This window comes from Anopheles ziemanni, chromosome 2 (genome assembly GCF_943734765.1).
Source record: "Anopheles ziemanni chromosome 2, idAnoZiCoDA_A2_x.2, whole genome shotgun sequence".
Taxonomy (NCBI): Eukaryota; Metazoa; Arthropoda; class Insecta; order Diptera; family Culicidae; genus Anopheles; species Anopheles ziemanni.
Window position 1 is genome coordinate 56,516,524 of NC_080705.1, and position 134,287 is coordinate 56,650,810.

Here is a 134,287-nt window from a genome sequence, read left to right on the forward strand (position 1 = left end):
TCGGCTGTCGCGGACCCCCCCTGTTTTTTATATCGCTTTTCATAAAAAACTCTCCATTTCAATTTGTGAATGTTTTTGTAAGAATGGAACCGCAGCGAATGTTACGTGGTTGGGCAAAAGTTTAATGGTGTTTCCTATACTTTCAATCGCTGGTATCTAAAAGTGGAGGTTTTCGCTTATTTCACGCTTCGTAAAAGCAAATGAATGCTTCCATTCTAGTAATAAACCAGTTTAATGCTGTTTTTGATTGCCTTTGAAAATAAGATTCAAATGTGCCTTATTTAGATAAGAAAATAAAAATGCTTCCTGATTGGAACTTATTTAGTATTGCCGGCGATAGGCATATGCAAGTGTAATGGAAACTGCTGTACAGTTGTATTTGGCACGATGCATTGAAAACTGAATGCTACTTACGTTTCCTGATTACCCCACACGCTTTTTGAAGTTCATGATTGTGTAAACGGACAACTGAACTGACATCGCCTTATCAAAGCCGCTATACGCTACGAAGGGCCATCGTGAGCAAATATGCATATATAGGACATGGTAGTATTCCGATCAGAGCGACCATGGCTTCCGCCTGTAGCGGATTGTATTGGCCCGTTTTGGCAACTCTGCTTTTCGTCGCGTTTCTTTTGTTACTTTGGTTCGTTTGGGATGTGATCGATAAGCAAAGCCCCCAATATCGGGCCGTGCGACAATTTCCCGGCCCTCCGGTGTTGCCCTTGGTTGGCACGGCCTATCACACACGTGGTTTAGATCCGGCTAAAACCTTCGATGCCTTCCGCCGTTATACTCAGCTATACGGAGGATCGTACCGGTTTTGGCTTAACACCCATATATTTGTGTTGAACATCACGCGGTGCCGGGAGGCGGAACCGTTTCTCAGTGGAGTGCAAAACACGGAAAAAAGTCAGCTATATCGCTTTCTGCATCCGTTCATTGGTGTTGGTTTGTTGAACAGTAGCGATGAAAAGTGGCTGCAGCGAAGGCGCATCCTCACGCCGGCTTTCCACTTTAACATCCTTAACGGTTTTCATCGAACGTTCTGTGAAGAGAGTGAGCAATTGGCGGCACAAATCGACAAGGCACAGCAAACGGATGGAGCGGGAAGCTGCATCGAGCTGCAGTCTATGATGTCCCAGTATACGCTGAATACTATTTGTGGTACGTAAGGCAAGTCGGCAGGTGAGTTGATGGTTGAGCTATTTGACAAACTCATATGGTATTCGGCAGAAACTTCGATGGGTGTTAAGCTCGACTCGATGGATGGCGCGAAGGCGTACCGTGACGGTATCTACAAGGTCGGTGAGATGATGCTGATTCGCGCGGTCCGTCCCTGGCTATATCTGGACTGGACGTATAAATGGTTAGGCTACTCCAGCAAACTTCAGACGCTCCTCAAACCTCTGCATCGCTTCACAATCGGCATCATCAATCAACGACGGGAACTGTTTCAACAGGGCAAGCTAGATGATTTGACCCACGATCGGGGCTACGATCAAGGCAACACCGACAGCACCTCGTTCAACGGGAAAAAACGTTACGCCATGCTGGACACTCTGCTGGCGGCGGAAATTGAAGGACTCATCGATCGGGAAGGTATCCGCGAGGAGGTCGACACGTTCACCTTCGAAGGCCACGATACGACCGGTGCGGCCCTGGTGTTCGTCTTCTTGACCCTTTCCTGGGAGCATGATGTGCAGGAACGCCTCTACCAGGAACTACGCCAGCTCAAAGACGAAAAGTCACTCGACGATTCCGCTCACTTCTCTCCGGGCGACTTAAACTCGCTGAAATACTTCGACCGAGTCATTAAAGAATGCTTCCGCCTATGGCCACCCGTTCCATTCATCTCGCGTCGTGTTACCGAGGAGGTGGCGCTTCCCGACGGTCGAACCATTCCGCGAGATTGTATCGCTGCCCTGCACATCTTCGATATGCACCGCGATCCGGAACAATTTCCTGACCCGGATCGCTTCGATCCCGACCGCTTTCTGGCGGAAAATGTGGCCAAACGCAATCCGTACGCGTACGTACCGTTCAGCGCGGGGCAGCGTAATTGCATCGGGCAAAAGTACGCCCTGCTCGAGGTGAAAACAGCTGTTGCTTATCTGGTCCTCCGTTATCGGGTGCTGCCGGCAACGAAACGCTCCGAGATTCAGCTCATCGCCGATTTGGTACTGCGCGCGTCTACGCCGTTAAAGGTTCGTTTTGAGCGACGAAGCGATTGACAAAAAAAATGTTACTTACCTACTTACTTACACAAACTTGGCTTCATGTTGTAAATAAAACAAGGAGACCCTTGTGCCGTAAATGGCACAGTTTGCCAAACCGGAAAAATACAGTTCAACCGTTTCATTACAATAACTCATCACAGTCGATCAACATACAGTGTTCCGGCAGATATAGCAAACGTTCTCAAGGAGATCACTCTCTTTCAAAGATTCGATTCTGGTGTAATCTTTCGTTTACAGTTCGGGGTCAATACTTGCGGCTATCGGAGCAAGTTATTTTGCATTTCATTACATTCCCTCCCGAAAGAATCGCCCTCGTATCTCCTGGAACGGATGGAGGGTTCAAAGTCTTTGAATTGTTTTTCGGCACCGTTTAGTGTCTTCGCAAATCCCCTTGAAGATGGACCTAATTTTAGTAGTGCTCCTGCTGGTTGTGCTTCTGCTGCTCGCACTGGAAGTACGGGTACAACTGTCCATCGCGTATCGTGCCGGAAAGAAGTATCCCGGACCAAGGGCGTATCCGCTCTTAGGCAATGCGCACAACCTGCTGTTCAACAACCAGCAGCAAACCTTCCAACTACCACGCACCTGGGCGAAGCGGTACGGCGACACGTACCGAATTCTGGTGCGCGGATTGCTCAACCTGAACGCCATCCGTGCGAACGATGTCGAACCGTTACTGTCCAGTCCGAAGCTGATCGAAAAGGGCCTGATCTACACGCTGTTGCACAACTTCCTTGGAATAGGGCTGCTGAATAGCACGGGACCGAAGTGGCAACATCGACGTCGAATCCTAACGCCGGCTTTCCATTTCAACATTCTGCCCAGCTTTTTGCTAACCTTCCAGGAAGAGTCCCGCGGATTGATTGCGCAATTGGGACAGTTTGCTGATAAAGGAACGTCGGTGGCATTACAACCGGTGGCTACCAAGTTTACGCTTAACACCATCTGTGGTAAGCATCTCTAAGGGAGTGTCGCCGGACGGGGTGCCGGGTCTAGTTGTGGGCAGCTACATATAAAAAAATTAAGAGCTCAAAAAGCTTATACACCAGCAAAAAGGCTTCTAAACAAAACAATTCGATCTTATAGATAATTTCATTGCCATTTTATGACAGATTTTTCATTTTCTATCAGTTTTTTTAAAGATGCCCTACAACCAGATACAACTTTTGCCAAAAAAAAAAAACAATTTTTCCTGAATTTAAAATAATATAGTTCCTACAAAGAAAAGTTGCACCAATGCATAATGTTGAGTACAAAACAAATTTGGATAACCGGATTGATTCCTATATATTTTAATCCACTCACTCTTAGAAACGGCTATGGGTATCAAACTGGACTCGATGACAATGGCCAATGAGTACCGCAGCCGAATAGAGGGTATTGGAACGATGCTGCTGGAACGGCTGATGAACCCGTGGTTGTTTGAGGACTTCAACTACAAGCTGACGGGACTGCAGGCAAAATTCAACAAACTGCTACAGCCCGTCCATGCGTTCACCCGGTCGATAATACAGCAGCGACGCGAGCTGTTTCATCAGAACGTGAGAAATCTGGGCGATTTTTCCGAAGAAAACATGTTAGTGAATTTACCCTTTTTTCATGATGGAGATTGTTTGATGATGATTTTTTAAAACTATAAATCCCACTCAGCTACACCAACATCAAGCAACGATACGCGATGTTGGATACCCTACTGGCCGCGGAAGCGAAAGAACAGATCGACGAAGAAGGCATCCGCGAGGAGGTGGATACGTTTATGTTCGAAGGACACGACACAACGTCAGCCGCGATCATCTTCACGCTGCTTCTGATTGCCCACAGTCCCGATGTGCAGCAACGGCTGTACGATGAGTTGCAACAGGTCGCCGTCTCACGGACCGATCCAGAAGAAGAGTTCACCCAACGAGACTACAACGAGCTGAAGTACATGGACATGGTCCTGAAGGAATCGCTCCGACTGTACCCCCCGGTACCGTTCATATCGCGAAACATCTCCGAAGACACGTACTTCGGTGACCGGCTCGTCCCGAAGGATACCCTCTTCAATGTGCACATTTTTGATCTACACCGAGATCCGGCCGTCTTTCCCGATCCCGAGCGGTTCGATCCGGATCGATTTTTACCGGAGAACGTCGAACGGCGCAGCCCGTACGCGTACGTACCATTCAGTGCGGGTCCGCGTAATTGTATTGGGCAGCGTTTTGCTATACTCGAGCTGAAAACTGTTCTCGCTGCTATACTAAACAATTTTCGTGTGCTGCCTGTTACGACACGTGAGGAAATTATTTTCGTGGCAGATCTGATACTGCGCACCAAGGATCCAATTATGGTTAAGTTTGAGCATCGTCGTGGAGATAATTCTAGCTAAGCTAAGGAGACAATTCAGGAATATAAAATGTCTACCGAAGGCTTTAATCGGTTAGAAGGATTTTTCTACACAAGAGATTTATTTTTTATGTTAAACATCGTTCAGACGTATACACACTTATGTGAAGGATAAAAAAATATAAATGTATAAGTCCATTTGGACCCGGTCAGTTCCATCTTCTCGGTGGTTTTCAACGTTCTAGTGATGCGCTTGCATACCTTGACCCATTTGTTGCTGTTGCTGAAGTTGCTGTTGTAGGGCTACATTTTGATTCACGACTCCACCCACCGCTTGTTGTGGCATGGCGACACCGCCCGTTGCCTGTGTTGCTTGCTGACCCCCTATGCCAGGGGCATTTACTGCACCACCACCACCAACAGTTCCCACCCCTGCGACAGCTGATCCGGCACCGGCCATCGTTGCTACCGTGCTTTGTCCTTGTGCTGTGTTTCCGACATTCTGATCAACACCGATTTCATCCACATTAAGGCGCGTAATAAAACGCAGCCGCATCTGTAGCGCAGGTCTTAGTCTACGGATGATGGCTTCCAGCTCCGGCTTCATTGTATCGCCGACAAACATGTACTTGATGTGGTAGAGTAGATCGCAAATAGGATCCATAAAGCGTAACGGTTGCGACGGTTGCGCCTTGTCGACCTGTTCGAGCAGCTCGTACAACATCAACGTAATGTCGGAGACGGCTCGCGCACGTTCGACGCTCAGTCGATTCAGGAACGGTCCCACCACGTGGCAAAGGTAGATTAGTTGATATTCCGTGTGAACCAACGGTTTAAGTTTTTCTTTTAACGAGCTGGAAAAATGGGAGAAAATGACATTTTATTTAGATAAGTAAACCACATTCAATTACAAACGTGCACGCACTCCGTAATGGTTGCCAATTGTCCGATGCCAAAGTGATGGAAAATACTGTGCGCAATCGCTAGGACCGTCACGTAGCTCCGGTCAAGCATCGCCTCTTTCACCACCTTGAAGTTGAACATCTCGAAGGGGCTCTGCCGGAAGGCCCATTCCTTCATAGCATTAGAATTGAGCGCTTCCTGCATACGCTCATAGATGACGCTCCAGTAGGCTTCCGGTAGGGCCGCCATTATCAAGCCTATCGTGTTGACCCAGTTATGGAAAACGGGCGACGGCACCACCGTGTATCCTTTGACCAGCACGTCGATGATACTGTTCGCTACTACATTCGGTCCGACCGGAAGGCCGAGCAACTCCACGCACGTCACGTACAGGGCATGTGCCGGAGGATTTGGAAACTCATTAAACCGCCAATCGGTGCCTGAAAATACATTTTTGCCATCCATTGCTGGTAAAGGAAGGGAGCAAAGAAGTTAAGGAAAACCTAATAGCATGGTGCAGTAATCCCAAATCTGAATCTTAATAAGCGATAAATAATTATTTCCATTTTAAAAAGGATACTGTCTTGCATGCGGCGCACTAGATTGATGTAGTAGCTCAGCTCCGGAACCCAGTTTACGTTGTCGTTTTCCTTCTTCATCATGTACGCTTCGTACGGTTCGGTAAGCGCCCAGTGCTCTGGCCGCACAGATTCCAAAGATCCAACGACAGTGCCAACCTGCGATATGTTTTAAATGAACGAATTATTTTCTTTTCTACACGCATTATGTTTTGCTTGATAAATTATATTGAATTGACCCTTGTTGTTACATGATGTCATAATTTATCGAACCGTTTTTGTTGTTTTGAAAATAAACAAGTGGAATATTTCTGTAAACTGTTAGCTGTTTGAATAAATTATTCTTTTTGTAATATTTTTTTAATCCTACACAAAAACGGAAAATCTAAAACATTAAATTTTATTAAAAAAACAAATCCGTGACTCATACGCCAATAAGTGACATAATATAAAAATCAAAATGCACTATGCTTACCAATCGTTTCTTTAGCTGTGGGCGATCACGCAGCTTTCGCTCGTAGTAGTGCAGTGTGTTGTATAGATAGGTTATAGGTCGATCGTGGAACTTGTACAGCGAGCCGAGATGATCTAAGATTACGTCCAACGTTTTGCTCAACTGCGTCGGAACCTCTAGGTATCGGTGCACGATAATGTCCAGCACCGGAAGGAACCGCAAACACACGTTACCAAAATACACCGGCAGCGACGGATGCGAAACGGACTCATCCGGAGCGAACTTTTCCGGGAACTTCTGATGGAACGCCAGGTGACGCTCGTGCCAGTTGTTCTGCTTCCAGTGCTCCGGTGAGTTGATGCTGATGAACTCCTGCACACGATTTCTAAATTCGGTCGTCTTCAGCAACAGTAGCTGGATGATGTAGAAGCTGACCTGCGCCTCGTTACCGTCCAGCGTGCGCAGGATCAAACACAGCACCAACCGGTCGATGGTAACGATGTTGTACTTCCAGATCATGTCGTTGATCGTGTCGACGCACTTGTTGACGTGTGCACCACCGCCAGAGTTGGCCACCTCGAACAGCAGATAGTCACACAGCTTGCGAAGGTGGGTTGACAGGGCACGGGCTCCGATGCGTTCAAGAATCCTTTAAGCATTGAAAATGGTAAGTATGTTTTAGGTAATGGTAGGGTTTTTAAAGTGTCTCTAATGCGACTCCCCTCTATGAACATGCTACGATTTACAAATATTGATACCATACTTAATAGTACGTAAATATAAAGGTAAAGGATAGTAAATCTAAAGGCTTTCAAATATTTTTTACAAAAACTAGAGTTCAGCTTTTGGGTAGGGTTTTGTTTTGTCAAGAGTGTCACCGTCACGACGACTTACTTGTACGCAACTGGGCTTATCGCATCCGTTTCGATGATCATCTTAAATACAAGACACAAGAACAGCGGCGGATTGACCGCCATTCCGAAGTGTGCGATTATGTCGTTCTCGTTCGTCATCGACGCCCAGTTACGGAACTCTTCGTCCACCGTTTTCTTCAGCAGCTGTTTGTTCTCCTTCGGGATGTTGTGCTGCATAAAGAATTCGTTCAGTACCGGTGGAAAACAGAAGAGCGTGTGCTGCGGCCATGCGTGCGGTGTATTGAGCATTATATTCTGCAGCAGGTCCTTGCACCATGCGCTCGACTGCGGATCGTTGCCGGTGCCAGTGATGTGCATGGACCGGGCAAGCGTTAGAACGAGTGCCCGATTGAGTTCTTCACTTTCTGCCGACACGATGTTACCGGGTGGTTTCGGTTCGCTGACGTAGCGAGACAGCTGCGCCTGCACTTCGACTGAACCGAGGCCGATGATCAAACGAAGGGCAGTTGATTCGACACTGGAAAAGGAAAGGAAATTTATTCTTGGCGATTGTTTTCCTTGTAAACAGGATAAGTTATGATTACGTTTCCCTCTTACCAAGAGTGTAGCTGCATCTGGTTTGTATGAGGAACCGATGCTAGAGAGTGTAGATGCGTCAACAGTTGCACACGGTAGTGTGAATGGATATGATGCATTCGGTAGGAGAACATCTCTAGCAACGTGTACAATATCCCCCATGCGTGCGACTTGAATACCTGCGGTAAAAGTTGACCCAGGAATCCCTTGATGCCCAGTGACTCAATCTCAGTGTACACGAGCAACCGTGAGTACGTTTCAACCAGTGCCGGAGCCATATTGTTTCCATTCGGGATGGCACTTTTATTCTGTGCCTGTTTTATCATATGCATCACGATGCTATGAATGAGCGACATCTTACTGTGAATAGTCAGGCTGTCTAGGACGCGCATCGAAAGAGGAGCGGTTGGTAGGGGCTGCACACCACCGGATACCATGGCCTGGGGGTTTTTACTGTTACCCAGAATGGTATCGATCAGTGCCTGCATCGGCCGCGAGAAATAATCCGTCTGCGTCGAGTAGGCGTTGCATAGCAACGCAAACCGATACTCGGAACCCATGAAGAGGGTCGGGTTGTTACTAGGCATTGCAAGATGCTGAAGATATTCAAAGTGCAATCGCAGAGCGATCGGTATCGGGCGGTTGATGTTGTAACTCTCTGTTTGGGCCCGCTTCATCAGATGAATCCAAATGCAGGTTGGAGCCATCTGGTGTGTGCAGTAGGGATTGTTATAATCCGGCACCGGTAGTGGCTCCTTCTCCGGATACAGTATATCGTACAACTTCAGTATGGGCAGGAAGTTGAGAATCGAGTGCTTCTGTATACTGCCCGAGATGTACTGCAGAAACACCCACATGAGATGGTCCCGTCCACGGCGCAGGTTACGTACTGCAAGCTTCTCATGCAGGGTGTTAACAATGTTCTGAAACGTTGCGAATTGAAACAGCACAAAATAGATCAACTGCGAGCTGAGATGGAGCCAGATCCACTGCGTGTGGCTTGCAACATCGTCGTGATCATTCATGCCGGATCCGACCGCATTTGGACCGCCCGGATTTCCTTCCTTCTCTGAATATTCCATCGCGTTCAGCACCAGCCACACTAGCTGCTCCTCGAGTGCAGCACACTTCTGCTTCTGCTGCTTTTGAAAGTTCAGCATCGAGCAAACCATATCGCGCGAGTATGGTTGCTGCAAGACAAATCGCAGCAGACGCGCTTGAGGCTGCAAAAGTTCATCGTCGTATGGAAGATTACCACGCAGCGAAAGTTTCAGCGTATCCGGGTCAAGCTTCCAGGGAATGATCAGATTATCGACGTACGACGAATGTTCCACGATGGGCAACATCGAGGAGTGACCGATGATAGACAGCATCTGAGCGACGGACACAAACTCCTCAATGAAGTTTGCAGTCAAATTTGACACCCGCCAGTGCATGTTCTGATAGTCTGTTTTCTTGATTTCATTTATGATAAAGTAGGCCGGTAGTAGGCACGCGTTTCGGTTGAAGATATGCTCGATCAACTCGACCAGCTCAAGCAGCTGCGGAAGAATGTTGACACTGACGTTTGCCGGAAACGAAAGTGCCTTTTCCTTGCAGCACTTCATGATCTCCCGGACACCCTTGTAATCCACGCCGCCGATCACTTTTCTTATAAGCTGAAACGCTTCGATCCAGAAGCACGGGTTCTTGTACGTCAGCTTGTCCGAGCACATGAGCTGATCGCACAGCAGCTTCGCCGGTATGATGTTCATTGCCACCATCCGGTTCATCACGTGCAGATAGTTGTGCACCCGGTTCTGGTGGTGCACCGACGCCACGTAGCCGAGGTAACTTCGTATCGAAGCTTCCTTCACTTCTGGCGTCATCGCACCGAAAAGCGTCCCAATCTTTTTGAAACCTTCCTCGGTGCGCTTTCGCTGTTCTTCCTCATCGCAGCTGGGCACGATATTCTTATCCTCCTAAAACAATAAAGAAAAAGCGTAGGTACAACCTTCACACAGTCCTCCCCAGAAATCATTCTTTCGCTGGTTCCACTCGAATGCACAGCTCTAATTACCAAAACTTCCTCAAACAGCTTCACTATTCTTAACTCTGCCGACATGTTTTTCACCCTTTTACACCTAAAACATAGTTTTGACTCACAAATTACTATGAAATTCGCGGCGACGCGAAACTTTTTGCTATGTTTACTAAACACCGGGGATTCAACTAGTGATGGCAGAACAAGGTTTCGAAGACTCAATCCGATTTGATCCCATTTGATGGACTCATGATTCGTTTGGAATTTTATTTTATTCAACTGAATTTAGACTCGAATCGAATACACGAGTGTGCCACTAAACATATCCAATAACGATCCAATGAAGGATAAAATAAATTATCACATTTTCAACAAAGAGATATGATAAAAACCATGCTTATGATTCCAATCATTCGGAGATCTGGATCTCAGACCGGATTTGTTTACCAAAGATTCGAATCACTGCAGAAATTTAATTTTTCTACCTCTATTCGAAAGAAAACAATCTTGCACGCAGCCATTTAGGCTGCGATCACTTTTAAATTTGTGCTAGCCAATTTCACCGGGCAGTACAAGTTTTCAAACGGACAGCGCAAAACCGTCTAAATTTTTCTACATTTTATAAATACGATGTTAGAATCCTTTACACATATGCAATTGAAAGATACTTGAAAATCAAAGAAATCTGCAGAACGAGCGACTCAGAACATTTGTCACCTAGCTGCCTAGCACCTTCTGGGAAATTTTTCAAAATAAATTAAATCGGTCAACGCATTTGATACGTTCTCCAAAGTACCGACGAACTGAACATTCGATGGTAGCTATAACATATTGAAAAACTGAAACCTATAGTCACTTATTACTACATTTCATATTTGGAAATTTGCTGATTAAATAGTTTTAAATAGGTTCTAAAATGAATGGCTGCAGACATAAAATGAGCAATCTTGAGTGTTATTGGGGAAAACACGCCATGAGAACATAACGTGCTCATCAAATGTGAATTTTTAAAATTTTCGGAAATGCAATGATTCAAGCATTTTTATCAGGCATCTTATGTTTCAAACTTAGTCATCATGCTTATTGAGAAGTCTCCAAACTATTTGGCAACATTTGTCATACACTCTATAAAATTACTGTAGGATCACCTTGATTTCCTACAGTAATCTACTACATACAGTTGGACGTCGATTATCCGGGGCCGGATTAACCGGGGGGCGGATTATCCGGGTGTCTTGCAACTGACAACTGCACAACCGGGTTGAATTGTTTCCATGAATATCAGGTTGGTTCACAACATTTTTTTAGGAATAGTGTCAAATAAAATTTGTCGGATCGAAATTAGCAATAAAAATTTCCATAAAAAAAAATTCGGTAAAAGAGTAAATGAGGCCCCGGGCTAGATTCTCCTCTTCCTACTGGTTCACATTTAGCGCCTGAAGCTATGCAAAGCGCGACACATGCATTCGTTTCGAATTTTTGAACGCTAACGATTCGCTTAAAAGACCATAACGGTTTAAACTAATCACGCAGTGGAGGTTGAATGCGGGTCAATATACTTTTACATGTTAAGTTACTAATAAGTAAACTATACCACACATGCTGGACAGCATGAAACAATGAGTTTAGCCGAAGAAATGATTTGGAAACGGCGGCGCGCCCGCAGCGAGCGAAGCGAGCGGACTGCGCTAGGTCTACCGAAAAAGAGAGTTTGTTATAGTTTTGAGAAATAAGGGGGGCCCGTGGGCCCCCCTCATACCGCACCCCTAGGTTGATTGCGTAGCCGAAATTAACGGTACACACTACGGTTCAAATACTCGTAGGTTGAATTTAACGAATTAATGTATCACCAATTGCATACATTCAGTTTAAACGTCCACAAGAGGTGTAGCCACGATCGAAAACATGGCGGCCGGGGCCTCATTTACTCTTTTACCAAAAATTCAAACATATTTTATGATTAATCAACTAACTGGAACTGATCAAAAGTGAACTAGCCAAAACTCAAACCAGGTATTATAAACGTATTTTAGTATGTGTTCGATTATCCGTGGAATTCGATTATCCGGGGACCTCCCGGTCCCGACACCCCCGGATAATCGACGTTCACCTGTATTTTAGCTTTTTTTTATGTATGGAGTTCTGTGTACACTAAAAACTCGACCAATACTGAATCGTCGCTTCTGAAACTTTTAACACATATAGTTTTAGCACTGCAGATGTTATTGAAGGTTTGTTTGATCACTATGTTTTGATAAAATCATCTAAATTTTACAATTTAAACTCAATTTTACTAACACAAACAAAAACAGGCATGTAAACAAATGTCAAGGTGTATCCAACATAGTTACACTAAGGTTTATACATTATGGGGAAAATGATGAAATAACAAACATTTTAAATATGTCGCTATTGTAACTATTAAATTCAAACATATCTTTCAAGTGTTAGTTAAAACCACAATTCTTTTCTCAATCCCTTCGTCACCGAGCAACGCCAGGGCGTTAAGCTAGTATTAAATATTATTGGAAATAAGCACGCTCTTATCAACGTTTTCGTAAAAAACTAATAGTCTTACGTCACTAATAGACTAAGAGTCTTTTCTATGATGGTGTAATTTCAGTAGTATTCTTCTTCTTCTTCTTCTTCTTCTTTTTCTTGGCGTTACGACCTTGTTAGTCATGTCTGCCCGTTAAGGGCTTACGAGACTTTTACCCTATATGTACGTGGATAGTCAGTCCTCTCGTACAGGGGAGGGCCCGGCCTCGGTTGGGATTCGAACCCACGCCGCCTAGGTGGTTAGCCTCGGCGCTCATAGGCCGATTTTTCAAACCGGCGCTACCGCTCGTCTGTCGCGGACTCCCCCTTCCGTAGTATAGCTAAAAGAAATAAAGACCACTTGAATTACGAGGGTTGTACGTTTCTGGCCTTCGTATTATTTCAGATTTATAAAAGAAAATTTATGCTAAATATGTATTTCAAACTATTTTCAACAAGTTTTATTAAGGAAGACATACGGCCACTCGAAAATAAAGTCGCAATTTTTTGGGGATACTTAGTCTGACAAACAATAAGTACATTATTTGAACTTGACGTATCGGACATATGGTCTTAGTAGCCGATCTTTAACTCCTTAGAACTCCTTTAACCCTGCAGGTTAGCTTGCAAAGGCCCAGGGGTGCTAGAGTAAACCTCACAGACGTAGGAGAAGAAGAAGAAGAGCTGAGCAAACCTTAGACAATAGTACTATTGGCTAGTTAAGCTCACATAAAATATACCAGATTTATGATATGTTGCGGATTGAGAAAGTTATTTACATTAACAAAACTATAAATAATACTATAATAATACATAAGTTTACGATGGTTAATAAATGTAAAACATAAAACCCAATAAAACATATTTTATACGAACGCAATGTGCAATGTTCCAGCATGCGGCCTCACCTATATAAAGTCCCGCGGGCTGTGGCCGCCTAACCAATTGCGATGCCAATTGTGGGGAAGATGGCCGTACGATTCCGTGCAAATCTCAATGGCGAGTAACGCATGCTCAAGTGGGGAAGAAGCGGCTACTCTTGAAATAAAGGATTAATGATTCTTTAACTGAGAATGAAGGGCGGTAAAGTTTAAAATGATTAAGGACGCATGATTTCTTCATGAAAATATAATATAAATATGGTATACAATTGAACATACGGTCTTCAAAGTACCAAATGCATAAGTAAGAGATATCATGGCAATAGACGCACATTGCTTATATAACAGAAAACATAACCGCGTACATACATATTCTGTACAGAACTCTGGTTTTAAGTGATGGCCGGCATTGTCTGGCAACATTTTAATTGCAATTTTATCTCGACCTCCTCAGAAAAACCGCTTCAAACTGTTTTGAACCAGCCACCATTTAGCGGGCGAGTTTTCGTCAGCCGCATGTACGACATGACGATCGAGACAGAGACGATTTTTGTCTTTCATTTGAGCTTTCTCGCAAAGAGAATACCGTGTGAGGCATACAAGGCGGAATTAGGAGGATCGGAGCCAATCGACGTCATCACCTCGATTGGCGTACCGTGGTCGACAAACTTGTTTGGTTACTATACCAACTAGCAACCGAGTCGGAGACAAAGTTTGGTTTAAGAACAGAGTATTATTTCAAGCTTTTTCCTTATCCTTATCACTGACCGAATGTTCAAACTAAACTTTTTTGATTGTCAAAAGGGTTTTGGTAGCCAAACAATATATTTCTTAATGAAACGTGTGCCAATCTAACAAATAATTTTGGACATTTAATGGACTCCACCTAAAACACCTTGGCAATAGCTGGGTATCTTGCACTTCGAGACTTCGAGTTAGAGTGCGCCACACAGACATCGACCGGGTGTTCGAGAACGTGACGTGAAACGAAGATGGAGATCATGCTGATGATGCAGCACTCCACGTCGTCCCCGAAGGCGAATCAGAAGAAGACGTACCAGACTCGACAATCGACCATTAGATAGAATCTGCTCGCGATCAACGGCGCTATCGGTCGCGGTGTAGTGGAGAGGACTCCGACGCTTAGCAGGACCGGCCGAGCCCAGAAGATCGGGAAAAATGACACTCGAAAAACGCTCTTTCGGCCACCATCGCGTTTAGGGTTTTACATGCTACAGGACGGTCTTCGATTTCGCGGCTTTGAGACATGCCGTTCGGAACAGTGTTTGTGGCAAAGGAGCGCAATGTGAAAAGGGCCTGGAGAAGGCGTGCGGATGCGCACCTCACCGGAGCACGCTCGAGGCGGCACACCGGTCCTTTGCTGGGACACGGATGCGGGGTGAGGGAAGGTGAGCAAGGAACGGCGGGCAAAAAAAGGTGGAACGGTGAAGCCAGATAAAATGGACATAAAAAAGGCAATCGGAGGAATGGAATAAATAACCTGTTTTCTACCTGTCTGTCGTGTGTGATACAGCCGTGATTTTAGAGTGGTGATCCCGAGCTGGTAGACACTTTCCGAAGGTGCTTGGAGCATCCCACAAACACGTGTGTACGTATGTGCACGCACACTATTCATTCGGGGCAGAATGGTTTAGCATAGCCGGGAGTACATAAAGATAAGATTTACGAATTGTTTAATGAATTTAAAGTATGTATTTTAGTACGACTTGTGGTGTTAAGTTAGGTTAATTAATTTGAACATCATTTTAATCAAACACAAAAATAAAAAAATATACTTTAGCCATCATGATCCCGATGAAGAAGATTTTAATAAAGTTTCCAACGTGTCCGAAAAAAGTGTAAAAATAGTGAATCTTTAAATGTAAATTTTGATCGCCGCAACGAACAAAACTTAAGAAAGTTCAGCATAACGATCATGCTTCTTCTGGTTTATCTTTGCTATATCGTTGTCCCTGGGTAGATAGTACAAGTAGAAAGAGAAAGAATTGAATACGTGCAAGAAACAACGGAAAAAATCTTCGGTAGAAAATGATCCAAAGAGGCAAAGCCGAGACGGAATGAAAATGCGTGAATGAGAGAACAATTCTGAGAAATTGGAAGCAACGTAAGAGCTGCATCAAGGCAGCGCAAGATAAAGATTTAAAGGACCGCAAAGAGGGAGAGAGAGAGAGAGCTAGAGAGAGAGCGCGAGAGCTTCTTAATCACCGTCGCACCTGTAGGATGAGGCCAACGAAGAATCACTAGCGTGATCCCCTCCTTCCATTCAAACGGCGAATTCACGAGAAGAAAAGTTGATTCACACGATGTCCCTTCTGTAGGTAGTAGTGCACAATAGGTCCGGTGCCTGCGGTGGCGAACAGTTTGAGAGGTGTCCATACACACCGCAACAGTTGTTTGCGCGAATCGATCGCAGAGTAGTTCAATTGGATAGAACAGGGATATCCTCGCATCACGAAATGAACGCCAATTGAACTGAACCTGGTAATTTGCACAAACTAGTAAGTCTTTTGAAAGGATTGCAGGTAAACGTGGTGGTTAAAAGTTAAATCTCACGAGAAGTTGGTAAGCAATTTCCATCTTTTATGAAAAAAAAAGATGGTCTAATATAATGACTGAAGAATGGCATAGTATAGTAACCTTCTGAAAAACATTTAACGCTACAGTTCATGTCATATGTTATTGAAAAGATCTACATGGAATAAAATCACCGGAGTGCCGATAAATTGAGGTAAACTGAGCAAATTCAGTACAATATATCGTCCTGGTGCTTTAGAGAACACGAAACATAAATCCCGCTCAAAAAGGGCTGCAATTTTAAAACTTTGTCGCTAGTTGCACCGCGAACGCTTCCCGGCGATGGAACACACAACATTTTGGACGGTGACAAAGCTTTTCGAGATAACAAAGCTTCTCGAATATTTCCATTGGATGCAGTTACAGAAAACTAATTCATTTCTAAATGGAATTTATATTATGTGTCATTCGCTGCCACTAATTGACAGAGAAATTAAGAAGCAGCAACAATTCTCTTTACTTCTTTTAAAAACCAGTTTCCCAAGTTTTCAATATTATTTTATAGCAATTCACACATTTCTACTAACTATGATAAGCGTTTTAAATGATCTGAGATTTGCTCCGTTTGACGAAAAACAAACTTAGTATAACTTAAGTTATACCAATTGGTATCTCCATGGGAATGGATAAGATCCAGCTAGGGCTAGCTAATGTTTTAAGACGTTTGACATACACACACACACACTTCTAGCAGCTGTTCAAAACCCAACGACTCGCTACATTCATTCTATCGGGGATGATTGTTTATTTTTTTAAGCGAGCAGCGATTTTTCAGAGCATTCGCTCTCTCTCTCTCTCTCTCTCTCTCTCTCTCTCTCTCTCTCTCTCTCTCTCTCTCTCTCTCTCTCTCTCTCTCTCTCTACTCTCTCTCTTCTCTCTCTCTCTCTCTCTCTCTCTCTCTCTCTCTCTCTCTCTCTCTCTCTCTCTCTCTATCGTCCAAGCTCGTGGGGCTCACCAGCCATTAAAATAAAACGCCACCGATCGAAGCCTTCCGCGGGGTGGCGCTTACCAACACCATCAGCCCAGGCCCAGAAGGGCCTCCACACACTACCCGCTGCGCCCGGCAAAATAATAGAGGGAGGCTTCAACCCGTTCCGCGATTACAGTTTGTTTGGTGGAGCAGCGAAAGATTGTCGTGGCGCGCACACACATCGACCATCAACTTCACACACGCGAACGAAAATGTGTAAGCGTCCACTAGTCGTGGAAAAAATTGGTACTCGGATCAAATCATAATTAGTCAAGTGAAGCCCGCGGTGCGGTTTGGTCGTACGTAGTGACTGCAGTCGCCAGTTTTTTACCGATAGTGCAACCCGAGAAAAATCAGATCTTGCGATCTTCTTTCATTCCCGATTCGGAAGAGTCTGGTTGGCAGGTTTTTTTTTAATTTTATTTTTATTTTATAGAACGTCAATCACATTTTCAAGCAAAAGAATTTCATAGTAGATTTCACTTATGGTTGTCAATTATAACTATATGATGAAAAGAATTACTTTGCAAAATTTCAAGAATAGATGTGTTAAATTTAATGACCAAAAGAAGGCAAGAGAGCGACGGTAAGTTTAAAAACTTATCCGCTCAATCTTAGAAGTGCACTTGGTAGATCATTTTGTGTGTCTTTGTGTTTTTACGATGAACTAAGGTGACAATTCATTCTTACGTGTGAAAAAAGTGTTATCAATAATTTCAATTCAATTAGTAGAAAACAGGGTAAAAGGTTTTGTTTACATTGTTGTAACTTTTTATAAATACGTGTTGCTTTACTTAAAATTAGAACTCATTGGAAAATTCCCCTTGAAGCAAGCAAGCGCCATCCTATGATCCGAACGGAATCGAAACCAAAACCAAAACCAAAACCAAAAAAAAATCAATACAAATCTATGAATTAAAAACAAAAACAACAACCACGTCAACAAGTCAGCAGAAAGGCAAAACGCATTAGCGTCAACCAGCAGCAGTCTGCGCCTGCGGAGAACCCAGAGCAGACCGAGCGAACAAGCGAGCGAGGGAGCGAAGCTTAGAGGCTTGAGAAAGAGACAATTGTGAACGAAAGGGCGACTGCACCGTCTGGGCAGCGTCTCAGGTACGAATGGATCGAAGAAAGGTGTCTGTGCGAGGACCGAACCAGGAGACAGAGAAAGAGAGAGTAAAGACAAAAAAAGCAAACAGGTATGATCGCTAAGAAAACGGCGGAGAAGTTGTTCAACTCCTCGACGACGACGCAACGTCGCAAAGTGCCTACACACCACGGCGCAAGATCGCTGCACCCTCCTTCAGGCCTCCAAGGCGACCCTCCGCGAAGGGCGGTGCAAACGATGAGAAGCGGGTCGATCGGATGGAAGCGATCAGTCGTCTGGGAGTCGTCTGCGCGATCAGTCGTCTGCGCGTATCGTGAGCAGCGTCGTCCAAATCTCTCCATCCGTCTCTCTCTGTCTCTCGCTTACTGCTTTACAACGGTAACCTGTCGAGAGGTGTAGGTGTTTGTGTGTATGTGTGTGCGTGCGTACGCAGGCAAATGTGTTGCGTGTGCAGCAGCGATTGATCGTGATCGTGCTTCGCGGCAGCTCCTTGACTGGAGCTATCCTTCTACAGGATAGCGTGCCTTTGTCCTTACGAAAACAATAAACAAAACATTTAAAAAACACACTAAAGCGAAAGCGAAGATCGCCGAATGCGCACAGAACAGCAGGAGGCGAAGAACAAGTGTGCGTTCGCTGGCCCGTGCATTGGTGTTAGTGCGTATGATCGGTTGAGGAGGGGTTCCAAAACTTGGGATGCTGGGGATACACAAAGTATCAAAATCTAAAAGAGAACGAGAGAGAAAAACACGCATCGCGATCATTGATTGTGTGGTGTACGTGCAACGAAATGTGGCAGAGAAAGAAGCCGTGAATGACCGAAGAACAAACACAAAACAAGCGAGGAAAGAAGGAAAACCGCCTGCGGAAAACAGGCCTGCGATAGAAGAAGAGTGAGAAGCAAACGATGAGAATGGGAGAGGGATTCGCCATTAATCAAAGTGGCCCCCATCGCCATGCATCCACCCTCTTCTGTGTAACCTGTAATGACGTTTGCACAATGCACTGGAACTCCAATTGCGCCTTCGGTTGTGCGAATTGGTGTAAATTGTTTGGTTTTCCAGTGTTTTTAAATCGTACTTAGTACAACAATTGAATAGCGATTTCATTCATCGTTTGCTTGCACAGAATATTCGGCCCATTGGCGTTAAGGCGTGTGTTTCACAATCCCGTTCGAAAGAGGTTCTCTGTGTGTGTTTCTTGGAACATTAGCAGGCACTAGCTTAGGGCCATCGTGGTGGATGTGGACGCTGAAACGCTGGCCACACACACAACTAGCAGTGGTAGTGTGCCGCGATCAGCGGCCATACATGCATACACACATACACTGTATAGACGATCACCACCCCCCGAAAAACTCCCAACTCCCATACTTGCTACCGGAAAGGGTTCAAAAGCACCCGCTCTGTTCGTAGCGCTCTTCCGCCCATTCTAAAGCGCGAGAAGCGGTCCAATCAGCAACATCGCGAGTAGTGTTTGTGTTCTCGCGGGAGCGTCCGCGAGACTACTTGCGCCATTAGCTCGCTATTTTCCCGTTGTTCCGTAGAGCCGCACGCCACTCGAGTGTCAGTGTTGTTCGTGCACGCAGCGGAAAGTGCGATCGATCTCTTGGCCCAACCTCGATCGCGAGTTGCCTGATTGATCATAATTTTCTTGCTTCTTAGTTTGCAAAGCAGTGTGCTACAATGTTTAAATAGACATTTCTATTTCGGAATCTAATTTTAAAATAAAAAGTATCATGTCAATGAAGAACTTTCTTGGAGTACAAAGTAAGATAGGACAGATAATGTTAAAATCAGCGATTCGTCCTGCCAATCGACAGCACTTCTAGTGCCAACCCCTGTCCAGTTTGTAGATAATCGTGTGTGGTTTTACCCCTTACTTCAAAACAAATAACACACTAAAACGCGGCGAATGCGAGTGGGTTTAAGTAAGAGTTGCACTGCAACACCGCCACCAGTGAAACAGGAAGTGAAAAATCACGCAATCGGCTGCGTTTCCTCTGGGGGAACGATCGACCGCGCTAAAAAAACACACGTACACACATTCACACAAACACACCGTTGACGCAATCTTTGAATCTGCTGTAGCACCAGCAGGTTATCTTCTTGTTACATTTTTTAAGACAAATTGCACCCCAGGAGCAAAACCGCGGCAAAGAAGAAACCAAGGGCGAAAACGAATAGCCCCGCCGCGAGGAAGTGAATCCGGCTCCCATTTTAATCCGGTATTTTATTTTACAGCGAAAATAAACATCGACAGTTTTGGTGGTAGAACAAAAACGATTCTCGATTATAATTTTCCGTTCGCAAAGTTACACCAGTTGACGACTGGTGGGGAGAGAAACGAAAGTTGAGTGCATCGTGTCCCGCGGTGCATCGAAATCAAACATGTACAAAGGTGCAAAAGTGAAGTGCAGTGTTGAATGTTAGAAGGAATTAGAAAGAGGATTTAAAAAAACGGAAATAGTGCTATTACTAGAAGAAGGTACCAAGTACCCTTAAACCAAGCAACCACAGTGAGCCTTCAACTCCCCTTAAGCTTTCGTTAATCAATTCGCCGGTTTGTTCGGCTGCAGTTAAACAACTTTTCAAACAGACAACAACAACAAAATACTGCATCTCTGCCACAGTTTGGAGTTCCACCGAACCACAGAAGCAAGAAGCGGGCAGTTCGCACAGCGCAGTGACCACCACCGAAAACGGGTTGTGCTAAGACAAGAAGGAGACAGAATTACGGTGTGCAAGTCCATTAGCCAGAACCGGCCAGAAGACTCGAACGACTGGTGTTACGAGGAGTTTGCAAACGCTGCACTCGCCGCTAGCTAGCACTTTATCAACATGGCATACAACGCGCCCGGGGCCGGTGGTAGTGGGGCGGGTGCGGTTGCGGCCGCGGTGGCAGGGAACGGCACGGAGGACAACGAGCCGACCGGCGCAAGCAAAAAGAAGAACCTGATCATCCTGGTCGACAAAGATTCGAACGATAAGCTGAACGAGCTGTTCGACAAGACGCTCAGCAACAAGCTTCCGCTGCAGATCCCGTACCGCATGCGGAAGCTGCCGGAGTCGTTCTTCATGCCGCCGTCGTCCGGCTCCAAGTCGCCGTCGGTGTCACATTCGCGCGAAAACTCGGCCGACTCGGCGTTCGGCTCCGGCACGACAATCCTTGGCGGCGTCACGGGCGTCACGACCGGTCCGAACGGGCTGCCGATTCATCACAGCCGCGCGCACAGCAGCCCGGCCTCACTCGGCAAGATCCCGGTGGGCATGGGCGGTCTCGGGGGTGGTGTGGTGGCAGCGGCCGTGGCGGCTGCAGCAGCGGCCGCGGCGGCCAGCGGGAACGGTGGTAATGGCGGTGCCGGCGGTGGCGGCGGCGGAGGTGGCAGCGGCGGTGGTGCTGGCGTCGTCAATGGGCAGAAGGCGGCGGCCGTGGCAGCGGCACAGAATGGCCAGCAGAACGACGCTAGCAGTCTTGGGGCAGCTGTTCTGCAGCAGGCCGCCCTGTCCAAGGCGGCCATACAGCATTTGCACAGCCGCGGTCGGTCGTACGATGTGTCAAACTTGCACGCCAACTTCGGCGAACTGCCGCCCGGCTGGGAGCAGGCCAAGACTCAGGATGGTCGAATCTACTACATCAAGTAAGTACCTTCATCATAAAGCATTTTCCTTTTCGTTGAGATTTTCATAGGAGAGCTCCTTTTGGCTCCTTTTGGGTATCGAATGCATCATCCTTCCTTCCAGTCCAAACTGCACCAGCTGGCCAACGAGGCTTTTCTTCTGCTAGCGAAGTTTAAAGGCTTCCAGCTAAGAACCCTCCGATCAACTACCCCCAGTACCGAATAACCTGTAATATTTCCTTCATTCTTGAGAAATTTTCCATAGTTTGGACATGCAGTTAACGTTTATGTAACTGTTGACTCTCTATCCCAACAATATAAATTCTCTTTCAGTAGTGTAACCAGACAGTCAAACACACTTGAGTGACTTATCAAACTACTTATCCAAGGTGGAGTTTCTAAAAGGATTTCAGTAAATTTCTTAATGACAAAACAATAACGTCCCGCGGGATGTACTTTACGGAAAACTTGATCCATGCAAAAGTTGATCTCAATGAACACTCTTATCTCGGCTGTCCTTGACCATTGAATAAAATTTGTTATTCAAGGGATCATCGTTTGCGACAACCATGAAAACAACGATCTCAAAGCCGATGTTATGGAGTGTGTACAAAAGCTATAAATAACCATTGGTATAACGTTATCCATGTACTCTTCAGTCGGAAAACAATTCAAGAGGTTTTAGTGTGCCGACGTTATTATTAAGCATGTTTGTCATAAAACACTTAGCAATGGTTTTATTAATTTCTATGTTGCTAAGCTGGGCTCAGGCCACTTTCCAACTTCCGAAGGTTCCAAGTGAGAACGCCAGAATTTTCCATCGACACGATGTGTCTTCATTGCAAACGGCCCTTATGTACCTTTCTGTCGTTTCACACACCGAGCAAGACACGCAATGGCACGCTCGCTCCGGAAACGCTTTAATTTCGACCGCGACATAAGCACACAAACACACACTCACCAAGGATGGCAAGTGTTTTTACACTTGTTTCTTGTCCCGATTTAGGGCCCCGCTCAAGCGCAAACTAATCAAACGGAACAGACCGCCAGCTTGGGCGACGTTTGTTTCGTTTTTTAGCACATTCCATCATTTTGGGGCGCTGTTGTTTGTGTGTGCCAATTGATGTCCAATTCGTCCATTTCGCCCTTCCGTTTTGGGTTGTCCCTCAGCCTTCGCATGGCTGGGCCAGCTACGAGAGACCATAATTAAACCATTCACCGAGCAGAACAACACTCCCCCTTCGCGCGGGGAAGCCTTTTGTGGCATGCCGCGGTGTCCTTTAGCCAATCCAAGATGTCACAAGAAGACCCTCTTCGGTAGAGTAACGCTTGCCCCAGCATTGCTTTTCCATGCGAAGGTGGGAGATGAACTATTTCACAACCACACGAAAAAGCGTCCATCTACCTCAACGCGGCTCCACTAGCATGTTGCACAAAAAGTGTAATACACAGTAATCTTCCTCACCTTCTGGATGATGATGTTTCTTAGTCAAGCACCGATTGGTTTGTTATAATAAATCCCGTTTCAACACACTTGTCTACTTGTCGAGGCAAATCACGTGCATTGAAGTTGGCTAAACCTAACCCCTCTCTCTTTCATTCTATCACTCGAGACTCTTAAGCCGTTCATGTGATGTAGCGCCTTCAAGAGTTTCGTAGCCTCGGGCTACCGCGTCACCATCATAAAAAGGTTAATTCCTCAATCTACCAATGGTCAATGCCCGTCTGCTCAAGTTTTATGAATGGGATCGAAGTGAAGAGGGCGAATAACTGCTCTCCGAAGCACCCATCAACTCCACCAAGCTGGAAGTTTATTCTCTTGCAAGTTCGTGTCACTGTAGCATCTGGTTGATGAAGTGTGTTGAATTTTACATTTTTACATTTAACTTCCTAATTTCTTGAGGTCTAGTATATAAGGTCATATGTGGAACTTTATTCCACATTTTGGAACTTAATTCCTTAGAGGTCTAATGTATGAGGTCATAGGCGGAACTTTCCGGTAAACCTTGACCAATCCCAATTCCAGAAGATTGAAGCTAAGGTGTAGGAGATGCTACCTTTGTCGCTGAAGTCTGAAACACCATACGTAGAAAGTTCTGAGTGCGACTCCCCCTGTTGTTGGCATATGACTTTATACAGCAGTTCTAATAACTACCGCTTCCTTCGCTTCCTTGTCCATGTTCAACCGTACCATTGCCTTTTATAACGGTACCCCCACGGCCTGGGGGCGCTGCTAATAATCATAATTGAAAAATATCAACTCCACAAACGCGAATCGTGGCGGGGAGAGTAACGACCGGTTTGGTGGGGGCGAAAGGGAGGAGGGAGGGTTGACTAGCCCTGTGTGTTGTGTAGGTTATCGCGATGCCGTCAATGATGAAAAGAGAGAGAAAGAGGCCGCAGATCGGAGAAGATCGAGGTAGGTCAGCATCAGGGGACGCGCGATACTTCCCGCCCCTCGCTGTATGGCGTAAAGAACATCGGCCCCCACCGGGTCCGGGACTTCCTTCCTCCTCGCGCATCGATGTTGCTCTGATTATCAGCCCAATCAGTATCATCACCCTTCGCCCAGAGTCGCTGCCTCCAGACGGTATGTGTTAGCTAGTAAGAAGGGTGTGGTAGCGGTGACAGTGACCTCACGATGACGGAAATAGAAGATGCTGTAATTTGTATCGGCCCGGTGTATGCTAGGTCCTAGGAGGAGTTGCATGTTTTGCCTTCTGCCCGCCTGTCGGTGCTAGCCCGTGTACATACGTCTGTATCTTTTGCGAGTCGCCGACGGCGGGACCTGTGGTGCTATCGGAGCGATGCGCCATGTATTGGTAGGTGGCAAACCATCGCGCACCGTATCTTACCGCCGATTCCGCTGACCTAACGCCTGCTGTAAGAACATGTTTTGGAGGCGAGCAGGGAGGACGGCACAGAAAACACACAAAACTGGTTGTTCCCGGGTGATAAGATAAGAGTTGTCCGCCTTTCGATGTCTGGTGTTTTACTCAAGGTGAAACGCACGCCCGATTGCTAAAGGAACGGTCAGTAAAAAGGTTTTTAAAGGCACACACAACCAAACACCCATTCGTTACGATCGTAACGATCAATCATTACACTCCGTGATCGTTGGTGGTCGCTCTTCGATTGAACCGTCACACGATACGCGATCCCACTGGTCGTTTGTGATTTCGGTGGCTTCTGGAACCACCACACTCCGGCCTTTGATGTTTCGCACTCGTGACTCCTCCCTCGGCTACTCACCTCTGACTTCATTGAACATTGGATCAATTATTTTTAATTAAAACCTTTTCGGTAACATCAAAAAATTTAATTAAACTATGCCTACCAAATGCTAATCAACTCGTCGTCGCGTACAGTGCGCGTGATCCCGTGACGAAACGATCGCACAGACAATCACATCGGCATTTCGGTGGAAACAGTAATAACAGATGGCTTCGGATGCCTTGGTGTCGGTTAGACAAATGTCTACAAGCAAGCTGGCCGCGTCGGCAGTTTAACGTTAGGTTCTATCGGACGTGCCACGTCACTGCTCCAGGTCCTTGCCTGTTCCATATGTCGCTCTTTTAGAGTTGTGTAATTCCGATTCAGATTGATGAAAGTCTGCTTCGTTTTCGAATCCCAAACAGTTTTTAATGATATAATAACAGAAAAGAAAAAGCCAAAAAATATTAAGAGAGACACGTTTTGATGTCGCTTAATCTAAGCCAATGAAAGAAGAATAAATATTCGTGAACGATTCACGAAAGATTCACTAAGGTTTCGAAAGATTGATCAATGTTTTAGATTCAGATCCCAAAAGGTTCAAGAATCAATCTGAATGAGCTATAGATGAAAGATTCATATGAATGAATCTCGCCTAAAGATTCATAAGGTACAACACTACTCTCTTCCGTTAATGTTTCCTTAGGCCAAGACCCGCAAAGGTAAATAATTAACACCGTCAAGTGCACGACGACCAGGGGAGGAAGCTAACTCGCACAGCTACGGGAAGAATGTTAAGAAGCCGTTACCGCGGCGGTTACGGTTGAGATTCATACTATCCCCGCTTGCTCAACCCGCCGTTAAGAAGAGAGCCCCAAAGAGATAGAGTACACAGTCCGGCCGGTCCGATGCGTCTCAAGTAGTTTTCCTGGAAACCTTTCGAAAGCCCAGAACACCTGATACGTGGTGAAGGAAGAAAAATGCGAAGACCCTGGGACACGCTGGCGATGCTGCTCGCGCGGACCGTTTTGGAGATGGAAGGACCTGCTGGCGAACCACCGTTGGTACTCTGAGGTTCTTGAGCGCAATGAATCAGCAAAATGATTATTACCCCTGAGCCCAGGTCCGGTGCGTCGGTCCAAGTGCGCACTATGGTGTGAAAGGGTTTAGGAACTTATTTTTTTGTTCGTCTTCTCGTTCTTAAAAAAAGATACGCGCAACCACAATCGGTGGTGCCATGACGATGGTGGTGCAGTGGCCACATGGAGGGCTACTACCAAGCCGCCCAGTGTAACCGGATACGCGAGGAATTTACCATGAAATGAGTCTATGGGAAATCCAAATCATGCCGACCTGTTCGGGGAGGGTATGGATGCAAGCGGAGCAAGTACCATGTTACATTCTTGTACTTATCCGGCTGCCCGGCATCCTGGTATATTGGACTGCAGACGCAAGTAATATACTTGCCGAAGTATGAAATAGGCTCGTTCATATTTTCTTTAACTCAATTCTTCTGCTGCTTGTACGTGCAAAGCCCTTTAAGGTGGGGTGGCAATGAATTTCGGAACCAACACGAGGAGGATGAATCCGTAAAGGGCAGTTAAAATTTATCAGTGTACCGATTTATCTCCGACCTAGCTTAATGATGATCGATCGATCGTTTGTTTTCGACGAGTGCTCCACATTCGCACGCGTACGACGTCATCATTACTTTCGTTACTTAATCTGAACTGTCTGAAGCTTAGTGGTACTGTAAAGACAAAAGTAAAGACACATCGAGCTTGCAAATGGTTTTAACCAAATTCCCTCTGACTCATACTGTTTGAGTTATCGTTCTTACCCCAAGAGACGAAAACACTTCGCCGCAAGCAAACCGTTCGACTTCCTTTAATCCCAAATTTCCCACGGAATGATCGCGAACAATGGTGAGTTGTGGTGAACGGAAAAGGGAGGTATACCAACACAAAAAACAAAAAACAGGGACACGCAGGAAGCGACCATTTTGAGCACACCTCATTCAGATCGGTGCAATTATTCCATAAATTCGTTCCAATCCATTCCGTTTTATGGCGATGTACACGACGTAGAAGCGCGCGCGAGAACACGAACGCTTTATACTTTTCGGGAGTAGTCTTTTCTATTACTTTTCCCGTTTTTTTTCGTTGCTATTTTTGCATGGCTTGGCCAGCTTACAATTTCGTGGAATTTTCTCACCAAATCCGTTACTCATCTAATGTGCTGTAATTCATAAACCGCCTGAACATATGACGCGTGAACTCGGAGAGCATCAAAGAAAACGGAAGGAATTCAAGATATGGGCCAGTAAATAACAAAACAACCAAACAACCAAACAACAACAAGTCTTTAAATCAACCACTTGCTGCCTGCTGGCGCCGTGGGAATGCGAAAATATTCAAAAAATTTCAAAGATTTACACTCACACGATACGCTTGATGTGTCACTGTGCCGGAATGCTTCTCAAAAGTCGCATCCTGCCAAAACCACCCGCGCCAAGCGCAAGGGACAGGTTCGTGGAAATTGGAAAACTCAAAATGACACACATCCAAGGTGGAAAAAAGAGAATCAACGGTCGCATCCATCAACTCCAATTTTATTGCAGACTCGAACAATTTTTCCATACTTAGGTTCCCACCGTGCAGAACACCACGACCAAAAGTCCACTTTTCCGCTCCCCTGCCAAAAAGAAACCCCTAGTTTGGTTCCTTTCGTTAGTGGTTTCGCGAGATCAACGTTGGCGCCCACCGGAATGGTTGTTTTCACGGGTTTATAGGCATCCGGTCTCATCGCTAACACAGCAACAAGACAAACCGAGAATTTTCTTTCACCCAGCCCACCTCCGCGCATATGTTTTTCCCTCGCCGGCCCCATGCCATCTTCTATCCACATTTTCACTACTTGCGGGGAAAAATATTTCCGTGGAAACGGACTTCAATCAACCAGCCAGGAGCTCCTCTTCCGTTTGGTGACAAACAAACGCTTTGCGCGAGTGCCGCGCGCCAGTCGGTTATGATTCGGACATTCCACGAATTCATCTGATGGTGCTGAATTATGTGAAAAACAAATAATGCCGGACGGAGCGAAGAACTGAATGATGTTTCGCGACCCAAAAAAAAAGTGATCCTCGGGAAGATAATAATAATAATTGTGCGCAGGCACTTGGGGAAATGGTCTGGTGGTCATCTTCAAGATGAAAACGGATACCTTAGTGACAAATAAAATAAAGGAGAATTGCATTTTTACCACCAAACGGTGTCGTCCTAGTTTAGGGGAAACGTGAAACCAACGAAGGATGTGGTTGTCATTTATCTGTCTTTTTACCACGAAATGAAAGAACGATGAATGATTCACCTGTTGATGGATTGCGTTCCTGGTATCATCTCCCTGATATCATCAAATAGTTGGGAATGAAAAATGTATCCAATACGTAATCGTTTTTACGCCACGTTGAAAGATCCTAAGATGAAATGATTGTATTGAATTATAACCACTTTAAACAAAACTGACGCTTGCTTCCCCGGAATACCAGTGATCTTGAGCGTTTAACTTCCTCATGTTTTGGTGCTACCTTTTTATCAAACTTCTCACCTCGTAGCACGCGCCCTCTGGGAAATTCTACCTTTCGCTACGGTGCCATAATATAAATGGACGCTCATACTCCCACCGGACGTCCCCCGGTGTCAACCTTTAACGACCGAACCGAACTGGGATGCGATTCGCTGGGTTGCGTTTGTATTGCTTTATTTTACCCTCCATCCAATCACCTGTCGTTGGCGGTTGTGTTGACATACGGCTAAAAATAACATTTCTGCCCATCATCTATCTCCATCCCATATATCCTGCGGTATTACAGACAGAGCATATACATCTACGTCAGCAGCGCGCGTCGTGGCCCGCTCGGTACTAAACGCGGAAACTATAAGACGTGGGCGGGGGGACACTTCTTTGGACGCTTATGGAGAACCTCGCCTCCCCTCCCCCCTTCCCTCCACCACAATCACCATTGGTTTGATCTGATCTGAAAATCGGAGGTGCAAAAATAGAGCATAGAGCCTGGACGGTGGATGGTTTTATCATGGATTTCTTTTTGTTTTTGGTAGATCGCGATGGCACGCGGAAGTGTGTGCTCCTAGTTTTTTGGTAGCAAAGTTTTGATAGGCAGCCAAGGTGGACGTTCAGTCGATTGAAAATCATTTTCTCCATGCTCGTTGGAAGACGGTTTCTTCTTTATCGATGCTTCTGCCTAAGAGAATACAAATAAACATACAAGTAAATCCGACCCATCACATGCAGCACGCCACCGACGCGCGGCATATCGAAATCCAAATGAAAGAAAAACCAAGCAACGGGATGCGGTGAAAAAGAAAAGACCAGCCGAAACGCAAATATGCAAAATCGAAAAACAAAACAATCTTCTATTTTCGGGGTGACAGAAGATTGGGGCTTAAATATAAAATTAATTTAAATTTAAATTTCTTCTCGCCGTCTCGCCACCACGTTCCCCAGCATTGTTTCCCCCCACCACTATCCCGTTGCCAGGCCGGTACAACACAGAAGTTGGACAGGAATTCCTTTCGCCAAAGAGGCAGAATTTACGGACCTGGGGGGGGAACGCAGAAAACCACATTTTGTCCACATTCAAGCCTTGAAGTAATCCAACATTTTCATCCGTAGGATATTGATTTTCTTTTTGACAAATGTAATTTACTTTGAATTTACGATTTTCAATTGGTGATTAACATCAATCAAACATGCTAAAACTGCCTTTTGCTACTGCTGACGTTTGCTAGAATACGTTCTCCTTCCGAGAAAAAAAAACAAACCAAACCCCATGAGACACGTTCAGGCAAACAACTGTAACTGTATATTTTGCATTTTACATGTGGCAGTAAAGTGTAATCAAAACTCGTCCGCTCTTTCGAATGTATCAAATTTTGGCGTTCGGTGCAAGAGTTTTATCTTCCTCGATTTAATGATGCGCTAAATTCAACAAATCGTGACAGTTTTGGCCGTCGACGGGCAACAAAGAAAGAACACGGCAGACTGTGTAGTCTTCGGGTGTTTCTACACCTTCACCAAACATACCATTAGCACCGGGCAGAAGCAAGCGGGCGACATACATTCCTGTATTTCGTTTGGAAAGTATGCTCCCAACGCGGTGTACGTAAACGGTGTCTGGTGTGAGGATGAAGCCTCAGTCTAGAGGCGATGCGTCGATGATCGTGTGAGTGGTTTTTTATTGTAGCTGCAGTCGCCCGCTGCACTGTGCACAGGATGAGGATGCATTTATGCGATCGCGCGAATGCTTGCCTCTTGCTTAATATCGCAAAAAAGCCACCGACGGCGAATGGCGAAGGACGTGCGAACGGTTGGGACGGATACGGATGTCTGGAAAGTGCAACCAAGTGAAGAATTTAAACCAGGCACGCCGGAACGAAAAACGAACTCAATATTCTGACGGCAAACGCATTTCGCCCGCAACATTCGGGTGTGAAGGGAGGGAGAGACAGACGGGATACCAAAGAAAAACAAAGCGAAAAATCACCGCCATCGCCGATTGTTGTTCGGTGGAGTCGCGACGATCTGGAGCTCGTATTACTTACCCAGCTCGAGCTCCGCAGACATGACAATGCGCAACGGAAAGCGGCTTTTCCGAAGGGTGCATCGCGCTATTTGCCGCGCACACTGTTGCTCGAGCCCAACTGTTCGCGGTCGAAAGTTAGAACTACGCTGTAGAAAATGAAGAACAAAAAATGTATAAAAAACGCAACTGGCAACGCAAAACCAACGGAAAAAAGAAAAGACATTCAGATCGTACGCTTGCTCGCGCACGTGATCGCAAAGATGGTGGTAACGATTTCTTCTGCATTTTTCTATTGAGCAGTATGTTTTTTTTCTAATTAGCTTTGCTTTCCTGTTTTGGCTAATTAAATAAAAAACTACACAGTTTTTATTTCTTTTTTACAAATGTACAAATTATCAATCTAACTGATTAAACGTATATAAAATCGTCAAATTGCACAAACGTTTGCTGAAATCCAAACAAGAAAATTAATCAATGGTTTTCATACCTTTTAGAAACACATAATCAAAAATAATTATTTATCTCTATGCTGAAAGCATGATCAGGGTGATTAATTAAAAATCAATTTATCTAAAATTTGGCAAACCCACCCTAACATTAGCGCAATCGGTTGCAGTGGAACAGTACAGAATAAAGCCGACCCAAAACATAGGGCCCAACATAACAGGACGCACGGAAGCCGCGGCCACGCGCACGGTAACACCCAATGTTCCCTCACACACTCATGCGTGTACGCGATCACGTTCGATTATTTGTAAACACGCACGATCACGCAATGCGCAGCAGCTACAACGCAACGCCGCAGGCTGCGCAATGACGCAACGCTTACTTTGTCGCGCACGGTCGCAGCTTCACCGGAGGAGATAACGCAAAAACACACACAAACACCCACGCAGACGATGGGAGAAGAAATCTGCCGAGCGAACCGACTGCCATGGAACACCACCGTGCACGTGACGTCAAAGCCTCTCAACTCGCGGGACAAGCTTTCGGAAGCGCCATTATGAGTCAACGCAACTTCCGATTTCCGACGATTCGGTTTGCGTTCCCCCTGGGCTATCCCCTCCCATCTCCCCTTGCGGCTGTCCTGGGCTGTCCTGGCATAGCCGTTCAACTCTTTACTGCAATGACTAAAAATGGACCGCTACCATGTAATGATGCCGATGACCGCTGCCGAGCAGTTGTCCAAAAACATTGTTCCTAAGAATAGGGGGTCGGGTCGTGACTTTGCGAAACACACTCTCGGTACGCCATTTCAATACGGCCAAGTGTCCGACAGTGCTGGCGAACGTGCGTCCTACCAAACGCCAGGTCAGAGTGAAGTCGGTCGCAGACCCGGGGTCCCGGCAAAATGAAAACCCCTACTAACAACAGGCAGGGTTCAACTTTTGGCATTTGGCGCACCGAAGATTCGGAAGCCCCTTTCTTCACCGCTCCACTCCCTTGCTGATTGTTTCCTGCGCATTCCGTGTCGCAGCTGCCCATCAGCTGCATCTCGGTTTCGGTTGAACCCGATCGTTATTGACAGCGGATGTTCAACCTCCGAACACAAGCAGCCTACGCTTATGCGCGGGAGGGACGAGGGACGAGGCAAAGGTTTAGCGAACGTTGGTCCGGCCGACGGTGGACGCTTCTCTTGGGTGATCGTCAAAATTTTGGCAGCAATCGTAGGCGCACGCACGCCCAACCGAGGTTCTGTAGCCGCTATGAATCATCTAAGCGCTCCCCTTTGCCAAACCGAGAGACAGCCGCCGAGGCGGGCACGGTGTCGAATGAAAATAAATCAAATCGCAGACTCTTAACCCCCTCTCCATCCTCCCTTTGCAGCACTTCGGTTCGCTGCTCTTAGGTCTCTAGCACACCGAGCCGCACAGGGTTAGTGGCACTAAAGTCAAGCTCTTAACACTGGTATTACGTGTGGAACGGACACTTCTTCTCTTTCGATTTTGCTGGCCTAACTCACGGCATGCGATGTCTGGGGTAAAGTAGCTGTGTGAACGCTACGGACGAGCGTAAGCAGTCTCACGGATCGCAGGTATCGAACTTCTAGTCCATCCAAGAGTTCAAGATATAGGTCGTGCGCTCGACCGTACATTACTGCGCACTAGAATAACGTCCTGTCTGGCCGCAAATCCACCGCGAGAGGTTTTTCGTCTTCGTCTTCCAGCTCCTGAACTAACTACTGGCCGGCCTATTCAGTACCCCGCTGGCGCCGCGATTGCGTACGGACCCCCGTCGATAGTTTGCGCCGGGAGTGAACGATATTAATCGCGAAGGCGTTCTCTTTCCCATCACCGACCGCATGCTCTCACTCTACCTCCCCCGTCCCAGGAAATCCAGCACCACACACGCACAAACTCACACATCTACGTTGTGGGTGGATGCTGTGTTTGGTATTGCCGACAGGGGGACTCTCTAAAATTAAACAAATAAGTCCGTGATCCTAACATATTTTTCCATTGCTTGATTAAGTCATCTACCGAAACTCAATCCAGAAACTGGAAGTTGGAAATTTAAGCACCTCCGGAACGAGGTTATCCAAAGTGGAACCGAAAGTTTGTGGGGATCCATCTGCACCAAGAGTAGATGTTCCTCTGGTCATTTCATTTGTTCTTGATGTGCGATTGCTTTTTATCCAAAATGTCTGTCGAGCTAGTCTGCCAACGTTGTCGGTTATGACTATATTGCCCTTTCTATAGTCCTCTACTCTTGATGCGATGGCCCCTCTCTGGCGTGTGAGCTGGCACCCACTCTATGTGTCGCACGCACAACCGTTTTCCAATGTTTTAGTTTTTTCCTCCGTTTTGTACGAATTAATCTGCCGAAATCTGTTCTGCATGTGTTGCTAAGTCTTATGGGGCCGAATGAGACTGAGACCGGAAGTTTGAGCAATACCAAACCCACCGAAGCGGCGCCGCTTTCTGATGAGATGTATTGACTCGCTTTCGAGATGTTTACACACACGGGTTGCGTTGGAGCGTTTACTGCTAAGGGCCTTCCTTATATGGGCCGTTTGGATCTATACTGTTTGAATTCTGTATATGTTCTTTCGCCGATGATCGCAGACCGATCGCAGAGATATTGCTTATGTATATCTGTACTCTTATTAGGGGTAAATTCGCTATACAGTCTACTGTGCATAACCGTTTCTAATCTCAAAGGATCAGTTTGAGGATTAAATGATTTTCACAGGAGAAACTGCGTTAAAGTATTTATAAACAGTAGCGATCGTGATGCTTTATACATTTCTTGGAGATTTTGATTATGACGTCAATGATCAATGACGTAGAGCCTGGTTCGCGTCGTTTGTCATTTCGTGCGATATAAAAGCGATGTCCAAAACAGAACATCAATCCGCTGCTGTGCGATTTTCCCCAAATTATCTAAACAACAGTCACGTTTCTTCCGTCTCACTCAAAACTCGTTCTAAGCGTTGGGAGTTGGGACCGCACTTAGAATAAACCCGAAATGAACGGCAGACCCAAGAGCATAACATCATCAACCAGGAAGATACCGCTGCGAAAGAACGACCTCACCATTAACATCTCGGTGTTTTAAAGGGGCAGGCAGAACGGTACCCCCGTGTCACCCATTCCTTCCCTCAACCAGGCCCAGTCCCAGTTTTGGCAAAGGATCATCCGCCAAGGTGAGGTCCCGTTGTCAGATTTATGGTAGCTTTCACGGCGCGTTTCAAGAGCAATTCCAATTAAATTTAACTTTCATCCGGTCAGTTTCCAACCTCCCCCGTTCACCCCGACTCCGACCTGTGCCCTCCCGTCCCATATGATGCGTGACCGATGGCGCGGGTTTCATCCAAAGCCTCTGTGTGTGTATGTGTGTGCACAACGCCGCACAACGTATTTATGGTTTGTTGAGGTGGCATTTTGTGCTGTGTTTTTTGAATGTTCATTACGATCGTTCAGTGTGTGTTCCGTGCATCGGAACCGGTTGAAGAGGGGCATCGGTTTTATTATTGTTGTTAATATTGCTATTATTATTATTGCTGTTATTTTGTTGTTGCACCACCCATTCCACCCACCCAACGTCAGGTCGCGGCCCATCTCTGCCCCGGGTTGCACGCGGCTGTTGTTGTTTAACGTTGTTTGGCAGCGGAATTCGGTGCCACTTGAAATATGATCGCCCATCTCAATCAAGATTTGGGTACGATCTCAGGGCGGAAAGTGTCCGACCGAGGCGTACGTCCACGGTTTCTACTGCTGATGCTCTTGTCAGCTCGTCACCGAGCCTACCCGGTGCGCCCCGGAAGAGATTTATCGACAGCCGGCGCGAGCTCCTCGTAAGTCGCAAGATCTTCCACCCGCACCGGGGGTCATCCGTGACGGCGCCGGGAGGATAAAGTTGGTGCTGAAAAATGACCGCTATTTCGTGGATTGATAAGTGGTTCTGGGACCCTCCCCTTTCGTCTACCCTCTTTTCGGCGGTCCGACAATCTTTTTCTTCTGAGCTCCGATTGCATGATCTTGGGAGTTACATCCGGTACCGGCACGTGGATCCTGATGGAAGCTGTTGGTGACCGTTCCGCCATGTTCGCGAGAACCAGTTCCGACAACGAGGACGGAAGTAATCATCCGCACGCCAGAATATGTTGTTCGATATAATTTACGCGATCGTGCCTCAAAACCGAAACAGTAGCCGCTCGCGGACGAACTCTTATCCTTCTAATGCGCGAACGGATCGCTACCTGTCAAATATTGCTCGGTCCGGTAGCGCAGCGCTGGTTGGCCGTTGGCGAAAAATTAGATTTCTATTTCTGACAAGACGGCCGACAGCTTCCTTCTTTCTCCCGCCAGAACGGTGTGTCCACCCGCGGGCCCCACGCGCACCCCTTAAAGTAGGTTCGTTCCGTCCTATCATTAGTCAACTCGTCTGTCGCATATTGCGCGTTTTTCGCGGCACGACCATCTCTCGGGCGGCAGAGTTTGATGCGGTAGAGCTTCATGTGGACGAACCGTCCCTGCCCTCGGCACTATGGCGTCTCGACGGGAAGGTAGGTAGGCCAGGTGGACTGGCGGCCGAAGGTGTGTCGTTTTCGATTTGGCAAATAGCCCAGTCGCAGCGCGGAGTGTCGCAGCGAAGTGAGTGTTGGTCAACGCCACAACGCCAGACGCAGTACGAGCGGGAACGCATTAAAACAACCGGCTCCGCCGGGTATCCCTCCGCCCGTCGGATCTCGTCGATTGGACCAGAAGAAAGCTAATGTACACAAACACCCAAGACACATGCTCGTACCTCGTCCCTGTGTGTAGACCGGCCCAGTGAAGATTGGATCACCCGATCCGGCGGCGGCGTCTCTCGAGTCCCTCGCCCGCTAACGCTTGTCGGTATCGCGCGTTGCGTCGTCTGTGCTTTGTCTTTCGTTCACCCACTACAAGCACCCCGCGAGCTCAGAATTAACAACAAAATAAAAAAAAATCAAACATCCACTTTCTGCCTGTGTCCGTGTCCACCGCCAGTGACCATTAGATCTAGCCGACGACCGCCGGTAACCGTCGGATCGAGAGCGGCGCATGGCAAACGTCCACCGTTGGTCGCGCTTGGCTGGCTTGACTTTTATTTTTATTTACGATTTGTCATTCAACTGGCGCTGGCTGGCGCCTTCGCCGATTTCGACACGCCGATCTCACGTCCGTGGGGAGAGGGGAAGGGCGGTCGGGAGTGGTCGTCCTGACTGCGAAAGATCCGAGGTGAGGTAAAGAGAGCACTCCGTACGGCTCCTCCCGTCGACCAGTTTGCGTTTGGAGAGTGTTAGTAGTGCTGAGTAGTAGTAGCCTCTCCATTTTAACACCGCCTTTTCTGCTCCAAAAACGATTTATAATATTAGTGTTTTTAATTCGTCTCTCAAACACATAGAAGTTTTGAACTTATATCCGACGTATCCGTGCGAAATATACTTTTAATTTCAGTTAATTCGTTTAACATTTCTTTCACTATGACTATGAATTTCTAATCCAGGTTTTGCGATTTACATATTTTGATATAAACAACATTAACATTCCATTTATCGATGTTTTTTTTTCAAATCGACAATTGGTTTGTAGCTACGATTCAATCCTGTTAAACTGATATAAAGAGCTGTAATCAAAGTGAGAAAACGTATACAAAGTTTACGCTTTGCGCTTTACGTGTTATGAGCGTTGATCCTATTAAAAGAACTATCTTCAGTATAATCCACCATCATAGGAACAGAGTGTACTTCTCACTGTAAATCTCAATCGCTTGAAGATCCGAGTTGAAACATTAGTTGTCGGAGTTTCAACCAACCAACCGTGAGGCATCATCGGCTGTGGCGCTATGAAAACATGCAAAAAACAAAGATGAACGATCGCGTGCGCTCGATCGTTTTGGACCCGCCAGTGATGACGTCCGACTCTGTTTTTCGATTTTTGTTCCCTTCCTCGATACCTCACCGGTTGTACCAGCCGTTCTCAGTTCGACTCTCAACCACATCATTAACCTTCGAAGGAGTAGAAGAGTGAGCGTTCCCGATGGAGGACGATATGCCGGTCAAAAGGAAAACGTCGTCGACGTCGTCGACGTCGTCGCCATCGTCGTTGTCCGCAGCGACGATGATCATGTTGATGATCGTGACGATCTTCATCGTCAGCCGGCGGCGGCGTGCAGATACACACTCGGTTTGGTCGTATTTAACTTCTGGTTCTTCTTTTCTGCACCACGTCAAACCAGCCGCCAGTGCGGCCGTGGGGAGTGTGCACGGTCGGTCGTCCCGATGGGTGTATGAATTATTTTTAAACACACATTGCCAGACTCTTCTGCTTCGATCCAACCAAGCGCGCTGGTCTGTAGTCCGCTTGTTTTGCCGCACGTTCGCCAAGTAACGTCTTTTAACTTCACAGCTTCTTCCTCGCCACTAGCTCGGCTTCTGATCTGGTCTCTCTCTCAGACGTTCCTTTTCTCGGACGCATTTTCATCTATCCCTTTAGGTTTGGGAAAGTCCAAAACACAAAGTCCTAACCTTCGGTGATCGTATGGAGCAGGGTTTTCTTCAACTGCCCCTGGTGCAGCTTCACGGATGAAGTTTACGATAGATGTCGCTAGTGGACACCAACTTCTCAAGTGGTCAGTCTTTTGCCCAGCCCCATTGGCCGCAAACTGCTCGCCCAACCACGAAGTAATCGCACCCGCACCCTTTTGGCAAAAACAAAACACTTCAAATGCTACCCAGCAGCCTAGTCGTAAATGGAAAACCTCAACCTAGAGCGCAGTGATCCGGCGAAATGGCGCTGCTGCTGCTGCCCGTCTGGTGCCTGCGCTGGTACGTACGTAAACGGGACAGGCTTGATGGAGATCATGGACATTCCAATTATAGCCCGGGACTACTTACCAAGTCCCGAACGGCAAGTTCGCTCCGTACGGGCCGCAAACGACCGCAAACACCAGTGTCTGAGCCAAAGGTGGCGGTGTTGATGACGATGGTGGCCGTGGTGCTGGTGGTGGTGGTAGTGGTAACGCCAGACGCACTCTTGCCATAATGCAGTTGATGAGTTTGCAAGCGACAGTTTTCTGCGCCCATGCAAGAACCATAAAGTTGTCGGCGACGATCGTTAGCTCGGGGCAGGTTCTTTCCAATTGTGCGCATACTAATCCTTCCGTCGAAACCGGGAAACTCCGATGGGACCACCGGATGACCCTGAAGCAAGGAAGGAATGAAACTCTCCAAAACCCAGCGGAAGACCTTACCTGAGAACCTACTGGGGCGCTGACGCGTACCTGTGCCCGATGAGAGCTGGTTCCTGGAAGTGTTCCCACGCATCCCAACACAGTTCCTGGAGCGGCGCTCCCGAGGACTAAATGCTCACGACACACAGAAATTGATCGTCGGACGTGTTTCTTTCCGTATGTTTCTTTCTTCAAGCGGTACATGTTGGCTGAAAACAAAAACCTCGCAGCTCGATGAAGGTGGCGTTTCATTTTGTAGGCATTCAAATTGCCTTGGGATTGAATCTCTCGTTTTCTTCCCGGAGCCGTTACGAAACAGCTCAAAAGCTCATTCGCTCAATCGTACCGGGATTTCTTATTTCATGGTTTTCCCAGAATCTTAATAGAAATCAGAAAGCGAAAGCACGGTAGAACGGGAGAGCGGTCGCATCTTGCATGTCGTAGGATTGATGACATACACAGCCAGTCCTGGGGTTTCTAAAGGACGGCTGGGCATAGAGGATGAAAGAAAAGGTTCCTTCAGGTGGTGGCGGCTTCGAAGGCGTCTGTTTCGGCGTCTCCGAGAAGGATCGTCTATTGGTCTGATTGTTCAAAATCGTTTTACCTTTTGGACTCGCTGCAGCCGACCTCAGTACCGCTTGTTTGTCTCTACTTGAGTAACGTTAAACGATGGCGCGCCAAACCCGTTTCAATGAATCGCCGACGAGCGGTTGGGCAGAACATCCTTTATTTGAGGACGCAAAGGACTATGGCCATTGTTTGTGATATAAATTATTCGCCTGTCTTTCAGAAACTTTCCCGCTCCTGCCGAGGCATGGCACTTGAGAAACTGTGAACTGTTGATCAACACCACTAGGCTTCGGCGATGATTTTCTTGTCTTTAGTGTTCTCGGAATCGGACCGGACGCTCATTCATTGACATTTTCTTGGCGTTTTTCCCATCTTGAAAAGGAATCCCAAGATACTGCTTGTGATGAATGTTGCAGTTCTAGTCGATCAATGAAAGGAGGGCGGCATCGTTATTCTTTCATCAGGTGTATAACTTGTCCCTTCAGGTAATACTACAATTGACTTTTTGTGAGTTCATTCATAGAGCACACAGAAGGATTTGTGGTGCTGTTTTCCTGTTTTCTGCACAGACTTATCGAACGACCTGGTTTCATCTAACTTGTAGCGGAGTCAAATCAAATATCCATAATTAATCCAACCTTCGGTTAAGATGCAGACATTATCCGGCTGCTTGTTATAAATGAATTCATTAAAAATGCGCATCGCTGTGTTAGACACGATGCATTTCTAATTATTCGCACAGCTGAACGCGAATGGTACTACCTACGGAGGACACCTTTTTTGCCAACCGCTACGGAGCGTCACACTAGGCTTCGACGTCGAGTCAGGGGTCTTTGGGACTGTGACAAGAAACAAGAAAAAAGGGAAATACACGCCACCAACTCGTTGCCGGCTTTTGCCAGCAGCGTTTACAGCTCGGTTTCGCAATGGCTCCGGCTCCCTGAAGCCCTGCCACGGAACGATCGTGCGATAGCGAAGGCATCCAGCAGCCACTGGCTCACGGTGGGATAAGAGGCGGACATTTCGAAAAAAAATCCAAGTGTTTGTATGTTAACGGTAACAAGCTTAAATCAGTCAGATGATTGACCGAGAAAAAGCCTTAGTATCAATTCTATACATAGCTCAATGTTATAGCTGTGATATGTCAAAGTTGAAAAAGTGTCATTTTTATTTTGTATGTAACGCCATTTGGAAATACTTGTGGCTTATTCGATTTGAACTGTATTCGATTGTGTTGCTTCTGTAAGCATCGCGTTAATTTTTTTTTTTTTTGTGTTACGTCACTTGACTGTTAGTACTAATTTTTTTTATACTAGGGTAACGGTACCAATAGTGGCACAGTTAGTCACGTAACTAACAATATGGTATAATTTATACGTGTTAAGATCATAATATTTTACATATTTATGATCGAAACACCCCTTTTCTTCTGAAAAATATCTATTTTTGTCGTAAACCATACAAAATACACGAAAAAAGTGTTATTTTCTTCCTATCCAGTTTTTCCTATAATGGTGGTATGTTTCCTATAGTTGTAGTATCGTGTTCCTATAGTGGTGGTGGTACTTGGAAATGACTGAATATATTTTGACTGTGACTTATTTGAGCCATATTGCAAACAGAATAGCAAAATTACTCATAAACTAATGAATTGTCTTGGTCATAGACCACTGCATTGGCCTCATAGACTTCTCACAAACCAATGCATTTTGCAGTTATTTATAGCCTCAAGGAAATCATGGCATACCTGATAAATTCTTAAGAAATCCAGCAAATTACTACAACCTGTTAGAAAATATAAATTTTTGAATATTAATTTATTACAGAATGAGAAGGTTTATTTTTTAAACACTCTGCAGAAGATCAAAAAACATTTCATAGAAGAACAAATACCTCGATTGTATTTAGTTTGTCGAAGAGCATGGAAAATTTACTGTTTCATGCTTTGGAACCAGTTTTGGCGAAAAACAATCCATCTTGTTGAGAAATTCTTCAAAAATTTGAAACGTCCAATTTTTTTGTTCTACCTTTCTTCCCACTGTGCAGGGAGACTCTTAGCACCGGGGATCTTAGCCACCTTATGTGGCCTCTCGGTACCTTTTATACGCTCCACCAGAACAATCCCACACTGCGGCAACGTAGTGCGCAAATGGTCGCGCGGGCTCTCCTTTCTGGTTCGCCTGTGCAGTTTTGTGCCACAGCTGTATCTCTATCGGACAACTTCCCGCCGTTTGTTGCCGTTAGCATTATAGCAGCCCCCTCCATCACCCTTCCCCCCCAAGAGTGTGTTGGCACGCTCGCAAGGTCGGGGTATATGCATTGGCAGAGCAATACAACTGCGGGAAAGCAAGAAAAACTTGTCCAGCGGTTTATTGGTTTTGCAATAATTATTGTAACGACGCTGTTCGGTGCCGCGACCGGCGAGCCAAACACTGACGTGCGGTGTGATTATGCACAACTGTGCCACGGGGAGCGTGCGCTTCAAGCCAACGGCTCCAAGGAGCAGGACATGTATCCATAAACATAGCTGTTTCCTCAATTCGTGCGTTTTTCTTTCCACTTCCACACGCCTCTTATGTATTTATTTATCTGTCCGCGTCTCACGCGTTCAAAACCATGTGTGCAACATGAGGCAACTTTACTGGCAATTTTTCGGTCCACCAAGCCGCACTGGCCCACTCCAACTACCGTTTGTGTGGGTGTGTGTGTGTATATGTCAGTGTGTCTAGTGCGGGAACGGACGAGAGGTGTCTCTTCCAGTTAAGAGATTTGCGCAACAACAACATCAGCATCTCGCAGTTGTGCGCGCAGGAAAAAAAAACATAATCCAACCGCGGCGGTCTCGGAGTTCGAACCTACCAGCCCGCTGTTGGCGGCTTGGTTAGAAACTTCTGATTCATTAGCTCCAGCTGGTGCGCGGTGAGTTGCAATCGGCTTGCAGAAACCTCGACGATAAATTATCCCACGGACCGCGTGTCCACGTGTCCACATGAGTTCGACATACTTGGCGTCTCTGATCCTTGTACCTGGGAGCCGGGTCATATTTATTGGTAGGTCAAGAATCATAAACGCCTCCAATTGGTAGCTTTGGCAACAGGGCTCTATAATCATTGGATTAGTTGTGGAGTATCATGCCGTTTGTAGACGGAAAAATCTGGAATGTGAATTATTGACCTGCTCGAGTTTGGGAACCTCGAGAGATTCAATGTTTCTGCAAGGTTTTAATTTTTAGTTTGACTCAAATTAGGAAGGAATTGAAGTGGGATAGGGGTTTCTACCCTCCCGATAAAACAAGTTCTACCCGATGTCAATACTAGGAAAGGTTCTAGATTGGGTCCATAGATACCGTCACGTAGCAGGATACCCCAAAGAAACTTGCTTCGCTTTTGAGTGTTAGGCTTAATCCACTAAACACAATTATTGCCAGTAAAATCATCCAATACTACGCTACGGAGTTGGTGTTTTCCAAACGACCCATCTCGGCAACAACTGGCATCACTCACCAGCGTGCACCAATCTCTGGGCAAAAAAGATAACGAACCTTGCCGCGACACCGCACCACCCTCCGCAGGTCAGAGGAGAGAGAGAGAGAGAGAGAGAGAGAGAGCCGTGACGTGGTCGTTGATTTACTGTGCGTATTTTCACGGTGTTTTTCTTTTCTGGCTTTTCCGCCGCTTGCCGACGGCTGCCAACCTTTTTTTTGCCCACCGAGACTCGCGGACGCGGCTTTGCACGGTTGCTACGACACTCGGTAGAGGGCGGCCCATGGAAGCAGTGCGGTGGCGGGCTGTGTTGCTATTTTTGGAGTTTCGTTGAGAAAATCTAAAACTGAATCAAGCTACTAGGAAAAGCGGTTCGCACACTCGCGTGCTGCGCTGATCTGATCGAACCGGACGTGAGACGTTGGGAAGGATGCGGCCATGGGATTGGGGGGCTGTTTTCGTGTAAACACGTACAGGTACACACACACACACACACACACACAGAAACATATGCACACATCAATTGGATCTGTGATCCGCTCGGTCGTAGGCACCCGACGCACAAAGGCAAACCGAGATAAAGCGTCATTTTTCAGGTGCGATCAGATCGCATTTTCCGCTTGTTTTCTCTTCCAGAAAAACTGGAGAACTTCAATCTTTCATATGTAGTGAAAACGCAATATAATTTGTCACCCACAGTGTATCCGGGTGATACACAGGGATCCTCCTTTAAAGCACCGAGTTTAATACGAACGTCTCCGATACGGAAAGGGTGGGTTTTCTCCTCTTCCCTTCGTGCCGTGTCCCGTGGAGCTCGCCCTAATGGCCATTGCTCTTCCCGTTCTCGAAGCCAATTTGTTGGCAGCGTTTAATTTCGCCGTCTGTCAACAAAACCGCCGCCCACGCGTTCTATTCTCGGGATGAACTTCTGTATCGAGGCCCGGTTTGTCCGCCAGGGGTTCCGAGGCCGAGGCGTGCGGAGGCGCCAGTGAAAAGCGGGCGAATTTCGAGACGGCAACTGCGTCCACACGACGCCGCTGGCTGGCTTTGTGACGAGCAATCCGACCGGGTAAACAGCACGTTCCAGAACTGGCCGGATTAAGCTGGATGCTTAATAACCTCTTTCGGTGCGGTGTTGTTTCTTCAGTTCATTTCTTTTCTACTTCTCTGTTTATCTCAAGGTGTCAATCAAAAACGGTTTAGAAACTTGGCGTAAGATGTAGACGGACAATTTCGCATAGAGTTAGACATAGGTGTACAGCTCTGCCGGCTAGTTGCACTCAATGGGGCATGAAAACCCCTTATTATGGCACCTGCTACAATGTCGGTGTCACGGTCGGTGCGCTAATGCTACAAAAACACCCACCCATACAAGAAAAAAGATGCACGTTCCGGAGGGAAAGTGTAATGTCTGGAACATGATGATCGGACTAATCGGATCATCACGTGAAAAATAGAAACTGCCTCCATCTTCATCAGTTTGCCATCAGCGATCGGAACAACATCGTTTGGTGGGGGGGAGGGAGCGGAAAGGGGCTAAACATAGAAGCAGCGTGGGCAATTACAACGATATCAAAACTAACAAAAAATTCGCGATTGCCAACAACATTGGATAACTAAACGAAAACTGAAATGGAAAATGAATCCCGGTGCCATGCAGATCGTTTAAAATGTTTCCCATAAAAACAGGGTTAACTATTTTGTGTTTCTTTTTTTACGTTTTTCTATGTCATTTCAGCGCACGGTTTGTGTTGATTGTCGTTAGAGCGTTAATGGGAAATTTCACCAACAGTGTTCCTACCCCTCGCTCACTTGTTTTGATACGATCGGGACGCGGGGGAGGGGGGGGGGGGGGGGAACATCCTACACTCCGATACACGCCAACTACTCACGGGCGCGGTGCATTAAAGGGCGTTTCCTTTACGTTCCCGCTATCGGCTCCGTTCGCCGACGCTCGATCGCTTTTGATCGATCGAGGATCCGGTGGCGCGCACACATTCACGCCAATAAAAGTGCGTGCCGGGGCCGTTAATTGATTTATAATATACAGTGACCGGCAGGAAAAAGTGCCCACTTAGAATTTTGTTGATTTTCGCTCAATATTTTTTTCTCAATCAAACTAAATATTCTGCAAGTATTTTTCGTATATTGATTTACATATTTCATATAAGATCCACTAATGAGTAACCAAAAACAAACATATTTTGATTTTGAGAAAAAAATAATAAAAAAAGTATCTAAAAAAACAGTGACATGAAAAAGTGCCCACTTTGAAATTTCGAGTTTTGCATAAAGTTTTGCATTGAGGGCTAACCAATTTATTGCGTTTTAATATTTTTTAGGTTTGTTAGCACTATTTCTGACATTTATACACGTATGATCACGTTTTTAATTCATGTTTGGTTGTAAATATACAATTTGTTTATATTAGGTTTAGGTATCTCATTAATTTGAGTGTTACAAGAAATTAAATAGCATAAAATATGTTTTATGGCACTTATCTACATTAAAGTAACTTATTCAAAGCACGAAATCCACAACGCAGCGGTAGGAAAATTCATAGTTACATTTTAAACGCACCGATCGGTGGAGGATCGCCCTCGTAGAGGAGACAAGCTCAAAACAGATGCGCGCATGGACGCTAAGATCATTCGTGAGGTCAAGAAAAATGCAAAAGTAACTGTCAGGGAGATCATGGAAATACTTCAGCCATCAGCTTTTGAAAGAATTATCCGTCGCCGGCTTGTTGCATACGAGTTAAAGAGCAGATTTGATAGGCGGCGCCCTTATATCAGCAAGGCCTATAAGGCCAAGCGTCTTAAGCTCGCTGAGGAACATGCTGCTTTGCCTCTAGAGTACTGGAAAACGGTTCTGTGGTCTAACGAATCAAAATTTGAACGTTTTAATCGAAGATGGCATGAACGTATACAGTGCAGATCGAAGGAGGCAATGCTGCAGGTTCGCCACATCCAGGGCACAATATGCCATGAAGGAGGCAATATGGTGGTCTGGGGTTGTTTTTCGTCCAGTGGAGTGGGGCGCCTTGGGAACATTAACGGTGTTAAGACTGCAGATTACAACATAAACATAAACATCCTGCAACAAAATCACTCACTCGGAGATTTCACTGATCCTGAAGGGCCTTGAAGAGAAGTTCGTTCTCCCGGCGGGGGCAAGTTTGACGCAGCCCGGCGGGGCCAAGTTCGACGTCTTGTCGGACAAAACTGTTGAAATGGCCGCCTCAGAGCGCGGAGATTAATAATTTGTGGGCAATTCTCGATGCCAGGGTGGACAAAACTGATGTATCGAATAAAAACGACAATTTTGAAGCTCTAATGCGCGCATGAGAAGAATAAAATCTCCAAAAACTAAAAATCCTAGTAGAAAGTATGCCAAAACGCCTTCAGCAGGTTCTAAAAGCTAAAAGAGAACACATAAAATATCAAAATGGATTTATTATTTCTTATTTTTATGTATAATAATGAATAACTGAAGTGGGCACTTTTTCTTGTCACTGTTTTTTTAGATACTTTTTTTTATTATTTTTTTCTCAAAATCAAAATATGTTTTTTTTCGCTTACTCATTAGTGGATCTTATATGAAATATGTAAATCAATATACGAAAAATACTTGCAGAATATTTAGTTTGATTGAGAAAAAAATATTGAGTGAAAATCAACAAAATTCGAAGTGGGCACTTTTTCCTGCCGGTCACTGTACATTTCCATCACATCTCCGTTTCCCTGGCTGGCAACCTTCAAAAGGCAAACGCGAGGCTTGCGAGAGCCCTTAGCAATGGGCGGGTGGTGGTGGTGAGTGGCTTACATATCAAACCTCATTAGTGAAAAATAATAGGACAGCAAAACAAAAACTAACACGAAATAAATATATGTATCATAACATGATCCACCTTAGGTGGAGAGCCTTGATGAAGCCGATGCAACCACCCTGGAGCCACCATAGGAAGGCCAGCATTGGTCAGATAAACAGAGATAACGGTCCACTTGATGGAAAAAATATAATGCGTGACTAATAAGAAAAGAAGCGGGAAATCCAATTACATTCGTTTGCCGCGATCAATTAACTTCATTAGGATGGTGAACATTACGCCGCCGCCTGTTGATACCTGTCCATCAGAAAGTCCGATAGCGATCCGATCCAAAAGAGAGAGAGAGAGAGAGAGAGAGAGAGAGAGAGAGAGAGAGTGAGTGATCAATGTTGGAGCTAATTTATTTTCAAGATGCACTCGACGCATAATGAGTAGGTTCGATATCAATAGTACGATTCCGAACGGATTGTATTTCAACATGTAATTGTTGTTTGGCGTGCTAGTTAGACTGATTGGTTTTTGGATTCTTCGAAGCTGCATACGCTGTTTCCTTGGACCACGGACATGTGCAGTTCCCCGGGAGTACAACAATTCAGTTGTTTCCTTGCCGCACTCCGGTCGTAAAATGCACTCAGCACGGTACGGTTTTCTAATGTCTGTGTTCTCTTGGCAATAAAAACACGATCGTGATCGTTTCGGCCGACGCTAAAAAGCGCAATTCTCTACACGAGGTCATTAATGTGGTCATGTAAACAACTTTAAATTAAAACCAGTAGAAAACGCATTTGCCTTGCAGGGACTATCATCTACTCGACTGGATAACAAAATATAGCAACCGATGGACAGTTGGCTAAACAACAGCGGCTCATCTGATGCCTACCGCTCGCGCGGCGTTTGGAGTAGTTGGGTACCACTTCCCGTGGTGCTACTCCAACCTTTATCGGCACGTCCTTCCGCGACAAGGGACCACATTTTATCGGAGGCGTTCGTGGCGCCGGCGCAGACCGTCATCGGCTCTGGTAGCACCTCAGTGACGCAGCGTCGTCGGCCTTTCCGTGTGAGGACCACCGACCAGGCACGTACTTGCCACCGATTGAGCGTGCCTTCGATGGACCTCCGGATTGCACTTCACCGTGCGAGAAGTGGATCACTTTGGCACGTTGCAACGATATGGCTGCGAGGTAGGCTAGGAATAGAGTGTGTTTTCTCCATTGTAACACCACTATCGTGGTGTCAAGCAGCCGGTATGAGGGAGGATGATTATGGCCTTGCAAGGTAGAAGCGATCCTCTCTTCCCACCGAGCGGTGGGACTACTCCTGCCATAGGGCACAAGATCGACAAGAGCCTGACGTAATTTTTTGATCACGGGAGGGCACACGTGTGCACGCTCGACGGAAAGCGTCCACGTCCAGCCGTTTGATTAACGATCCTGCACGACATGCGGCACGGAAATGCACGGGGTACGGTTGGGAGGGCGGGCCAGATGTTGGCGGTGCGTGTCGCCAGCTCAAGGACGGAGAGTTGGGTGATAAAAATATGAGAAAACCAGGCACTACTCCTAGCACATCTAGTTCTAGCGATTGTGGGGTGAAATCCATTGCCATCAGCCCTTTTTTGCGAAACAAACCGATAGTATATACTCACAAACACACCGTGAACAAGTGAAAAAAAAATAACACGCAAAACAAAGATTGCAAACAGTAAATGCAAACGGAAGTCATCTAAACCGTACCCGAAGGACGCCGTTGAAATAATAATAAATGAACACAGAAAATAAACAAATTACCTTCATTACCGCTCCTTCGAGCTGTACCTCCCAAGCCGATGGCCTCGACAAGCTACACAACCGCACTGGGACCAAAGGGAATTGGGAGCTTAAGCTGCGTACGATCAATAAAGCGCGATCTCGACGATAGAACACGCCCCGCGCGGAACGGCGCGGGGGTATGTGTGTGGAAAAGGGGGAAAGAAAATTGTATCACGATCGGGCAGTAATAACAACTGCGATAAAAGTGACAAACAAAAACGAACGCTTCTGAAAGAAGTGAGCAAACACTCCCCGAAGCAAGGAAATAAACATGGCTGCCGCAGGAAAAGCAAGCCACGGTGGAGCCAGGTATTGGTGCGCAAGCAACCCGCTTGCTAGCTGGTAGTGGTGGTGGACGTCGGTTCTGCAACCGGGACTGCGTTTTGATTTCGATTCAGCACGAACATCCCAAAAACGAGCGTGGTGGAGTTTATGTTTTTCTTTTAGCTTTCCTTGCGACTTGGCGTCTAAAAATAAGCCGCCATTTCACGCATTTTCACCGCTTCCGATTCGAGGCGAGTCCATGCGGCGGGAAAACAACTATGCAACATCAACAACTTTGGAGTACATTAGGGTGGAAGGGCGTAGGCTGAAAATCTGTAGCAGGGAGTTCTGGGAGGAGTTTCGGCGTAGACGCGTAGGAAAACCTGACGACTCATATAGAAGTTGATCGAAGGTCGATATGTACTAAGATGTTTGGAGCCAAAAAGCTATTTATTTCAGGACAACGTGTAATGCACGAAAAATAAACTAAAACTAGCCTGATTATTACACCTTCTACACTTATAACACCTACTACACTACTTAAAAGAAAGGTTCCGGAACGAACGTATTACTTTCGACTCTCCGAAGCATTGGTTGACCCAAACGGATGTAGAGGTATCTGCCAGTTTTGGAGCTTCAGACATCATATAAACAACCATTGCTCCAATGATGCATCAAACGAGAGCCAAACTTTTAGTACCGCAGCCAAAACCACCTGGTTTGCAGTCCGCATGGCAACATAGACTGGAGATTGGTTAGTAGCGAAAACACTAGCGGCCAACCCAGCCGAAACTATGTTTGGGGCTCTGCTTGTCGTTTTGGAGGAACTGATTGGTGGGCTAATGATCTTATATTTTACTTTACAAAATGTACATCAAAAGCTTAGTGGTAACTAATAATGGTGAAAATTAAACATAATTGCTTTGTTATTAAAAATTTCGTTTTAATTTAAAAAATTACACATAAAAACATTTTCTATTACCGGAGTTTTAACTGATTCTTTTAACATACTTGTGGCGTGTATCGTCCATATCCTAAGAAAAGACTATTCATACCATATATAAATGTAAACAATCAATCCCTTTGATCTTGAATGCCGCATTTGTTACATTTTACATTTAAATATTGATCATCGAGTTCGCTTTAAAATTTAGAAAAAATGAAAATGAGTTAAAATAAAAACGGTAGTAGCACGTCAAACTATATCTCCTAAGACCTGTATTTCCTTCTTATACTAGTTCAAACGATAGGCAATGGTATGAAAACTATGCATTCTCTAACAAAAGAGATTCATTCGAAGAATTATTTTGCAATCAACACTTGAGTACACGGGTTAAAGAATGAAAAGTGTATCCCCCACCCGCTGATGATCAAAGAACGTGGTAACAATATTGATTCGAGCCAGTTCTCCAGGGCCATTTTTCCATGTCCAGCAGAACTGTAGACGCACGAGGTAAAACACCTGTTCAAACCGGGCTGCAGTACGGCGCATTCTGCATTCCTATCGCATGAGCCGGCCCCTCGTTACCGGTTGACCTTGTTTCGGGAAAAACCCAAGTATCATCGGCGGGCGCCACCACCCGTCCCGGGGCCTACCAGCGTGCCCTGCCTCAAACCAAATTCTAGACAAATCGCTCCATATACCAGGTCCATGTCAACAAGTCTCCGCTTCGGGTTTGTTGTGGTCCTCCGTGGAGGGAAACACGAGTGTGTTTACAAATAGTCTGTTACCAGGGAGATGATGAGTGCTTACAGTCAAGAGAGGGTGGCCACGATACCACGTGTGCGCATATACAACGCTTTGCGTTCTATTCCTACCAACTAACACTAATGTCTGACGTTTCTCCTCGCTTTCTTTCGTTCGCAGTCACAACACAAGGACGACCACGTGGGAGGATCCGCGCATAACCGCCATGCAGGAAAGCCTATTCCAGCAGCAGTCCAGCGTAGAGACCCTCTTCAATACCGGCTCACAGACCCTGCTCAGCCCCACGATCTCCTCACCGACGCCGACCAACAATGGTAAGTTGTGCCACAATCGCAGCCACAAACTCTGTGTCCGATCGGGTTCATTCTAACACGCCCGTGAGTTCGTTCTCGAAACAGCAGTAGCTTTCTCTGGTCTATACTTGGTCCGAATTTGAGACATCTGGGTTTTTCAGTTTATTTTTATGTTTTTGTTAATTAATACATTTTATTTTGTTTATTACCATACATAATTCTTACTCCCTATCCTAAGTGGTAGGTTTTCTTATGTTCGTTGTTTAATCCCTCTTCAATTGCCTTTCCACCGATCTATTGCACCTACTTAAGAAAGCAAAGGAAATAGTGATAGGAAGAGTTAAGCGCACTGTGACTAACCGAAATACAAAGATTTGCTAAACCATTATACGCAAGGGAGATATAAATAGACAGAGTGCAGGTATAGAAACATAAAAAGTTATAATATATTTTTTTAAATTAAGCAAATTAAACAGTACCAAAAAAGGAACGTCAAATGTACACTACCGATATCTACCACGTAACATCTCTAGAAGGTTGTTTACGCTATAGCTTGCAACCATAAGTTCATGTAAATTGGAGAAAAAAAAGTACTATCACCATCAACCAAACGTTTTCCACGAAAGCCCTAAAATTGGCAGACAAGCCGTTGGGTCGTCAATGTGTGCGATACCGACTGCGCCACCACGAGACGAGTAGGTCAAGATGTTTATGTTGCTATTTTAGTTACTGGTGGCGACGGACAGCTCCTTGCATTTGTCATCGGCCGCGTTGTGGTTCAGCAGCAGCAACAACACAGAAATCTGTTGTCGCAATTTCGCGCGATCGCGGATCCAGTGGTCCGCGTGTCACGGTACGGCACCGCCATACTGACCAAACCCTGGCGGGAGGGGGGTTGGATGTGCTGGCCAGTTTTTCCATTCATTTTCCTTGCTTCCGCTATCGCTGTGTTGCCGGACAGGGCAACATTGACAACATCTACACCGGATGTAGGTCGTCATCATCGTCGTCGTTGCCGTCGTTGTTGCCCTCAAGTGGCTTTGGTCATGCCTGTCTTCAGCACACCAACCTCGATGGCGTCGCGTTTGCACCACCGGTTGGACATGTCCATATCAGTAGTCCGACGGAATAGAGACGTAGCTAAAACTAGAGGTAAAGAGAGAGAGAGAAAGAGAGAGAGAGAGAGAGAGAGAGAGAGAGAGAGAGAGAGAGAGAAAGAAAGAGAGAAAGAAAGAGAGAGAGAGACAGAGAGAGCGCGGAGACAAGCAAAAAACAAATAAACAGAAAATGACAAACAAACAAACCCTACAAAAAGGCTAATACTGACGATAAGGGCACTCGTAGCATGTTTAGCACGGTAACTAATGGGTCGAATGGTGCGAAAGAGGGGCGTCGAGGGTGGGCACTGCAGAGAAAGTACATCGATAGGAGAGAGACAGAGAAGCACGAACATCGAAGATACGGACAATCGATGGCACAAGAAACAACGCTAACAAAAAAGGCCCTATCTGGAAAACTCGACGCCGATCAGGAGGACGTCGAGGAAGAGTCACGTCCGGTTGTCGCACGGATCGGAAGTAGCTCACACAGGCACATTCGGATGGCAAACGTAACCAAAGCAACTTCCCAAAAAAAACCCTAACCGATAGGGATAGGGAGGAGCACCTCTCCGCACCCAAGTCCCTTGGGTATTGAAGCTGTACTCCGAGTCGTACGTTCGTTATCGGGAAGCAAATAGAGTCATAAAGTTTGTTCATTCATACATTCAAGGTGGGCAAGTTGCTCGTCTCAGAGAAGGTCCCGGTGCAGGAGATGGATGGCATACATTTTCGACTTTCGGTTGCGCCGATGGGGTAATTAAGCGTACTCCCTGCCGGCGTAAGTCTTCGCCCACGACAGGTAGCGAAGGGTATAAGAAGGCAACGATCGGAAATCAGAATTCCTTTTTTCGCAATTTCTGGCGTCGAAACTAGGTCAGCAGAGCTCTATGTTACAATGTTCGGGAATTTTTGAAAGCCACTTCCTTGTTTGGGAAAAATCTCATCAACACGCATAAGCTGCTGCCGTGAGTCGTCGTAACCATCCTATGCTTCGCATACCCTCTGGCAGCGATCTCCGGTTTATGTAACTATTATCGATGTACCTGTTCGGTCCGCATGACTGCACTGCAAGTGACTTAATGTCGTCTTTCAACTTTCATGCCGCTGCACAACGGGCACTCCCTCATCCGGCTGGCGGGTGCAGTGTTTGATTTTATTTTGCCATTTTTGTTCACCGGGAAAAAAGGAAAGTCTCCAGTCGAGTCGCCCGCCTCCCGCGGGGTCCATCCCATGCATCATCCAATGACACCAATCAATCTCAGCCACAATCGTAGTACAATCCCTTCGGGAAAGCCCACCTTCCCTTTTCGGTGAAAAGGGTGCGTACAGCCGAGTATGTGCATGTGTGTGTGTTTGTGTGTGCGTGTGTGTTTGTGTGTGTGTGAGTGAACGTGAATAAATAATTTAATAGATAAAGAAAATAAACACACTACACTGCGGCCTCGGCCGGACCGCGCGAGCATCATCAATGGATTGGGCTGGCTCAATTGGTGTGGCCAGTGTTCATTCATAAACCCAAACCCTCCGGGGCGTGCACCAACACCACGCTACACAAGCCAGTGTTCCCCACCCTAATCGCCGCGGAGAGCGTTGTTGCTGTTGGCTGGAAAGTGCAAGTGCAAGTGGTGGGGGAGAGGGAGGGGGAGAGGGGGGGGGATAGGTAAAATGAAGACAATTTTAGACCGGTAAACGGTTTCTATGAAACCAAATGACTCTGTTTCCCATTCGATTTGATCCAGAGGAAGGATTTTTTTAAGTGGTGTGTGGTTGGGTTTAAAATAAATTTGCGTGCTTAGCATAAAAAAGAAAATAAAAATCATAACATCATTGGATGGAAATAAATTTCCAATTAATCAATCGTATAATCGCACTTTTTTATAGTCTAATTTTCTTTCAATATATCCCAACTATTCGTGACGTAAAGTTCATAACTTTGTGTTCTTGTTTACAAATAATGTCCGATGGACCTACAAAAACAAACAAATAGTATAGCACCTTAATTACACGATTGCATGATGTTTTGGTGTGATTTGAGAATTCAGCAATTTTAAAATGAAATATATTAAGCCTTCAATCGGAAGCATTGGAAGTTCTACAAAAAAATAAAATAAAGTACGAGGACGTAACCACGTAACAGAATAATTTTACAATGCACTTACAATGCACTTGCACTAATTCTTGTTCAAATAGACAAAACATTATTCGAGCGTTGTCAACTGCTGTATGAGAGGGGTTAATTAAGTACGTATGATTTTTATCTTTTCTAAAGCGTTTTCTTCGAAAAACATTGTCCAAAGCGTGACCACAAGGGCCTTTAAAACAACGCATGATTAAAATACTTTAGTTACACTCGCTCCTCTTTGACCTCTAGCTAAATCTTGTTTTTTCGCAAGCTAACAGTTCACATATGGTCAGTGTCAGGATTCAGTGTGTACTTCAAGCGAGTAAAGACTCGCACATGTGTTTACCATTTAACAATTGTTTATTTATTTACCACTTGTCCCACGCTCCCACCATGACGATCCCTGCCAGATTGGGGCAGAGGGGATTCATTCATCGCTTCATTCATGCATATCTGCTCTTCCCTTGGGGTGTTCAGGGTCCACTGAAATTGGAGCAACATAGAAAAAAAATACTCCATGCCTTCCATTCGCCGTCAGGCGAGTTCGTACCTCTTCGCCCCCTCTGCTTCCGCCGTCGCGAGTCGTCTGTTCGGTTTCGCTGATTGATCAAATGATTAATCGTGCTGATAAGCGTGCAGAGTAAACATGTTCCTCTCGTCTTAACACCCGTCCACGATATCATATCTTTCCCTTCTCTTCGCTCTGCTGCAATCCACATACACGACCTGTCTGAAATCAAACGGCGCGCCGGAAGTGTGTCAGCAATTGACGTCGAGCCACAACAGAGCGACATCTCGTTCCCTTACATGGGGAGGATATCGCACGGCCGGAAAAAGGCGCCCGCTCGGGTTCCGGTGTTTTTTTTTACAGTATGACGTTTATCAACAAACTTTCAATAACTGCGCCATAAACTGGAGTAGTTTTCCCAATCAGTAAGGTCTAAGCGATGGTAATTTGTATCGTAACGTTGCCACATCGGAAGTCACCAAAGAAAACTCACTGAAAACCTTTGCACTACCAGCGCTTATGAGTGAACAGAGGAGATCGTTGCAGGCAAAATAAGAATCCAAGCTGGGTTTGGTGATTCGGTTTATCACCGAGTTATCTGCCCTTGCCATCCGCTTAATTTGCGGACGATTATGTGATGCTAGTTATATAATCTTTCTTAAAGTCACGTCTACTATCAATTGCAGTATTTTTAAGCTTGTTTAAAAATCCCGTTCACACAATGGCAAACGAAGTTGTGAATCAATATCTTATGAAGCCCATAAACTTGACCAGAGAGGTTTATTTCATACGTTGAATTTATTGGGGTAAATTGAGTTTTGCCTGATATAATTACTACCTATTTTTATATTTACACCTGGCCAAAAAACAATTTAATATTTTTATATTGAATTAGTACAAAAAGAACAAAATAGTTTTAAACATATATTAATATTATTAACCAAGGGATTGTTTGAGCCAATGTAATGCAAACTTTTTTACAAGTTGAAATTGACTACATTTAGGAAAACAAAACCGCGAAAGCATAAAAAAACATCGAGGCCCAAGTGATCACAAAAATCTTGTCACTGTGCAGGCTAGTCAAAGTGCTCTTTCCTTCTTTAGGCTCTTCTGGAAAAAGATTGCCCATTCGCGGTCGGTCGCACAGTTTCAAACCGTTTGTCCATTTCGTCACAATACCTGCAGGGAAATTCAAAGGCACGATAGAGAGATATACCACAACGTTGGCGGCCAACGTGAAACGGATCGGACAGAGAAACTTTTACGAAAACCTTACCACTAAGAAAGCAAGCTGAATGCAAACTCTCTACCTCTTGTATTGTTTCTCTCTCCAGTGGTATTTCCAGATGCGATTCAAATGACAAATGACACTCTCGCGCCGCCGAACGCCGCCGCACCGGCATCGTCGATGCTGCCCGCCGGCAGCAGTGTCGATCTGGGCCCACTGCCGGAAGGATGGGAAGAAGGCATCACAGAGAAGGGCGAACGGTACTATATCAATCACGCGACTCGGTCGACCACCTGGAGGGATCCACGATTGTGTACGTGCCACTTAGCATTCTCTCTAATCACTTTTTTTTGTTTTCTGAACCCCATAGTCATCGATAAAAACTATCCCCACCCATTGTATTAATTTATGCACTTTATGCATGAGCTTGCCTTCGTGCATTTAGTCACCGATCGAGTTTTACATTCATGGAAAAATGGGTGAGAAAGGCTTAAGATAGGAACACGAACAACAAGGACTAGCCGGAGAGTTCTAGAAAGTGAATTCACTTATCGATCTTGAGTGCGTCGCTATTGTTAGTGCTGAAAGATTTTGAAGTAGACACTAGAGGCTAGCGATTAGTGTAGGTACTAAACCACTCACATGACTAACTTTCCATGACCTGCGCAAGTGCGTCCATTCAACCCATTAGTGCTAACCTTTTTTGCTAGCTAACCATCCGATACCAAAACCCTAAGCTAAATCAAATTTTTCAATCCTTGGCAAAACTCCTGCTGACGATGTCACCTGCCCGATCTAGCTCGTTGCGCAGTGAATAACGTTCTTGGATTTCATCTTTGACACCCATAACTTAAACCTTCGGAACATTTTTGAAATCCCGAAGGAGAAGGAGGAGCACCTCGAGGAGCACCTTATAATCCATTCAATGTTTCTCTTTCCGATCTCTATCCCATTTCCCAACGAGCAGCAAACCAAGATTGGGCAGTGCAGGAGCAAACTGTCCGCCTGTACAACCTACAGCTTGAGAGGGAACGACTTCGAAAACGGCAGCAAGAGATCAAATCACATGTAAGTACATAGTTTCGTGCCGAATGTTGGATCGGTTGAAGTGTTTATGATCGCCACACCTACATCATATCGTATCTACTGTCTTCCAGATGGGAGACGACCCGTTCCTGTCCGGTATTGCCGATCACACCCGCCAGGAGTCCGGTGACAGTGGCCTGAGCGAGTCCTCCATGACGCAATCTATGCCTCACACACCCGACTTCCTCTCCAGTATAGACGATAGCATGGATGGTTTGAGTAGTAAGTGCAGCTCCAAAGAAAGTTCGCGACAGGACGCGATGGAAGAACCTTTTCTCAAAGATTAACACATTTATCTTCTACTTTCGTATCGTTTCAAACCAGTGACGGACAACACAATGGACACCATAGCGTTTGGAGATAACCTGGATACGACCGAAGGATTTATGGTATGTAATTTTTCTCATTACTAGCTTAAGCTAAAATAACAGGCAACCAACAGTTTTTTTACTGTTGTACAGGCGCAGTTAACTAATTGGCAAAATTAAGCTCAACATAGCTTCATATTTTACTAAAAAAAAGTATTTCCAGGCAAATGGAACGAAACGAACGATCCCAAACAGTACCGAGAATGCTGATTACCGACAAAATAGCTTTTTGTGTGAGCTCTAGTAAATTTGGAATGGAACCCCTTACTACGCAACATTCCGCAAGGTCGTCGTCTTTCTCATTGTCGTTGTTGCTGGCGGTGGTAAATGTGCCCCCGTAAGACATGTGGGTGAGATAGTTGCCAAAATTGGTACAAACTTCGCCGCAATCAGCGATTTAATAGTAAATGCAAATCATGGATATAACGTGCATCGTTAGTTAATTTTGTCAGTTCGTTCCGTCAGGGACTTAAATGTATCCAAATAATAACCCCAAGCAATAGAGAACTGTAATGGTTCCCATCTGTACCGACTATGTTTGTGTAAAATATTGATATTCACTATCCCTTTTACTCTTTTCCATTTAAACAGCTGGACGATCCGATGCTGCTGGAAAAGATCGACGCCGTCACCAGTTTGAATCTGATAGATCCTACGAACAGTAAAACGGACAACACACTTTACGACATCATCTAACGTTCGACGGTGCACAGTAGTAGTCCACTACAGCACTACCTACCAACACCACCTCCACAATAACCATCATCATAATCACCATCCGGAACTTATGCCACCAACAAACAAAACGGAGAAAACCCATCCCAAAATCATCATCGACCATTTCGGCGCGTCTCTGGAGCAGCATCGTACTACTTATTGGGCTGAATGAGTCACACCTGTACAACCCCCCGCTTAGACAAAACTGGGGTCAGGTGGCTTTACGCAAAAGTGCCACCGCTTGCCACCATCACCGTTGCCGCAATTATCATGTTTCCACCCTTCAAACGCAGTCTGCGGGCGGACGGGGTGGGAGAATCGGTTCGATATCAGTGGCAGTGATGGTGGGAAGCGAACCGATCAACCGATCGAAGAGAAGCCCCGATCTGTTCTTTTCACTCTAGGATCTATTTTTATTAGGGGTATTTTTACCTTCTGTTTTGCTATTATTATATTAATTATTATTATTATTGATACTGCTATCCATAGTCTTACGGTTAGTTATTATTGTAATTTTTATTTTTATTTTTTTTATTATTTCCAACGTTTTGTTCAATTGGAAGCAAACACCGACGAAAGCAGTGTTGTATTAGACTCAACATTATGAAACACAGCAGTGAATGAAAACGGTTCAAGCAAGAATACACAAAGTGAGATAAATCTTGATAAGCCTAGATAGACGAGAGGAAAATATCAGTTCAAGAAGCAATTCAAGTGCCTTAATGAAGTTGTGAAGAAGTTGAATCGTGATCAGACGATAAAGTGTGCGGTGATGTATGATTGATTTAATAATCGTGAATTGATTCGGCGTATACAATGGCAAAAATGTATGCGTCTGCGGTTATCGCGTTAGAATGCATTTTACAACGCCGTACCGGTGTTCTATGCCAGAACGTAGATTTTCCGCTGATGGCGAGTGCAAAAACAACGTTGTGCAGCTTTGTAAAAGATAGCTATAAAGAGACAAGGATATCGATAGAAAGAAAGCGCGACAGTGAGAGAGAAAGAGATTATAAGGGAAAAATTATCTGAAGAAGGATACAAATTGTATGAACGTAGTTCTAGTGCAGAGTATTCGAGTGAGTGAATGAGAACAGTTATGACTGAAAGCGTGTGGGAAAAAGCATGTACGGTGAAGCATAAGGACACTTACATGTTAGTAGACAGTCGTGAAGCCAATTTCCTAGATTAAAGGACGTGGCGAAAACTCTGTGTATCGGTAGAAAACCCCTCATCAGAATCGAAAGCATAACAGAGCGATGCGTCTAGCTTAATGAAAATTCATGACGACCGACGACCGTTTACAGGGTTCTGGGGAAACTGGGCTTAGCAGTGGCATGGTGCATTTATTCTGCATCGGGAGCAGCAAAACAATATTCACTAGATCCGATGCTTCACTCGCGGCCCATTCAATGGAAGTGACTAATCCCTAGTGAGAGTGATTTGAACACAATCCACGCAAAACAAGGCATCAGCCACCACTTTTTCGCTTCCACGCATGGGAAGACACTGCATGGGAAGACGGCAAGGATGCCGCGTAATAGTAACTGTTTATCTCTGTTAACTTTATCCCTCTTTCCGACAAGACTGTTTGAAATGGAACATAATATGATTCAAACGCCAAGTAACGCATTTTTAATGCAGTTCTGTAGGTCTGTATTTTCATCTTTCAAAAACTGTGGAGGCAATTTTTGGTGCCAAACCGTGTTGCGAAATGGGAAGTAAGGCAGTGTATTATTCATGCTCACGCACGTGCCCCGGAATCACCGGCCAAATATTGTGAAAGTAAACAGTTTTTTTATCGTTCTGATGCTATTAAAAACTAGATGGTAAGCAAATACTGCATCGTTTGCGCGAAAGGAAGCAGTGGATGCAATTTATATAAATTCTATTCTACGAGCCTTTCTTTGTGGCCTTCGTTTTAAGATTCCCGATCGATCCCCAAATCGATGCTAAACAAAGCAAACAATATCGTCCATCAAAACTATCACTGTAAAGTCAGTTAAAACGATCGTTTACGGTAAGGTAGCGTGTCACAAAAAGGAAAGGTAAAAAAAGAACCCCTGTTGAGGTATTGAGGGGGGGGGGGGGGAGGGGGTACAAGGATTTATTTACCTACTTATCCAACTACTACCCAGGGTTGTAATGGTTGCGAATGGCGAAAGTAACGCACGTTACAAGCAAGTAAACTATCAGCATTGGTGGGAGCGATTTGGAGAATGGAGAAAAAATTGCACCACACCAAGGCAGTAGTGGATTTTTTAAATTTTTCATTTCGTTTTCTACCCCTCTTCAATTCAATCGTTCGTAAGAGTAGTCTAAGGTATCTTTTATATCTATCCATTTTATTATTAGACCAGTATCTTCTTATCTGTTTCCGGACTATTTTAGCAAATTATTAGAGTTTACGGTTGGTGATCGTGCCAGAGTTTTACAGATTTTAAATCCCAACAACACAGTGAAGATCATTCACCTGGTCGCTGTTGTTGCCAATAATTGTTAGTAGAGTTAATAAGAAGTCTACAATTAAACATTAAACGCAGTCTGCGTTGGTTTTGATATTTAAATAATTTGTACAACAATTTAAAACGCTAGTAACAAACAAGTTTGTGAAAGCTGACCATCCCAGCTTACAGCAAGCATAAAAAAACCCGAAAAACATCATAGGTATTAAAGTATATTTGAAACTACTTAACGAACGTTGGTTGAAAGGAGTGGATTTTCTGGCTAGTAGTGTTGAAGAAGGGCATTCTAAAATAATCCGTTTTGTTTTGCATTATATGGTTTGTGTCCAACTTTCAGTATTTTTTACGACGTAAAAAGAAAATCCCTCTTGGTTGCTTTGGATCGATGGAAAAATCCTTTTTCCACATTCTGCTCCACCGTGTGTGTGTGTTTTTATGTGTGCTCTATTGGTCGAAATGCTTCTGATTATCGGAGTCCGTTTGTGTTTATTTTTTATGTTGCAGTTGCCGTCCACTTTCATTTCTATGCAACATGAACGATGCGCAAAATCAGTTGTAGCAAGATTCTTTCGTCTGACAACCTTAAAGGTTCTCCCAAACAGTCAATACTGATAGTGAATACATTGCCAACCCTGTGTAGTAGATTTGAAGACCTTTGGTATAAAACAATCTAAGACCCGGTCGAAAGCGTCCACAAAAATAGTAAAAATGCACCGGAAACGCAACACGATATCATAGGAACCTGATCGCCGTCCAAAACTGCATCGAAAAGCAATCACACGTTTAACTTGTAAAACGGTAAACCTTCGGCAGCAATATAGTTGTTTAAACTAGGAAAATTGTGTAGAAAAAGATAGGAAAATTCAAAACTAGATGGAAAAACGTGTTGACAAATATAGTTGAACAGTTAGGTGGTGTTACAGTTGTACAGCTCAACGGTACTAGCAGGGGTGCACGAAATTTAGAAAAAGAACGATATTGATAAGTAAATTCTTCCGTATCCTACTTTACCTGGCAGCACTCATCAAGCAATATTTGTTAGAAAATATGTGTAGCGTTGATGAGCTAGCTCCCACAAAGGTACATAGAAACTACTTGCACGCTTATCAGTTATCTGTTTCAAAAACCATCTTTCGATGGATTTTTTTTATCGTGGATATAGTGAAAGAGGACATATTTAGTCATCGTTCACGATCAAAGGTGCTAAAATTCCTACTTCCACCATCTCAGGAAGCAGAACCCAAATATCTGACACCTATTTCTCTATGTTTTAGCCGAGGCGGTGCCTTAAGGGCTCTGTACCAAAGCCAAACCAAGTAGAGGAACTAGCGTTGTCTGTGAAGCACCAGTGCACTGTATCATGTGAAACAAACTATAAGCTATAAATTAATACTAGCTCAAAGGTATATGACAAAATTATTTATTTATTGAAAAAAAAAAACTATTCACAAGAACGTACGCCACCAACACTGCATACTAAGGAGCAAATTAAATTTGTTTTGAAAACATTCACAGCAATCGTGTTCCAGGAGGAATCGCGTTGTGTTTTTGTGCAACAAAGCAATAAATTAAAAATATTACCGAAAACATCAGCACCATGCTAGCAAAATGTGTGACACAAATGCTCCAGCAAGCGGCGGGCAATAAAGTCAATAATAAACATCGTACACGGAGCTAATTGTATCAAATCTGAAAACTTAATCTTCGCCGATTTGTAGAGACGGTATGCAATGTATAGCAACTAAATGAGAGAAGAAAGATGCAAAACAGTCTGTACTAAAAGTAAAAAAAATCCGTGAAAAAAATTGCAAAATAAAATGAAATATCAACCAACCAGAACCATGGTAGTTTTCTTTTGTGGTGCCTACAAACCCTTGCAGACATGAGCAATGTTTGCGCCAACTTTCACTGTCAATATGCAGGTTCTATGGTATCGCCATCTATCGGAAAAATTTGCAACTTAATCTTGCTCAACCAAAAAATTTGGTATCAACTCCGCTTGGCAGCTCGAAATATCGTTCTAAAAACGTCCTACGCGCGAACAAACGTTCTACTTTTTTGTATGGAGATGAAACAAATGTAGGACGTTTTTTGAGCAGTCGTCCTACTTCGTTCTACTCACCATACAAAACTGCTCGATTTTTGTGTCACGTAGAACATTTTTTAGGACGATTTACTCGAAATCGCCTAGCGGGAACCTCGCCAATGTTTGACAATTCAATATTACCTAGTACAGAAAAGGTAAACAAACCAGTCTACCAAGCTTAAACAACCATTCGCATTCAAACACAACTGGTGTTGTTTATTTTGAATGAAAAAATGTGTACAGGATGGCCCCGGTTTTCGTCACCAAACGGGACTTTGACAGCGACGAAAACCGAGGCTAGCGGACTACAGTTCTTACATTTATAATACCTACTCAAGACTTGACTGATTCAAAACAAACGTTGGATGTGATCATTATTCTCGTCTGAATTTTTAGTGGTTGATATGAAGGTGTTCTTGAAACTATAACTAATGAGGGTATTATGATTGGGAGCGCGGAAACGATAAACTTCTCGACGCTGGCCCATACAAAAGGTAAACAACACTTTGAAAAAAGCGAAAAAATGGCTGGGCGTCTCGACGATCCAAAACGACGCCACCTGCGTGTCGAGACGATGCGCGGATACGAAACGACGCGCGTCGTTATCGTCGAGCAGTTTCAAGCACCTCCTGGTCGATGGATCTCTATAGACCGTATGTGTCCGAAGCATATGTGGGTTCGGTAAAATCCCAAATGAAGCCCCCCCAGCCGAAATCGCTGTCGTGGCTTCACCATTTGTGAGCAGATGTACCTTAAAGGTATGCAATTGGTGAAACAAATGCCGTTGTGTGAACCGTTTGAATTGAAATCTCGTTAAATTAAAGATGATTATTATACTGGATGCATAACTTGCATGAGTGTATGAAAATTCGGCTACGCCATCAACCTAGGGGTGCGGTATGAGGGGGGCCCACGGGCCCCCCTTATTTCACAAATTTATAACAAACTCCCTTTTTCGGTAGACCTAGCGCAGTCCGCTCGCTACGCTCGCTGCGGGCGCGCCGCCGTTTCATACTCATTTTTTCACTCCGACTCATTGGTTTATGATGTCCATCTTGCTCAGTTTATCCGATTAGTTCAAATCATTACAGCTTCTAACGGAACATCAACGGTTCAAATATTCAAACTGAATTGATGTGCCACCTATTGCATAACTTTCAGGCGCAAACGTGGAAAAAATGATGACGATGCGGCGCCGGGGGGGCTTCATTTGGGATTTTACCGTGGGTTCTATGGATCTTGGTATTTACCAAGAACATGATAATTCAGGATGCACTTTTCATGGTAAAATCCCAAATGAAGCCCCCCCGACGCCGCATCGTCGTCATTTTTTCCACGTTTGCGCCTGAAAGTTATGCAATAGGTGGCACATCGATTCAGTTTGAATATTTGAACCGTTGATGTTCCGTTAGAAGCTGTAATGATTTGAACTAATCGGTTAAACTGAGCAAGATGGACATCATAAACCAATGAGTCGGAGTGAAAAAATGAGTATGAAACGGCGGCGCGCCCGCAGCGAGCGCAGCGAGCGGACTGCGCTAGGTCTACCGAAAAAGGGAGTTTGTTATAAATTTGTGAAATAAGGGGGGCCCGTGGGCCCCCCTCATACCGCACCCCTAGGTTGATGGCGTAGCCGAATTTTCATACACTCATGCAAGTTATGCATGAGGGAATTTATGTTGTACATCCTTTCCAGTATAATAATCATCTTTAATTTAACGAGATTTCAATTCAAACGGTTCACACAAAGGCATTTGTTTCACCAATTGCATACCTTTAAGGTACATCTGCTCACAAATGGTGTAGCCACGACAGCGATTTTGGCTGGGGGGGCTTCATTTGGGATTTTACCCTTTTCATATCAACGTTGTGTTTAGACAAGTCACTTTGATTTATTTAGCCATTTAGCCATAGTATAAAACACACCAATAACTCGATCGTTTTGAAAATTGATTAAAAATCAAAGTGCTCGAAACTTGTTAAAAACTATATATTTATATACCTTGAAATACTTGTATAAATACCCAGGTTGCTATTCGAGCAAATATGCGGAAACTTTCGAGCAATAACGCGGAACTGGATCATAATACCCTCATAAGTTTGTGTGTCACGTTGACTGCCATGCCCAGCGAACGGCGGTACACTGAATATCGAGCAGTTTTTTGCCTTTTTCTTTCGGACCCCCCGATATCCGCTTAACGGGGGGTCAGATTACACGCACACAACGTTGAGTCAGAGGTGACACGCACACCAAGCGCGCCAGGCAAAAAAAGGGCAAAAACATAGTTGCTCTCTTATTCCGCTCGCTACTATGCTCAGCCCCCAAGCTTTCTCCCAGCTCGTCTTCAATTCTCACCAATGCGTCTTTTTCTACTATTTAGTCGTCATGTTGTCTCGATAGGATAAGTCAGTGCAATAATCACTCTGGGCTATTTGTCAGTTGGCGATGCCCGAGGTTTAACATCCAATATTAACCTAGGAGGAATGGACATCGTTTTCCATGACGTTCCATTCTCTCTCCCATCATGGCGCACTAATTTGCTCCGCTCAGGTGTAAGCACGGATGGTTTCGCAAACAGCTGTTCGTAGTCAATGATATGAATGGTGTATGTGTTCGATGCATGCATGGGGATTGTTTTGATTGCGGAATGAAATTGCGTCAAGCTAATGTAATGAAATTGCATGCATGAAACTAAGTAATTTCTTTATTTGTCGTTTTGCTTCTTCATTTTCTTTGTTCTTCGTACGTTTTACTATAGAATTGAATGAATGAAAGAACTACATTAAAATAACGATTAAAAATTTATGAATTGCAATGGGTTGAAATATGGTAGTACTGCGTTATCACATTAGCACAACAACCGCAATAATGCCGTTAATCGCTGTATGCATGTTGTACGGGTTGATTAAGGTAAATTCAATTTACGTGTGCTCGTGTCAGCTTGAGTAAAGGTTCATCGGATTTCGGTTCAAAGAAGTGAGCCAAAGCCTTTGGTTAATAATGGCCATTCACATTATTGAAACAAACTGAACCGTGCAGCGATTGCTACCAATTTCGAACGCTTGTAAATCTGGAGACCGCTACATTGCTCAGCAATCAGCTGTGCCAATAACATAGAATAAAAATCATAACACATACAAACAAACACAGGTCCAATACGAGTGAAAGAGATAGCACATTTGAGGCATGCTCTTTTTGCACACAGTAGAAAGCATTGAAAGAGAATCCTCAACACGCATACAATGCATATGCCTTCCGCTTCACGCACACCATCAACCGGTTTTTATTCCGCATTAACAGCAAATGCATGACCCAATGAGGAAGAAAGAGTCAGGGCATAGCATCAATAGCAGCTATCTCGATCTTGTCCACAGTAGAGGGTCGTGGAGATGGGATTCTCCCTACCCCTCGCCTGTAAAATGAACTGATTCGAGCAAAACCGTTCGCTGGGTGGCTATCAATTTTGATAGCCAGCTGTCATTAGTTCTAAAAAGTTTTTGGCCCATGAATAATTGAAAATGCAACATAAAAATTATAGTAGTATTTAATATCAATTCATTGGGAAGCTATGTCTTTGTTTAGCGTTCAAAACCCATCGGTTTAATAAATGTTATAAACACATTTTTTGAAAAAAGATAGTTCTAAAAAAGTATGCTAGTTAACACGTTGACTGCCAAGCGTTTTTAGCATACTTTTTTAGAACAATCTTTTTTCATTTAATTTGTTTATAACATTTATTAAACCAACAATTTTTGAAGGCTAAGCTGAAACTAAGCTTCCCAAAGAATTGATATAAAATATTATTATTCAATTATGTTGCATATTCATTTATTTATGGGTCAAAAACTTTTTAGAACTGAGTCTTGCTGTCACCCACTTTTGGGTGACACGGCAGTCAACGCGTTAAACATCAAATCAATGGCCATCAACCATTTTATATTACGTTTTACTTCTTTGGTTTCCATGCCGTGTAGGTTCACAATAATACATTCAGTGCTTCAATTGGAAGATATTTTTGATTGAGCAAAGTAGTCTGAAGCAGAAAACCTGCACCACTCGTTTATGAGTCCATGTTCGGATCTTGTGTCATACAAAATGCATTGAATCATATGAGTAAAGAACAAAGCACGCTACTATAAACCAGCATCGAACGATTTGTCAAACGACGAAAACCGAGGCTGACGAAAACCGGGGCCATCCTGTATATAATATTTTTGGTACAACAAGTATTTGGAGGTTCCCTCGGAGGTTTGGATTTCTCGAGAGAATCTACCGTTTTTTATTTGATCCAAGTTCGGAGTAACACACGAAGTAAGAAACTGAAAATGAGGCACGCGGGTCTCAACACCGGTGGTGGAGAACGATCGGACAAGTGATAGAAAGAAAAGCCTAGCACGCCGGTCCCAACACGGATGACGGTGGAAGGTCGGACACGAAAGAGCCTTGAAGGAATAATCAAGCACGCGGGTCTCAACACAGGTAGTGGAGAACGATCGGACGAGTGATAACTGATAACTAACTGCTAACCGACTGAGAGAGAAGCGCAATCCGCTACGCGCTTTTATAGAATTCCGGTGGTTCCCTGGTTTTCCGATAGGTGGCGCGTGTCGAGTCGAGTCGAAGTCGAGTTTCCACAACGCGGTCGTTTAGCGCGACCGCCACAAGTACAATACGGCCTGGCCGTCCAAATATATACGAGGGGTGACCCACAAGTAACGGGAATGTTTTAGTAGCGAAGGGAGGCGGGAAAAGGGATCGGGTTCCATTTTTTTTTAAAGCTTATCATTTCGTTGATCAGTACGCAAAGTTTGGTTGCTGTGAGTGCATCCGCTCGCCTTTGAAAATTTTTCCAGTGAAACGGTTTTCTTTTTATCGGCGATTATGTGAGATGGCCAAGTGGAACTGAGGCCAACGTCGTTTTGGGCGCCCCCCAACTTCAAAAACGGACGAAAATGTTCAAAAAATCTACAATTTTATTAAGAATTTGTTCCTACATCCAGTAAGGTAAATGGTTAAAAGAGTAAACCTGTAGGTCAAAGCTTTCCGCAACCGCATGCGGTTGCGTTTTTGATCTGTCAAACGAGCACAGCTTTTTGCCAAAAATAATACTTTTATGTTTGAATATACCACTTATATGAGCATACAATCTCATTAAAGTCTACTAGGAACAATATTTACTGTTGGCATATAAAAACGCAAGAGTCTGCGGCAAGAATCAAACTCGTTTGATTTTTTAGTACAGAAACCGCAAGGTCTTGCGTCTGCGGTAACAGCCCATGACAGCTCCTATCTCTCCCGTGGGAAAAAACGCAACCGCATGCGGTTGCGCAAAGCTGTAACCAGGGGTTATTCGAAATATTCGAAAAGAATGCATGCGTGGCCCGTGTCCGATAGCAGCGCTTGGATCGACCGACTCGGGGTGGTTAACCGGAGCCGGGTTAACTCGCACCAGACAGTAAGTACGTGTGTAAGAACCCACAGCAGAGAGTTCTTACTGATGATGATTTGTCCGCACTTTTCACACATTTCAGTGTCTCGTCATCGTACATCGAAGGAGCCTGCTACGATCCGTGGTCGCTGTTTGCCAGCACGAACTAGAGGAGGCGTCGGACGATTTCTGAACATTTCCCCTGATTGCCTTCCGAACCGAACGATATGTATATAATATTATCGATGTATCAAAATAATAAACCATTCGACGTTTGGCCTCCGACGGACGAACACGTCTTTAAGTTGGCAGTTAACAGCGAGTATAATTATACAAAGCGAAACGGTTTAAAATCCACAAAGCATCAAAGGAAGAGAGAAAGAAGGAAGGAATTAGGGTAGAGAAGTGCGTTGGAAGGACATATTTTTTGACCAGTGTGAGAAGGAAGTGAAAGGAGAAGAGGAAGGCAGAAGAGATGGGGGTCCAGGACCCCGGCGGGGGGTTATTAGCCAATAACCCCTTCAGCATTTTGTCCGAGGGGACAACGATAAAAAGAAAAAAGACTACTAAACAACAAGTGGACATCTATAGCTCGGTCATGAGTACAGAGGACCAACAATTTTTGGTAATGGAAGCAACGACTCCGGGTGAAAGTTGTGACAGGCTGAACCCGTTTATAGTTCAAAAAACATTCGAGTGTGCGATTGGAGACAAACCGTTAGAAGCAAGACGCCTACGAGACGGCAAAATGCTGGTGAAAGTGAAGTCGCAAAAACAGGCACAAAAATTGAAAAAAGTTACTAGTGTGCAGTATGGTAACGGACGTATACAAGTAAAAGTGGTGGATCACCCTACTTTGAATGTAGTAAAAGGAGTGATCAGGGCGTACGACATAGCGCATCTCAAATAAGAGGAAATAGCAGAGGGGCTGAAGGACCAAAAGGTCACGGAGGTTCAAATCATCAAAAGGAAAGATAAGGATGGTCAACTAGTGAACTCCCGCATGGCTATCCTCACATTCAAATCGGCAAAACTACCTAAAAAAGTGGACTTTGGTTGGTACCCGTTAAAAGTAGAATTATATGTCCCAAGGCCGATGCGCTGCTTAAATTGTATGAAGCTAGGACATACCAAAAAATGGTGTAGGGGGGAAAAAACATGTGCCAAGTGTTCGGAAATAGATCATGAGGAGCCCTGCAAAAGAATAAAGTGCGTATCCTGTGGTGAGGAGCACCACACGCTGGACAAGGAATGCCCAGTGTACAAGGATGAGTGTGAGGTACAGAGAATCAGAACAGAAAAGAAGATACCATATATGGCAGCAAAAAAAATTGAGACGAGAGGAATGTCCGATCATTCCGCGAGTCTATACATACAACGGTAGAAGCTACGCCCAACAAACAGCAGGCAGACAAAACTATAAAGAAATAAAAAGTTCATCTCAAGAAAGAAAGAGTTTAGACATAGACACCAGTAACAACACAGAAAGAAGTTCAAATGATATTAGTACACAGAGAATCACAGAAACAAAAACAGAAACGACAACAACAAAAAAAACGGATAACATGAATACTAACGAACAAGTGATAGAAACATACGATAATGTTACTCTTACGAACGATGAAGAAGTTGCCTTCAAGGCAGGAGCGAAGGTATACATCGAGGAATTTCTGATAGAAGCGGTGGAGACATCGACGATGGAGGGCATTATAGATGAGGAGATATAAAAGATGACGCATAGTCCGCTCGACACAAAAAAAAAAAAAAAGATAAAATAAGAAAAGGAAAAAAAAAATCGTAGGATCATGGCTAAGATAATACAGGCCAATGTTCAAGGATTGAAGAACAATGTAGAAGAAATTCTTAGAGTGTCGATAGTGGAAAAAGCGGACATCCTTTGCCTCCAAGAAACATGGTTGGGAGGTGCTAGTAATAGAAATGCCAGACTGAAAGGATTTAAGTTGATAACTAGTAATAGATCTGATGGTTACGGTGGTAGTGCTTTGGCAGTAAGAGACCACTACAAAGTGAAAAAAAATAATATTAAGGATCTGAACAATGAATATATCCAAGCGGTTGCAGGACAAGTAGAGCAGCTGAAAATGCTAATAGTTTCAATATATGTAAAACCAAATACCCCCAAAGAGGTCTTCCGGTCGTGGTTTATGAAGACGAGGAAGATAATGACGAAAACCAAAGATCATATAAAAATTCTCGCTGGCGACTTCAACGCCCACCACGGCGCTTGGGGGAATGCATATGAGGACGCGAAAGGAAAAATCCTCTTAGAGGAGTGTGAGATAGGGGATCTGTTGATTCTACAAAATGGGGAACACACCCATGTAAGTCACACCGGAACAAACACTGCTATTGATTTGACATTAGTACCAATAAACATGGCACATAGGGTACAAAGAACGGTCACGGATAGGCATATTGGTGGGAGCAGCCACAAAATGATTACCATTATAACTGACAAAACTAGTGTGACTAAGAAAATAAGAATAAGCGATAGGAATAAGATAATTAAACAAATTCAAGAACTTAAAGTAAATCAAGAGACGAGCTTAGCTAGCATAACCAAAGACATAAATAATATTAAAAAAGTAAACACAAAGACTAGCACAATGGTCCCTAAATCGTGGTGGACTAAGGATATAGAGGCAGCACTAGAGAGAAGGGATGACTCGAGAAGGAGATATAACTGTGAGAAGTCAATTGAGAACCAGATCATAGCAAAGAAGGATGCGGCAAAGCTAAGGTTCCTCATTAAACAAGAGAAAAATAAACAATGGGAAAGGACGATAGATAAGATAGATGCTAACACGTCCACGTCTGAATTATGGAGACTGGTCAGAAGACTAAAAGGAGCAAAGCAACGCGAGCAAGAACCTAACGTGATAGTAAGTGACAATCGGGCAGCAAAGGAATTCTTGAAAAAGAATTTCAATACCGCCGGTCCTAAGAAGATAGTCATTCCCAACGGATTAATATCAGAAAATGTGATACTAGATGTAGAGAAATGGAACGCCATTCTAAAAAAAAAAAAGAACACGGCACCTGGGAAAGATGGGGTTTCATATGAAATCATTAGACATTTCAATACCAAAACGGTAGAGGCCATAATTAAGGATATTAACAAAATGTACCAAAGAGGGAAAGTAGAGCAAAAAATGAAGACTATCAAAGTAGTAGCCTTAAAGAAACCAGGGAAAGATTCGGAGTTAGTAGAGGCATACAGACCGATATCCTTGCTCCCAACTTTCACCAAAATAACTAACACAGCAGTATTAGATAGAGTAAGGATGCAGCTAGAGAGGTACCACTCTCTCCCAGAAACCAGCTCTGGCTTCCGGAAAAACAGGGCCACCACAACGGCCTTAAACCTCCTTGTGAGTATAATTACGAAAAATGGGAGAAGTAACAATCATACTGGCGTAGTTTTTATAGACATAAAAAACGCGTACAATTGTGTGATAACGAATAAGTTAATAAGCTCTCTAGAATCCTATCTAATATCTCAAGAGGATATAAGATGGATAGGCGACTTTCTATCTAATCGTAGGCTAGAACTAAAAACGGACCAGGCGATCATAGTTAGAAAAGTATCAAATGGACTGCCACAAGGGGATGTACTATCCCCCATCCTCTTTAACATCTACACAGCCAAATGCCATAGTATAAACAATGAAAAAATTAGACTGATTCAGTATGCGGATGATTTTGCCCTGATTGAATCAGCAAAGACGTTCCAAGCTATGGCAACCAAATTACAACGCTCTCTTGACTGGCTGATCGGGTCACTCAACTCTTTAAATTTTACCGTTAACACAAACAAAACAAAGGTAATGACCTTCCCTAGCTGTGATATTAAAGTAAGATTAGATATAGGACAAGAGACTATCGAACATACCAAAGAGCACCGATTCCTGGGGGTGGAAATAGACAATAAGCTGAAATTTAACAAGCACTTGAAAGGACAACGCGATAAAGCAGCTGGCAGACTAAATGTGATGAAGGCTTTATGTAATATCAGGCATAACATTAACCCCAAAAAAGGAATGCAACTCCATAGGGCAATTGTGAGGAGCAGTGTTGAATATGGAATTGGCCTAAGCCTAAATGCTCAAAAATCTGTCCATAGTTCCATTAATACTGTACTGCATCAATCGCTGAGAAGGGCAACAGGGTGCTCAAAAACTACCCCGATCAACACCCTAATGGCTTTAGCAGGTGAAGTTCCGTTCCACATAAGGAGCAAGTTTCTAGTAGCCAAGGAAACGGCAAAAATGTTAGCCTACTCACCCCCGAATGCGCGCTACTTGGTCAGCACGGATAGTAGAGGCAGGAAAAAAAGAATGACGGCCCACGAAAAAGCATACTGGGAGTTTAAATCAATTATGGATAACGTAGCTAGAATAAGCATAAATGATAACGCAAACTGTGATATAAAAATTAATAAGAAAGTGCCAGGGGTAGATAAAAAAAAACAAGATGTAGATAAGCAAGTGACTCTACAGCCTTGTTTGGTCCTAGTGGAGAACAACAAGAACAAACCCGCCATTTACACGGATGGAAGTGTGACGACAGCTGGCTGTGGGGTAGGGATATACATAACTGATCCTACAAACAAAGAGGCACAGGAATACGCATTCAGATTAAGTAACGATACTAACATAAGTTCAGTAGAGCTTACCGCGATCAATAAGGCGCTAGAAATAGCTGCTCAAAAAAGACTGAAAAATCCTGTGATATTTACAGACAGTATGGTAGCCTGCGAGATTATAGAAAATGCTAGTCAAGAAGACTATACAGATGAAATAGTCAGTAGTATAATCGACAATATCTTATACCTGGAAGCGTCCTTGCAATGGATCCCTAGTCATGTGGGGATTCCGGGAAATGAGAAGGCGGACGTACTCGCCAAAGAAGGGACGTCCGCGAATAATATGATACATAATAAGCTTAGACTGCAGGATGTTATTGGGATATTACATAAGAAAATGTGGGACGAGACTAATTTATGGTATACGCAAATAAGCCAGACGAAAGGAAAAAAATTCTACGACTTTCAAAACAAAATGGAAAAAAGAATGTGGCACCATGGTCTCAACCTAACGACCAAAGAAATAAGAATGGTTAACAGATTAGCAGCGGGACACGAGTGTAGCAGGTACTGGCTGAATAAAATGGGAATCGTGGAGGACGGAAACTGCAGCAGCTGTGACATGCCTTGCACTGCAAGGCATATGGTGTTTGACTGCGAGAAGTACAGGATAGATAGAAAAAAGAACGGAATAACCATGCAAAAATTCGTAGAGAGCTTCAAAAACAAGGAAAGTCATTACATGAAGACCATATGCAACTTTATATTATCGAACAAAATAAGGTTTTAAAAAAAAATAATAATAATCAAAGAAAAACAGAGAAACACAGTGTAAGTTAACCAAGGATTATCCTTACCTTTCCATGCTACACAATCAACCACCGAGAAGGCCCGGTATATGGCTTGGGTTAATTCTCCGCTACCAGAAAGAAAATGCTGGTTAGCCCACCGACCATCCTGGAAAGGTTAGGAGTCTACAGTTAACCAGTATAAACGGAAGACACACAGCGTCTGGTATCAGGACAAACGTCAGTTGTAAAGTAGCAAACAGACAACAGGTATATGAAGTAGGGCTTTCAGTTCCAACAGATAGCTAGACAGGCTGAGGTCTAAACACAGAAAGTATTATTCTTACAGAAAAACGGACGTATAGCCGTAGTAGCTAGTCCTAATTTGGGATCAGAGGGTTATGTCTCCAGGTTAGCTTGCGAAGGCCCAGGAAGCTGGATTCAAAAGCCGTACTGGAGTAAATCCTCGCTGAAGAAGAAGAAGAAGAAGAAGAAAATAATAAACCAATCAAAATTATTTTCCTGCATGAAAATAATTATTTTGGGAAAGAAAAGATATCCTGAACCCAGCTCATATAATCTACTACGAATGGGTATACGTTTTTTGCGCGTATAGTCAGAAATAGGTGTTATAAACACGTTGCACAGTCACGTTGTCAAAACTGTTCTCTTTTGCGGTGTCCCGCAAGTATTAAGAGAATTGTTTTACCCTTCTTTTCAGAAGTCGTTTTACATCCAAGATTGCATAGGAAATCTGCTGCAAAAGAAGGGGTAAAAGAATTTTCAAAAGAAGAGCGATCAGTTCTCAAGAGAATTCTTTTACCCCAAAATAACGCCAAAATTTCTCGTTGGGTGGAAGGTCGGACACGAAAGATTTTTTTTTTTTTAATTAATTTTAGAGACTTTGACCTATTCGGTCATTCGTCTCTAAAGGACACGAAAGAGAGAAAAACACAATCCGAAGTCGAGTTTCCACAACGCGGTCGTTTAGCGCGGCCGCCAAATGTTCTTATTCGACCATGATAAAAATCGGAACTGTAGGTTCACTATATGGCTGCTTGGGCTAAAAACCGCTACATGCACGACATAAACCAATTTTTAAATATGACACTCGCGACATAATGTTTTGCGACACTCGCTGTAGCTAGTTTTATGGTCAGATCGTATAAACAGAGAATGACATTGATGTTTTTTTTTGTTTTTGAAGTAAAAACAACACTTTCAAGGGTTTGTGCTTCAGGATAGAAAAAGAAAAGCAGTTACCTCGAAGCGAGATAGGTAACCAACAAAGTTGACAGCAGTGATCGTGAGTGAGCATGAACGAGACAGGTGTTGCAGTACAATGAACTGCCTCACTCGCGCTACTTTTCTTCGAATCGCTACTGCTGGTCGACGACGTTTTGTTCTGCTCATCTGACAGTTCAATAATCGGTCTTGCCAGAGAAGTCGTCAGTTTCGTGATTTCTTGTGATCCCTGCCGTAAGTCGCCGCCGGTTTCGCTTTGCTTGCTTGTGCAGTGATAACCAACTCATGCCCTCAGTGTGTCAACAAACATTGCACCAAGTTATCGAGGGATCGGACACCTTGCAGTACGCCCCAAAAGGGCAGAAAACGGCGAGGGCACATCGTCCAAAAGAGGCTAGAAAGGTCATCCCAGAGTACCGAGCAACGACGTCCGCGTCGGTGGCGATAAAAAACACCTAGACTGCAGCACACAAGTGTAGCTCTTGGCACATCGAGAAGAAAACTTCTAGATAAACACCAAGACCAAGTGTTACGTTTGAAGGAAGAAAGGTTCTTGTGACTTTCACGGCCCCCTCCGAGAGATGAAATCCGGGAGGCCATGCTTCGTAGAGTAGTTCTAAGCTCATTCCGGAGCTGGTGGCAGTAGCTTCTAGTTTACAGTGGCTTTGGTCATACGAATAGAGGGCCATGCGATGCAAATAGAATTCTCTAGTCCGGAAGCCCAGACCAAATCGACTCAACTATACAGCATCCAATCTTTCATATCATTCACGGCCTTCTGCGTCTTCGCGTAGAATCGCACTTGAGGTGGAGGTGATGAAGTGAAGGAGTAGGCGTAGCGGTCAATGTGAAGAAAAGGGAACTATAATTCCAAAGAGGCGCTGCCAATATGCACAGGGTCGTTCCGCGTCTCGTGTGAGAAAAATGCACAGGCAATAAAAGTGCAACTGTTACTCGTCCGTTTCTTACTAGAATAATCCTTTGCTGCAGTGTGCGAACGTGCACACCACGGCCGGACATGCCAAGAAAATACGACGGCGATGCATCGGTTTACCTACCCTGAATGGCCGTGCGAGTGCAAAATGCGTTCACCAAAGCAGATGCAACAATATTGACCGTTTGAAAAAGAAACGAAACGATAATGTCAACGATGCAATGACGGCAGTGCACTGAAAAGAAGTGAAAGAATTTCACACAAAATTGTGGGTTTAGTTTTATGTGTCTAATTTTTAGCAACTACTTCCCAATCAACAGTGTTTCCGATTGTGCAATGCAAAAAGGCTATTAAAAAGTGCATATAAAGGATGAAAAGGTTATAATAAGCATATCATTCATACAACTAAATTACTTTACGTGTGATCTCGAAGTGCTTTACACTCAAATCGGGATGGAAAGTGTCTCGAAACTCTAAAAAATATAAAAACAGTGCAACTTTAAATACACAAGATATCGTAAACTTGTCATCACCGCCACATACGGCGGCTCTTCTTTTCCGAGCATCGTGAGACCTCTGCGCCGGAGGTACAGGCATCAATTGCAGCTGCATTTCGGTGCATTGCACACGCCATTATAGATTGTGGGGATCGCACATGGACCGCGCGTTCCTGCCCCAAAACCCTCGGACGCAAATGTTGGACGCGTGAGCTAAAAAATAAATTTCATTTCTTTCAAGTTTTTATTTTCCGTTTCCGTTAGTGCCACGGTTGCTGCGCTTGGGTTAAGTTTTACGTTTTAGATTACTTCGTTATTTCTCTTACTTTCGATCATCGTTGCTCTGATTTCGTTCTTCTGCATCGAATCCAGTTTCCCGTGCGTGTGTGCGAGTGAATTTATATTGTGGCCTTTGTTGTAGCAACATTTTCTATTTTGGGTTTTCCTACCATTTTTCCCGGCATTTACATTACGTTGCATTAGATCGTACGCGAAAACAACGCTCGCGTGCAGGCGCCCTTCGTTGCCTTAACACACGGAGTTTCTCAGGTCCTCTACAATTCGTCGCTCCAGTCGTCCAAAATAACGTGGCGACACGGGACGGCGAGTTAATCGTATGTTGGCGATGTCTTCCAAAAAGTAAGTAGACTCATTTCAATCTCAAGTAGGCTTTGCGAAGACAAAAGAATAAAATCAATGATGTGCGTAATTATTTAAAATTGAAAGTGAAATTTTAAACAAGAAGTCGCAAATTGAACAAAAGCTTTGGCTTCTGATAATTTTGTCTACCGTATCAAGCGCGGTTGTTGAAAGTTCTGAATACAGAAGCTAGGGTTGGGATCACCTAACCAAACGAGAGGCACTGATTTCCAGAGTTTTTCGTCATGACTGCATAGTACGTGCGTCCCATTACAACCTTGAAAAAGCACGCATAGCTGATGAGAATCACCTGCAGCCAAAGTGTAAAAAGGAAGTAGTCGGCCTGCTTTGCAAAAACACGCTGAACAGAATACGGTGGTTCCCGCCCAAATCGCCTCCCAAAAGGGTTGAGGGTTTGTCGCTTCGTCCCCGTGCAATGTGCTTTCAGTGGTGCGAGGGATCATAGCGACCGGCAGCCGTACTGAATGCTTGTTCAAGTCAAGAGTCTTCAACCTTCGGGGCATAATGATGTGTCGTTGTATGCCGACACGGCCTTCTTGGCTCGTTTTGGAAGCCTTTTCACCAAGAAGTTTGCTACCACAGGTTTGTGTTCCTTTTTTGTTTCTCGCAGAACTATGCGTATTACATCGCGTGAATCCACGCGGTTGCCCTGAGAAGCTCACTTAAAAATGTTCTTACGGGTGTGTTGGTCTTAGTGGATACGCTTAGCAGGCAGAACTATAACAAAAACACAGTAGAATGGACCATGCTCGTATGATATGTTTACATTTCAACCATCACGTTCGATGTCCGTGCTTGGAGCGACAGTCATGTCCTCATCTCCCACCATGCCATCTTTTATGTATTCCTTCAACATACTGCAGTACGAAAACTGCCCACACTCCATGCGTCTTCCGTGCGTGGTCTAATGGCTTTATGCTGATGTCTATGCGACTCAGAATTTTATGCTTTTTTGCTAAAATATACTTTCACACCCCAATTCAATGAAGTTATGAAAATCCGTAACTTAATTGTTATTGTACACATGCCTGTATGGTTCATTCACAAAGACAAAACCAAGCATTAACTGGCCATTGCACAAACAACCAACAGCTATGCTCAGATGTTGAGAGGAACAGGTTTTCATTCGCTTGACCCATCCATCATTGTGTGCTTCCTTGGACGCAAGAACGTTCGACATTTCCGGTGCAACATGGAAATTACTTTTATCTAACAACTTGCTAGCTACATGTTAGGTGTTACATTCCGTCACCTAACAATAGAATATATGAGTGAGTATCCCTTCAAAACTGTATTGATGATACGTTAATAGAATTTATAATCGATATATCAGGGCAAAGATCTCGTAACATAACGCCAGGTATGTTAGTTTCAGGGTCAGATAGCCTAGGAAAATCAATATTATAATTTGTTTATTCATTCGCATTTGGTTACTATTTGTTTTCAAACAAATATATTATTATTAAGCACAATTTAATGTGTATACAGTATTGAAAAAACTAGTCAAAACTCAAATGTATCCAATTAAAATTTGATACACACAAAGCGTTGTACGCTTCTACGTGGTGCTGCATATTTTGGGAAAGTTATGAAAATTTATGTTTTTTTTAATACTATTACTATTTTTTAATACTATATACTATATTTTCTTTAGTATGACCACACACTGGAACCTTTCAGACATTGTATCTTTGTTTTAAATTAATATGTTTTCAACACTTGATCAATTTTTAATATATTATTTTCCTGAAGGTAGGAGTGCTTGGCAATCAATTAACCTGTTATCCATAATTTTTCAGTTGAATGAAAAAACGCCTTGGGTTTATTGAAGTGTTGAGTTTTGATGCTTTTCATTCAAGGAGCAAACAAACAATGCCATCGCATACCACCATGTAGTTCTCTATACGAAGGTATCAAACACTCCAGTTTCGTAAGGAATCCTCCAAATGGTCTCATCATATGAAAAGAAAGCTAGCCTACTTCGGTGGTCCTTGACTTACAAAGGCTTCAGGAAACGCTTCATGACACCAATAGGCAGGGGTAGTATTGTGGGGCCATGTCCAAATGACACGACTAAATTACTCAGCACCACTATCACCTAAGCTGTGGTTAATGATGTGTTGTTTTTCTATTCATGTTACAAAAATAGCCACTAAATAATCGATAAAACCCTTCTCGAGTGGTGTACGACATGTAAAGCATGTCCTAGAATTTGGAAGGGAGGAAAGTATTGAAGAAAATTATGGGCCGTGTAGAACGTGCGTGAAAGCATGTCTTTTGTCGGCTCGAATCTTATCCTTTCGAGTGCTTATGTTTGATAACCGTTTGTTGAAAAGCTCGCCTTCCCAAACAAGTGGCCATCGAAATATGATAATAACCCGATATGTATTTGCTGTGGACCTTTTTTTTGCCGGAATGCCGTCACTAGTTTGACGATTAGTTCCAGTTCGGTAGTGCATCAGAGCGGATGTTAGCAGTGCACAAGTTTCCTGAAAGGGTTAGCGGAAAAGTAAGGTTACGGCACGACCGCGTGGTCACCCCGAGCTGGAGCTCAGGTCAGAAAAATCCTAGCTGCCGCACATCTCGTTCTGTTTGAGTCAATCAAGCGGACCACGAGTTCTTGTGTCCTGACAACGGAAGGAATTATCCCTCCCGTGGCCGGCGGGTGGACATATGGCTATTATTAGCCGGTCCTAAAGGACGAGCCCCTTCATAGGAGTTCGGACAGAGTCGGTACGCCTCTGATTACGAGTAAGGGAACAAACGTTCGACTTAGCGTAGGAGGATATACCCCGACTCGCATAGCGAAAGAAGAAGAAGAAGTTTGACGATTCTACGCATTTCCCGTAAATGACTAATTACACTATGATGGAATCTTTTTCCATTTAACTAACCGTTGAAACTCTATATCACCCACAGTGAACTGAAGAAACTCTCGGAGGAAAGCTTAACCCGCCAGCCGGATGAAGTGTTCGACATTATCTGCAAGCTCGGCGAGGGCAGCTATGGTTCGGTCTACAAGGCACTGCACAAGGAGAGCGAGCAAGTGCTGGCGATCAAGCAGGTCCCGGTCGATACGGACTTGCAGGAGATCATCAAGGAGATCTCGATCATGCAGCAGTGCGACTCACCGTACGTGGTCAAGTACTACGGCAGTTACTTTAAAAACACTGACCTCTGGATCGTGATGGAGTACTGCGGGGCCGGCAGCGTGTCCGACATCATGCGGCTGCGCAAGAAAACCCTATCTGAGGACGAGATCGCCACCATCCTGATCGACACGCTCAAGGGCTTAGAGTACCTGCATTTACGGCGCAAAATTCACCGTGACATCAAGGCGGGCAACATACTGCTCAACTCAGAGGGCCACGCGAAGTTGGCGGATTTTGGCGTTGCCGGACAACTGACTGATACGATGGCGAAGCGAAACACGGTCATTGGGACACCGTTCTGGATGGCACCGGAGGTGATCGAGGAGATCGGGTACGATTGTGTGGCGGACATTTGGTCGCTAGGCATAACGGCACTAGAGATGGCCGAGGGAAAACCACCATACGGTGATATACACCCAATGCGGGCCATCTTCATGATACCGACCAAACCACCGCCATCGTTCCGCGATCCAGACATTTGGTCACCGGAATTTATCGACTTCGTGAGTCTTTGCTTGGTGAAGAATCCTGAAGAGCGAGCCACCGCAACTGATCTCCTAACCCATGAGTTTATCCGTAAGTTATCTAGCATTTGCTTTGTATCGTATACTTCTATAGTATCTTTCTTTGCCGTAGGTAATGCCAAACCGTGTAGTATACTCAGCCAAATGATAGCGGAAGCGAAGGAAATACGGGAAAACCAAAGCTATCGGCATGCGGCCGCCATCAGCCAGGCGAACAAACAGCTACAAAACAGCAATAATAATGGCAACAACGGGCATGATGGTGACTCGGACGAAGATGATCAGGTGAACTCGCGGACGATGAAGGAGTTCCCGGCAGACTGTGGAACGCTAGTGCCGGGCCGCGGTGATGATGGTGATGGAACAATGATTGCCCACACCGACTGTGGAACGCTCGTACCGGACAATGGTACAATGGTTGAACTGCAGTCGAATCTCGGCACGATGGTGATCAACTCAGATTCCGAAGAATCAACTATGAAAAGTATGTTACTCGTCGTAAACGAGGAATGAGGGAAAATAAACGCTATTTTATTCTACACATTTATTTCACACTCTAGGACACGATACGAACCCGGACAAACCGAAATATCGCCCCCTGTTTCTGGACCACTTTGACAAAAAGGAAGCGGAAGCGAATAGCTTCGGTAATAGCAAGGTTGCGGCGGTAAATAATAATCATCTACATCATCACCACCTGCAGTCACCGTCGTCCGAGATGGGTTCGTTCGACGATGGTTCGCCATCTGGAGACGTGCTTGATGCGGACCAAACGCCCAGTGGCCCCCCTACACCGCTCGCTTCGCCTGAACAACCGATCGTATCCTCACCGCAGCAACCTCAGCCACAGGTTCAGAAGGTTCCGGTCACACAACCTGCCGGACCAGCAACGCACAGTCCCGTGACTCCCTCTGCGCCACCGCTCTCCCAAGGGTTTGACGAGCATCAACAGCTTCAGGCACAACAACAGCAACAGCAACAGCAACAGCAGCAGCAGCAGCAGCAGCAGCAGCAGCAACATCAACAACATCAACAACTACAACTACAACAACAACAACAACAACAACAATTCAACGAAGAACGACAACGATATCAATCGCACTTGCAGCTGCAGCTGAACCAAATATCTGCCGTCAGCCCTAACATGCACCAGATGCAGTTTCTTCAGCCAACCGCTGCCGAGTACGATGCGGTAAGTATCCCCAGTAGTGTTTGCAAAGCGGAAAACGATTACAATTTCATGCTCCTTTCTCTTAATGTAGCTAAAATTTCTTAACTACGAACAACTGGAGCAACGGTTGGCCAGCCTCGACAAAGAGATGGAAAAAGAGCTGGCGGAAACGAAAAAACGCTACACCACCAAACGCCAACCGATTCTGGACGCGATCGAAGCAAAGCAGCAGAAACGACAGCAAAAGCTGGAGGAGTTCTGAGGGACCATCTTCGGGGCACCCTCGTCGTTGTCGAATCGACGAGCTGTGGTTGGTATAGCATACGCAGTGCTGGCCCAACGTTCGGTGCAGTCGGCCTCGCTGCTGCACTCTGAAATGTGAAACGGAAACGCTAATCAGTTAGTGCATAGTCATATTTTAGCAACGATTTTTAATTGAAAGCCGCTTTGCCGGTGGTGCAAATGGTCCTATAATTTTTAAGAAAATGTCCCCTATCCTTCCCACTATTTCCCAACCACCTTACCGCCCCGATAGACCGCTGACGATCGATCGTCGATAAAAGTGTGTTGTTTTCTAAAGTATTTATCCGCTCTCCCTACCTATTTTTCTTTTACAATTTACGTTTAAATGCTTTTATGGAAACGGATTGGTCACAAAAAAATGAAACATTTTAACCAATCGAGATCTGAAAATTGAGTGTGTACGACGGCTATATGTTTTTAAATTAAATTAATATACACTTTTAATTACTGCCCTCTTCCGTTTCGCCCAATATTTAACAGTCTGTGAGATTAAGGAATCTTTTTATAATCGACAAGAAAACCACAAACATCAAATGTCTATGGCCGGATGTCGGGTGCCGGGTGCCGGTTGTTCGGGTTCGTCCTACGCACGTTGTCTGTTCGTCGTTGTATCACGTTTTTTGGTTCTCAGAGTATCAGAGTCCGTCCCTTGAACCCTATCTAATACCACCCGAAGAGCTTATTTCCTGCAGTAAACACTCCCTCATCCGAGTTAAAAATGGCTACGTTACGGCAAAGGTGGTTAATAATGTTTTTATCTATTCATTTTATCTTTGCAATTTTGAAGAAGCTTTTGAAGTAGACCGAGAATATCTCGGTTGGCTTGCAATCTTTCTCTCGTTTTTGTTGCAAGTAACTTCCAAATGAACCAGACAGGTGGTGTTTTGTTATCTTAACGGATTAATTGAGTAACATAGGACATGGGAGGCGAGAAACAGTGTCGAAAAAATTGCAATGAGATTACCTTTGAAAGCGAAACCTCAAACATACGAACCGACAAGATTGACAGTAGAATACAATAATCTAATGCAATAGCATTGTGAAGAAATTATATATACATATATATCAAGAGATTATAATTATTATATATAAAACAAAAAAACTAACGCATAGAGATGATAGACACACTGAACGTGGAACAGAAAATTTGGCGTGATGCTAGAAATTGAACCAGATAAATCAGGAAAAAAACGACGGGATAGCAATTCTCTTTGCCCAATGTAGTAGAACCTGTTACTTATTACATTCAAGTGCTAAACCTGAGATGCAGGCAATGTGAAAGCATAGCAATGAACACAAGTTCTAGATTTTATTCTTTAAAAAACTTTACACTTAGCGGCAAGAAACAAATGCATCGAGGCAGAATGATGACCAGAACCCAGGGCAAAAATCTGAGAATGGAACCATCTGCAAAAGGGTACAACACTTGGTTGTGCTGCTCTCGTACTAAGAGTTATGTAAAGTAGTAGGACGAACCAAATACTGGAACGGTATCTGCGTAATATTAATAATGAACAAAAAACCACACACATACACAGGATAAATAAAGTTGATCTTTAGGGTTGCCATGCATTTATATTAAACATTTTGTGAAACAATTCATTCAATCTAGTGGTTTTTCGATCACATCCGCTGCCGAGCCGCAGCTTATTTTTAAATTCAACGCTTTCTCTATATAAACCTCGCTGTACATTGCAACAACACATTTTTAAATTCTGCCGCAATTCCAAGAATAAGTGAAAGCTAGATTCTTTTTGAATTTGAACTATCTGCTTGTTCGTAGGAGTGCGAAAATTGAGTGCTGCAAAGTGGAGTTAGAGTGAAAAACACTGTTCCATGTTTTCGTAGCGTCAAAACAAATCGCTGGGAGTCGGCGACGCAAACTGGATGTGTTAGAGGTGGACTGGTGATAGGAAAATTCAATCTGTTCGGATTCGAATTCGAATCCCAATCCGTGATAAAATCCTAAAGCTATACGGGTCTTGTCGAACACTCGCGTCCGATTTGTCTTACAGTTAATTTTTTCACAGTTCAAAATGTAAATCAACAGTGAGTTAGATCGCATTTGCACCTGCGAGTTTATGTAGTTCACTTTCAGTTCGTACGGTTTTCGGCAATATAGAACAACAAATCTGAAAAATTATAAATTAACTATGCATGAAATTGATTGCTAGTGAAATCAAGCAACATGAATCGCTTTTAAAAGCAATGGCTTTTAAGTTAAACAAGCCATTAAGAAGAAGTTCCACACATTAACAACTCAGTGATGTGAGTGAAGCTCATATCAGCTTTCACTCCAGCGTAATTCTCATTTGGAAGTCCAGTGACTTCGTCATGTCGCCATGACAATTTACTATCATATATGTATTTTTTTTTATAGTTCCACGTAGTTGTCCCCAATCTGCAATGCCAAACAGTAACACAAAAAAAACAGGTCGTATAGGACTCAATCCGATAAAATCCTACAAAGGAGCGAGTTTTCCAATCTTCCGATTCCTGATTCTACCAACACTAGTTCCAGCAAAGCACCGCAAACCAGTTGCACATATAGCTGATAGAAAGAGAAAGCGCCCTTTCAGTTCCATCCATCCCACACTCGCGATGGTTGTGTTAAAAGGATTTACGTGGCAACATAGGGTTCCTTCTGGAACTCTAATACCCTACATTCTAGTTTTTTGTCAGTTATCCGTTCTCGTTGGAACACAGAACCAACCGCCGCCTCAACAGCAACATCCTCCACAACAACAGCATCCCCCACAGCAGCAGCAGCAGTTCCAACAACAGCAGCCTCCTCCACAACAACATCCATCTCAGCAGCAACAATTCCAGCAGCCGCCTCCCTCACAACAACATCCGCCTCCGCAACAGTTCCAACACCAGCAGCCGCCTCCTCAACAGTTCCAGCAGCAGCAACAGCAGCAGCATGTACCCCAACAGCAACATCCGCCACAGTTCCAGCAACAACAGCAACAGTTTCAGCAACCTCCCCCCCACAACTTAGGAGGACAACAAGCTCCTCCACCGGTGCATGCCATGCCAATCCTAGGCCAACCTCAGCTGCACGAAATTCCGGAAGCCGACAGACCATGGTACGAAACCATGCCGGCTGTTGCGATGGACTACAAGGTACACATTGAGGCTGGCAAGGAAGACTGCTACTACCAGTACGTCCAGCAGGGCAGCACGCTGTACGTAAGCTTCCACGTTATCCGGGGCGGAGACGGCATGGCCGGGTTTGCGGTGCGCAATCCGCGTGGTGAAATTGTCCATCCGTACCAGTGGCAGGCATCGAGCGACTATACGGATGGTGCAGCCATGGGAGGTTTCTACGCCGTGTGCATCGATAATCAGTTCTCGCGGTTCGCGAGCAAGCTGGTCAACCTGTACATTACCGTCATCCGGTATGAAGAGTGGGAAAAGTTCACCAAGGAAATCGAAGACCTGAACGTGAACATGAATAACTTCACGGTAAGCATTCAATGGGAGAGTGTGTTAACAACATCCCGAAACGAAAACAGGACGCACTGACGACAAGTGCCTTGATAAGAAAGTGCTCGTTGTCTGATGATAATGTTATCACGATATGTTCGTGTATCATATCTGCTTTTTCTTCCTCGCTACAGAACACCATTTCGACGGTGGAACGGAACCTCAACGCCATGTTCATGTACCAGGCACACTCTCGAAATAATGAAGCGCGCGACTACGCTCTCATTCTGGACAATAATGCATACGTGTGGAAATGGTCGATATTGCAGATTCTGGTTATCGTATTCACCACCTCGGTGCAAGTATTCTTCGTGCGAAAGCTGTTTGATATCAAAACGGGCAGTGGGAAAAGTCGAATTTAAGGAACCGGTGGAGCAATGTGATGGACCGCACAAAATTCATTCCGTCTTCGTAAGAGTTTGTTTTGCAATTGCATTCAGTTTTTTCGACGGTTGATGCTTTCTTTTTTCAAATCCTGGAACCACCCACGTTATTCCAACTGGTTCTACAACATGCGTTAATTTCTTAAATAACGAAGGTATTGCATTGCAACATATTTACGATTATTTTTCGTATTTCTCACCAGTATCAATAAAAAGAAACATAAACATAAGACTTCCATTCCCACCGTAAAAGATGGGGTACAGTCTCGACTAATTATGATGTGAAGGAAATGTATAAACAAAATAATTGAAAACGTGAAGGAAGAAAGAAATAAAATCAGAATGAAAAACGGTAACTTCAAAAAAAGCCCATCAGAAAAAAATCCTTGGATGAGGAAAAATATCCCTTGAACGAGTCGTCCAATGCGTTTACAGCACAAGGATTGAGATCATTTTACGTGCAATTCCAAAGCCCACATATAGCAATCGTGAGTCTTATAAATAAACGTCTCAGTAAAATTATACGGCAACTGCAAAACTGTATAGTATTGAAATTTCATCAAGTTATGTTTAGCATTTAAAAGGTTCGAAATGCTTCAAATTGTATTCTCTTTTTCTATTTACGTTCCTAACCAAAGGGATGTTTACATCGCCAGCTGTCATCGACAATGGAACCCACACTAGCGTAGGGGCTTAGAAAAAAAAACATTTCTTCTCCGTCATGTACTTAGTTCTTTGGAGAAAGGCACAACACCACTACCAAACTACGTAGAAATCAAAGAAAAGTTTCGTCGCAAACGGGGCGGTCATTACAGTTTCTCTGTTCCTGGTGTTCGATACTGTCCTGATGTTAGATTACCAATTTTAATATCATACGATAGCCAGAAAGGTTGGCTAGAGTGTTTTAAGACAATTTGGTCATTCGACAAGGTGGGTCGGTGCAAGTGTTACGAGCAAATAGTAGTTTGGTGATGCTTTTCCAATAAAGGGAAATGTAATGCCTCTTTGTTGGCGCAGTGGAGGAAGTGGAACTTTTCTGTATTTAGTGGACGCTGTAATGTATCGCTAGATGGCAATTGGTGATTAGTTCATTAATGGTGTTTCTATTTTCCTGCACTGGCGATTTTCATGGAAAAATACGAAGTACCTTTGGCTATTTCTCGCTGAATAAGGGTGAGTTTAGTGGAAAACCTTTGGACGTGTGTGTGTGTGTGTATGTGAGTTTGAATAATGGGAAAATCAATGCGCTGGTAACCCTACGGGCATAAATGTTATTACTAAAGCAAAATTCTACGCCACAACGGTGGCCAAACAACAATCCATTGGTTAGGGCGAAAGAAAATACTACAATAATCGGTGTTTTCAGTGTTGTGTAAAGTGTGACAAAGAGGAACTTTTCGATCGAGCGTTAAAAATCGGATAATTATTCGTATGGACTTTGCCAACCTCTTTTCTTACAGCAAGTGCTTATGAGTACGTAGGTGTATGCGTGGTGGAACAGCATTGTCCTACTTCCCATTTTCTTGTATATGTCAGTCTTATAACTTTTGACTTAAAAATTATTACTTGCCATATAAACTGAAAACAAATTTGTTTTAGTTCTGCAAATCACAGCAAATAGCTACGTCTTGTCATAAAACATTTGTTTGCAGTCTGAGTCATAAAATTTACGCAGGGAAAATGAGGAAAAAAAACTTGTTCCGACGAAAACTTCTGGTGAGTGTGTGTATGTTTGCGCAGTCCTTCTATTATGAAAAGCTATTAGCTAAACGTACAACCAACTATCATCGCATCTGCTAAAGGGTGTCGACAAAGTTTTGAACAAGCATATTGGTTGAGAATGGTTGTTTATTTTTGGTTTTAGTATCAATGTATCTAAAATAAAAAGCAAATGAAGAAAACCCAATAGTTATGAATAAGTAGGAAACAAAGAAACAGACTACGGAACGGAAGTGTGCGTATGAACGCATCTGTCTGCAGTTGTATGCGTGTGTTTGGAGTTGACAGAATATCCTTTTTTGTAGAAATTAATGGTTGTGTTGTCATTCGCTTTCTGCTCGGTGTCCTGAAAAACCTTTTCGTGGATCAATACGATGCGCACAGCCGTGTATGTGTGTGTGTTTCTTTGTGCGTGTGTGAGTGGTTGCACGGGTCATTGAGAAAAATATGTAAAACGTAAACAAAAACATCATACAAATCTAAGACGCACAACATAACATTTTTGGTTACGTGTAGAAGCAGATTATTTTGATCTGGGCCGAACGGTCGTATTTAGTGCATACCCAATACAGGGAAGGTTATCATTAATACAGCGAATAATGTGGAATATATTTTCTTTAAAAACCCGCCAAAAAAAATTTCCAAGTTATGTAGAATTCGCAGAAAATAATATAATCCCTTCACCACAAAGGAATGGTAACAACTGTGCAGCGACATCTATACGTGTCGCTTTTTGTATTTGAGTACAAGCATGTCAATGAGAATCTGACAGTTTCTTATGTCCCGTTATGTATTGACCGTCCATACGGCTATATAAGGTCATGGGGTGAGGATAATAACATAATTTACTGAGTACGGTTCAGAAAAGAAATTCAAAAACAAAACCAAATCAATTTGGCAGTAAGAGTCTAGAAATTGAAAAAAACACATTACTAAATACAAGATTTGGCAGCTCAACTCTACATAAATTACATCCCGTTGATACATTTTGGAAGTAATACAAATGAATGCTGGAAAGAAGAAAATATATTTTCGAATCCGATTGTGATCACTTCTACAGATGCATGTTGCAGTCGTGTTTGTCATTGCAAGGAATCAGCTGGTGGAATACCACTTTGTACAGAGCAGTAAAGTATGCTGACTTTGTCATATTTTTGCTTCTTTCTCCCTCTCTCGAAAATTATCGCTTTCTCGGCTATCTACTTGTAGAGGTCCCATCTCGCTCTCTTTCTGTTTTTCTTTGGCACAAAAAACATATGCAGCATATCTTATGATGTGAAATCACATTATATAGCTCTTGCCCAGCAGCATCACAAGCAGCATAGAATTTGGTTGGTCTCTTTCATTATGTTTGCTTGACTCTTACTTACTGACCTGTCCATCTAATGATTTCCTTATGTTTTCGAAGCTGTTCCTGTGAGTAAGTGAAGGTAGTGACGATAATCTTCTGCGTTTGGCCTATGTTTAGCAGGGAGTAATGTGCGTGCGTACAGTTACTGCAGGCAATCGCATGTGTTTGTTCGACTGTGATGAAGGGCGAGAAGAAAAAATAGTAAATGGCACCTACCACCGCACAGTGGTCAAAGTGATAGAGAAAGACGGCCAGTGTTAGAAATCTGTATCCTCGTACAGTCCTAGCTACCCAAGACACTTTTGGTTTAATTTTATGCACGTTTTGCACAGCATTCCTAAACCTGTAAATTTATGGAAAACAAAATGTTGGAGTTTGTAGCTAAAACCCTTATTAGAAAAAACACCGTAACGCGAATGAAATATTTCTGTATTGGATTTTACTTGCGGTTATGTGGTAGATAGCTCGCTATTTCACTTCAGAAGAACGTAAGATTCAAGTCCATTTCGAGGAGATTTGATGCGGTTAGAAACAAAATTCAACAATTAATAGTAGTGTGCATTAAACGGTTATCACTGCGACAGACACTGCCTTTGGAGCTGATGCGTCAATATACAATGTATGACATTTTTGTTTTCTGTTTAAATACTATTTTTTCGTACGACACCGTATAATTGCAAAAGCCATTCTACAATACTGAAACCCCTTTGACCGCCCTCCGGTCCCACTGTGCCTTCGAGACTGACAGTGCAGCGACCATACGAACGGCGAGAACGGGACAAGGCGTGCTGTGATTGCACTCCCACTGCCATCCAACGAGATTGCTTGGATACGTCAAAGTGGAAACGAAAAGAGCACTGTGGTCACGCAGTACAGGCGGGTGGTCGTCGTCTTCTACGTAGTGTGTGGAGGAGCTTCAGCCAAACGTACTAACATCAGCAGTGTAAGCAACTACTGCAGCATTCGAGTAGGTTGCAAAGTGGGCAAAATATTGCATATGGCTGCATCGGCATGGTGTAGAAGAAAATATTCGTTGTTTTGAAGTGCGCTACCAATCGGTGTGTACAGCATAGTGTTTGGTGTCGTTAGGTAGCAAAAACAGTAAATCGACCGATTAATAGGGGAGCGGACACATCTGGGTAGGGTATTTCGTTTTCCGTATTTCATATGTCCATACTTGGCTACTATGATCGTAATAGAGCTGCAATTCATCCACCTATCGCTATTGCACCGTGACCGTTGTGCGTGTGTGATAAACTTAACATTACCATTCTCTATGTCGTTGTTCATGTTAGTAACATCGTACCTTTCTTTCCCTTCATTCAAGTGTTTCCGATCAGCGCACCATCGATCGATTACTAAAACGTAGTGCTGGGCGATAAATTCTTCATCTTCGTCAATATGACCAATAACCATCCCGGAATCTGCATCGAGAAAAAGTAGACCTAAAGCGAGCGATTAGTTGCAAGCAAGGGAAGCAGTCATTTCATCGTAATCGCATTAAAAAGTGCAGCAGCAGCAGCAGGAGCAGCAGCTAAGCAACCCACGACGACGGTAGTCGTAACTAGGGGGAAAAGCGAATTCTAGAGAGTGAGAGACTGGTACACCTACATCTTCGGTATTCGAAAATTATTTTCCTTTTTTAGTAAGTATTTTTCAATTCGGGGGTTGTGGAGTGTTTTTTTTAATGGTCTCGTCATCGTCTTGTCAGTTACGAAGAAATTTCATCTATTTCAGAAATGGCTGCGTTTCTCTTGGGAAAACATTGTGCTATTTTGTTTTTCTTTTCTAAGGTTGTTCTCACCCATCAGTTAGTGTTTCATTCCGATCTCTTCATTCACTCACATCACTCGCACCGTTCAATATGCGATCTTTAGTGAAAGTGCAAAGTGGATGCGCTTTGTAAAAAGTAAAAGGAAAAAACCCTTACGATTTCTTTGCTTTCTCGTTCTCTGCTTTCCCGCTCTCTCTCTTTCCGTCTTCAGAGTTTGAATGGTGCCCCGTATAGATCCTCAAAATTGATTGCGTTCGGGAACCGATCGACGGCGGCTCTTCGGCAAGGTCCTGCTCGTCCTCTTCGTCGTCGTCGGACGAGGAGCTCAATGAACGGCCAGTACCGCCGGCACGGAAGCGCCCGCGTAAGTCAGCCACTGCCACTACTGATCCGCCGTGTCATCCGGTCCTCGCAACCGACGCAGGACTCGTCGTCATCCGCGTGGTAGAAGGAGGAGTGCCCGTAGTAGCCGAAGACGGAGCGGAAGAAGTCCAACACCGACTCTCGTTGGGTGGAGGTTTCGCGGTGGCCGAACTCGGGCAAGAAGAACAGCAGCAGCAGCAGCAGCAGCAGCAATTAGACGCACAAATTAGTGCACCGGATCCGTTGGAGGACGAGCAACCGAATACTGTGTACGAGGAACAGGACCAGCACGACGCAGCACGCCAGCGACTACACCGACGCTCGACTGTGGAAGCGCGGGAGCAAGCTAGGGAAGGGGAACGGTACGGCGGGGACGGAAGTCGTCCTGCTGCTGCTACCACCGCCGCTGGTCGTCGAAGGTCGCGTGCTGGAAACGCGGCAATAATCAGTGCTGCCGGCGATACTATTGGTGTTAGTGGTAGTGGTGGTGGTGGTAGTGGTGGCAGTCGCGGGAACGTAGCGGCGGAACAGCAGCAGCGAGTAGGTAGTAAACGTCGTAGCACACGGACACAGCAGCGAAGCTCAGTAGCTCCAACAACAACCAACGAACCAACAACCACCCCAGGGGTTGACCGGTGTAGCAATCGGTTGCGATCTGCTTCCTCGTCGACGTCGTCGGCTGCATCATCGGCTGCTGCCACGAGCGGACATTCACACCATCATCAACGTCATCATCATTCCGCACGCGCGTTAGACACCAGAACAACCGAGAGCAGCAACAAAGACAACTCGGTACCAGTGGTAGAGCGGTCGGAGGTAGATCCCACCGGTGGCGTAGTGGAGAAAGAGGTGCCTAGGGAAGAGGAGGAGCGCCGGAGTGACGAAGCCAGCCCACAGTCGAAACGTCGGCGAAGGATGCTGAACGATAATAGCACCAGTCGCAACGGTGCCGTCGCACCATCGACCGCTTCTCCGATGGACGCGTCGAACTGTGATCTAAATGGTCACAATGTGGCCAACAACAGCAGCGGAAGTAGTAGTGGAAGTAGCATCGCCACCGCCAACAACAACAGTAGTAGTAGTAGTAGTAACGCCACCGCTAGCAATAACTCGAACGCAGCGGAAAACGACAATGGTGTCGCAAACAATGGACTGACCACGAATGGCGATGGAGGAGGAGGAGGAGCAGGAGGTGGTGGTGGTAGCGTCACTCACAGACAGCCGCACCGGGTTGTGAAGCTGGACAAAACAAACCAGGACATTGTGCGGTTAATTGGCCAGCATCTGAAGGACATCGGGTTGGAGCGTAGCGCGGAGATGCTGATGCAGGAGTCGGGCTGCTGTCTGGAGCACCCGGCCGCCACCAAGTTCCGCATCCACGTGCTGTCCGGTGACTGGACGAAGGCGGACCATGACCTGCAGGAGCTGCAGTCGATGGTGGACAGCAAAACCGACCGTGCCAGCATGAGTGAAATGAAGTTTCTGCTGCTCGAGCAGAAGTACCTCGAGTTTCTGGAGGAAGGCCGTCCGATCGATGCACTGCACGTGCTGCGCAACGAGCTGACCCCACTGCAGCACAAGACACCGCGTGTCCACCAGCTGTCCTCGTACATGATGTGCACCAACAACCAGGAGCTGTACGCAAGGGCCGGCTGGGAGGGCAAGGGCGTCAAATCGCGAACTAGACTGATGGACCGGCTGCAGTCGTACCTGCCGGCGACGGTCATGCTGCCACCGCGGCGCCTTCGCTCGCTGCTGGCCCAAGCGGTCGAGATGCAGAACGAACGCTGCCAGTGCCACGATATGGCGTGGAGCACCAGCATCGAGAACGTGTCGCTCCTGGTCGACCACAACTGCAGCTCGGACGGGTTCCCGCTGCAGGCGCTGCAGGTACTAAATGACCACTCAGACGAGGTGTGGTTCTGCAAGTTCTCACCCGACGGGCTCCGGCTGGCGACCGGCTCGAAGGACAACAGCGTGATCGTGTGGGAGGTGGACCCGGTGAAGCTGCTCCTGCGCAACAAGCGTTCCTTCGAGGGCCACACGTACGGCGTATCGTACATCGCCTGGAGCCCGGACTCGAAGTACTTCATCGCGTGCGGCCCGGACGACTGCCCGGACCTGTGGATCTGGGACGTCGAGCAGGAGAAGTTGATGACCAAGTTCTCGCACTCCACCGACGACAGCCTGACGTGTGCGGCGTTTAACCGTGACGGTACGCGCTTCGTGACCGGCGGTACCCGCGGCCAGTTCTATATGGTCGACCTCGATGGTATCCTGCACGACAACTGGGAGGGTGTCCGCGTGAACGGGCTTGCCTTCCTGTCCGACAACAAGACGGTATTGGCGGCCGACACGCACTACCGAATACGGGGCTACAGCTTCGACAATCCGCGCACCGACTACGGCATCGTGCAGGAGCAGTGCCCCATCATGACGTTCTCGGTCAACTCGGCCGATCGACTCGCCCTGCTCAATATATCCTCCCAGGGGCTGCACCTGTGGGACCTGCAGGACAAGTGTCTCGTCCGGCGCTTCCAGGGCGTCACGCAAGGGAACTACACCATATACTCGTGCTTTGGCGGCGTAAACGAAAGCTTCGTCGCCAGCGGCAGCGAGGACAATAAGGTGTACATCTGGCACATCCGGCGCGAGGAACCGCTGGCCACGCTCATCGGTCACACGCGCACCGTCAACTGCGTCAGCTGGAACCCGGTCTACCCGTCGCTGCTGGCGTCCGCCTCGGATGATGGTACCGTGCGCATCTGGGGCCCCCAGCAGCCACACTCTCAGTGGAGTCCGAACCTTGCCGGGGGAAGCCTGCAGCAACAGCAGCAGCACCAACATCCCCAAGTGCATACCAACGGGAATGCCTCGGGCGGTGCCGCCGATAGTGCCTCGATCAGCTCGACCGGTTCCGCTACCTCGTCCACATCGTCGTCCGGCTCGTCGTCCGGCTCCACATCGGGAGGCAGTGGCGCTGCGGGTGGTTCCGGAGGAGGTGGTAACGTTGCCGCCGGCGGTGGTGGTGGAGCAGGTGCAGGAGGCGGCAGTATCGAAGTACTATCAACCTCTTCATGGAATATCACATAATATTAGGTGAGTGTGATTGGGTGAACTATAAACCAGGCTGCAGAATAGCTTTTCCGAACACCAATAATCCTACAAAGTCTGTAAAAACTTGATTGTAGATCAAGCGAATGTGAAATATTTGGTTTTCATTTGGTTATATCACAAAAGACCAATACCGTATTACAAAATGTTATAATTAAAATAATGATAATAAACCAATCACATTTAGATGCATTTCCGTTAGTTGAAACTACTCTTTTCGCGTGGGGTGTCTTTAATGTAATTTTGATCAGGGATAATGACGCACGCAAAGGTTCCCAAACAATTCACAAAAAATCTAACAAAAAACTCTATGGAACTATGGAGGATTTCTATATTTATTTCTCAATACCTTCATTTCGAAAATTGAAACTGAATTGTCTGGCATTTTTCTTTTTGCCCTAAGATGCCAGCTTTAATAAAGATTAAAGCGGTGATGAATGAGCGTATTGGCAGTGACAACATCGATAAATTAACCTATTTACTACATGCTAAAATACTTGAAATAAGAATAATTATAGCTAAATATTTAAATGTAGGCAATCAGGGTTCGAAATAATGGATGTGGAGGGTGTTTGTAATGCAAAATAGTCCCTTATATATTTCGTTGGAAGTTTTTTAAAATTATCATCGAAAACCAGCTGCCAAAGAGTGAAATGAGCATTTTTCCAACTACTGTAGCACGGTAAATTACTGCTTCAGTCAGTCGCACTCGCAAAGTTAAATCGGTTTAATAACACTTGACAAGGCTGTCGATGTTGCACTTTTTTTTTATTTAAACCCAAACAAACAGTGTGATTAAAAAAAGAACTGGAAGAAAAGACTATCAATGCCAACAGTGTATGCGCACTCGTTTTCTTTCTCTTTATCAGATCGCGCCCCACAATCAGGGTTTCCCAAACCCCGCCTGATGTAGGTAGGGTAAACCAACCTGAAGCTGGTAGTTGGTGTGGTGTAGTGTGGCGGGGTGTGTTGTGTTCTCGCATTCTGGAGTGCATCGCAACTGCAACCCCTATGCCATCTGCCAGCAGAGGCGTTAATCGGATGAGATGTTTATGGTATTTGTGTGTGTGCAATAATGCACACGGTAGCACGAAGGCGAAAGCAAACGATCGTAGAGCATCGAATGCAATGGTTGTTGCGTGCATCTAGTGCCCTTCGATAAACACTGCACGCAACGCAATGATGATATGAACAACACCGGCGACGAACATTGTGGAAAAGTGTTGCCGCGAGATATAATTTATTCATCATCATCATAGTACCGCTTCCCTGTTTGCGGGTGAAGAAGCAAAAACCGTGGCAAATGTTATTTGATAGTTTACGGTGGGTTTCCAGTTTCTACCAGCCATCGCTAGGAACATCGTTCATGGGGAATTTGTAGAATCAATGGACAAAGTAGGCCTTCGAAGAATGTCACTGTACGAATCAATAAAAATACGTCGGACTTTTTTTTAACATATTCTTTTCTTCACGATTTTCCAGATATTTAATCAACCCGGTCTCAAGGAGAGGAGGATTTAAGCGAAAGTTGAAAGCAAAGGCGGTATAAACACATCAGCACACACCATCGTCGGCCGGTAGTTACCGATGATTCTCGGAAGGGCAATAAACGAAGGATAATGATAAGGATAGACACACAAAAACACTTTCTATACTCACATCTGGCGTATTTCATTGATTGACGGAGCTCCCGATCCGTGCGTGCGTGCGTGCGACTGCTGGATTTAAACAATTGGTAGATTTAATATGTTATAAACACATATGAATAAACACTTACACATAACACGCTACCACACACAGACACATACACACAATCTCTAGGGATACGTTGTAGTTTTAATGATCGAACCACGATGATAAAAAAAACCCATGGGACGAGAAAATTAAACCTTAAAATCCGTTGCAGAACGCAGAACATTTTGAAGAGGATAATTACGGACGACGTGGAAAAAATATAACAGGATGGCTTCTGAATGCAAGACGAAAGATTCGAGTTGATTTGAGCCCTTGGCCTCGACACCGGATGCTGTTTTATCTCACGTGGTTGTAGGAGAACGTTGGCGCTAACAGTAGGCGAACGCAGCGGGAATAAAAGCAAATACTTTAGCACTATCCAAGTCCGTACTAATTGTAGAATAAATGATCAGTAATAAGGCTCGATTGGTTGAGATCGAACGAAACAGCAATGTAGCAGCAGCAGCACCAGCGAAAATAATCTATTATTAGATTTGATTAGTTCGGTAAGGAAATCAAGCGAAGCGAGCGAAAGCAGTGAAAGAAGAAGCAAGTGTTAGTTTAATAATTAATAAAAAAAAGGATGCAAAAAAATAAATTATTTGTCAATCTTTGTGGAGGCGAGACGCTTGTTTGTAGGGTGGTTCGAGGGACAATGCAACCCTATTTCTCATAAACTCTTTTGGCCACGCAAGAGGCCATTTTTTTTTGTTTATTTTTCCCTTCACCGCCTGCTGAGCAAAACTATCCATTCAGTTAAAAAACCGCAACAATTCACATCAGCGTGTGTGGAACATTTCACATCAGCGTATGTGGAACGAGCCCCATTTTGTGTGTAGCGATTCGACCAACAACGGTGGTTCATAAAAACCGACACCTGTTTGTTTGATATTTTACGTAGTTTTAAAAAAATTAATGATAAGTTCATCCCTTTTTTTGCGAATTGTTAAGAGAATAATATTAAGTCCATTGGCTCCATTTTTCCATTCGTGAGTTTATTGCCGTTCATAATTTGAACACGGTTTATTAATTAATTCTGATGAAAACTTTCATGCTCTCCGTTAGTCACTAGCGAGCGGTTAACTTTTTCGGCGAATCAAAATAGATACACATTCAAAGTAACACGTCCCCAAATTAGGCATAACGGAAATCAAACGATACAAACCCGAGGAAGAAAATGGGAAAGAAACGTTTCTTTGCATTACTATAAAATGTGCACTAACTGCGCAGATTTCTTTTTTTGCCCTCCCATAGTAGCATGCAATTTATTTTCATTTTATTTACATCATGTGTGAGTGATAAGATATCATCCCTATCTAAAAGTGTATGCTGGCTTCAAAGACGAAGAGGCAAAAGTTCCCCAGCAAAAGTCCTCCAACGCGAGATACAGAATTTTCGGTGGCTTAGAGTCAGCATAGAGCATAACAACTCCATTACCGATGGAAGAACAGCAGAAAAATAATGAAAAAACATACGACAAATGTATGAGACCGTATTTGAAGCGATGGCGAATATCCAACGAAAGTGAACTTTTCGGGGTCATGGGAATTTTGTTAATTGAATAAAATAAAAAAGAGCAACAGAAACCTCTAAAAGACTACGTTGGATGAAGATAAACGGGAAAATGCGAAAAACTAGAAACTTACGTCCGAAAAAGAATACATAAATGAATAAGTTAAGGAAGGCTTTCTTACGAGTTACCAGCGGAAAAATGCAATCTGCGAATAATATTGTTGCTCGTATTGTTTTCCTTTTATTTTCATTTAATTAACATTACCATACATAAACATTTTACACAGGTATTGAACGTCCCTCCCATTTTGATGCCCACCTCTGCAAGACCTTTTGTTTTGTTTCGTATTGAGTAAAACAAGAGGAAAAAGAAAAAAATAAGAATACCATAAAATGCCAGAAATATAATTACACAGTGCGTCCGAAACCGGAATTTGAATTACGTGACCTGATATACACATATTACAACATTCAATAAATTACATACACCTTTCGGTTCGATTCCACAAACCACCCCTCCTGGGACATATGAGGACATCCGGACAAGGTTTGACAGTTTCGGCTATCCAACCTGGTGCCACCCCGGGCGTGAAGGGAAACAATTGTTTCTGTTTTTTTGTTGTGTGTTTGTTACGCAGCAAAGACATTTCGTTTGCCTGCCAATTGTCTATAGCGATGCGTAAATGTGCATAAGAGTTTTGATTGCATCATGTTCCTTGCTTATGCTCTCATCCCTGCCGCGTATCGACTACCACACGCTACATCATTCTTCGACCGCCGTGTTTTGACTTATCTTTTATGAAACAAATCCAACATCGGATCGCGGTAAGCCATAAACAAACAATCTTCCTTGAATTATCACAAATAAATGTACCACCATGCGTATATATAAGATTTGCTAACGACGACAGATTTAACCAGCTTTGGGACGGCCAACCTATGTGGGGACTACATTTCGACGAGGAGTACAAAGTGATGGGTAGTTACGGACGTATGCCTTGTTGCCTAGGGACGCCACGTTGTTGGTTGATCGAAACATGATCTGCTTTAAAACCTTTTTTTGCTAAGCTTTCTTTGCCCTAAAGAGCAACCGTGCGGCGTCTATCTTGCGTCTATACTCGTCCCCTCCTAAGCCATGGCCAGCCAGGCCAGAAAGACGAGTGCCACATACAGGAACACCTGTGAGAGAAACTGGTCCTCGTCGGATTCGCGCGTATTGTCCCGGGGTGCGGCCCCGCCACCTGGCGCATAGTTCGCACCGAAGTTCAGCGTCGACGAGAAGAACCCGAACGGGAACGCGCCGATCCCGAACGACATGTGAAAGCTGTCCCCGGTGAAGCCCTGGAAGCCGGTCGGGTGCTCCGGTTCCGTCCGCTGGCCGGCCGGTCGCGGTGGTACCGTCTTCCGGGGGTCTTCCTTGCTGCCACCACGCCCGTACAGTGGAATCACCTTTTCCTTGCTGATGGACGATTTGCACACCGGGCAGGTGTTGCGGTACCCGTTCATCCACTGGTGGATGCAAGGCCAGCAGAACAGATGCCCGCACATGCTAACCACCGCGTCCTTGGCCGTGTCGAGGCAGATGTTGCACTCGAACATCGAGTCGTCCTTTTTCTCCTCATCTCCCGCTCCGTCGTCGCCGGTGGTGCTCGATGATGACCCCGGACCTTCGGTTCCATTTTCCTGCGTTGTAGCTGCCTTCGGTTTGCCGCTGTCCGGTTCACTGGGATCATTTGGGGCGGGTTGCTGCTGATTGCTGTGGGCGGTACTGTTATTGTCCGTGCTACTGCTCGGGGTCGCATTCGAGCCGACAAACGAGAACGCATACGAGGTCGAGGGTTTACCACTGTCTATCGTACTCGTCATCGCCGAGGACGAGGTTGACGCTGCCGGTGCATCTCTGTTCAAACTGTCCAGCACTGGGGCGCTGGGTGTTGTGTCGACGGTTGGTGGGATTTCTGTCGTTGATGCCATTCCGTTGGGTTCGTATGATTAGCGCACCTGAAAAGGAACAGTAAAAGCATTAAATTTGCTTTCAAGGTGAATTAGAGCACATAAAATAAGTGCACATAGTAGGCGTAAACGGTTATTTGAAGCCATTAATACATAGTAACCATAGAATTCTTCATTAACATTGTGGCTATAATGCGAACGGACGCTGGTGTTGTTGGGAGTTATATTATTATTATAATTGGAACTTGATTGAAATGAACCAATGCTGTGGTGCTGAAATCAAATTATATCCGATTAAAGATATCGTGCAGCAATCGCTAGAATCATGTGAACGAAGCAGATTGCCCAAGCAGCCAAGGCCACTAAAATGTTTTTGAGTGGTTAAAAATTAAATAGTGTGCAATCAACTTGGAGAATGTTGCATTAGGACGCGAATAGAAGTAAGGAGTTAGAACACTTGAAGATACTGATTATGAATGCTATCGTATCGGATGGAATTTAAAGCTGCATCAAACCCATCTGGACTTCATTAAGCGTTTATATTTAAATATTTAAATTAAGTTCAGATTGTTTGGATGCAGCTTTTAACTCTTCCCTGTACGAATCCGGCCAAAATCAGTGTCTTCAATAGTGCTTCAACTACATTTGCATATAGCGAACTTGCCAATCTGATCTTCAATGGCGTCCTTCACATCAGAAGATTCACAATCAAACAGAAAAATCTGCCTCGAAATGAATATAGATGCACCGGTGTAAGTCGGAACCGGTGCTGCATCAAGCTACCCATCATCTTCGTTGGGCAAACCAGTCCGTCCAGTCGCATGACGATTTTAGATTTGGATTTTAGCGAAGATGGCAAACAGCCCACCACCGGTTGCTTTGACCAAGGTCAACAGCGCTCACTGAAGGTCCTTATTTCGCCCCAAACTCATGGCATTAGAGGTTAGATATGTTTTCACCAAAGCAAAAGCGAGCAATATTACAGCTTAAAGCACTTTCGATACGTGACTTGTGGCGATTAAACGATAGTGCTTCTTTTTTTCTCAAACTGGTTTTTTTATTATAAATGTTTATTGTCCACCACTCTCACGTCTTAGGTTGAGATTGTTTTCTTGTCCAAACAAAATTATGTCCGCTAGAGTGCTACACGTTACGTCTTTTTAACCTATTGGTGTTCCTTGATACTGCATGGCGATATTCACTTCCCGTCAATGAGGAACCATTCAAGGTATTGGTTAACGATTCGGGGCACATCTTTTCCATACGGATTCGCCGTTGGTGGTCGGTTGTTGGACACCGTAGGTAATTTCTTCAACCTGTTCCATACAAATCGATCCATTGTGTGCGCAGTTTGAGGACATGCGATCGATAGGTGTGTGACGTGCTCTGTACCTTTGTTCAGGGGGAGATGACCGTATATTAATGGAACAAAGCTGGGCCCCGCACGTATGTCCACGTCATCGTTTGCCACGTCTACCGTGGAGGCGGAAAAAAGGTCGAAAGGGCAGGATGGCTTTAACAGTCAGGGTTCTAATTTTTCTGACCTCGCTTTGGTGGAACACTACGATGTATTGCTCGAGTTTGTCCAACTTCGCAGTGGTGTAAAACTACGCAGAGTATATTAGGTTTACCCATTGTGACGTATCATGTTTACTTCTAGTGAACGATGGCTTACAGTATTTGATAAGCAACACGTAAACAGCGGTGACCAGTGTAGAACGCATGCATAATTGCGTCACTCTATTTGAGCAGAGATTGCCGGTTCGTTAACACATGACTTTCTCACATGCAAATACAAACTATTTGGCATAAGAAACGACTGAGCAGATGACCCTGGCCTCTGGGTTGTGTTATGGTTTCATTTCTAGTTTTTGTCCGCCTGGAAACTGGACGAGATCGGTGGACTACAAGCGCTGCAAGCCTTTCTTGTTTTCTTAAGTGGCCGCACGATCCTGAAACGGTTCGCGACAGAACCGCCTATGCCATTCTTCATGGGTCAGAGACAAAAATTGCGCCGTTCCCAAGGTTGACGGCGTCCTTTTCCAACTAGCCACAACTGGTGAACCGTGGACGTAACGTGGACAAATTACTATCGCTTAGCGCTACCACGTCGAGTTGGGTACAAGACGCAAAATGAAAACAAACACGCGAGTTAAAACTACATAAATATGCATGCATAAATGTGGAGCGTACCACTGCACAAACTCGTTGCTACTTGCCCTGTCTAAAAGTGGCTCGCCCTTGAAATGGTCAACATCGGACGCAGGGGCTTACGTTGATGCACAATATTGACAATTCGAACGCTTTCGATTGCATCGGCTGTAGCGCCAGCCACTGGAAAGACCTTTCTATTTTGGGAACATTTTGAAAGGATTTTACTATCCGCCTCGCCAAACACCCGCTAAACCCAGCTCTCAGCTGTTGACGAAATTAATCGACACTTTCGGAAGCCACCCTGCCAGGCCCACGCGGTTTGTGTTTCGCGCTAGAAATCATTCAGGCGGCAAGAATATTTAAAGGTTGTTTTTTCTCGCTCGTCGTTCCTCTTGAGCGGTGAAACGCACCGAATCATGTTCCCATGCGTTCGTTAAACCAAGGCGGACAATAGTATGCAACCATTAGGGCGTCATTGACGCATTGCCCTGCCCCTCCAGTTCGTCCGCATTTTACTCTGATTGGCCACTTCAGCACGTTAGGCTCGTTATCGCATGCCGCATCCGATGGTACGCCGCATCATGTGACGTACTACACCCCGCGTGTCCCTGTTTCTTTTTTACTACCGCATGATATGCTAAAGACTCGTCCGTACCAGTGGTGTCCGGCAGCGGACCGGTCGATCCAGTAGTACAGGTTAGCGACGTTTCCGGATCTATCGCTCTTCACCATTCTCGACGGATGGAATTTATTAACGTGGTGTTTCTTTGATGATGGTGATCGATCTTTTCAAGCTTATTTTCCGGTACCTTCAGTGCCACAACGACAAGGGTCACTGAGACAAGATAGTATCAGTCAATCGCTCCGTTTTCAGTAGTTCTTCCGCATGATGGGCATATTTTTTTTTAATTTAAATTTAAATGCCTTTTCAGTGAATCACGGTCTTGTATAGTTGATATTCAGCAGACTGATTTTTTGTATCTAGTACGCATTGCGCACTGTTCTCCCCTTTTCCAGCAATCTGGAGCGATTTGGTTGTTTCTCGAAGCTTATTCCATCTCGGATGGTTAGTATCGCGGCGCTCGAAACAGGTTTTTGGATGTCACACAGTAAATAACTTTCCGTCAGGTGGGGGATTACAAAACTAAAATCAACAAAACTCTATCGCCACCGGAGACTACCGTGGCCTAGTAAGAGGTTGGTCTGATGTAGACGTACTAGAGCCAGACGATAAAGCCGTGATTACAGCAGACAATTTATAACTGTAGATTAAAACTAAATACAAATCTTCGGTAACCTCTGGAACTTTAAATGAAACCTCGGGATGTGTGGACAAACTAGCAGCTTTTGGTCCTCCGTCTCCCAAGAACGCACAGGCGCACTACGGCCAATAATAGCGGACATACCCTCTTTGCGAATAAATACAATCGCAATCGTTCAGGCGAGGGTACCATCGATCCGGCGGTTGATGATGATGCATTTTTCTTTTCCACTGTATTTTGGAACTATTGCAACACACACCGTTCCTTTTGCGTACGTAAAAACATTTCGAATGTAAAACTTCGCGATCTTTCGATCGCTTGCAACGACCCGTACTCGATAGGGTGGATAGGAAACCCCATTTTTATATTCACTGTAGCTAATAGCCGAATCAAAACATAGCCAGGTCACAGCATTATTTTCTATTCGATGCCGAGACTTTCGATCGTGTTTGATTACGAAAATTGCTAGTGAAAAGATACTTTGATATAGCACAGCAAAACACAACACGTACCCCAACAAACACACGTACTGCACACCTACTGGTATCACCTGAACAAAATAAAAACGAACGTAACGCCACGTATCTCCGCAGTTGACCTAATGTTTTCGTTTAGCCGATCGAGATTTTTCGTATTGAAGATTTTCCGACGACACCGACGAACAAACTTTACTCTATTTCATCACAATCACATCAAACAGATCGTTATTACTATCTTCTTTGACTCACTGCGCTAACACTGAAAATGGCCCAGATTTTAGTTGTTTTTTTTTAGTTATCGGCGCGTAGCGATGTGACCTACGAATTGGACTGATAAGTCCGATCTGATCTATCAATATAGGTGAGCTACGAATCGGACTCATGAGTCCGATCCGAGCTTGCATGAATCCGTGCGAATTGAGCGGTAAATTTTCATACATATTACGCCAAAGGTTCGGTTGCCTTGACGTGAACAGCTTGAAAATTCTTGATTCTTGATTTTCTTTGCAATCAATTACACGCATTGTTAATTTATTTTCTGTCAGTATTTCAGTTCTGAGCTATCGAAAACCATATATGTAAACAGAAAGTGTATGAAATAAACTTCTACTCACCAGTGGCCTGCCTTAACACACTACAAAAAGGCACTATAATGTATGTCAAACTGGGTACCAAAACCAATTTTGACAGTCCAGTGACTTCACAATGTTGCCATTGGTGATGAGTTTGATAAGGCCATCAATGATTGTGTGGTGTCAATTGCTCCAGCTCCGGAGTTGCATCTCTAGTTTGATATTCAAAACACCAACTCTCTAGAACGAAGTTCACTTCCCCAAAGTGCGACTGTTTGGAATAGGAATAATTGACTGTTCATATAGCCTTAATAATTTTAATTCAAAAGCATTCCTTACAGTACACCGTGTTTGTTAGAAATCTTGTGTTATTCTATAAGTGAAGCATAACTCCAGACTAGTGTGACCTCTTTTCCCTTTCTGGTAAGGACCTTTGGACTGACATAGTAAGTTCCATGGTGTGATGGTGCAGTTTTGTTTACAAACCTAATATCTCGAGACCCCATCGTTCTTATCAATATGCCTGAAATTGCGAACCCGAAGCTGTAGCCGAGGCTTACCAATTTCGTTGTCCTCAGCGCTCATTCCTAAACGAGAATTGCATAAAATTTAGCTTTGAGTGGGTTTCAGGGGACCGGGGAGGTGTTTGGGTACTACATCTCCTGTTATCACCTGATAATACGTCCAGTTTTATCATTCCGTAAGCTTCGCGGTGCGATAAGCAGAAAATCGTAGCCAGCAGCCGAATCGTATACTTTGCACTCTCATTTATTCTTCAAATCGTTTCGCGACCTGCTTGGGCCCCCCTTGTGGTACGGTCATTATCGCCTAGTTTTCTCTATCAATCGGTTTTCCAGCTAAACACAGATCTTTCAGGATGTCTCTTTCTAAGCCGATCTACAATTTACTCGGTTCCTACCTGGAACAACTCTTTGAGCATCCCCTTCGTACCAAGGCGATAACGAGGTAAGTGTACTTTAATCATACTCCTCAGACCTGTTATAATAACTTTCTCCTCCTTTTTAATTTAGCTGTGTCATCGCATCGTCGGCAAACGCTGTCTCCCAGAAGCTAGGTGGTGTGAAGCAGCTCAACACGGATTCGGTACTGGCGTACGGTTTGTTCGGCCTGATCTTCACCGGCCCACTGTCACACTTTTTCTACAGCTGGTTGGACCGTGTCACGAATGATTCGCGCTTCAAGAAGCTGCTGATGGTGCTGGGCGAACGAGCACTATTCGCGCCCATAATTACCGCACTCTCGCTCTATTTCATTTCTCGTTTCGAGTGCAAGAGTCATGAGGATGCGCTGTCCAACCTGTTCATGCTTTACCGTAGTGTCCTGCGGGGTAACTGGAAGTTCCTAACGCTGCCAGTGCTCATCAACTTCAACTACGTTCCACCAATGGTATGAGAACGGGCCCAATTTTATGATGATTCTGTTCAACGTGTTATCTGCGGTTTTGTATAAATATCCCCCATTTTTACCCTCAGCTGCGCGTGCTGTTTGCCAACATCATCGGATTTTGCTGGATCGTGTTTTTGTCAGCCAAGCGAAGGAAAGCCGAACAACGCCGTCAACAGCAGAGCGCGGATAAGAGCAAGTCTTCCTGATAACTTGTTTTTAATGACGAACTATTGAAATATGGAAAAAGCATTGGAATAGCGAGCACACTAAGCACGTTACGAACAAAAATGTCCTTTTCCATTGCATTTGAGTGCATTTCAACTGGACATCCAGTGCATGAGACAACATATATATCCTTTTTAATAAAAGTTAAGCGGGATTGGTAGAAAAGGGTCTAAGGCGTGTTTCAACGTTTAAAGCATGTTTGGTAAATTGTATTGCTTCATAAATAAGTCAAAAATAAAGACTGCAAACCGCTTCGATTTGTTGGGTATTTAAAAAAAGATGGTTTCGTAATACTGGAAAGAAAATCGGATTATTTTCATTTCTACACAAAAATCACGTTAGCACACTTGGATAATATCGTAAGTTAATGCTTTTATTGATGTGAAGTTTTCCTTGATCACGTATCTGCTTATTCGTCAAGAAAGTGCCATATTGATTTTCTCTTTGGAATGCTTCTTGTACACTACAAGTTCACGGCAAGTGTCCGATAGTATAAATAGGAATGAATAAATAAACCTAATGCAAAAAGAATATCATTTATGAAGTGCTAGATGTAGAAAATTTCAAATTGCACGCTTGCTTAAAAACAATAGATCTCATTAAATCTTTACAAGACTTAAGTTTTGGACTAGGAATGTGTGTTGGAAAAAAATCGTACATTTTAAATTATTATTGCAACTGTTTTTGCTTGCTTGTATGGCTAATAATTGCTTAACTGAGATGATTGAACTTTCTCTCCGACTATTTCTGCTTTTGTATTTTCATAATTAACATTGCAATAACTTCACACACACACGGGTAGTTATTCTACCAAAATTGGATGGTGTGCATTGAGTATTTTTGTGAGTCATTAAGCTTCCTAAATTCCATATCCAACGGGTTAAAAATTACTATCCATCCCTTCCAAAATAATAGCATTGCTTTGCAGTTTCCGTTCCGTGATGATAATATATTCACTAGAATACTCGCATGGCCCTCGGAATGTGAAACGTCGTTGCCTTTGTCGACTATATAGTTCTCCTTCTCTTTCCGGTGTAGGGGGTGAATGGAAGTAGCTAACCCACCACTGTCGTACCCCGCGTGACCTAGGGGTACATTTAACTTTTGCTTCGGCTACGGCTTCTAGAATGGCTCCCACGGCTGTGGTAGCTGCTTACGCTCGACGGTGACGATGGTGTCGGTCTGCGGTACGGTATCGGACGTTTCCGAGCACTGGTGATGGAGAGGGTCCCACAATCCACAGCGGCGGAGAGGCAGCGTTGTTAGAATAAATATACAATTCGCAAAAAAGTGGTTAACGATAGGGGACGGCAGTCGACGCTCAGGGAGAATCGCATGAATGAACTTACCGACTGATAATAATTAACACAAGTACCAAACTAATTAAAAAACAAAATCAAAAAGCGCATATCGGGAGGCGAACCTTGGAGAGAAATCACATCTTCAAGCCGAAATTAAACCGAACTGAAACAACTACTAACGACAGTAATAGCTTACTGAAAAAAAATATATTAAGGATTAAGGAAAAATCAAAACCAAAAATATTCTCTTTGCTTTTCTTTAGCAATGATTTTTTTTTGCTATGTATTGTAGTCAATTTGAGCATTATTGTTACTTTCTATTCACACAATATTTAATTGGCTTACGGAAGAAATTAAACTAACAAACTATACACCATCCAGTTAAAAAGCAGGTGCTCTGAGTGAACTCTAGTAAAACACATCGTCTCGCCTCGAGAATCAACCGGTAAACGAATAATGCTGGTGCTGTACGCCGGGCCATATAAGCAGAAATCATTGCAGATCGGAACGACGCTCGTCCCTGCCCCGGCCACGGTAAGACGAGGATGATGACGAGTGTGTGGCGGTGGATTTTTTCGTGTCGCGTCTGCCGTCGCGTGATCGTGATCGCGATCGCTTTCTATCGTCTCGTCGATGCCCACCACGTTTGGCACTTCGAGAGCGCGAGCGGGACGAGGCAGACGAGGACCGTGACGCCGAGGAAGCATCCCGCCGTCGCCGTCTGCCAGCGTGCCGTGTACGAGAGCTACGAGATTTTGAAGACCGGGACCGAGAAGACCGTTTACTTGGGAGGAAATTATAATTTCAGAAACATAAAAGAAAGAAACAAAAAAGGTACATCAAATGTTTAAATAAAAAAAAAAGATAATTCGCAAACTACGTGCAACTATGTTTGTGCAACTAGCAATCTCCTATTGAGGAAATTACAAATGCCACAAGCAGGTGTGTTTGTCTGTCGAAGCTTTGTCCCGGATGGACTAAAAAGGTTCATCCCGGATCCTACCTGGTGATACGACGACGATCCAGGAACGATGGAGACCCGGCGCGTCGCGGTATCGATGGCGATCTGGAACCTGTACGTGAGCGCACGGTAGTGTGCGACGAATGGCTGCTCGAGCGACTTCTGGAGCGACTGCTGGCTCGATCCGACGAGCTGCGACTATGCGACGACGACGAGCGACTGTGCGATCGAGAGCTTCTCGACTCGCTGCTAGAGCTGCTGTAGCTACGCGACCTAAGGCAGTAGAAAAAAAACGCATTGTGGAAATCAATATAAAAAATTATTTTTTGATCGTGTTGCTTGCATGATGAGAAGTGGAAAAATGTGGATCATACTTATGCGAACGTGAAGGGGATCGGGATCGCGAATGACTGCTTCTGGTGCTTGCTCGAGTTGTCTTACTGCTGGCCGTAGACGGTTTGTCTTTCGTGGCACCAGATATCTTTTCCTTCAGTATGCTATCCATCGCCTGAAGAATAGTGGTCTTTGCTAAGCTGGCCGCGGCTTCCGAACCTTCGGCAACGGCACACGCCCCGACGGTGCTCAGTATTTCATGGATGTCCTTTTTCATCTGGGTACTGCTGCTACCGCTGTTGCTATTCTTTCTCTCACGAGCAGCATCCGGTTTTCCGGATATTGCCTGCTTGTCAGTTGCATCATTCGAAAAAGGCGAAGCTTTTGCTGCTTCTGTTTGCTGTTGCTGGTGTGGCTTTGCTTGGAGCAGTTGAATCTCTCGTTCACGATTTTCCCCGACACGAGACTCGGCGATGGTGGGAGCATCGTGCGACTTTCCACCAACACCCAGCAAGCCACCAACTATGGCACCACTTTCGGAGACGGATTTTTTCTTTTCTAAACTTTGCTTAGCCTTTGCCGCAAGATCGTGTTTTAGTGCTTTGAGCAGTGAGAGATCTTTCTCCTGCTCGTGGGTTTCATCGTACGTCGGTAGGAACGCGTCCAAATCGTCCCGATCACGTTCTTGATCGTTGTGCTGATGTTCCGGATCTTCGCCATCTGACTCGGAAGCTGTGTGTGTCTCGGGGGAGTGTAACTTTACAACCGGCTGTTGCACGATTGCGGAGGACGACGAGGGCACCCCGGATGACGACGTAGCGGTGGTAGAGGATGAGGAGGCTTTCTTTGATTTTGTTTTCCTTGAATCATTTCGATGTTCCGGACTGCTGCGTGGTTCGTTTCTTCTTGTTTCTGGTACCTCACGCTCGGTTTGTCCCAATTTCGAAGCTTTAGACGGTGGCGAGTCCTTACGGGAATGGCTTTCTCGTTCCTGGCGACGCTTTTTTACCTCCGGCGAACGGGAACGGGACGTTTCCGTTTTAATTGGTTTCACCAAAGACACGTCAGACGTGGTATCCACTGGCGGCGCATTCGAGGATGGAGCACGGTCTCGGCGTTTCCTTGAGTCTGGAGATGAACGGCGATTGGATTCCTTTTTTCTAGGTGAAATGGACCTGCGATTGCCGGAGCGCGAACATGATCGTGAACGATCCCGAGCAGCAGAATGATGCTGTGTGCTGCTCGATCGACCACTATTTCCAGAGCGTGGACTCACAGACGTGCGTCGTTGTACTACCACCGATGGCTTAGATTTTTCGCTTCCTTTTTCAAACTCTTTTTTCACTCTTCTTTCCCCAGCATTCGGGCTGGTTGGTTTTTGCGATCGACGTGGTGAGCGTGAAGTCGTTTGCTTTTTCTCGTTGCTGGTATCATGGACCTCTTTCTCGCTGGAAGATGCTTTTTTACGTTGCAGTACATCACGATACCGTTCAGGATCGCGTACGGCCGGTGAATAGCTCAAATCGGACGAGCATTCGTCTGAAGAGTTTGCCGCTGCAGGAGCTCCGGAAGAAGATTGCCCATGAGAAGACGTTTTCTTCGCTTGTGTTGGCGATACGGAGGTGGAGGCGCGTGATGGATCCGGTGAATTCTTTTTCGTTGTGTCCGATTTCTTAGTTATCTTGCTTTCCGCGCTAGACAACTTTGATTCATTCCTAGATGGTGGTTGCGGCGAGCTCGATTTGCGATCATGTCCTGCTGCTACCGATGAATCATTCCCTTGCCTTCGCCGACGGGATGGTGATCCGTCTTCTTTTCTGCTCGAACTTTGCGACCGACGCCGATTACGGCCACGATCCTGGTCACCATCGCGATATCGTTCCCGATCTCGGCTACGGTCATCTTCAACCTTTCGTTTCCTTTCTCGTTCGCGATCAAGCTCCCGTTCACGATCACGTTCGCGTTCTCGCTCACGATCCTTATCGCGTCCCGCATCTCGTTCCTGACTGCGCTCTGAAACCTTCGCACTTCGGGGTGTGCGCTCTCGGCGGTTTTTGTACCTTGTAGTTTTTTCTACACTGCGTCCCCTTGCGTGACGATTGCAGCTTGCAGAGCGGGAGCGGGATTTCTCCTTTCTTTCCCGGTCGATAGAACGCTCTCGGCGACGGTTACGACTTCCGGAGCGAGAACGGGATTTATCCTTCCGTTCCCTATCGCCAGACCGCTCCCGACGACGATTTCTCGATCGGCTACGACGTTCCTGATCCTTCATCATACGACCACCTCCTTCCTGATCCCGATCGCGATTTCGGCTATAGTAATCACCTCCACCGCGATGATTGCCACTGAACCGTTTGTCATCGTAGCGATCAGAACGAGGCGGACCACCACCTCGATTTCCACGATCCCGGCTATCTTCCCGTGCCCGATGGCTGCTACGATCTCGACTGTCCGGACGAACCACCCGTCCATCACGATCGGAATGACGCTTATTTCGTTCCAAATTTTGAGATGCGCCGTGTTGATAATTGTCACGTCGTTTATCATGTTGCTTCTCGTCTTCCACCGGTGCCTTCTTATGCGACACTGCGGGAGACCTTTGAACAAAATAAAAACGCGTATCAATATTTGACTTCAATTGGTAAAGATACATAACAATGTTATTAAATAGAGTCGTAATACTCACTTATTGCGAGATGGTGAGCGAGATTTAGCTTTCTTCTTTTTCGAAGACTTCTTCTTCTGTGAAAAGAATGGAAAAGTTAAAAAAAGAAAACATTACTTAAAGTCGCTCAGGGTATTAGCATATGTTTTTTATGCTAAAAACATCTAAAACCAAAACACAAACAATAAGGGCATCCAACTGGTTTATACCAAAAACTAATTGGTTTTGGCTAAGGTAAAAAAGGTATGCACAGAAAAATATCGGACATGTTATGTTGCTGCAAATACATACAAATATATGACTAAAAGTGATGATAAAAACAGATAGTGAAAATAGAAAAACGCACTAGTTGCGAATAGTTTTTTATTTATGTTAAAAAAGTTAGGTGAAAAATTAATGTGAAATGTAAATGCAGCGAATATGGGGTAAATCGGTGGTGTTTGATTGGAAAATAAAAATCAAGTAACTCACGATACACACACGATATAAATTAAAATGCAGGTGCAAAATAGATGAAAATAAAACAATCAACCATAAAACATTTGAAAGAGGCTATATAAACGGTGTGTGTTGTTAAATGTTGTTTGTTTCATTTGAGGATGAGAAAACGATTGCAAAAATACCTTCAGATCTTAATTTTTCGATCAAGAGTTCCGCTTTTAATTATGCGATAAAAAGAAAGTATTACAACAGTTGAATATTAAAGTTTACACTGTGAATGGTAAGTAAAGGTAGCAGCGTTCGAATAAAAAAAAGGTAAGAATTAAGCACAATTAAAAGGATTAAAAATTTTCGCCTTTGATGGCGAACAACTTGCAAGTAATATAAAAAGGGTTTGGTCCGGTGGAAGTGAATAAAAAGCAGGCGGCGAAACATCACAAACAGGAGTTTCAAAGAGACTAATTAAAGTTGAAAAACTGCCAAAAATAATGGTAGATAATGTGCAATCATGTTGGAAAACACATATAATACGTTCCATTTGTCGCCGATACAAGCAGAAAGATATTCACATTAGATTTTAAGTGTGGATGTATGTTTGAAAGCGTTAAATGGGTTATATCAGATAGAATTTTATACAGATCGAACGTTCATTGTGCAATGCGAGCATACCTTCTCTTTCTTCGATGCCTTTTTCTTCCGCTTGCTGTTGCTTCCGTCACGCTCAGAATCGGACGATACGTCACTGTCTTCGGAGTCCGATTCCGTGTCGGATGAATCACTGTCGTCCTCGCGATGTGATTTCTTCGAGTGCTTTTTCTTCGATCTGCCGTCAGAGGCCATCGTACCGTAAGTAGTGCATTACCCAACGACACATTCGCACGCAGCATCCAAACAGAGAGACATAGAGAGGCATCCAATTCCGAGCGACCAAAACCAAAAAGTAAATGCAAAAAATATTCGAAATAATCCGTTAGCTCAATACAAAATCGGTTAACACAGGAGTTTGTTAACGACTCATATTCGTCCCTTTATGAATAAAATATGTTCTAAATTGAAGGGTCAAATTGATCAGAAATTGGAATTCACGTTGTTTTCTTATGCGTTGGCGATTCTTGAATTCCACAGTTGGACGGTTTCGATTTCCTATGAACACACGGTGGTTTGTTGCTGCCTATGATTGTACTGCAGGAATTGTAAGCAAAAACGAGATCGCGTAGTGTATTCAAATGGGTTTACTACAACTTAAAGTAATGAGCAGAACGAAAACGGTTAAAATTTTATTGGCACAGTCATAGCGGAACAGGAGGATCCGGTATCACTATGTTTCGATATTTTTGCCCAAAATGTTTATTTTGGTAGTTTGTAAGATATGTTTACAACACAAATTACAAACCATACGCATACAACGCGCCAAAATAAAAAAAACAACTACTGCGACATTATTTCAACATTTCATTATAAAGGCACGTACAACTAAATTTAAGATAAAAAAAATTTTCATTACAGTACCAAATTTGCAAACATTTTTATCATCGCGCAGTGAAGTAGAGTGACGTTCAGCGAAAGGCAAAGAAAGCGAAAATCTGATAATTTAAAACTGCTGGAAAATAAACGAGTGTACAATAACAACGAGCCTTAAAGGACAGGCTTAAAATGTGAACAAATATAATATTTTCTGAATAGGTTTGAGAAGGGACAGGTTCTATTCCTTTACTTTCTCATACTGTTTACTTAAAACAGCGTGAAAGTAATACAAAATAGAAATCGATTTTCTGTACCATAATGTCAATTACATAGAAATGATAACAGTTCGTGAGCAAAATGATTAAGAGGGACGGTGGTCACTCTTATCAAAAGCGACTGGAGGAAATAAGTTATAGTTGTTGGTATATTATGTAGTAAGAGAAAAACGCAGTTGTTTATAGGAATAAGTTAATTTTTACCTTTCCATCATGTTAAATATATTTTCATCATATTATTGGTCTGTCTTTTGGAAAAAAGGAGAGAAAAAAGAATAAAATAAGAGATTCTTCTTTTTCGTGGGTTTGATTGGCAATGCATTTGGGAGAGTTAGTTTTCACTTAGGATACTTGTTTATAAAGAAAAAAAATCTATAAGCGAAATTAGACGAAGAAAATTAACAGAATAGTTCAGACAGTTTGTGATTACTGATAGCGCATTAAAGTAATGAGAAAGTCAGTTAAATCACTTCTATAGAATTAATGTTATGATAAAACAAAACGTGGAACAAATTAGTGAAAATAAAACTTTATAAATGTAATCTATCAGATGAAATAACATTATTGATTCAAGCTAAAATATTAGTAAACACTATCTAGATTTCGCACGGCCAAAACTATGTGAGTTCTAGAAAAACAACTAGTTGCGGTTGGTTTGCTTTAAAAGAATTAATTAGAATAATTAGAGTCAAAGCACTGCAGTGAAAGTAGTTTGAGCAAACTCGCCAAGATGACGTTTCGTAATATAAAAGAGAACACACGAAAATAATGTTGTATAACGGAGCGGGCACAGTGACTGCGGGAAGGAAATGATTAAACAAAAGAGATAACAATAAAGAACAATACGAAAAAACTTATAGTTATAGGCAGGCACGGCACAAATACTTACCAACTAGAACGCGTGATAGTATTGGTAATATGGATTTGTGTTTAAAAGATTTTTAGAATTGATTTTACAAGTTTGATGCGTACCAAGTTTGTTGTTCATTGATAATTGTAATGATGTTTGCAAAACGTATTTTGCATACGACGAGTTACGGTGGTTTATGAGAAGTAGAAGTAGTAGTAGTAGTAGCAATGATTATTTTTTTGGTTACGCATTAAGGAAGACTCAACATATGTGGCGCGCGATCGGTAAGACAGAGAGTATTCGAGAGCAAAATAAAAATGAGAGAAGATGTAAGATAGAGATGATGAGAATTAGTACTTTTAGAATAACAATTGTAATACATACAAACATGAAACAATTCAATTATTTCCAGACGATCAGTAGATAACAAGTTATTTAGTTCAAATGCATTCCATTCTGCAAATGTTCGGTTGTCTCAACCATTAACTAGTCATTTGAAAATCACAATAAAAAAATTTGATATTGATTGTTTTCCAAAATTTGTAATGTGTTTTTTCAACACCTCTTATGGACATTTGTGCATGTGACCACTCTCTTGTTTCTTACAAATTGTGATCCGGACATTTGTTGATCAAAAGATTTTGAAAAATTCCATTCACTACATTTTTTAACCCCACAAAAAGTACTATTGCAATGCGTGTTTTCGTTCTAACACAGTTGCTATTAATTTAAAAGGCAGTCTTTACGGGATCAAGTGTAAAATCATGTCAATTAAAACTACCCCGGGTTGGTTTGGTATCAGATATCAATATCTGCTGTGTTTCGATGATAATTAAGGTATTGTATAGCTTGGCTATACACTGTAACAGATAAAAGCTCAAATATAAAACTGTTAATTTATTGTAAATACCTTTCTTTTTTGTTCTTCTTTGATTTCTTCTTTTTATCCTTCTTGCGCTCAGGACTCGAAGACCTGAAATAGTGACACATATTTGAGGCGATGTGTTTAAATTGCAATTTATGTTTCGTTGGTTCGTTTACTTACCCATCTCGTGCTTTTTTCTTTTTCTTTTTCTTCTCATCCTTTCCCCGGGCAGATGCCGAGATGGTACCGCTGGTCGCACCTTTGGAAGCAACCCGTCCTTCCCTACCATTCGCATCGATGTCCTCATCGCCATCGTCCTCGTGTTCGCCCTCTTCGCGTTCGTCTTCAGCAGTACGCTGCTGCTTGCTGCCGTTGCTGCGAGCGCTTTCCTTTTCCGGCGAGGGCGTTCGTACGAGCGCGTACCGCTTCCGGTTGGCCCGCTCCATCTCTTTGGCCTTCTCCTTTTCCGCCAGCTCACGCTGTACGGATTCCGATTTGGCGAGATCTTCCTTCGCCTTGCGGTCCTGATCGAAGCTCGTACCTTCAACGAAGTACTGGGATATGCCAAAAGCTTCACGCAACTTGGCGTTCTTTTCCTGCTGGGCCTGGGCGATGTGGTGCGTTTCCCGCACACTGTTGTGGTTATGTAAGAAAAAGATATGGAAGAAAGATAAGTATAAATAAATGAATCGCGGGTGCGCGTGGTTGGTTGGAACAGGAAATCATAAAACTGTCTAAATGGAAAAAGGACCTTTTCTCGCAACAGAGCGCACTCTCCGGCACTACACCTTGGAGGAAGGTTACGGGTTAGGTTTGCGTGTTTTAGTGCCATTTTCTTTCACAAAATTGATGCTTCTAAACACGATCTAAAATAACCATCTTTTACCATTACTTGCATCACCATTTGACCTTTTTTCCTGCAAAACGAACGAAAATGGTTCGGACACAAACCGACGATTAGCTAACAAGGACTATCGCCAATTACCAGATAGCAAAACATAGTTTGGTTGTGAAGTCACGTTAAGTGATTGAAATACTCGTTAGTAAGGTTATCAGGAATATTAATTTAAATTACCCAAAAAAAACTCCATTTCGATTTTCCCATTCATACACGAACGACATGAAATACATTAGCTTTTCAAAGTCACGATGAAGATTTTAGTGACTTGACCAGACTGCAGACTGGTGGAAGCGGTAACTATTGTGTTCATTACTAGACCATTTCTATGGTCATTTACCGTGGATAAACTGCAATATTTTGCAATATTATTACCTTACAACGCTATGCATAGCTCTCATGCAAATCGGAACATTGGCAGGAGTATGACTGGCCGCGCCACTAGTAGCGGCAGCAGTTGTGGTACTTATGCAGAAATGTTGACGATGCGGTGGTTGTGGTTGTGGCTGATGATGATTGTGGTGGGGATGATGACGATGATGCAGATAGTTATGATGCAGCTGAGGTTGAAAACGGGTGCTTTGTCGGTACTCTGTTCCGTGATCCACCGGGTATGTATGAAAGTAAGTACACGGCAGGCTAGCGGCACCTGATGCTCTCCTCCCCTGTCGATACTGTTTCGTAAGTTCCACCCGGTCAACGGAGGCCGCCGAGTCACAAGATGAAGAGCGCGATAAAGAAGACTGCCGTTGGATTCTATCCCCATCGGCAGAACACGGATGAATTTGCTGTTGCAACTGACGAGCGTGATGTCCTGACTGAGAGACAGTACCATCGAACCAAGCCGAATTTTGCCGACCACGTTGTTTTTGACGATTTCGCCTGTTCTTTAGCTGAGCATTATGGGGCCCAGCACCAGCAATAACATCACGGTAGGTGGCGTGTTCTTGTTCGGGAATTCCACCGGCCTCTTTCGTTACCGGAAGCGCACCGGAACATGCGCAATGGCAGCGACAGCCAACGCTGGTGGTGTCCTTCGTGATGTTACCGGAGGAGCCGAAAGCTTCTGCCATCCTACGGGGTTTTCCGTTGCATCCACCATCCGGATTTTCCATCGTTGCCAGAGTGGACAAACAGAGTCCCTGTAGACGCAGTTGACGTTGCAACTTCAGCAACATCTTCCTATTGTTCCAGTTCATCAGTTCCACTGACCCTTTCGCTAATGCGTGGTAGCTGTTTGGGGGGTCCCGATTCTTTCGGAAAAACATCGAACCGCTTTTCGTGCGCTGCCTGCCTCCCGGGGTGCTTACTTCTTGCACGGCTGATTTCATCCGCTGCTCACAATAGTTAGTGTGCTCCCGGTCACAATCTGAATGGGATGATTCTAGTGAAGATAAACGTGTTGCGGTCGCAGGTTTTACATTTTTTTCTGGTTTTTCTGGATAATTAACAGCGGCATTGGGCTCTTGTTCTGGGTTGGTAGAGGAATCAGGAGGATCAATGTCTTCAGTTCTTTCCTGTACGGAAGGCGACGCGTCTACGTTGCATCGTACGTCGTGCTCGAAAAATTGCTCCTTCGGTTTCTTACGACTGGTGAAAGGGTTGGGATTGGCTTTTTTCCTCATCGCTGCCAGTCGACGGCGGAATTTTGCCGCCGAGGACAATTTTTTCTTCATGTTTGCCTTTTTGATGACTTGTTTTTTATATACTTTCTTCGTAAATTTGCATATAAGAATATTTAAGGCGTATTTACTTATCTTTAATTATTCTAATTTGGAAGACGTTCGATTACTTTTTAAAATTTTTTCTATATTCTGATATATTGGCAATGTAACACTCTTGGAAGACTGTGGATTACATTCGAGGCGCTGGTTTGTCAGTGAGACATGCTAACTATCTAGCTCCGCACTAGCAACACACCAACTTAACACTAATTGAATGCACTGCTCACTCAAGGTTTAAGGAAGACTTTTCTAGTGATCTGTACGTATTTTGCTAATCGTAGTTCACATGCTGTTAGTTACACGATAATGTTTCTTTCCCGTTAGTCATTGCGGAGCCCTATCACGCGGGGCTGTGTTTTAGCTTCTAATTAAAACTTCCCGTCCTCATTGCTTTCATTATGAACGAAGGATATCACAACGGGGGAAATTCCTCCACCATTATGTTTCGTAATAGAACACACTCCCTCGCTCGGGTTTGGCCTTGATACCCGCCGAACAACGTTTTAATTTACTGCTCATCATCGATCCAGAGCTCCTAATTCCAGGGCAGAAAGGTGTCCACCGGAATCACTTTTTTCACCCCCGCTACTAGATGCTGGTGTACTTAATAAAAGTTCGACAATGTCTTTGAAATTTTCTTCTCGTGCGTTGTCGGTTTGTGGCTCTTTGGATTGTCCACTTTCAATGGAACACTTTTGGCGAACAAACTGACGCCTATGTCGGTGGCCATTTTGGTGTGCCAACGCAGTAGCAGCGTTGATCACACGTCTGGCACCGTGAGATTTTTCTTCCAACTAGAGGATAATAGAATGGTTAATATGGCGGCGCTAACGTAGGAAGACAGGAGTGCACTGTTTCGCACGCCGTGAGGAGTCGCTACTGCGCATGCTACAAACGGAACTGTACCCGAACGGGACACATGCTGCCGAATGTCCTTCGGGTGGGTCCTGGTATCCTGGCAAATGTTTGATGTGAAGGAGCAGCAAATCAGTCGTTAATTCTAAAAGTACAGCGTTTAAAGCATTTGAACTTTCACTTGATCAAGTCACTAATCACTCTAAATTTAATATGAAACAGTTGCATCCTTTGTTGTAAAAATGTTGTGGGACTGCTACAAAGAACATCACAAAGATTGTTATATTGCACCATTATAACATGCACTTTTAATTCGCAAGACAACTCATCAGTACATTTAAAGACCTTATTGTAGCTTGTGAACGTTATAATGTACCAGCTCTATTTAACAGGTTCGCAAATCAAGTCAGGGAATTGTGCAATAAAATCCTTCGATTAGAATATGAAAGGCAAAAACATTTTCCTCACCAGACTGAATGGTGACAAATAGCTGGCCAGTTTACAAAAAAAACCCCTCCCGGATTTAGTCGCCAAAAACTTGAACAAATAAACCGGTCTCCATACTTTGCTGTGCATGATGTTATGACTGCTTTATCTACATCTGCAACGATCGCATACCAAGACAGGATACAAAACGGGGTACATACCAAGGAGATACTTCTGGTACATATGCGAGACACTATAGTTTGCCAATTAGGGGGTTTCTAATCCAGCTTTTCCTCCTACTACGTCTCTGCAAGGGCATGAGACTTTAAATGATTTAGCTGGCAACGGACTGGATACGTCCAGTTCCCCGCCCTGGGCGCATCGGCAAGAGAATGCAGCAGAATCATTTTACAATCAAAATCTGCCAACATAACCGGAGAAAACGTTCCTTGTCCGCTCTAGAACGGTAAATAGACCGCAAGGTAGGTGGGATAGGGTAGATGGAAAAGGATTGGAATGGAAGGGGGGAGGGATAAATGGTGTGTGTTATTATTGAAGAAGATTCCCAGTGTTCATGTGCTCCCGAATGCACAATCACAATGAATCCATTTCAATGACCCGACCACATAAGAAGCGAGTTTCGGAGAGAATAGAAAACTCGTTGTTCGTCGTCGTCGTCGTCGTGTGTTGGATTGAAGTGGAGTTCCATTCGGAATGCTATTTGAAGTGCTTCTATCTTGCACTTACTGGTTTTGCTCTCTTTGAATCGTTCCCGATTTCCTCTTTCCGCCGCCAAGACGCATTATCGTCATGCTGCTGGCTTGAAGCGTAGAAAGAGGTCTTGCTCCCTACTTCAACGGTACTAACGACGGTGTAGAATATGTGTCGCACTCTGCTGGGTATTGTCAACCGTTAACCCTATCTTTGAGTTAGTTTACCTCACGCACACAAAACGCCTCTATGCAGAGCGTATCTTCGAGACTGCTATACGGCTGGTCAGCCTGGCTGGTGGTTATGCATGACCATTAAATCAAGGGCCGGCAAAATTGTTTCGTAAGATTGACACAAGCCGGGTTCGAGAACGTTTTGGGTTCTTGACGGTTGTTTTTTGTGTTCTTCCCTTCTGCCATATTTTGATAAGCTTATGCATAGTGTTTGAGAAGACGAAAGGAGCTGCCAATAAACTAGAAAAACCAGACTTCTACCGTGCGTGCGATATCACGCACAAAAAACAAACCCCCTTTGCAGCCGCCCAAAGGGGACACTTACGGGAAATAATAGAGGTACGTACTTAGCAGTGCAGACCAATTATTACGGTCAAGTTTACATCAACCCTTTAAAGTTATTTTTACCCTCAGTATTGGATAGCATACTGTGAAGACCGGATTCTCATAGACGATCACAAAGACGACGATGATTGCTAACAACTCACCAACAGACTCAGAAGCATATTCTCACATATTTTTCTGCTGAATATGGTGCGAACACAGACAAGAGCAGCAAATAGACGTGGAATCAATTTATCCCTCATCCTCCGCACAGTGGACACGTAGGGTTGTCTTAAATTTATCCATTGCATCGCAGCTAATTTTCATAAAGCCATGTCCTTATGGAAAAACACCTAATTTTTACTATTTTAACATTTACCGTATTTTTCGTGTATAACGACTCCCTAAAACAGTATTCAATGTTTATATATAAAATCTTTTCTTATTTTCCACAGTTTTAACAATTGTATTCCTGTTTTAACCCTTTCTATATGATCGTAGATCTGGTTGGAGGTGATAAGAAATTTCCATTCACTTTTGCATATTCTATCACTTTTAACATGTTCCGTACCGCGTCAACCAAATATGGGTGACAGCAGTAACTAGTTCTAAAAAGTTTTTGACCTCAGAGGTTGAATCTCTGGTCACAGCTTTACGCAAGGTCTTGCGTTTGCGTTTTTTCCCATGGGAGAGATAGGGACTGTCAATGATGACGCAAGACCTTGTGTTTTCTGTACTAAAAATCAAACGAGTTTGTTTCTTGCCGCAGATCGTGATGCTGCGTACAATGAGAATATTGTGAAAGTATCTGTTTCATCGATATTGCTAAACATATGATGAACAAACGTACTTATTTTGAAAATGTATAATTAACCTGTTCATCTGCTACGGATCATTTACGTTTCCTACGTGCACGCTTAACCCCTGGTCCCAGCTTTACGCAAGGTCTTGCGTTTGCGTTTTTGAACTGTCAAACGAGCACAGTTTTCTGCATCAAAAAATATTTTTGATTTTTGAATATACCTCTTACTTGAGTATTAAATCTCATTAAAATCTACTAGGAAAAATATTTACTATTGACACATAAAAACGCAAGAGTCTGCGGCAAGAATCAAACTCGTTTGATTTTTAGTATAGAAAACGCAAGGTTTTGCGTCATCGGTGACAGCCCCTATCTCTTCCATGGGAAAAAACGCAAGCGTTTTCGTAAAGCTGTGACGACAGGTTTACTCCTCTAGTTGGCCCACAGTGCACCAGAACGGCAGACAAGACCACACGTGTATGGAGTAAGTTCGACGAGCGGTCTGCAATGAAGAGCGCCTCAAGTTGCTTTTGCTCATAATTGTTCCTGTAGCCACTTTTTGTATTGCTTTGCCGATGTACGACGTTGCGCCTTCGATTGTATCAAAAGGGTTCTGCATATACGGTAGGTACATCTTCTCCTTTCCACTGGGTCCTCTCAATGGTGCTTTCTGCCATTGCCGTTCTCCACCAGATTCCTAGCAAAATTGTATCGAACCGGACACAGTACCATTCGGCGCAACCTATGCAAGCAATTCATTTTCCATCCATCCTCTCTCATGCCTTTGCGTGAATTATTGTCCTGTATGGTGCGCGCTGATGTTCGGTCCATTCCATCCGAGATCGTATATTCTTCTTACGATGCCCGTTTTCCCGTCTTTTCGCTCTTCTAAATTCTTTCGCTTCGCTTCGCACGACGGTTTGTTTGTTGTGCTACGGCAACTCCTAGTGCGCCGGGGGCCCGTGATTCCTTCGCATCTGTTTATCTCATGATTCAATTGTCTCTCCCGCTTTTGCGTCACCCTTTTCTCTTTCTTAAAACACACACATAAACCTACCGGTCCCTGGTGGCGAGTCTGGGCCGCCGCGGCCACACTTAAAAGAGCATACGTTGGTTTTAGTCGATGCTCGTTTTTCGATTTACCCCCCTGGTGTATGCCAGAGTCAGTTACCATCTTTTCAATCGTTCTTGTTTTGTACTCCTGTGTTTCCATAGCTCGCTAGAGCTAGCATTTCCGCCCGGATTGTGTTTTCTCTTTCCATCGAGCTGCGGCGCCGTTCTCCGGATCATTGTATGCTCTCTGTTCTGTATCTTGCTACCTCTCCTTCCCGACTCCTGCTGGTAATGGCTTCGTCCTGTTGATCATGCTGCTATAATAGTATGTTGCTCCGTCCGTGCAGATCCAGTTCTACTTTATCCTATTCTACCTCATCATCCGTCAATTCTCAAGATGCCACACAGCAAATCGGCACGCACATACACACATGCATGTACGTGCTGATCCGTCCGCCGGTTCCCGAAGTTGTCTCCGTAAAAGGGGTTCCTCATGCTGCTTCTCGGCTGCTCGAGGAGGTTCCGATACATATCGCTTCCAAACAACATACATCGACGGGCTATAAGGTGGAGGGTAAAAACCACATTCTCTCGGGGTTTGGGTTGTACCTCGGAGTTATTTTTGAGCATCACTACGAACCAACCAACCATCTCGGTAGACTCGTTTTCTTCTCCTTTTACCATACACGGGATGCCGGGATACGGGTACGGGTTTTCCACCGTTCCTCTTTACCCTACCACTAACCAGCCAGTCAGCCAGCCAGTCAACCAGCCAAGCTCTGATCTTTCGTTCTCTTTCTCTTTCGATTGATAGGTCCGTTCAGGGTGGTAAGGTACGGTAACAAGGCGCATATTAAGCTGGAAAACCTTTACCATATACATTCGGAAACGACAAGTCCACATCGGAATCCCGATGATGGGCATTAGAAAGGGATGACAGAGCGCAACCGTCCATCCATCCCGTCTCCTCCGATACGTACGCGGGGTGTGTTAAGACCCCCGGTATGGTATGCTGGTAACGTCGCTGAACGTAAAGTATATTGTACCGTCGTGGTGTGCTTATAGAGTCTTCTGGCGAGCGGTGCTCAGGAAGAACTCAATTCAATCGTCGTACATGCACGTTCATGGTGTGTTGTTGAGCTGTTGTTTGTCACTTGGCGTTAGTTATGCCTCCATCGGCGTGTGTCAGTTTTGAAGTTCTACTCAACCAGTGAACATCGTCGGTGGCGGTGGCATTTACATTGCGAGGAAGTGTCCCACCAGCGCAACAGAGAGGGCGAGAGTGAAGAAAAACAGAGCGAAGCTGCAACTAGCGAGACGACGTCGGGGGCAAGACAATTGGTGTTAAGTGAAAGATAGAGGCTATAATACCCACCACACGGCGTGGCGACGATTGTGAATGTACCTGAAAAGCGTTCTAAGCTACGCAGATGTAAATTTAGCATACCAAGGGTTTTTTTTCTTCTTCCGTTGTTTCGGAACATCACGGCTCGCGCGTACCGCATGTGTGTTTGACGTTTCGCCGTGTTTTAGTTTAGGAGGTAGTACGAAATCACCACCGTATCTTTCCGTTCCCGGCGGTGGTGTGTGTTGTTGCAACCCGAAACAAAGCGACCTCTAAGCCGGCATCATCCACGGAAATGTCGGAGCAAAGCGATGAAACCAACAAGGATACGCTCAACGAGTACGATCGGCACGTCTTGGAGCAGCTGGTGGTGGACACATGGGGACTTAGTGTGGCCACGCTCAAGCGCATGATGTGTAAGTATTGTTTCAGACCCGAAATGGTAGAAAAGCGCAATCTCGCCTACTGTGCTGCTTGCGATAATTTCCAGCAGTAGGTTTAAGCGAATTTAACGACCAACACGCAAAGCAGCCGCCCAACATAACCAGCTCATTTTCGTTTCCATCGTCTGCTTCGTTGCTATGCAATCATACCAAGATGGCTTGGAATTGTGTGCAGAAGTGTGATCACATAAAAGCAGCACGCGTATTTGCACGCATGCGTAGCATATGTGTTAATTTCTGTTATTTAAATCCTCCTTGTGAGCTCTACGATCGAAGAACATTAATTTACAGTCCATAAGGTTGTTTTATATGCTTCCATAACTGCTTCATATCAATCAGCATTTTTTTAGAAGTTTCTAAACGATCATTCTCTGCTATTCCAGATTGTGGCATTGACGAGATATCATTAGTGTTGATAGAGGACCCGGAAATCAATGAACTGTTTAGCGATCCGCGTATGCTTGGACAGAAAATTCTATTTAAACATCGACTGCGGCAATGGCGCCTGGAGCAACAGAGTATTCTACAAAATGCACACGCTGATCAATTAAATGGCAGTGCGATACGTTCCATCGGTAGCAATGGTGGCGTCCTCGGGCGACATCACCATGCACCAGCAAATGGTAATCCGGCAAAAAGGAAGTACCCGTTCGAAGTCGATCCAATTCCAACGCTGCCACCGTCGGACGACGAAGCGGTCAGCGTAAAGATGGAACTCGGTACTAGCTCCCCATTGCCGGCCATCGTTCCTCCACCGTTTGGCACACTACCTGTTCTTCCTCCGTTGTTAAGGCGAAAAAATTCCGAACAACAATCGCTACAGGAGCGGACGTCCGGCGCCATCGGAGACATTCCGGTGCGGATCGATAAACTTAGTTTGTTACGATTGCTACAATCATCCCAGTCCGGGCGATGGATATTAAGTAGCTTCAAACCGTCGCAGCCGCTCGAGCGGCGGGGACAAACCATCATAACCCATCTGATCGTCGACCAGTTTCTGCACTTTAACATACTGTTCAAGCACCGACTGATGTGCCACTACGCCTCGGTGATAACGGAACTCTTTCCTGCCGAAATCAAAGAGCTTTACTACGCCCCGCGAAACACGGTGAAACGGAACACCTCGGGGAAACTGTTTGACCGCTACACGAATCAGCGGCTGCGCCACAAGAATCGTCTACCGCGCGCAAAACCATTCGTAGTGGACGAATGGACCGAGCAAAAAACGTTTGCCGAATTGGCGATCATGAACGAGGCTATGAACGGTAGGGGAGACTTTATGGGACGGCGTCTGTCGGCGAACGGCGATGCCACCGGTAGTGATGACGGGAACGTAAGCAGTGACTTTTTGCAACCTCTGACGTCGATGTACGTGGAGGGCGAAGACCAGGATCCAATGAGCAGTGGGTCTGCGGTGGATTATTCCACCAGAGAAACCGATATGCCAAATCGAGAGTAAGCATGACAAATGGAACGGAGTGTACCGATGCCATATAGTGTTAAGGATGAATAACTGGATAAGACTAATAGCTTTTTAACACAGAAGTGAATAACTATGTAAAATGCGTGAAATAAATAAAACTAAGTTGTACCCGCTCTAATGAAGTTGTATTATAATGAGAAACTTATGGGGGAAATTTGGACGAATTCTACGCAGCAGATGTATCGCAATTAGTTAGACCGCCAGATTCAACATAGATCCATTTGAAATTTAAATGAATGTCCATTCAAACAACGAAAGAACCATAAGGAATGAGGAGAGCCAATAGTCGAGTTGGATATTAAAATGATTGATAGGCTTATGCTTATGCGCCAACAAAAAAAAAGTTTGGATTCACAGGTCACATGATAGTAGAATGAATTGTCTATTCTGCCTTTATATTGAATTTTGCACTGAGCTCTCCCATCACGTAAAATTGCTAAAGGGTGATTGCTTTCCTACAGAGTGAAAACAAAGAAACAAGCTTCACTTCAATTGGCCGTATTTGTCCATTGACATTATCATGGAAAAAATGTCTTAATCGCTGGTCTAATTAACTCTGAAGTGTAAGAATGATAAAATCACGCTTGTATGACCGGTTAGTTTTAACGGGTTTTAATTTGTTTCTGCATATTGGGTTTCTACAAAATAATACCACACAAGAAAATATAAAAATAGAACGCGGTTAACTACCTATTTATTATAATATGTAATGTTGGTATTACATTAACGAATAAACAATAAAAAGTTCTTATCTAACACTTTATAATCTCTAGCAAAAAAATCACTAGTAATTCATTCATGTTAGCTCCTTTGCTACACATTATTAACATAATTGTGAAGCTACAATATCACTGTTCTAGTTACATTCCCCTTTGGTTGACCATAACTTGAAACTTGACAATACAACCGCACATACGTCACAAGGCACAGGAAAATTAGCCTGTAGCCCTTCTTTGAAAATCATAATTTTATGGTCATGGGCAGGAATAATTAACATCCGGTAGGGTGAGATGTGCGCAGGTGTAGACATGAAATACATGAGGGGTTATGGAAAGTGACCAAACGAAGGAACCATTTGAAGGGCTTCACGTCTTTTTTTGGGGTATGATGTCTTAAGCAATCCAAAAAGGCTACTTACAGCAATCTTCCGTATTCGTCTTTGGGCAAATCAATGGTTCCATGGTTCATAAGCTTCGATCGATAGAGCTCCACCTTGGCACGAACAACATCTTGACTAAGCCTAAAACGTTAAAGAGAATAGTGGTAATCAATAATATGCGAACATCGAAATCGTACCGCGAGTTATTATGTATTGATCTTTCAGGAAAGGATGTGTTTTGCTTACCCTTGGCTCTCGAGCACTTCTTCGAGTTCAGCACATTTAACTTCGATCTTACGCTTCCGTTCGTGATCCAGGATACCTTGGTTTGGTTGCCGGTTTGACTGGGCATCCAGTTTGGCCAGATCGTCCTCGGTGCGGTAGTTTACACTTTCCTTCTTACCCGGCCGCACGAAAGCCACGTTCCGCTGTACGTGTCCATTAGTGCCGGAACCGCGAGGCGTTGTGAGCCCGATTCCATTATACATTCTGAATCGCTTGATACACTTTGCAGCGCATAAAATAGCACTCTAAGCTAAACTAAACCACGGGATACTGCTGCAAGTCAGTTTAATTCATGCGGCAAATTATCTACGCTACTAACGCGACCGATTACGTTCAGAAAAATAACAGAAAAATCGATACTACGCGCCCTTCAACAGCGAACGCCTTTGGTTGCGGCTTTGATGCCGGTGAACTGCTTTCCCAAAATGTTTCGCGTGGCTTAATCCGAAAGAAAGGGAAACGCATTAAACTGTACCCACCTTCGGGTACTATAATCTAATTGGGCGAACTGTTTCACTGACTTAGCCAAAATCACAAACAGAGTGATTGCGAGCGTGCACTTTTGCGTTCCGAGAACCTTCGGCCATCACGGTTTGTGCATTTTCCTTTTGACAGCTGGAATGAAAGCTGTCAAATTTGACTTAAGTCCATTTGGCAGATAAGCAAATTTATGAAAGGGCGGTTGAAAGTTTTTCATATCCTTGTGTAAATCCTTAAAAATTGTCCTACATGCAATATACTACAGTATACAGTCATTTTACATAACTATTTTGAAATTATGTTATTAATGTTCAGTTATGACTTAGGTAGCGGTTCTCCCAGCTTTTGTCATTGAGATGGTTTTAAAAATTACTCAAGGATTTTGTAGTCCCGTACAACCAACAAACTTCATTTTTGTCCGTGAAATTATTATTAATTACCAATCTTCTTCTTCTTCAATGGCCCGCTCGTAGTTGAGCACGTAGTGCTGACATGGCCTGGTATACCAATCGTTCTCCAGGTAACTCGGTCCATGGCTGCAGCTCTCCATCCCCGGTCGCATCCGATGTCCCGCTGGTTCTACTCCACTTGGTCCATCCACCGAGCTCGCTGAGCTCCTCGTCGTCTCGTGCCGGTGAGCACCTTATGCCCCAACCAACGAATCCTGCCGGCTTTCGCCACCGTCAGGATGTCCGGCTCGCCATACAACTCAGCTAACTCGTGGTTCATCCTTCTCCTACACGCCCTGCTCACACACACCGCCAAAGATAGAACCCTCGAAAACTGCGAGGGCGTTAGCGTCCTCCGAGCGCAGATTCCAGGATTGATGCCCATAGAGAACGATCGGTCTAATCAGCGTGCGACCAATTACCAATCTTTCTTGCGAATGTTTGTTTTATTTCAATCAGTAGGAAAATTTGATGCCTTGAATCTACTCTAATCTTAATATGACGACGTTGATGTAACCTTTGCTGGAAAGTTAATAAACGGCATCATCGGAGGCGTTTGGATTAGAACTGTTTAGAGTAAAATGATAATACTTTTCAACGATGTATATTGGAAATGAAAACTACAGTTGGTACATTTTCTCCTCTCTTAAACAGCTGTTTATATTTTCCCAGGTTTTACAAAGGGTACTTTGTGTTTACTAGAAACAGTTCCAGCACAAACTTACAGATTGATGGATTACGGATCGGGGAGTGTTTTCCGAGTGGACGCAGCCGCACTACTTTCCTACGCGCATGTAAAAATTATTCGTAGGCAAATAGTTCCGTGGAGAGCAGGAATGCAAGAACACACTGCGGTGTGCTCCTTATGCTCTCTCCCTCTTCTCCTTCTCCTTCAAACCATCATCCTCACCGAGAGCGTGGCGGGATGACAGAGAAACCAACAACAAACTACTGTTTAGATGATGCCGATCTTGTTGGCAATGTCCAGCGCGTCGTAGTCGCGGGTAAGTCGCACGTACGCCTTCTTCTTGCCATCCGGTCGCACCAGCGTGTTGATCTTCAATACCTTAACGTCGTACAGCTTCCTGACGGCAGCCTTCACGTGGTTCTTGTTGGCGCGCAGGTGGATCTGGAAGACGAGGGTGTTGTTGTCCTCGATCTTCTTCATCGCTGCTTCAGTGGTCAGCGGGTACTTGATGATGTTGTACGGATCCATTCTAAAATAAAATAACAGATGAAAATATTTAGATGCGACGTTTGATAATTTTCTTCTAATTTTTCTTCTTTTCTTCCAACAATCAATTTTTGAATGCTTATCAAGTTTCGATTGTACAGTATTCCTATTGCATAAAATTGCGAAATATCTCTTTTATTAAGTATACTTTCTAGTAAAATTATGGTAGAAAGTAGTTGCAAAGTGAAAAGAATTCATTCTAGCATTCTGAACAAATCACAATGACCCCATTTATGCGAGGTAACCGTGTTTAATTTTTTATGAGAATGCATTTAAAAGCAGACAGAACTTGGTCATATTCATTGCTTTGATACTTCATCTTGTTTCGGTATAAAATTGAGAAATGTCTCTTTCATTAAGTATACTGTCTAGTAAAATTATGGTAGAAAGTAGTTGCAAAGTGAAAAGAATTCATTCTAGCATTCGTAAAATATCACAGTGACTTCATATATACGGTAACTGTGGGTTTTTTCCCTGGGAATGCCATACGAAAGCAAGCATAGCTTGATCATATCACATGTTCTGAACGTGCATCGCATTTACATTTGGACTATATATTGTTTGTTCTTCTTATGCTTGGCATAACGACTGTCTTCGGTTACTCCTGCGCGTAAAACGTTTACTTAGCCACATCGTCAGAGGAGCTTTTCTCGGCGGTTATGCGCCGATTTTCTTACTGGCGTAACTGCTCTACTGTCACATCCTCCGCAATGTTAGCGTTGAATTGAATTTGCGAAATGTATCTTTCATTAAGTATACTTTCTAGTAAAATTATGGTAGAAAGTAGTTGCAAAGTGAAAAGAATTCATTCTAGCATTCTGAAGAAATCACAATAGCCCCATTTAAGCGAGGTAACCGTGTTCAATTTTTTTCTGAGAATGCATTTAAAAGCAAACAGAACTTAGTCACATTCATTGCTTTAATACTTCATCTTGTTTCGGTATAAAATTGAGAAGTGTATCTTTCATTAAGTATACTTTCTAGTAAAATTATGGTAGAAAGTAGTTGCAAAGTGAAAAGAATTCATTCTAGCATTCTGAACAAATCACAATGACCCCATTTATGCGAGGTAACCGTGTTTAATTTTTTATGAGAATGCATTTAAAAGCAGACAGAACTTGGTCATATTCATTGCTTTGATAATTCATCCTGTGTTTCGGTATAAAATTGAGAAATGTCTCTTTCATTAAGTATACTGTCTAGTAAAATTATGGTAGAAAGTAGTTGCAAAGTGAAAAGAATTCTTTCTAGCATTCGTAAAATATCACAGTGACTTCATATATACGAGGTAACTGTGGGTTTTTTCCCTGGGAATGCCATACGAAAGTAAGCATAGCTTGATCATATCACATGCTCTGAACATGCATTACATTTAGAAGATTTAGATTGTTGGTTCTTCTTATGCTTGGCGTAACGAATGTCTTCGGTTATTCCTGTCCGTTAAATTGCTTAACCACGTCGTCAGGGGAGCTTCTCGGCGGTTATACGACACTTTACTAACGGACGTAACCGCTCTAATGTCACAAACCTCCGCAATGTTTGCGTGGTATTCAATTTGCGAAATGTCTCTTTCATTAAGTATACTTTCTAGTAAAATTATGGTAGAAAGTAGTTGCAAAGTCAAAAGAATTCATTTTAGCATTCTGAACAAATCACAATAGCCCCATTTATGCGAGGTAACCGTGTTCAATTTTTTTTTCTGGGAATGCATTTAAAAGCAAACAGAACTTGGTCATATTCATTGCTTTGATACTTCATCTTGTTTCGGTATAAAATTGAGAAGTGTATCTTTCATTAAGTATACTTTCTAGTAAAATTATGGTAGAAAGTAGTTGCAAAGTGAAAAGAATTCATTCTAGCATTCTGAACAAATCACAATGACCCCATTTATGCGAGGTAACCGTGTTTAATTTTTTATGAGAATGCATTTAAAAGCAGACAGAACTTGGTCATATGCATTGCTTTGATACTTCATCTTGTTTCGGTATAAAATTGAGAAATGTCTCTTTCATTAAGTATACTGTCTAGTAAAATTATGGTAGAAAGTAGTTGCAAAGTGAAAAGAATTCTTTCTAGTATTCGTAAAATATCACAGTGACTTCATATATACGAGGTAACTGTGGGTTTTTTCCCTGAGAATGCCATACGAAAGCAAGCATAGCTTGATCATATCACATGTTCTGAACGTGCATCGCATTTACATTTGGACAATATATTGTTTGTTCTTATGCTTGGCATAACGACTGTCTTCGGTTATTCCTGCGCGTAAAACATTTACTTAGCCACATCGTCAGAGGAGCTTTTCTCGGCGGTTATGCGCCGATTTTCTAACTGGCGTAACTGCTCTACTGTCAAATCCTTCGCAATGTTAGCGTTGAATTGAATTTGCGAAATGTATCTTTCATTAAGTATACTTTCTAGTAAAATTTTGGTAGAAAGTAGTTGCAAAGTGAAAAGAATTCATTCTAGCATTCTGAAGAAATCACAATAGCCCCATTTAAGCGAGGTTACCGTGTTTAATTTTTTTTAGAAATGCCATGCAAAACGAATGCAACCGTAGTTTTGTCGTATTAAACGCATTCGTTTGATAAATGAAAATTTGATACTCATTCCTTCCTTATACGATTACTTACCGGTTACGTTTGGCCACCGACTTCCTCGGGTACTTCGGACGGCGGGGCAGGCTCAGAGTTTTTGGCCGACGGAACGTAACGGAGGTACGGATCTTTCGGACAACGGTTCCGTACGGTCCCTTCACAAGCTGCAATGGAACGATGAAAAAATTAGTTTTGTGTATTTATCGCTCATAAAACATCATTGCACCATTGAAAATGATTCCTTAGGGATGGTTAGCGGTGGTTTCAGTTGGAAGTAATGAGATGATTTCATTTGCTTACATCAAGGAGATTCCCTCTTCAAAATTTCATCATTGGAACACGCGCCAACCATAAGAACACTTTAAGGCCATTGATGAATCCTGTTGCTTTTTAGCATTACTTACCTTGGTCTTCGCGCGCTTGGCACGCAGCAGAGCTGCTGCCTTGGCCTTGGCGTGTCCCTTCTCAACCTTAGCCTTGATTTCGTCACGCGTCAGCTTCGTGCTCTTCTTGACACCCTTCTTGGTGGTGGAGGTGGCGGCCTTACCCTTCACGACCTTAGCACCCTTGGCACCCTTTGCCCCCTTGGCGGCAACCTTCTTGGCTCCAGGTGCAGCCGCCTTCTTGCCAGCAGCGGGCTTCTTAGCTCCTGCGGCAGCAGCTTTGCCGGCCTTGGCACCAGCAGCAGCCTTAGTGGCTGGCTTAGCGCCCTTGGCAGCAGCACCCTTCGCGGCAGCCTTTCCAGCGGGAGCAGCAGCGGGGGCCTTCTTCTTCTCGGCGGGCTTCTTGCCGGCGGCGGAAGCGGTAGCGGTAGCCTTGGCTGCCTTCTTACCAGCAGCAGCGGCAGTGGTCGGGGCTGGCTTCTTGGCATCCTTCTTCTGGCTAGGACCGGCCTTGGTTGTTTCCGGAGCAGGTGCCGGTGCCTTCTTCTTCGAGGCAGCCGCTGCAGCTGGGGCAGCAGCCTTCTTCTCCGGAGCGGCCTTCTTCTCACCCGAACCGGACGCCGCGGCGGCTGCCGGTTTCTTTTCTTTCTTTTCGGCCGGTTGGCCGGCTACAAATCAGATAGAAAACAACAATTTGATTAGTAACTAAGCACGATTGTTGTCTGCGCTTGACTCAGCTGTCAGGAAGGAAGGGGGTTAGGTCCTTACGAGCTTGATCAGTTAACTAGTAATTAATACTCTCTTTCATAGTAAATTTTCAGAGAGATTCCCTCTAGTAAATATATCATCACAGAAAGCTTTTGTCCCTTCCAACACTTCAACGACGATCATCGTTTCCTCACGTTAGAGCTGTCTTGAGAAGGCAAATGCAGGTATCACATCCACCGCGAGGGGCGCATCCGACGGCACATAGCCCTCGTGGCGTACACAATGCGATGTCAGAGTGCAGTTTATCACGAAAAAATCACAGTTCCACATTGATCGACGCTGAATGATGAGCATTTATGGTTTGGAAACACATTTCAGCAAACTGCACGATGATTAAAAGATATTTTCACCGAAATTTTCACATTTTTAGCTTACCGGGCTTCTCAGACGGTTTCTTCGGAGCCATACTTGTGATGGAAAAGAATTGTCAAAAAGGAGAGATGTCGCTTGTCAGTTCGGCTTCCGGCGCAATTCAACTTTCGATATAGGTTTAATATTCAAGCAAATTATGACACATCGCTACTAGCGCCCTCTAATGGATTCTCATTCAACGTTTTTTAAATTATCTCATGGACTCAAAGTGACCGTTTTAATTGTCAGAGAAATGATTTATGAATGTCTGTACTAAGGGCACAGAAAACGAAGCGTAATCGCTGGTCTCTCGTGTGTTATCGGTATTCAGGTCAAGCGTCATCTGAACTTTGTTTATGTTTTGCAATTTAGTAAAAGTTGCAGCATTTTTTGAAGCTACAGCTGATATTGTGTTGTGTATTGTTGGAAATACAAAAACTACGCTACCCAACGAGAAATTTTGGCGTTATTTTGGGGTAAAAGAATTCTCTTCAGAACTGCCCGCTCTTCTTTTCAGAATTCTTTTACCCCTTCTTTTGCAGCAGATTTCCTATGCAATCTAGGCGTAAACCGACTTCTGAAAAGAAGGGTAAAACAATTCTCTTTATACTTGCTGGACGCCTCAAAAGAGAACGCTTTAGACGTGACAGTGCGTTTATAACATCTATTTCTGACTATACGTGGCAAAAAACGTATACCCATTCGTAGTAGATTATATGAGCTGGGTTCAGGATATCTTTTCTTTCCCAAAATAATTATTTGCATGCAGGAAAATATTTTTGTTTGTTTTATTATTTTGATACATCGATAATATCCCAACGAGAAATTTTGGCGTTATTTTGGGGTAAAAGAATTCCCTTGAGACCTGATCGCTCTTCTTTTCAGAAGTGTTTTACCCCTTCTTTTGCAGCAGATTTCCTATGCAATGTTGGATGTAAAACACTTCTGAAAAGAAGGGTAAAACAATTCTCTTGATACTTGCGGGACACCGCAAAAGAGAACTGTTTTGACAACGTGACTGTGCAACATGACGTTGAATTTCGATATATAATCGATTGATATGTGATCGAATAAACAATTGAGCTGCAATTAAGACGACACATACTGCACGCTGGCCTGCCCCCTACACAGTAAACAAAGGCTTGGCATAAAGACTGCAAAAAATACACCTTTGGTAGGTTACGCGGTGTACCTGCCTACCAAAAATACACCTTTGGCAGGTTATGAGGTGTACATGTCAAAAAAGCCTATCAAAAATAGACTTGGCAAGGTGTTTTTTTTTGTAGAGGCGTACACCTTTGGTAGGAAAGTGCATTACGGTTCTTCTTGGGTAATATGACGCATTGGAATTCGGGTTTTAAAATCCGGATCTCAGAATGAATTAGAATCGGAAGGCAGCGTCCACACGGCATCGTAGTGTAGCGATTTTGACACTCCGTCGTAGTGTAAATGATGGTCGAGAGGCCTTAGCCACGACCATAAAAAATAGTTGACACTACGATGGAGTGTCAAAATCGCTACGCTACGATGCCGTGTGGACGGCCAGGAAGATTAAATTCCATTTTTCCATCACTAAACTGGTGCAACTTTCGTATATCGGTTTGAATTTTCAAACAAACTATGACATATCGATACTAGCGTTCTCTGTTGGATTCATCGTTTTTAAATTAGATCTTGAACGGAAAGTGACCGTTTTCATTGTAAGAACTATGATTTATGTAATGAATGCCTGTACTTTAAATATTGTACATAATAGAACTTTCATGACCATAACTAATGATTCAAAAATCGATTAAATTAACATTGATTTTCAATTCGAATAGTAATTTGAGTTACACTCTTATCATTCTATTTATCTGTTAGACATACTTTTGCCTGCCACGATATGCATAGCTTTTGCAAAGCGATGCAAATACTAACACCGTTTGCGCCAAACAATGTCATAACACGTGGCTTCAGGATCATGCAATTCCTCTGATTTATACTTTTGAATCCCCGTCCCTAATGACCTACCGCCCCATAGAAAGTGTTAATAGCCCGAAGTGGTTTCGCACGCGTACCAAATTGTTTCGCAAATGATTGTATTTGACTTCACGCTCGTTGTGTTCCTCCTGCGTTGCAACGAAGCATTCACGGAATGTTTGTTCTCTGAGATGACAACGATATATCGTGTTTTAAAAATTAAGGATTGATTTCATTGTTACATTCCCTTTTCTCGGTGAACAAATTGCACGTAATGGTTCCGCTTGGCAGGAATTCTTAATTTGCTATGTTTTTTGTACTTGCTGTACCACTTTAATGCTTCTCCTTCCCCATCGGAAGGAACTTTCCTTTTGTCACGCGGTGTGAAGCTGACAAACTTTTACCAACATCTTGCGTTATTTCGTTACCCACCAACCCGACCCCAGTTGGCGGGTCATTAAAAAGTAATAAAACTTGCCCATCAGTCGTTTGGTTTCGTTTTAAGCGAGCATTCCGACTTCGAGGAGCTGGGTCCACTAAAACTTATCGTGCGATTCCTGACCCAGCATCCAACAACCCTTGCGGGCCTACCGGT

General features: G+C 44.2%; 12 protein-coding genes across 15 annotated transcripts; 8 read left to right on the forward strand and 4 right to left on the reverse strand.

The window, feature by feature from the left end:
- The first annotated feature begins 569 nt into the window (after positions 1-569).
- LOC131293920 (probable cytochrome P450 4ac1) lies at positions 570-2,234 on the forward strand. Its single transcript, XM_058321970.1, has 2 exons — positions 570-1,167; positions 1,237-2,234. Exons 1-2 carry the CDS (start codon positions 570-572, stop codon positions 2,232-2,234), a joined length of 1,596 nt encoding a protein of 531 aa, XP_058177953.1.
- A 397-nt stretch (positions 2,235-2,631) lies between these two features.
- On the forward strand, positions 2,632-4,608 carry LOC131293921 (probable cytochrome P450 4ac1). The gene is made up of 3 exons (XM_058321971.1): positions 2,632-3,190; positions 3,552-3,816; positions 3,891-4,608. Exons 1-3 carry the CDS (start codon positions 2,638-2,640, stop codon positions 4,606-4,608), a joined length of 1,536 nt encoding a protein of 511 aa, XP_058177954.1. The 5' UTR covers positions 2,632-2,637.
- Positions 4,609-4,718: 110 nt separating this feature from the next.
- Positions 4,719-10,128, reverse strand: LOC131292519 (mediator of RNA polymerase II transcription subunit 23). Its single transcript, XM_058320833.1, has 7 exons — positions 10,011-10,128; positions 7,973-9,912; positions 7,395-7,892; positions 6,522-7,149; positions 6,049-6,205; positions 5,491-5,935; positions 4,719-5,419 (listed from the first exon to the last, which is right to left on the reverse strand). The coding sequence occupies exons 1-7, from the start codon at positions 10,053-10,055 to the stop codon at positions 4,807-4,809; spliced, it is 4,326 nt and encodes a 1,441-aa protein (XP_058176816.1). The 5' UTR covers positions 10,056-10,128; the 3' UTR covers positions 4,719-4,806.
- Positions 10,129-20,893: 10,765 nt separating this feature from the next.
- On the forward strand, positions 20,894-58,544 carry LOC131281309 (transcriptional coactivator yorkie). Its single transcript, XM_058310590.1, has 7 exons — positions 20,894-21,706; positions 50,019-50,173; positions 55,217-55,423; positions 56,078-56,178; positions 56,268-56,418; positions 56,521-56,585; positions 57,156-58,544. The coding sequence occupies exons 1-7, from the start codon at positions 20,907-20,909 to the stop codon at positions 57,258-57,260; spliced, it is 1,584 nt and encodes a 527-aa protein (XP_058166573.1). The 5' UTR covers positions 20,894-20,906; the 3' UTR covers positions 57,261-58,544.
- A 17,323-nt stretch (positions 58,545-75,867) lies between these two features.
- Positions 75,868-81,432, forward strand: LOC131284597 (serine/threonine-protein kinase 3). Its single transcript, XM_058313463.1, has 5 exons — positions 75,868-75,970; positions 78,911-79,719; positions 79,780-80,151; positions 80,228-80,859; positions 80,930-81,432. The coding sequence occupies exons 1-5, from the start codon at positions 75,948-75,950 to the stop codon at positions 81,098-81,100; spliced, it is 2,007 nt and encodes a 668-aa protein (XP_058169446.1). The 5' UTR covers positions 75,868-75,947; the 3' UTR covers positions 81,101-81,432.
- A 2,310-nt stretch (positions 81,433-83,742) lies between these two features.
- On the forward strand, positions 83,743-85,308 carry LOC131293454 (uncharacterized). Its single transcript, XM_058321532.1, has 2 exons — positions 83,743-84,609; positions 84,765-85,308. The coding sequence occupies exons 1-2, from the start codon at positions 83,743-83,745 to the stop codon at positions 84,990-84,992; spliced, it is 1,095 nt and encodes a 364-aa protein (XP_058177515.1). The 3' UTR covers positions 84,993-85,308.
- A 4,130-nt stretch (positions 85,309-89,438) lies between these two features.
- Positions 89,439-95,644, forward strand: LOC131282546 (WD repeat-containing protein 26 homolog). The gene is made up of 3 exons (XM_058312043.1): positions 89,439-89,728; positions 90,069-93,319; positions 94,817-95,644. The coding sequence occupies exon 2, from the start codon at positions 91,136-91,138 to the stop codon at positions 93,311-93,313; it is 2,178 nt and encodes a 725-aa protein (XP_058168026.1). The 5' UTR covers positions 89,439-89,728; positions 90,069-91,135; the 3' UTR covers positions 93,314-93,319; positions 94,817-95,644.
- Positions 95,645-97,216: 1,572 nt separating this feature from the next.
- On the reverse strand, positions 97,217-102,661 carry LOC131286991 (E3 ubiquitin-protein ligase RNF185-like). Its single transcript, XM_058316006.1, has 2 exons — positions 102,500-102,661; positions 97,217-98,581 (listed from the first exon to the last, which is right to left on the reverse strand). Exon 2 carries the CDS (start codon positions 98,552-98,554, stop codon positions 97,709-97,711), a length of 846 nt encoding a protein of 281 aa, XP_058171989.1. The 5' UTR covers positions 98,555-98,581; positions 102,500-102,661; the 3' UTR covers positions 97,217-97,708.
- Positions 102,662-103,239: 578 nt separating this feature from the next.
- On the forward strand, positions 103,240-104,897 carry LOC131291462 (PXMP2/4 family protein 3). 3 transcript variants are annotated; one of them, XM_058320681.1, is made up of 4 exons: positions 103,240-103,446; positions 103,858-103,966; positions 104,032-104,407; positions 104,494-104,897. In XM_058320681.1, the coding sequence occupies exons 2-4, from the start codon at positions 103,878-103,880 to the stop codon at positions 104,611-104,613; spliced, it is 585 nt and encodes a 194-aa protein (XP_058176664.1). In that variant the 5' UTR covers positions 103,240-103,446; positions 103,858-103,877; the 3' UTR covers positions 104,614-104,897. The 3 variants fall into 3 exon arrangements, with proteins under 3 accessions (XP_058176664.1, XP_058176672.1, XP_058176679.1); XM_058320689.1 differs by having other exon boundaries at positions 103,240-103,423; XM_058320696.1 differs by lacking the exon at positions 103,240-103,446 and adding an exon at positions 103,532-103,700.
- A 392-nt stretch (positions 104,898-105,289) lies between these two features.
- On the reverse strand, positions 105,290-125,947 carry LOC131282204 (serine/arginine repetitive matrix protein 2). Of its 2 annotated transcripts, none has more exons than XM_058311614.1 (9): positions 125,430-125,947; positions 125,223-125,324; positions 113,968-114,420; positions 113,833-113,895; positions 111,003-111,156; positions 109,914-109,969; positions 107,269-109,824; positions 106,937-107,167; positions 105,290-105,844 (listed from the first exon to the last, which is right to left on the reverse strand). In XM_058311614.1, the coding sequence occupies exons 1-9, from the start codon at positions 125,669-125,671 to the stop codon at positions 105,730-105,732; spliced, it is 3,972 nt and encodes a 1,323-aa protein (XP_058167597.1). In that variant the 5' UTR covers positions 125,672-125,947; the 3' UTR covers positions 105,290-105,729. The 2 variants fall into 2 exon arrangements, with proteins under 2 accessions (XP_058167597.1, XP_058167596.1); XM_058311613.1 differs by lacking the exon at positions 105,290-105,844 and adding an exon at positions 106,264-106,717.
- LOC131282205 (uncharacterized) lies at positions 121,720-124,192 on the forward strand. The gene is made up of 2 exons (XM_058311615.1): positions 121,720-122,574; positions 122,985-124,192. Exons 1-2 carry the CDS (start codon positions 122,454-122,456, stop codon positions 124,058-124,060), a joined length of 1,197 nt encoding a protein of 398 aa, XP_058167598.1. The 5' UTR covers positions 121,720-122,453; the 3' UTR covers positions 124,061-124,192.
- Positions 125,948-127,029: 1,082 nt separating the features above from the next.
- LOC131282517 (histone H1.03) lies at positions 127,030-131,839 on the reverse strand. Its single transcript, XM_058312002.1, has 4 exons — positions 131,755-131,839; positions 130,633-131,279; positions 130,265-130,392; positions 127,030-127,614 (listed from the first exon to the last, which is right to left on the reverse strand). The coding sequence occupies exons 1-4, from the start codon at positions 131,783-131,785 to the stop codon at positions 127,353-127,355; spliced, it is 1,068 nt and encodes a 355-aa protein (XP_058167985.1). The 5' UTR covers positions 131,786-131,839; the 3' UTR covers positions 127,030-127,352.
- Between the last annotated feature and the right edge of the window lie 2,448 nt (positions 131,840-134,287).

Coding starts and splice junctions, on each gene's coding strand:
- LOC131282546 (XM_058312043.1), top strand. CDS start 91,136: ATGCTGAACGATAATAGCACCAGTCGCAACGGTGCCGTCGCACCATCG.
- LOC131284597 (XM_058313463.1), top strand. CDS start 75,948: ATGTTGGCGATGTCTTCCAAAAA. Junction 80,152..80,227: donor CGAAGAATCAACTATGAAAA/GTATGTTACTCG, acceptor TTCACACTCTAG/GACACGATACGAACCCGGAC. Junction 80,860..80,929: donor CCGCTGCCGAGTACGATGCG/GTAAGTATCCCC, acceptor CTCTTAATGTAG/CTAAAATTTCTTAACTACGA.
- LOC131293920 (XM_058321970.1), top strand. CDS start 570: ATGGCTTCCGCCTGTAGCGGATTGTATTGGCCCGTTTTGGCAACTCTG. Junction 1,168..1,236: donor TACGCTGAATACTATTTGTG/GTACGTAAGGCA, acceptor GGTATTCGGCAG/AAACTTCGATGGGTGTTAAG.
- LOC131282205 (XM_058311615.1), top strand. CDS start 122,454: ATGTCGGAGCAAAGCGATGAAACCAACAAGGATACGCTCAACGAGTAC. Junction 122,575..122,984: donor CACGCTCAAGCGCATGATGT/GTAAGTATTGTT, acceptor CTGCTATTCCAG/ATTGTGGCATTGACGAGATA.
- LOC131291462 (XM_058320681.1), top strand. CDS start 103,878: ATGTCTCTTTCTAAGCCGATCTACAATTTACTCGGTTCCTACCTGGAA. Junction 103,967..104,031: donor CGTACCAAGGCGATAACGAG/GTAAGTGTACTT, acceptor TTTTTAATTTAG/CTGTGTCATCGCATCGTCGG. Junction 104,408..104,493: donor TCAACTACGTTCCACCAATG/GTATGAGAACGG, acceptor TTTTACCCTCAG/CTGCGCGTGCTGTTTGCCAA.
- LOC131281309 (XM_058310590.1), top strand. CDS start 20,907: ATGGCATACAACGCGCCCGGGGCCGGTGGTAGTGGGGCGGGTGCGGTT. Junction 55,424..56,077: donor CTGGAGGGATCCACGATTGT/GTACGTGCCACT, acceptor CCCAACGAGCAG/CAAACCAAGATTGGGCAGTG. Junction 56,586..57,155: donor ATACGACCGAAGGATTTATG/GTATGTAATTTT, acceptor CCATTTAAACAG/CTGGACGATCCGATGCTGCT.
- LOC131293921 (XM_058321971.1), top strand. CDS start 2,638: ATGGACCTAATTTTAGTAGTGCTCCTGCTGGTTGTGCTTCTGCTGCTC. Junction 3,191..3,551: donor TACGCTTAACACCATCTGTG/GTAAGCATCTCT, acceptor ACTCACTCTTAG/AAACGGCTATGGGTATCAAA. Junction 3,817..3,890: donor GATTTTTCCGAAGAAAACAT/GTTAGTGAATTT, acceptor AATCCCACTCAG/CTACACCAACATCAAGCAAC.
- LOC131292519 (XM_058320833.1), bottom strand. CDS start 10,055: ATGTCGGCAGAGTTAAGAATAGTGAAGCTGTTTGAGGAAGTTTTG. Junction 7,893..7,972: donor CAGATGCAGCTACACTCTTG/GTAAGAGGGAAA, acceptor TTCCTTTTCCAG/TGTCGAATCAACTGCCCTTC. Junction 5,936..6,048: donor AGTGCGCCGCATGCAAGACA/GTATCCTTTTTA, acceptor TTCCTTTACCAG/CAATGGATGGCAAAAATGTA.
- LOC131282204 (XM_058311613.1), bottom strand. CDS start 125,671: ATGTATAATGGAATCGGGCTCACAACGCCTCGCGGTTCCGGCACTAAT. Junction 113,896..113,967: donor AAGAAAAAAGCACGAGATGG/GTAAGTAAACGA, acceptor TCACTATTTCAG/GTCTTCGAGTCCTGAGCGCA. Junction 107,168..107,268: donor TCCCCTTCACGTTCGCATAA/GTATGATCCACA, acceptor CTACTGCCTTAG/GTCGCGTAGCTACAGCAGCT.
- LOC131286991 (XM_058316006.1), bottom strand. CDS start 98,554: ATGGCATCAACGACAGAAATCCCACCAACCGTCGACACAACACCCAGC.
- LOC131293454 (XM_058321532.1), top strand. CDS start 83,743: ATGGTTGTGTTAAAAGGATTTACGTGGCAACATAGGGTTCCTTCTGGA. Junction 84,610..84,764: donor TGAACATGAATAACTTCACG/GTAAGCATTCAA, acceptor TCCTCGCTACAG/AACACCATTTCGACGGTGGA.
- LOC131282517 (XM_058312002.1), bottom strand. CDS start 131,785: ATGGCTCCGAAGAAACCGTCTGAGAAGCCCG. Junction 130,393..130,632: donor CCAAGCGCGCGAAGACCAAG/GTAAGTAATGCT, acceptor GTTCCATTGCAG/CTTGTGAAGGGACCGTACGG. Junction 127,615..130,264: donor TCGGTGGCCAAACGTAACCG/GTAAGTAATCGT, acceptor ATTTTATTTTAG/AATGGATCCGTACAACATCA.